Here is a 107,195-nt window from a genome sequence, read left to right on the forward strand (position 1 = left end):
GCTGACGTTCAAGCCCAGAAACTGAGATTTTAACTGCACAGTAATGTGTTCATGACTGAAAGAGAAAGTTTTCCAACTAACTTCCAGACAGAGCTGATATAACTCCAGCGAGCAGCGACACGCTCAAATCAGCACGGCTCTGTGGCTGCTGTCGTTGTGTTTCCTCCCCGACACACAACAACGTGGTCAAGCTGCTCAGACATGTTCATCAGCACAAACCTATGTGAGCACCTGTTGTCATCTAATGTTGTCAATATTAGGATGAAGATGAACAAAACAACAGGAGCTCAGATCAACCCCATGATGCAGGTATCTGGCTGGAACAGGTGAGCATCACAGTAAACCAGTGGAGCAAAATGAGCTTTAAATATGTTGGTTTTATGCTCTTTTTCTGCTCCAAAACATGAAAGTTAACAGGTGAGATATTGCATTTTCATTTAAGATAAGATGATAATTTTGTTTTGTTGTTGGCCCGTGAGAAAAGATTTAACCTACAGTAAACAGGAAGTGGAAAGGCTGCAGATAGATGAATAGAATAGAAAATCCCTTTATTGTTCCTCAGTGGGGAAAGCTAGATGTCACAGCAGCGATGACACTTATTACAGGAGAAAAGGAGAATAACAAATAAGAAAAATGAATAAACAACAAGAAAACATAAATCCTGAATAAATTTTTAAAATGCTGAATATACCACAAGTAATAAATGCCACTGATGTGTTTTATTTAAAACTGACTTGCTCGTGTGTAATTTGGTTATTCCACATTCAGTGCTAATGCAAAAATAAGTTTGTTTCCAAATTAAAAAGTTCAAAATTGGATATATGTTGATAAAAAAAATGAATGTGCAAATTTGCCGCCACTTTTTCAAAAAATATTAAGTTTGGCCCGCGACTTCGTCCCAGATTTTCATTTCGGCCCAGTGTGAATTTGAGTTTGACACCCCTGATCTAACAGTTAAAATGTCTCCCCAGTCTTCACTAGTGTCCACAGGAGTGACTCATAACTAAATTAAACACATCAGCTGTGTTCATGATCTAAAAACATGCAGGAAATGTGCGAGAGGCTGACTGCAGCACTAGGTATGTCTGCTCCATTATCCCCAACAGGTGGCGGCTGCCAGAGTGAAGTTTTAAGTGGAATATTCTGGCCGCAGGGGGTGACAGGGGCAGGATGGCCTTTCATTAAAGTGTCATTTTAACACATACTGGCTGAAGAAAATGATCTAAAATATGAAAAAGTCGTAAAGTATGGCTTTAAAGCTGGAATAAGGATGAAATATACTGACCCATTTGTTATTTTTACTTGTAAAGTTTGAGGTCTTGGGAAAACAAGGTAATTCTCACATTTTTCAGTAAAAATAATTTTTTGACCCCATTTCAATGCTAATGTCAAAAGTTGCAACCCTGGATAAGCAGAAGCATGGATGGACGGATGGATGACATGTTTTATTTTATTATGTAATTACATAATACAATAGTAATAAATAAATAAAACTTCCCCTTGCCACCTGCAGATCCTTCACCAGGGGGCAGTAGACATGTATTGGATTTGGTGATAAAGGTACTAGTCCTGATGCTCCATCTGGGTGCTTTAAGGCCAGAAGTGGTTTAATGGGAATTTGCAACAAGAGGTTAAAGGTGTGGGACGATTGTTTAAGCAACACATTTGCAGTGGTCTAGGAGGAATTAATGCTTTGTAAGTCATTGGAACTAGAAGTGAGCCACTTCATAGCTGAGCTTCAGACGGAAGGTTTTGGAGTCTTATTTCCTGATATTTAGAAGTCTTGCCTCTGATTGGATAGCATGACTCTACCACTGACTTCTAAAGTTGATGTTTTATCTCCACAAATAACACAAGCCCGGAGGAGTTATGCCATGTGGTGAAGTTGCTATTGCTAACAGTTAGCTTCTACCAGCCAAGACGTTCTCTGCTGTTTCCTGGACATTAAACCAACAACAGCCTTCCCCGTCGTGAGTCAAGATGGGTGAGTCCATGAATGTTAAGTGACAGTGTGACGTAGATCTGGCAGGATTTTCTAATTCTAGAGTTTCACCTTCTGTTTTTTTATCAGAAGCTAATGCAGGAGATAGGTGTAGGAGACTATTTTCATGTTCAGCCTGTATGGAAAAACTCAGAGTGACCGATTCTAATCAGAAATAAGATTTAAAAAAATGTTTCTTCAGTGACCCACACCTTTAAGAGCTGCCAAGCTTCTGTTCCTGAACACCAAAAACAACCTACACTACAGGATAAAAACGCTTTCCTAAAGGACGATGGCATTTTCCTCAAATTCAGCAGAACACAATGTTTACATTGCAGGAAATACAATGAAGCAAAACATTTGTTGTGGAATAAAAGATTTAAGATGTACTCGTTTATTTAAAAAAAGTCTTCAAACTCTAAAGAAATACAGTTTTGCCGCTCTCAACAAGAACACAAATGAGCATTTCTGCGATCTTTCTGGGAAAAAGCTGAGATCATCAACTTTAACAGACAAATGTATAAAGCTGGGGTAAACCAACATCCTAAAATTGTCTAAATGCAGCATAACTAAATTAACTTTAGCTACTAATGCTTTCTAAGTCCCTTAATTACCGCGTTAACTCGCGATGAGAGTCAGAAAGTAAGTTCCACTGGAGGCTGTTTTAAAAGACGAGTACACGCTAAGCTAACCTGCTGGCTGCAGCCTGGCTATAAAAGCATAACAGGGGGTGGCAATTTTTTTATTGCTCAAATGTCAAACGATAATCTCTTTGTGCAATTAGAAAAGAAACACACACACACACACACACGAGTGTAGGAAAATTACAGATCATAGGCCTTTCCCACTGCTTTCAGGCCTGCTACAGATCATCTCAGCTGCCAAGAAAGCACACAGCAAATCTTCTGCACAGGTTGAAACAGCATGTCGGGTTTTCACCAACCCTGCATGCTTATCACTTAAACAAAAACTAAACGTAGGGGTCAGAATCCTCACAATATCCCGCTGTCCAAAATTATGTACGATCAGGACCGTCCCTGTCAGTACAGTACGGGGCAGCCCTCCAAAATCATCAACCGCCGTTTCCAAGAAGCGTCCAAGAGGCCGTGTGAGGGGTGAACATGGAAAGCACTGCAGGTCATTAGTGGGAGCTTTATGAATCTGTCGCCAGGTCCTGTCCTTATCCTGCAGATTGGGTCTTCTGCATCCGCACATATACGGCAACATTTGTGAGTCAAGCTCGTGCCAAAGGATTAGTCCTCTCCAGGCCCCGGTCCACATGGCGGGCAGGCAATCGGAGAGCGGTGCCAGGGCCTGCTTACAGAGATTTAGCCTCTGCTATACACTCCCTGCCTTGGTCAAACTTACACATCCGTCTGTTCCTTCAGTGAAAGCCCGCAGATCTGCAGCAGGTCCAGGTTGTGCTTTGATGTGTGGAGGAGTCAAAAAGAGCTGCTGGAGTGATGTTAACGTGTTGTTTTTGGTATAAATGTCAAACATGTGTCATGTACTTGAGGTGCAAATGACTAATTGGTTGGTGAAAAGTGTTTAATGATAGTCACACAACACAGCTTGACTCAGCGATGATCACTTCAGCTTCCAATGGCTTTGCTGCTGTAATGATTCATCTTGTTTGTTTGCTGGTTTGATGCACTGATTCAGTAACAGCAGCAGAAGAATGCTGCCATTAGTTTCTATCTGCACTCACAAGTATGTAGGGCTGATAATTAAAATTAATTAGTTGGAGATCACTACAATTAATTGTAATATTTTATAATATTGGTTTTATTTATAATCTGACTGGAGAGGATGCTTTCTTCTTGCCTTTTCCTGAAAGTTTTCTGGGCATGTCCCACTGCAAGGAGACCCTGGGGCATCCCCAGAGTTTATTGGATGGACTATGCACTCTCCCATAACTGGGAACATTTTTGGGATGCCCTAATTAGAGATTGTCACTGAAGTGAGATGTGTGGGATTCCTTGCTGAACTGGTTACCTATGTGACTACATGACTGAAGGACCCAGAGTCAGCTGAGAGAAAAGTCCCACCTATTCAGCTGCAAACAGCATAAAATAACTAATTATAACCAAACATACAAATGCACATCAGCAAGAACCAGTCACTAAAAATATCTCAGGTGTAATTTTATAATTTAACAATGAATGTTCCATGTGTTTATAAGGAAGGGGTGGAGCTTAAATGTTGTACTGCAATTAGCCACTAGGGGGTGTTTTGGGTTCTTTTGGTTTCAATATCTACAATACAATTCTGTGTCTAGCTCTTCTATGTCCATTTGACTGTCCTAAACACAGACATCATATACTTAGATGCCCCGTGGACTGGCGCTGCCAGAGTGGCTGGCCACCATCTTGGATGGGTCTTCATTTGCCCCCAGTGCAATTATTTCTATTGAGGAAGGTGCTTACCAAACTAAAAAACATATTTTATTGTGTTTTTGTCACAAAACTAAACAAATGGTAAGGCATGGTAATTAAATTATTAATTTAATTAAAGAAAATAAATTAAAATAATTAAATCCCAACAGGTAGATTAGAAAAGTCTAAAATTATCAAACGTAATCTGTTTTCAATGGTACACTGGTGTTGCACCTGTAGGCTCATAGTTACTAACCCTGCGTTGATTCCAGTTCGGTCTGGAGAGTGAAGAACCCACCCATTATGGCGTTGCTGCCTTATTGGGTGGGTCCTCAAAGGACATCCCATCATGCATTTGAGTTATTTTGGTGAACAGACGTGAAGCTGAGGTTTCATTAATGCACCGTTGGCAATAAAAGTATTAGTAATTAGTATTTAGCTAATCATCTCATTCTAGCAGACAGATGGCTGAAGAGATATCCCTGTTTTGGAAGTGTTTAGCCTGTTTTGTAGCTGCCAAAAAATGGCTGAACCCATTTTAGCTAACGGTGGTACATAGAAATATCTGTTTAAAGCAAATGGGAGGGGGTGGGGGGTGGGGGGGGGGGGAATAAAAACACGCAGATTTTCCTTTTTTGCACAAGCTTCTGAGCAGACTGGAGGAAAGAAATCAAATATTCATTGTGAGTGCTGAGCATTCCCCAGCAGCACCGTGGGTTTATTTGCATGCCTGCTCAGGTGTGAAGAGTAAACAGGGCAGAGTATCTGTGTATTCAGGAGACAGCTCTCTTCATCCAGAGGAAGAGGAAAACTCACCCGTACAGCTGTTGACAACATGAGGCTACTCAGTCAACCCCGTGTGTGCATGTGTGTGTGCGTGTGCGTGTGTGTGTGTGTGTGTGTGTGTGTGTGTGTGTGTGTGTGTGTGTGTGTGTGTGTGTGTGTGTGTGTGTGTGTGTGCTTCAGAAAGCAGCAAAGTGATCATTTAGGTGTGTTTCATGCCTGCTGAGTTCAATTTATTGCTTAAGCTTTTGAAAAGAAATCAGTTACATAACATTTAATAGGTGTTCAAGTGGAGTACAGTAGGAGGCTTCTGACTTATTTTTAAGGGAGAAGAAAAATGAGACATTTTCTGGGACTTAAAGGAGCATGGGGCAGGATGTGTAAAAAATAAGGATGCGTGTTCATTTTAGAAAGCTAATGGGTGATGAAGAATTATAAATCAAAAAGAATGAGGCAATCCATGCATTGTTCCATTTTCTTGAACAGGCTGTGCATGTGCTGCAAAATGAGCTGCAGTTCGGTCCCTAAATTCTCGCTCTGTCCTAGCCTACTGATGTGACATCACATGGCACTCATTGCACATTCTCAACAGCTTCAAAAGGGGAAGAAATTGTGGTCCACACTCCAGATCGGTGGGTGGCGATAATGCACTTTAATGTTGCTTGACCTCCGCCATTAAAATCCAAACAGAAGAACTGTGGGAATGGATTATACGGCAACCGGCAAACAACCAAGCACAACTCAAAGCCCACTAAAGAGTGGCACAATGAAGAAGAACCAAATATGATAAAAGTCGGACAGGGGCCCGGATAAAAATCGGACAAATGGAGGCTGCTTCAACAAGATCTTGGACTGAACAAGGATGCTGAATGGCTCTTTTCCTATTGACCAGGTAAAAAACATTATAGGTTGCGTTTAGAGCTTGATATTGTCGTGTATGTTGTTGAAGGGTGCAGAATGAGAACACCTTGTTGCCGAGTTCAACTCCTTTACAGGTGCTGGCCAGTAAATTAGAATATCATCAAAAGGTTGAAAATATTTCAGTAATTCCATTCAAAACGTGAAACTTGTACATTATATTCATGCAATGCACACAGACCAATGTATTTCCGATGTTTATTACGTTTAATTTTGATATTTATAGGTGACAACCAATGAAAACATCAAATCTGGTATCTCAGAAAATTTGAATATTCTAAAGGCCAATGAAAAAATGTTTGTTTCTCTAATGTTGGCCAACTGAAAAGAATGAACATGAAAAGAATGTGCATGTATAGCACTCAATACTTAGTCGGGGCTCCTTTTGCCTCAATAACTGCAGTAATGCGGCGTGGCATGGACTCGATCAGTCTGTGGCACTGCTCAGGTGTTATGAGAGCCCAGGTTGCTCTGATAGTCGTCTTCAGCTCCTCTGCATTGTTGGGTCTAGCGTATTGCATCCTCCGCTTCACAATACCCCATAGATTTTCTATGGGGTTAAGGTCAGGCGAGTTTGCTGGCCAATCAAGGACAGGGATACCATGGTCCTTGAACCAGGTGCTGGTGGTTTTGGCACTGTGTGCAGGTGCCAAGTCCTGTTGAAAGGTGAAGTCTGCATCCCCATAAAGTTGGTCAGCAGCAGGAAGCATGAAGTGCTCTAAAACTTCCTGGTAGACGGCTGCATTGACCCTGGACCTCAGGAAACAGAGTGGGCCAACACCGGCAGATGACATGGCACCCCACACCATCACTGACGGTGGAAACTTTACACTGGACCTCATGCAACGTGGATTCTGTGCTTCTCCGCTCTTCCTCCAGACTCTGGGTCCTTGATTTCCAAAGGAAATGCAGAACTTGCTTTCATCAGAAAACATAACTTTGGACCACTCAGCATCAGTCCAGTCCTTTTTGTCCTTGGCCCAGGCGAGACGCTTCTTGCGCTGTTTCTTGTTCAAGAGTGGCTTGACACACGGAATGCGACACCTGAATCCCATGTCTTTCATGAGTCTCCTCGTGGTGGTTCTTGAAGCGCTGACTCCAGCTGCAGTCCACTCTTTGTGGATCTCCCCCACATTTTTGAATGGGTTTGTCGTCACAATTCTCTGCAGGGTGCGGTTATCCCTAGAGCTTGTACACTTTTTTCTACCACATTTTTTCCGTCCCTTCGCCTGTCTGTTAATGTGCTTGGACACAGAGCTCTGCGAACAGCCAGCTTCTTTAGCAATCACCTTTTGTGTCTTGCCCTCCTTGTGCAAGGTGTCAATGATTGTCTTTTGGACAGCTGTTAAGTCAGAAGTCTTCCCCATGATTGTGGTGCCTTCAAAACAAGACTGAGGGACCTTTTAAAGGCCTTTGCAGGTGTTTTGAGTAAATCAGCTGATTAGAGTGGCAGCAGGTGTCTTCTATATTCAGCCTTTTCAGAATATTCTAATTTTTTGAGATACCAAATTTGGAGTTTTCATTAGTTGTCACTTATGAATATCAAATTTAAATGTAATGAACATTGGAAATACATTGGTCTGTGTGCATTGCATGAATATAATGTACAAGTTTCACGTTTTGAATGGAATTACTGAAATATTTTCAACCTTTTGATGATATTCTAATTTACTGGCCAGCACCTGTATATAGCTTCCAACATGCTAACCCCTTGTTGTCCTCTCCCTCTCCTCTAGCTCCCCTGCCTGGCCACCCCTTGTATCACTCCATTACACCACATCCCCCTTTCTGCAAGTTTGTGAAAACATTAGTGTATTAACTACCCCTAATTAAACCATTTCAAAACTTGAACACGTGTCCTCTTATACAGCTTCTGTACTTGAACATCTTCTGTCTGTGCCTTTTTTTTTCCAAACCAGACCATAACACATTTACATTACTTAGACCCAAATGGTCTCACAGATCTAATCTCTGTGGCCTTTTGACCTCTCTACCCTACTGAGTTGTCACAACATCAGAGGTACTCGGTAGTGTCTTTGTTGGTGACTGAGGGTCTTGCTCTGAGGACCGTTTTCCCTGGTCATTGTCCTGACCCTCTGCTGTTGGCATAGACACAAGATGGCTCCAATTTCTCCTCAGCAAGCCTTGCGGTCCTTCAACCAGGTAAGATCTCGGGTTTTGATGTTTGGATGTCACAGTTCCCTGTGTCTTTGCATCCGTGATCCAGACTTCCTCTCGGGGAGCCAATGGAGCCAGGTCTCTTGCCCTGTGTCTGCTTTTGTAGTTATGAACGTCCCTCCGTCTCCTCTCTGCGTCTTTCTGTTGAAGAGCCTGCAGGTCAGGTACAGCAAGCTGTAGTTTCTCTGTGAGGATTGGGAGAGTGGTACGAAGACGGTGTCCCATGAGCATTTGGGCCGGGCTGTAACCATTACTCAGTGGTGTTGCTCTATAGGCTAAAAGGGCAAGGTAGGGGTCCTTGGCCTTCGTGAGCAGATTTTTGACAGTCTGGACAGCACGCTCTGCCTCTGCATTGCCTTGAGGGTATCTAGGGCTGCTAGTCACATGTTTGAAGCCATATTTAGCAGCGAATTGCATCATGTCATGTCCAGCAAACTGGGGGCTGTTGTCACTGACGAGAACCTCACAGATTCTGTGACAAGCCATCATGGATTTCAAATGAGTGATGACATCCGTAGATCGTGTGGGGTTGAGTTGTGCCACCTCTACAAATCTGGAGAAATAATCTACCACCAGAAGGTATGTTTTCCTCATCAGGGAGAATAGGTTTGCTCCTAGTTTTTACCAAGGTCTCTCTGGAAGTGTGCTTGGCAGGAGTGGTTCTCTGGCGTTTGTTCGTTCTTTAATGCACACCCTGCAATCAGTTACTAGTTCATGTATCTGGTTGCTCAGCCCTGGCCACCACACAGTTTGTCTGGCACGTTCCCCAGACTTGACCACCCACTGTTGTCCTTCATGGATCTTGTCTAGAATATCATTTCTCATGCAGGCAGGGACAACCAATCTCATGCCATGCAGGAGCAGTCCATTATGTACACTCAGGTGTGCTCTCTCATGCCAGTAGTGTCTGATCAGCCCTTGTATGCAATCTCGATCTGGCCAACCTTCCGCACAGAACCTCATGACTTGGGAACAGATGTTGTCAGCATTCAACTGTTGTCGAAGTCCAATCAGATATGTGTCACTCGTGGGGAGGTTGTTTACTATTGAATCCACGTAGATGTTAGTGTCCTCCATGAGTGTATTGTCCACTTCGGTAGCTTTGTCTCTGAGAGGAGCGCGGGAAAGCGTGTCAGCAGTTGTGAGGGTCTTCCCGGGTGCATACACTATTTTGTATGAGTACCTCATTGAGCGCATCCGGAACCTCTGTACTCTGGGAGGCAATGCATCCAAGGCCTGTCCCCCTAATAAACTCACTAAGGGTTTGTGGTCAGTTTCCAGTTCAAACTGTAAGCCCAGGATGAAATCACTGAACCTCTCACAGGCCCATGTTAGTGCCAGAGCCTCTTTTTCCAGCTGAGCATAGTGTCGTTCTGTGTCGCTTAATGACCTGGAAGCATAGGCGACCGGGGACGATACCTCATCCTTTTTCTGGAGCATCACTGCCCCAAGTCCATACGACGAAGCGTCAGCTGATATTTTTAGTGGCACGTTTGGGTCATATAGTTGGAGGACCGGCGCAGTGGAAAGCTCCTTTTTGAGACTGCGGAAGGCCTCCCGTTGTTCATGACCCCAGCACCACTGATTCTTTTTGGACAGCAGGTCCCTCAGCGCTTTGTCTTTTTCAGCCAGGTTGGGCATGAATTTCCCCAGTTGGTTTACCATGCCTAAGAAGCTTCTCAGGTCACTCACGTTGGAGGGTTCCTCCATTTCCATCACCGCTCTTGTTTTCTCTGGATCCGGCCGTATGCCATCTGCTGAAATGACATACCCCAGAAACTTAATCTCAGTCTTTCCAAACTCACATTTTTCCATATTAAGCGTCACCCCTGCTTTTTCTCCCCATTACAGCTCTGCTCGGACCTAGGCGTCATGTTGGTCTTCTGTGGCCCCCCATACCAGAATATCATCAATGTCTCTCTAGCCCACCCAGGACCATCATATTTTGAAAATGCTCGGGGGCGGACGAAATGCCAAAGGGGAGGCGGTTAAAATAATACCGCCCGAACGGTGTGATGAATGTGGTGTAAAGCGCAGACTCGTGTGACAGGGGAATTTGCCAGAACCCTCTAGCATCCAGCTTTGTGAAATATAGAGCTCCTGACAGCATGCCCAAGGTCTGCTCTACCGAGGGGATAATAAATTTTTCCCGGCATACTGACTCATTTAGGGGTGTCATGTCTACACAGATGCGGACTTCTTCCTTGTCCTTTTTTGGCACCACCACCATACCGCAGCACCAGTCTGTTGGTGTCTCTATGCGGCTGATGACCCCCATGCGTTCCATTTTACTTAGTTTGTCCTTCACTTTTCTCATAAGGGGTAGTGGAACTTGACGTGGCACTTCAAGGGAGAATGGCTTAGCATCAGGTTGTTGCTTAATGGTGTATGGTCTCTGGATGAGCCCCAGTCCATCACAGAGTTTAGGAAATGCCAGCTTAAATGTCTCTTTATTTATCATGTCGACTCTAGCCACCAGCTTAAGGCCACGGATGCTGGTCTGCTCAACAGAGATACTTGAAGGTCTCTCACAATGAAGATTGTCTCCACAATGCTCTTTTCTTTATATGAGATCTTTTCCGTGACCACTCCTACAACCTTCAGTTTTATTCCCCCAGGACCATAGAGGGACCTGGGAACATCCTTAAGCCTCCATTCACTGCGTGTGATCTCTTTGTACACCTGTTCTGGGATGGCTGTGACATCAGCACCTATTTCAATCTTAAAGGGTAATGTACTCTCTCTTATGTTAATGTCTGCCATCCATAGATCTTCCCAGGAGGCAATCTCACCCAGAAACAGTTCGTCGACATCTTCAGCGACCTCATGCACTGACTTAGCTGACCTGCACATCCTCTCAAAGTGACCACGTTTCCCGCAGTTATGACACTCTACTGAATTAGCCAGGCACTGAGACATTGAATGAAAGGGTGTCCGTCCACACCTGCCACATGATTTGGTTTCTGTAGCACTTCCCCCCAACCTCAGGTTTCTCTGTTGTCCCTGAGAAAACTCCTTGTATTTCTGTTTGAATGGTTTCCCTCTCCTAATTTGCATCATGTCCACAGCTTCTGTGTTGTCTCTTGACTCGCTGAAGTCTGACTGCTGTCTCTTAATTTCTTCTGACTGTCTAGCCATTGTAATAGCCTTTGCCAGGGTGAGGTCTTTATCAAGTTGCATCTTCTCAGACAATGATGAATCTTTAAGCCCCACCACTAATCTGTCCCTCAGAAGTTCATCATGCAAGTTGCCGTACTCACAGTTCTCCGCCAGAGCGTACAGCGCCGTAATGAAGGCGTCCACAAGTTCTGCTGGCTGCTGGACCCTCTTGTTGAATTTATCCCGCTCATATATAACATGTTTCCTCGGAACAAAGAATCTGTCGAATCCTAACTTGACCGCGTCGTATCGCTGATGCTGAGCAGCCGTTAGGTCCAGGCCACGCAGCACGTCATCGGCTGCATCGCCCATACAGTAAGCCAGAGTGTTCACCTGGTTTGCATCCGTGGACGAGTCAAAGTTGCTGGCCACCCTGAACCGCTCAAATCTCCTAATCCACCTTTCCCACTCCTGAGGCTTGGAAAAGTCGAAGGGCTCGGGCTGTTTCATAGTAAACGTCGCCATCGGGGGAGTTGCCGTCATCGATGCAGCTACCGCTCTGGGCCGAGGTTGTTCCTGGCCGCTTTCCATCTCAGGAATATGCAAACTTATCTCTCAGTGGTTCACAGCAAGCCAGCTTCTGACACCATGTTGTGTATGTTGTTGTAGGGTGCAGAATAAGAACACCCTGTTGCCGAGTTCAATTCCTTTATTTAGCTTCCAACATGCTAACCCCTGGTTGTCCTCTCCCTCTCCTCTAGCTCCCCGCCTGGCCACCCCTTGTATCACTCCATTACACCACAGATATGATGATATGACCACTGCAGTAGCATTAGCAGTGATCATGCTACAGCAGTAGCATTAGCTGTGATCATGCTGCAAAAGTAGCATTTGCTGTGATCGGTAGCATTAGCTGGGATCATGCTGCAGCAGTAGCATTATCTGTGATCATGCTACAGCTGTAGCATTTGCTGTGATCGGTAGCATTAGCTGTGATCATGCTACAGCAGTAGCGTTAGCCGTGATCATGCTACAGCTGTAGCATTAGCTGTGACCTTGCCACAGCAGTAGCATTAGCTGTGATCATGCTGCAGTAGTAACATTAGCTTTGATCATGCTATACCACTAGCTGTGATCATGCTGCAGCAGCAGCATTAGCTGTGATCATGCTAAAGCAATAGCATTAGCTGTGATCATGCTGCAGGCGTAGCATTAGCTGTGATCATGCTGCAGGCGTAGCATTAGCTGTGATCATGCTACAGCAGTAGCATTAGCTGTGGCCATGCTACAGCAGTAGCATTAGCTGTGATCATGCTGCAGCAGTAGCATTAGCTGTGATCATGCTACAGCTATAGCATTAGCCGTTAGCTGTGATAATGCTGCAGCAGTAGCGCCTCGTGATCTTTATAAGCGCCTCGTGATTTTTATCTTGAGAGGCGCTATAGAAATAATATTTTCTTCTTCTTCAAGCATTAGCTGCTACAACTGCAATGTACCACTGAATGTTTAGATTGGACATTTTCCAAACCAAACACCAGAGTCAGTAGAATGATGTCATATTTGACCTACAGCCAAACCTGTATACTTTAGCAGGTAATGTTATTTTTTGTGTTTGTGTGATATAGCCGCCTGTGCAGCACCCGAGTTTATGCGTGTTACCGTGCCAGGGTGCATTCACTCGGTTCTGAGTTTTGTTTTTTCATCCTGCACCATGCTCCTTAAACTAGCTGTGACTGATACTTTGTCACTTTGTGTCCCTGTAGTATACAGGCAACCTGTCCAAAATGTCCCCCGCCTCTCACTTGATGACTGCAGGAGTCAAGCACCAGCTCCTCACTATCCCACTGGAGAAAAGTGGTTAGAAAACATGTAATTGGGTGACTACTTGAAAGGACATGTCTCACAAATACTTCTACTTTGCCAAATTATTCAAAAAGACTTCATAATTGTGAACATTTTCAGACAAATCCTGTCAAATTTATCACCTATCTTCTAAAACCTGTTGTTTTTATATATCAAAACATCAAACTCACTCCTTCAGACATTAATTCAGCTCTTTTATTTTAATATAGAGATGTAATGTAGAATTAGATGAAAACATGTAACAGGTCAGAAAAAATGGCTGCAGAATTGAAGAAACACTGCTTAAATCTCAGAGACTTAACCTTTTGTAACGAGCTGCACGCAAATAACTTCATTATTCCTTGTTTCTGCAGGGCATTGAAGCGGCGGGTGTGCAGGCAAAGAGCGACCTTTCCCCCTTTGCAAAAGTAGAGCGGAGAGTCCCATTCAGACTGAGCACAGAGCTTATGGCAGCTGAAACCGGCAGCCCATTCATTCTGGGAAGATAGCATCAGAGCTGCAGAGACAGGCCGTGAAATCTGTATTAATGCAGGAAGACGTGCTGTGGAGCAGATGACAAGTGCAAATGCCTTCCATCAGAGCATTCAGTCGAGGCTGGAGGGAAGCATGCAATAAAACTCAGAAAGGCCGGTTGATTTCCCTGCTGCATGATTTTCATCACCCCGCACTACTCCATATTGGACACCAAAGTTATACTACATCGTAGGAGGGCGATGAGTGGGAGTTGTTAATGTCATTGTCTAATTATTCATAAGCAGGCAGGAGTGGAGTGTACTGTTGAAACCTTTTTTTAAAGATCTCTATAAATTTTTTAGCTGATCAGCTACCTCAACACGAAGAGAACTCAGCTTGCTGAGCAACCAGTGTAGCCGTTTATTTAAGGAGGAACAAGAGATACAGAGGATTCAGAATGCCTCGGCTACATGCTTAAGTAAGGAATTTACGTCCAGTGTTCTGTGTTCACATCGTGCTCTATGAGGGCTCTGATGTGAGCGCTGACTGCTAATCAATTTTCAACCATTAGGAGGAGGACAGAGGGTTAAACTAGGTTTTTATTGACTGATGCTTATGTGGTATGCAATTGTTTGGTGTTTAAAGTAACAATGTGTAGTTTTTACTAATAAGCTATGGAAATATCCATCGAAATGTTGTTGAAAATAAATTAAATGATGCCCAGCGGCTTCACAACATAAAACCATAATAATCGAGTCTAAGGTTCAGGGGGGCAGGTCTGAGTAACAGCTTATCAGATGCCACGTTTCCTTCTACTTGAGCCCATGAGGACAAAACGCATTTACTGATTTGTAACAAGCGGTTACAAAACTTTCACCATTCATAAAGTATTTTTAAATTGAAATGAATTCACTTACTGTAGTAGATTTGTGATGGCCACCACAACAAATACAAAGAACAAAACGAGCTACAGCGCCAAATTTATTTAAGAAACTGACAGTGGCTGCTGGTGAAAAAAGGTTGTGGTGGGTCTAAGTGTGAAAAGAGTTCCCTACTTAATCCATTTTATGTATTTAAAAGAACAGTTATTACAATTCTACAACAATCATTCATGTCTATCCTCCAAATAAGCAGCAGTTTTAGAAATAAAGTCAATAATGAAATTTACCAAAACAAAAGGCTATAATAATACACAAGCGTACCGTGTTAGCAACTGCAGTCCACAATGTCCATTTTGTCCTTATTCCCCTTTTAATTTTGACTTCACTTTGTTTTCCAGTTTGAGTTTTCAGTCTCCAATGGCCTGTGTATCTCCTTTAATCATCTGCTCAAGCAAAGAATGCACACCATAAAGCGCAGTAGTGATTTCCACCAATAGGTGATGCCAACACAACAAAGAAATTGAATAAGGTATACTTTTTTAACACTTAAATGTCGTGAAAACTAATTAACACACTTTACAGCAGCAGCTACATGTATAATTTCAACTCTATCTATATAAATCAGTGTTTCTCAATTAGTGGGGTGCGAGGGTTTTCTGGGGGAAGCACGAGATGTAGGAGAATCCATTATTTTTAGCATATTTTTTCACAATGGAAGGCTAAACCACCCCCAGTCACTAGGTGGCAGCAGTTCTCGCTCAGACTAATCAACAGGCTGCCTGTTTAACCCAGCAGAAGAAGCAGCACGGCAGTGACAGAAACAGTCAAAGTGCCGGATGTCGGCAGAAAAAGATGAGAAAATAAGACAAAGCAAAAATATTGTGTTTCCTGAGGGGGTGTGATGTTAAATAACTCAGTAGCACTTATAAACGTGAACAATGTGTGAGAATGAGGGAGTGAGAGAGAGGGGTGAAAGGAGATCCAGCACCCTCTAGCATGCTAGCTAGCTGTTCTCTGTAGCAGGGGCACTGGCTGACTGCGCCCCAAAGGCCATACGTTTCTTCATTTTCAGACAAAAATCCAGTTATGTGCTGATTGAATTTTAATGAAACGTTCAAAGTAATCATTTCACACTCATGCACAACTGATTATCATTTAGAGATAGCATCTAATACAAGCTGGCCACCACAACCACCTTAGCAAAGACAAAAATGATTACCGTATGTTTATGTATTTAGCAGACGCTTTAGTCCAAAGCGACTTACAAGTGATAATTGGCATGTTGCCCTTGAGGCTAACAACAACAACAACAATAACAACAACAACTTGATATCAATCATGGAGAGGTGGGAACAAGGAGCGGACAGTAGAGAGGGGGGCGGGTGCAGGGAGGGTGCTAATTTAGAAGATGCTCTCTGAAGAGCAGGGTCTTCAGGAGTTTCTTGAAAATTGAAAAAGAAGCCCCTGTTCTGGTAGTGCTTGGTAGGTCATTCCACATGCAAGAATGATTATAAATCCATTTTTCAGGCCTTGAGCTCGAATTATTATTGCACATATTTAACTCCATGATATCAAAACACAAGATTTCTTAGTATAAATCTTTGGGCATGAAAGGCAAATGGCATCATTCATGGAACGCTGGGCCTGTAATTTGAGGTGGTTTGTCATGTTTATTATGAGCATGCCACTTGGGCTGGCGGTGGTTTGACTGAGTTATCTTTCTTACATGAAGATCAGAGTCTCTGCCATAACACGTGCCAAGGTGTCCTTGAACCTCACGTTGGCCCCGGCATGCTTATCTCTGAGTGCTTGTGAAGACAAGGCATTGCTCGCATAAAGTGGAATTAAATATGACGAAGTTTAGATTAGAACTGTCTGATAAGGTTAAGAAGGGCTGCGTTAGGTGTGAAATATTTAACATTTACTGCACACAGTGTACAGTGTGTCCTTTCCAGGAGCAAGAACAGCAAAAATCAATAAGACAACAGAATTAAAAAACACAAATCTAATTCAGACTTAAGAATCAGATAAATGACTAGATTAAAGGGTGAGCAGTTACAGTGCAGAAGGTGCGGCATAAGAAACAATCATTAGGCTAATGACTGCATAAAAGTTTTCAATTTTGATTTTAAAGTTACTAGAGTCGGGGACTTTTGAGTTCATGAGGAAGCTGAGTCCATCTGTGGAAAGCATAGCAGCTAAAACAGCTTCACTCTGTTTGGTTCTGACCCGGGGTTCAACCAGCTGACTGCTTAAAGGGTCTCAGAGCCCTGCTGGGTGTATATTCTGTAAGGTGATCCAGCATGTATTTGGATCCCATGCCGCTGAGTGATTCATATACTAGTAGAAGCACTTTGAAATCGATTCTGTTGTTTACTGGTAGCCAGAGATTAAAGAGCAAATCAACTCATATGAAAAAGTGACAGCAGTTTGGTAATTTTCTGCAGCCAGTGCCTCCAGTGGAAGCTACAAGTCAGGATACTTTTAAGAGCTGCATCAATTTTCTCTTTTAATTTGGAAGGATGTGTCTCTTTTGCATCTATCAGCTTCAGCTGAGCATCATCATTGACTTCCCTAAACCAGGGAGCATCAGTATTCCTCAAAGTTGTAGTTATTTGGCAATAGTGGCATGCTTTTTATCTGTGAAGATAGAGCTTTCACTCCTTGTTTAAAAAATATGTGAGAACTATGACTGGCTCTGGGAGATAATACAAGAGGAATAAAAGGACAACCTTTTTATTTCTGGCGTGTAATGTCTCAGCCAAGATCCTGCAGCGACCCATACAATAAACATCAGCTGGGAAAGACCTTGGCTAAGAGCAATGAACAAAACCATATTTACCAATCAGCTAAGCATGTGCTAGGTTTTTTGATGGAAAACCAAATCTTTGGTACATTTTGGTTCCTTGTTTTATTTTTTTATTTTTATCTGTTTATTTATTCATTTATTGTTTGACTGGCATTCAGTTGTGCCACTTAGGGGAGTTTATTGTGACATACAGCTGCCCTATTCTGGAACAGTTCTACAAATATGCAATACAATATGGCTGCACAATAGCTTAAAAAAAGCAGTAACAATTCCTTTGAAGAGCATTTTACAATTAAATCTTTACCTGTTTTATATAGCACCTTGAACAGCCTCAGTGTGTAGAAATAGAGATTAGTGGGGCCAGTTACAAAGTTCATGTCTGACACAAATATTAATGCATTTTATATTAAACTCTTTACTTTTCTGTAATTTTGCTAAATTATTCTTGCCGAAATATTATAAAACTGACTGGAACTGCTACAGTTTGTTTCTGTTGATAATTAACAAAGACATTACATATAAAATTGAAATCAATTATTATATTTTAACCCTTTAGGCCCTAGGCCTTTTTTCTTTGGGCCCTGGCGCCTCCCAATTGGGAGCCTTTGGAGTTTCATGTCCCAAGTGTCAGTGATTGTTTGCATTCCCCGAGCACAGCTACAGCTACAATCAAACCAGTTTAGATTGTAAACAAAGCAATTTTTGGTTTTTGATACAGAAGAGCTGCCTGTGTGAAAGTGCTAACAGGATGGAGGTTGTGAGTTCAAATTCCAGTTAGGAATTGTTTTACTTATTCCAGGGGTCCTCAACTACATTTGTTTAAGGGTTTTTTTCCCAGCAGACACCACTGAAGGTCAGATGCTCTTCCAATCGGACTTATGTTAAGAAGAAGAAGAAGAAGAAAACATCATTTCTATAGCGCCTCTCAAGATAAAAATCACGAGGCGCTTAAGCATAATTCTGCTCACATAAGACGCATGAGAGACCTGGATGATGAAGCTCAATGGTTAAAGGAATCACTGAAGCGGTGTGAAGCGCTCCGTCGCGCGTCTGGACGGTACCGTATGAGGCGAGCTGCCGTGGTCCGCCGCATGCTACAGCAGCGAGCTATCTAGGTGCGCACAGCGTCCCCCGGTCCCCTCCTCCTCCCCCTCCCTCTTGTCCGGAACTTTACCTCACCAGTCTGAAGCAGCCACCCTGTCCGTAACAAGTCCGGACCTGTTACTAGGGGCTTCGTCCGGATAAATTCCGGAACACATTATCCGGATGTTTGTATTCAGACAGAAAGGTCTTACGGACAGATTCCGGAACATTTCCGTTTTTCATGGCCTGTCTGAAGGGGGCTTTAGGAGTGACGTGGGGAAGCCTCGGAGGAGGTTCCTCTGCGTTAACTCTCCATATTTTGAGGACTCAGGGTAAAATGTCTTCCTTGTTGTCATGTGTGTTATTTCAGGTTCCAGGGTTATGGAGATTAAATATAACCTAACATTCTGGTCTCCTGATGGAGAATGCGGGTATGCAGAGCTGGTGAGGTGAAGGCTTTGAGGCTGGAACAGAGGGGGACTGGTTAGCTCCATGGAGGGGTTTCTGCGCCCAGCTCTCACATGACGATTCATGGACATTACAAATAATCTCTCTCTCTCTGTGTGTCGTCCTTTAAGGTAATATGGGATAAATCTAAAATTACCTATCAATCCACACTGTTGAACAACAAATATTACTTACAAGTCCAGCAGCAACAAAGCCAGGTCATCATCAGTCTGTGGTTTCGTAGTCTCCATTATCTCCCTCAAACTAGCATGGGTCGCGCTGATGTTCACTCTAGTTTTAGCTCTTTGCTTCACCTCCAAAGACATTACACTCTTACTTTTACTTACAGGCTCCGCCATGATGCCAACAAAAAAACCTAACTTCTTCTTTTTCTTCTCCCTGTGCTTTTTATTGATGATTTGCGAAATGAAAAAGCTAACTGCTAGCATAACAGCTAACAGCCATAAAGCAGGTCAAGAGCTCCAACTGAAGACCACCTACCCGCTCCACAAAACTCATAAGGTCAGCTTCTAGCCAGCAGAGGGCTGCAGAGTGGTGTCTGAAATGAAACTGGTAAAGTTTATCTCAACAACCACTGAGATCAACGTTAAAGCTTTAGATGAAAGTTTAAAAATGATTTAGTGTTACTTTAAAGAGCAGCAGGTAAGATACTAACTGTTCATAAGCTGGTTGGAGAAGCCTGCTTCAAAAGATTTGATATCCCTCTAACACAAAGCTCTGAACTGATGTCTGCAGATATGTCATCTTACAGCATGGTACTGATTCCAATCAGCAAATTAAAATTTTACCTCCAGATTCTAACCCCTTGGGTGTTTCCTACAAAATAAAAATAAAAAACACAAGTGGGAAAACCTTTAGGCTGTTTGGACCCAAATTAAGAGCTTTTCCTCATGATTAAGCTATAGCTGAATTGTCTGACGATGCAAAAGCTCACTTATGTTGAGCTACAAATCGAAGCAAGCAGGAAAATTTCAGATTTTCTTTGGTAAAGAAAAAAAATCTGCTGGCAATCTAATGTGAGCTGCTTTAGGTTTAACAGCTACGGTGTTGAGTCACCTCTCACTCAGTCTGACCACTACGTGTTTTCATATCAACGTCGCTCACTGCCGATGATTCACAGCCTTATTACTACAAGCCTTTGGCATGCAAGAGTCTCGAGTTTAGCAGAGACGTCTGCAGGGGTAAACAGAGAATCTTCATTGTGTTGTCTGAGCTGGAATTAATCACCGGGCAGGATCTCCTCACAGCTCTCAAGGTGGTGTCAGTTGTGTCACATCAGATGAGGCCGGGTCCCTCTGATATGCTGAGTGGAGAGAGCAGCTCAGCCAGGTTCGTTCTGCTGACTGGTTGGAGCAGCTTGCCGGCCTGCATGCATCCTGCTAACAAGCTGATTCCACCCTCATCCCGCAGCCCGATCTTACTGCCTGCATCACCTCCAGCTATGAACGACCAACTGGTCTGTTTTGCTCCAACCAGAAAAGAATGCACCGTTTGTGTCACAGCCAGGCAAAACAATCTCATGTGATCTGTCCTAAATATCTAGTCACATAAGATCCACATGTTTGAGGGGACTCAGCCAGGATCAGTCAGAACCAACAAAAAGCATTGTTTCATCTAAAAGGCAATGCGACAGCTGCCGTTTTGTGGACTGTGGATAATCTAGCAGCAAGTGCCTTTGTGGATTTGTGCTCGTGAGCATTCCTGCTTTGTGGATGCAAGTTGCATAAGAGGATCACCTCCATAATGGTGTAATTCAGGATTTCTGCTCGTCCTTTCTGTGTTTATCTTGGTGGACATAAGTAGTTCCTTTGCTCAACAACATGCAAAGAGATTATCAAACAGAACAATAAACCGCTGAAGAAGCCCCGAGTAAGGGAGCAAATGAGGCAAGATGATATAATTTAGTGTCCTTTATGTTTTCATATTTAAACCAATTTTCACAATTTGAGTCACATTGAAATGTGGAACTCCTTTTCTGTGGCCTATTTTTCAGGAATATCATTTTAAGATAGTTGAAAAAACTGGGGGATCACACTCCTGAGTCTCCCTAGAAAGGCCCACTCAGGGGTTCTGGAGGGGAGGGTCCGTCGGATTGTCAAACCTCAGATTCGGGAGGAGCAATGTGGTTTCTGTCCTGGCCGTGGAACACTGGACCAGCTCTATACCCTTAGAGGGGTCCTGGAGGGTGCGTGGGAGTTCGCTCAACGAATCTACATGTTTTGTGAATCTGGAGAAGGCGTTCAACCGCGCCCCCAGGAGGCCCTGTGGGGGGTACTCGGGGAGTGTGGAGTACCAGGGCCTCTGATACGGGCTGTTAGGTCCCTGTATAACCGGTGTCAGAGCATGGTCCGCATTGCCGGCAGTAAGTTGGGATCGTTTCCAGGGAAACTTGGGCTCCTCCAGGGCTGCCCTTTGTCACTGATTCTGTTCATAACTTTTATGGACAGGATTTCTAGGCGCGGCCAAGGTCGTGAGGGGATCTGTTTTGGTGGCCTGAGGATCTGGTCTCTGCTTTTTGCAGATGATGTGGTCCTGTTGGCTTCATCAGACAGTGGTCCCCGGCTTTTGCTGGAGCAGTTCACAGCCGAGTGTGAAGCAGCTGGGATGAGAATTAGCTCCTCTAAATCCAAAACCATGGCCCTGAGTCGGAAAAGGGTAGAATGCCTTCTCCAGGTCAGGGATGAGGTCCGGCCTCAGGTGGAGGAGTTTAAGAATCTCTGGGTCTTGTTCACGAGTGAGGGTAAGATGGAGCACAAGATCGACAGGTGGGTTGGTGCTGCGTCTGATGTGGGCTTTGTACCGGACTGGCGTGGTGAAGAGAGAGCTGAGCCAGAAGGCAAAGCTCTCGAGTTATCGATCAATCTACGTTCCAACTCTCATTTATGGTCATGAGCTTTAGGTGGCAACTGAAAGAACGAGATCGCAGATACAAGCGGTCAAAATGAGTTTTCTCCACAGGGTGGCTGGGCTCTCCCTTAGAGATAGGGTGAAAAGCTTAGTCATCCGGGAGGAGCTCAGAGTAGACCCGCTGTTCCTCCACATTGAGAGGAGCCAGTTGAGGTGACTCGGGCATCTGAATAGGATGCTGTCTTGCCTCCATGGTGAGGTTTTCCAGCCACGTCCAACCATGGGACTATGTCTTATGTCAGCTGGCCAGGGAATGCCCCCGAGACCCGACTATGAATAAGTGGAAAAAAATGGATGGATGGATGGATGGATGGATGGATGGATGGATGGATGAACACTAATACAGCAATAATGTAAACTTAACCAACTACCGCAAAGGGGGATTTCTATTGGTAGTCTCTCTGATGATGTTGCAGGCTGAAAAATAAGAAAAAAAAAACCACTGTATAAAAACGGATAAATCAGGATCAAAGTTCAAATAAAATTCATCACTATGTGAAAAGGTCAATTTATTGCTCTATTACTTTCCTTAAGGCAAAAAAAAAGGCGACCAATCTGCATTTTAAATTACAATATGTTTCTTTTTTATTTGTTTGCTTTTCTGCACATATTTGAAATAAAACAACAAAACAATTTAAACAAGAGTTTGTCTTTTAAAGCTAAATAAATCCGGTGTAGGTTGAGTTAACATTGCTCAGAAAAATCAAAGAATCCCAGTTATCCCGTGTGAAATTGAAAGTTAAGCTGGGAAATTATGGAGTTTTAGGAATTTTTGTTGAAGTTTAGAAAATAAAATGTGCCTGATCTCACCTAGTGAAGTAAGCTTAAACAATCTGCTGATGCTCAGCTTTTATCACAGGAAGTGTCAGCCATGAACACTTATTGGATTTACTCAAGAATTAGGTTCACTCAAAAAGTTGAGTTTCCTCACTGGACGTTCAGTGGTTGACACGATAGTTTTGCTAATAATCATCAGCGGGTGATTTTAGTCAATAATAATCATTGTAAAGGACTCAAACTAGTGTTACACTTAAACAATATATTTTTATTATGCATCTGTATTTATTTGAAATTCCTTGTACCAAACTCATGGCAGGGAGCTCAATTTTAAACGTTCAGCCCGTTTTACTGATTTTATAATTGAAAACTTCCAAATCTTTGATGCATTTCATCCAATTCGTTTGAGTGCTGTCCTTTTTATCCTCTAGAAACTATCATTGCATGAATACATTCAACTGGAATAAATTCAACAAGTCATCTGCAGGTAGGGAAGAGGGGTATTCATGTGTAGTTTCAGCTCAATAAGCAACAATAGACAGCTACAGTTTATAAGCTTGACTCTTCATATATTCCAGTCAGAACTGACAAAGGTCCTCGGATGAGAAGCGAAACGTCTTTAAGAAGCAAGTCCAGCTGCCTTCATTCGAACCTCTTTGGAAAATCAACACGATTTCCACTTTGGCAAAGAGTCTATTTTGAGAGCAGGACATCATGTGATTCCTCAGCCTTATGCTACATTTGAGTATTGTGTGGTTTTTTTATACAAATTTGTCCTCTTTTCACATTATTCCATTGATGCCACATCACTGGCTAAGTGGTCTGCTTAGCCAGGAGACCTCAGAAGGGATTAAATTCATTCATTCTCCAATCCACCCAGATGAATGGATATCCAAGATGCTCTCTGTCTGAGTGCAGCTCAGAGCCAGCGTGTGACAAGCACAGCGGTGGCTACCCTGGAGCCAGGTTAGACAATTATGGCTTCACTTAGTCTGACAGTCTGACATACAGGGTACTTGTGGAGTTGAAACCAGGAATGTTGGTGGCCTCCAGGGGGCAGAGCCTTACTCCCAAGGCGTTTTCTGTCCTGCACTGTGAGCTTAGCTGCTTGTTACATTAAAACAGGGGCTTCTGTGACAGAGTCAGCATTATGAAAGCTAAGAGGATTAGCTGATGGACATTTCTGGCGTTGCCGGTCAATTATCAAAATGAAAAGTAGTGACTGGGCAGAGGCGGCATGCCCTGTGACACAAAAAGAGCTCCTGATCATCTGCTCTGCATCCTTCTGCTTCAGTCTATCGCAGGTTATTTAAGTTCAGGGAGGAAGGGCGACTAAACGATAGCATCACTCATGAACATGAACTTTTTCACGTGTGTGTGCTTGAGGGAGAGGCAGAGCAGCGGATTAAAAAAGAGCATTTAAATTTTAATGTTACTAAAGTGCAAAACTGTGTGTTATGCAACTGTATAAAACCAGGCCTGCACGTCATCCAGCCAACCGACGATCTCCACACGCACACACACATGCACTCTCACTCCCTTACAAGTGTGTGTGTGTGTGGGTATGCATGAGAGCAGAACACTCCCCCGTGATTACTTCATAGAAGTCTCCACAGTCACATCCTGCTCTGGGGCCTGTGTGATGGGAGAGTTGAGGTGGAGGTGGGGGAGGAGGAGATGTTTGTTTTGGTATATCCATAAAAAGTGCCATCCCACAGCTGCCTGTGTTAAGGATCTACTCCGGGGCATTCACACACCGCTGCAAAGGTAATCAGCCGAGTCAGTGTGCCACCATCACGCGAGCTGAGCTTCAGCCTCAGCCTCAGCACACCTCTCTTATCAACCAACTTTCTATTACAGCTGTTACACATCACTGGGGCACAGCTGAGGTGATGCTTTATTTCCTGATGTGTCTGAGAGAGATAAGACAACAAACCACTGAGGCGTTCCACCAGTTTCTATCTCCACACTCAGCCAGGGAGGCACATTTTCTTTATTTTATTTCTGTGCGAGAGGGCTACATTTTAAAGGGAGCGCTAATCCTGGCTCTCCAAAGCAGAAGGGATGATATTCAGTCCCTGGTTATCACTTTAGTGACAATGTCATCTCATCACTGTGTTACAGATGGCCTGGCTGCAGGAACAGATTTGATATGGGTATTCAGGGGCAGGTTAAGTGAAAAATGTCTCCATCTGCTGTCACTGTCAGCAACTAGAAGACCTGTTTTTTTTTTAAATCACTCACTAGTGCGTACAAAGCATTTTTAGATGAAAGACAGAATTTAATTAACAGATGTTTCTTTGGTGAATAGCCTCTGTTTGGAAAAATAGCTTTTGCATCCAACAGGACTGATGAGCTAACCACTAGTTCAAGATGGAATCTAATTGCAGATACTGAAATATGGGATGTCAACTTTTTCACTTCCGATACGATACCGATATTGCAGCCTTCAGTCTTGACCGATACTGATATCAATCCGATACGATATAGCACAAATCACACATACTATTACCTATTTCATAGTGTGTATGTATGAAAGGCTTAATCAAGTGATTTTACTCAATCGAAGAACAAGAGCAAGTATGAAAAAAAATACTTTTTTTTAACCGTTGGTTTAAAAAATGTGAGCCTTAACGGACTGCTTATATCGGAGATTTTTCATGCAGTCTGATTTATCAATACAGTGTTTTGGGGCCGATATCAGAACGGGACACCCCTACTGAAATATAAACCAATTTAGACATAGTTGGCAAAATTGAACTAAATTACAATTTAACACATTGCTAAAGATGTGTTTCTACTATCGGAACTCCTGAGAATTTTAATAGATATTCGCAGCATGCATGTCTACACTTTAGCAGGCCAGCCAAAAGGACAGTTTTCCGGAAGTACCTGAGCAGGGGCAGATACTTGGAACGGCCCGGTAGAGCCACTGAGTGGAAACTTTGTTTACTACGCTGACTGATTGTAACTCAGTAGGAAATGACATCAGCAGACGTCCCCAAACAACTGGCATTTGTAAAATTGTTAGGGTTGCTGGTGACGCAGAATAAAAGGCAAAGGAAAGAAGCAGTGAGTGTTCACGCTACAATAAAGTAATACAGAGCAGTTTCCTTCTCTGCCCTACTGGTTGAAAGTGGAATTACATCTGTCGTAAACAACCCAGCTGTTGCTAGCGCTAACAACAAGATAATGCTAATACTAACGTAAACCACGAAGTTCAAAAAATCCCGTGTTGGACAAAAATTATTATTACTTACAAGTCCAGTAGCAGCAAAGCCAGGTCACCATCAGTCCGTGATTTTGTAGCCTCCTTTAGCTCCCTTAAACTAGCATACAGTAGGTTGCATTGATGTTCACTCTGGTTTTAGCTCTTTGCTTCGCCTCCAAACATTACTCTCTTACTTTTACTCTCTGGTGCTGCATGATGCCAAAACAAAGAGTGAACTTCTTTGTCTTCTTGTGTTTTGTATTGACTATTGATGAACAAAAATGCTAAACGCTAGCTAGCATTACAGCTAACATCTGTAAAGCAGGTAAAGAACATATACCTACTCACTAAACTACAAAGTGCAATTTTTGGTCAGCAGAGGGGTATCAAATATGAAACTAGTCAAGTATCTATCTTAACAATCACAGTTTAAAAACAGCAAAACTGTGGTGGGCCTGAATCTGCAACCATACACTATTGCTGAGAAGACCAAGCTATCTCATTTATTGGTCAAATTTCCACCTCTCTGAAATGTCCTGGAACCCCTACAGTGGAAACCAGTGACTGTAGAGGTGGAAAGACAGCAAAAGTCAACATATTTATCAAACTATGTAGGTAAGATCTGATATGATTCTTCCGGCACTCGTAGAGTACAGACGCTTCTGCTTTTGCTCCCTTATCTTTTTTTCCCCAAGGCTCTTTGTCCGGTCTGCCCACAGAGCGCTTCTCTGCATTTCTTCTGAAAAACCCTATTTTTTAGAATGGATTTAATGAATTGGTCATTCAACGCGATTGACAAGATTTTTTCTATGATGAGAACGTAGGAGGGGGCTCCCACTTGCCCGCAAGGGACACACGCAGCGGGATATGCGCTCGATTCCTGGAGGGAGTGGAAGATCGTATGCCTCTCTTAGTTGTCCATTGAGGATGTCGAAGATGTGTGGATATTTGGCCTGATGATCACTGGATTTCTTCTGATTGGAATGGGAGGATATCTGGTTTTCTGGAAATTTGGGAAGATGGGAGCGATTGGAGGGCGACCCGCACCCACGGAAAGCACCGTCCGTGTGAAGACCTCACAGTCTGGGACGTTACCCGAGGTGAATCGTAAGCTGGTCAATGTTCTAGCTGCGATACCGGTATTAGTGCGCAAAATGGATGTCATCTCGGAGAGGGTCACTGGACGGTGTGGAGATGTTTAAAACCTGAATTGGCTTCACTGGAGGACTTGAATGATCAGTTACAGACTTCAAGGCAGAGAGGAAAATTATCTCTGCCTGACCCAAAGTCTTGTTATCCGAATCTGACGCCATGGCAGCTTTGTGAATGCCAACAACAAACCCCCATAAAGGAATGCAGACAGATGCTGTGAACCCCCCCCCCCCCCCCCCCCTTCGGATTGGTGGACTTCAGCCTGGCGAGGTCATCAACCTGCAGGTGGCAATGTGCTCTGTGATCCTCCCAAGATCTCCCTCCCACCTGTGGCTACAGTGGCTGCTCTCACTGGGGAAGCAGGACCCCCCCCCCCCCCCCCCCGCCTTCCTCTCTGTGTCTCATGTTGTGAATTGTTGATGTTCGTGCTTATATGTTTGAGGCATTTTTTTGCATAATAAAGCTACGCCCTGCCGGGAGTAACTCTGGTGTGCCTTTTTTTTTCCCCTCCCCCAATTTATCCTCATTTAATCCCCTTTTCATCTAATTAACGGTAGCGCGACTCTTGTTGCGAATGACCACAGTACCAATTCTTCTGTACTGAAACAATTGCCCCTCGGGGATGATTAAAGTTTTTTTTTATTTGAATTTGAATATGAAGGTTTTATGTGGTTATTTAAGAGCATCTGGGTGCCCCCTGTTGGCCTGGAGGCTTAAAAGCAGCTGCTTAGTCCTATTGTTCCTCAGCCATTGAGCTCTAATCTCACAAAAATGTCCCTGCTAATGAAAATATTATTTGAGGACTGGAGCCATTTTACAATGGAAAAAAAAAACATAGATCTAGAGTTCAGACTAATAGTTAGCTCATTAGTTCTGTATGAAATAAAAGCTATTTCTACAAACTTCTGCAGAGGTTGTTCAGGAAGCTATTCAAATTTGGGGGAAAAAATGTAATTATCAATAACTTTTACACAGAAACACATCAAAAGGACCTTAAAGCACAAGTCATCCCCAAATCAACTATTTATTTCTGATAAACTATATAAATGTGTGTCTAATCGTGCTGCAGACACGTGTACTCAATAGTTTTGCACTTTAGTGCATTTTAGTTAAAATTTCAATTTTCTGCCTAAAACTGTCAGTGTTGTGCCGTTGTCAGGTAAAAACTCTCCACTGCATTTGAATTAAAATCTGCCATCGCTATTGGCTAAGAGGTACCCTAGAACGTTAGCTTGTAACATGATGTCACAATGTCGTTATGAGCCTGTGTGTGTGTATTTGATAGCGGCTCCGCCCTCTCGGTCTGCCAGGCAACAGCATTTGTTCCATTTTCCAACAGGAAGTGGGAGTGGAGTAATACTCTGGTAGGTGGTGACTTGCTCTTTAAAGAGCACTCATTGAGAAAATTAGCCTCTCCTGAACAAAACAACTATTTTAACAGTGATTGCCGTTAGTTCCAAGTAATGTCAGAAGAAAAATTTATGGCACACGGCACTTACACCACAGATTACTTTCAATTTTCTGGGATTTCATATCGCGACTTGCACTAAAAGCAGATTAAAGGTCTCAGGGATTTTGCACTGACACAACGGATATGAATCTATGCGAGCGGTCCCCGGTGACTGCAGCTTTGCCGAGCTTCAGGCGCGTTGTTTGGGAAGGTTTTATAAAACACAAGTTAAAAATAGCTTTAGCAGCATTTTGGGGAGTATAGGCTTTCTGAAATGCCACTGCATCTCAGATCTATACCACACTCTGGTTTCAAGTGTTCAAACTGGAAGCCACCACATACACACTTGCATTATCAGTGTGCTGCTGAAGGAAATTTAAGAGCGTGTGAATGTATGATTGTGTTGTGAAGCGCCTCAAATACAGGCCATCGTTTACCATTTAAGAGAAAAACTCATCCTAAATGTGAGGGAACTTAAACATTTATGCTACAATCTACAACATCCATGCAAACAGATCAGGTGAGCAGAATCTGTGTTGCAAGCTTTCAAACTTTTGCATAATAAAAAAATATAGTAAGCGCTGCGGTTCAGCCCTGGCTTTATTTACTTACCAAATTAATGAAGGAATAATTCTACAGGTTCATGTTCATGTAGGTGTGTTTAAATCCCTGAAATGTGCAGAGCAGACAATGAAACAAATCTAAACATGAAAAACATTTTACTGAGAGAACAAGAACCAAAACCCTGTAAAGTTGGTGGATTTGCAGAAACATGCAAACCTCAGGGCTACAGTTTGCTCACAATAAAGCATCTGCATTTCACTTGATGGAGAAAAACGGTAAAAAACAATATTTTAGAAACAAAATGTACAAGAAGGTCTGAAGCGCAGGAGATGGAGCCGTCCGTGAGGCAGTGCTTCACCGCTCTCCTCTTGGTGAAGTCCGTGTAAAGTCTCTGCTTTGCTGGATCTGCTGCTGCTACACAACTGCGTACTGCTGATATAGCAGCTCCCGGATCTTAAAGTAGTCGTCACACAGGCAGCCTTCCAGTCCGATCCGTCCCGGCTCAGTCTGGACAGAGAAAGCAGGAATATGCACGGGTCATCTCAGTCCTGGAGGAGTTTGTCTTGAAACAAACCTCACAGGCAGTAAAAGACCTCTAATGTCTGTTCCCTCTTCCTTCCAGCAGGCTTTAAGTGTCTACTGAATCCACATTGATTAGTTTTCATTCAGACAGCAGGTAAGCACACTCCATTAACAGAGCTCCCTGGTTTCTCTATTGTTTGCATCTATTTTAAGTTCTTGTCTGACGCATTTGCTGTTCCTAAGTCAGTTTTACTTTAGTGCAGATGAGCCGGGATGCTTTTACCTCTGGTGTCGATTCGTCTCAGTGCAGCTAGAAGCTTTCTTTGGAAGCACACGGGCACTAAAGAATGGTTTGAACAGTTCCTTGTTACCGCTTTAAAGAGCAAGTCACCCCCTACCAGAGTATTACCATATATTCCGGACTATAAGTCGCACCAGCCATAAAATGTATAATGAAGAAAAAAACATATATATATCGCACTGGACTATAAGTCGCATTTTGGGGGGAAATTTTGTTATTTTTCTTACAAAATCTGAGACCAAGTGTTTCACATTGCAAGACAAGTACCGATAACAATAACAGAATAAACAACCAGGGCGCAGCAGCGCGCCACGGTCTCCAGCAGAGGATGGCGGTGTTTGAAACCCTCCCAGCGGGACAGGGGAGCTCATTCCTGGGTCGGAGCCGGCCCGCAGCAGCGCGGTATACATAATTTGGTATATAAGTCGCAGGACCAGCCAAACTATGAAAAAAAAGTGCGACTTATAGTCCGGACAATATGGTAGTCCACTCTCACTTCTTGTTTGATAAATGCAACAAATGCTGTTGCCTGGCAGACCGAGAAGGCGGAGCCACTAACAAATACACACACACACAGGCTCACAACGGCATTGTGACATCATATGGTACCAGCTAACATTCTAGGGTACCTCTTAGCCAATAGCGATGGCAATGCAGTGCAGTTTTTACCTGAAAACGACACAACACTGACAGTTTTAGGCAGAAAATTGAAATTTTAACTAAAATGCACTAAAGTGCAAAACTATTGACTACACGTGTCTGCAGCACGATTAGACACGCGTTAATATAGTTTATCAGTAATAAATAGTTGATTTGGGGGTGACTTGCTCTTTAAAAGAGATTTTCCTGCAGTAATAATTCCTCCTGTTTATGTAAACACCGTCGGCAGGAAGCTTAAATATTTTAGCGCCTGGAGCTGCTCTAGACTCCAAAGCTGCTTTCTGTCCTGACAGATGCTCAGCATGCACAACCCTCATGTATTCTTCACCACATTAACACAGCTCACACATCTAAACATTTTATGGCTCACAGTAAAAACAATAAAGTAGGGGGAGCTGCAGATATTTCTGCTAGTTTTTATTCCACAGACAAACATTGACAAGTGTTATCTGTGCCTTTTCGCTTTAAAAACAGCATCTGATGAGAATAAATGACTTTATTTAGTAGTAGGTTTCTGTTTTACGGTGAGGTTGCAGCTGACAGATGTGACACTCACCCTGCGGACGGCCACCATGTTGTTACACACCAGGACTCCACCCACGAACTCAGCCTGGATGCCCTCTCTGAGCAGGACCTGCTTGAAGTCGGACAGCCGCGGCTCGTTGATGAACACAGACTGATGCCCTGAAATCTGTGGGGAGGGAAAACAGCTTCAGTCAAACTGATTTTGACAGGAAAAAGAGGCTTTTTTCACACCTACAATCAGGAATAAAAAATAAAAAAAAACCTTCCCACTCAGCAGAGATCAGGTGTGTAAGCAGTAATCTGAACACAGACCGAGTAAATGTTGGACATGATCACATCTGGGCTGTTAGTTTGGCTCGGGCTAAAGAAGTAAAAACGAGTAAAATGGAGATGAAGGGTTTGCTTATCTCATCTGAGCTCAACGGCTCAGATGAGAAACAAAAAATATTTAAACCTGGAACAACAGATTTTTTTGACATCAGCTGCTATTAAAACACACATTTTACTCTTAAAATTAACAACTTTTCATGCTTATTGGATCAAAAACACATACGTGGAAATGATTTCCAACAATGTAAACAATAACTAACTTTAGATGACAACACTGTCCTAAAAACTGCAGCGTAAATTATGTGCTGCCCACCTCGCTCAGAGGCAGCGGCTCAAGCGTGGGAATGACATCACTCTCCTCCGACACCTCCTTCTCATCCTCTCCAAACAGGTTCTTCATGGCGCGCTGAGCTGCCACCGCCGTGGCGTCATGATCGATGTCAAGATCGGGGGCGATGTCCACTGGCATGTCGCTGTCCTCCGCCTCTTCTTTAACACCCTCCTCCAGCATCACGCCGGTGTCCACCTTCACTACACGCATGTCAAGCACGCCGTCGATCCACGCCAGCTCCGTGTCTTTGGCCTTGCAGAACTGCAGCGAGCTCACCAACGAGTCTTTCAAACGCACCTTTCCATAAAGGGAATGAGTGATGGTTACAACAATGGCTACATTTATCGTAAAGACCACAGATAATAGGGAGAATCAGACTAAAAATGATTCATTTATTATAAAACAATCATTTTATATGTTTACAAATCGATCCTCTCACACCGTCGCTCACCTGGTAGATGTGTGTTTCACTGGTGGCGTCCACAGTTTCCTGCAGCTTGGGTGTGTAGACTTTAATGTCTTTGCTGAAAGCCTTGCAGGACTCAGCCAGGTCCTGGCTGGCTTCTGGTGAGCCGTGAACAATGACGAGCTGCCTGGGCTTCATCTGGTTAATTATTTTCTTTATGGAGTCGCCATCAGAGCGACCTTCGTAGTCGATATATGCAATCCTGGCTCTGTGAAGAGAAACGAAAATTTGAAATGCTGACGATCAAACTTTCCTACGCTCCATCAGGATAAAGATGGCTGACCTTATCTCCAGATTTTCTATACTTGAGATGCATTTGGTGGGAACGACAGACAGATCCTGGTCCATGGGCTCATCCCCGTTAGTCAGACCCGACTCCAGTTTGCTCTTCTCCTCCTCTGTGGCTTGAAGTTCAGGAACCAGGAACTCTTCTACCCTTTAAAAGCACAATGCCGCTAAATTAATAACCACAGAGCTGTCAGCTGTGTGACATTACTGAGCATAAACACTTCAGTACCTGATGATCTCTCCATATTCGTCCCATTTAATCCTCTCCTCGTGTACCGGAAACATCGGGTAAGACTTTTTAGCCTGTTTGAAGAAACTGCCTTTACGGCTCCCCTCGCTCTTCATCATCAAGTCGTGATGCTTGGTTTTCACCGCAGCTAGGTGATCGATGTCATCCTCCACGTCGCTCTCATCACTCGAGTCCACATCCACCCTGCAAACCCAGGAAGTAGAGTGGAACAAGCACAAAACAGATTAAAATCACCTAGAAGGTCATTTATTTCTGTTCTCTGACATCGACAGGTTCAAACTGCTGAGAAAGAGTCAGAAAAATACATAAACTCTTCCTTTTCCTACTGAGACTCACTCTTTTGCTTGTTCGAGTTTTTTTGCTGCTTCCTTCTTCACTTTCTCCTTCTCCAGATATTCCTCCAGGTCCTTGCCCTCGAGCTTCACTCTTTTCCTGACCTGCCAAAAATAAAACAAAACATTTTAAGTGTGAAAGTAGGAAACAAAGACCACGTGAAAAGTTGGTCATCAAAAACCCAGTCTCACCTCCAGATCCAGCATCGTTTCCCCAGGGTTGTCGATGAGGTAGCGCGCCAACGTTCCAGGTGTGGTGCGGTAGGTCAGGATGATGGAATTTTTTGCGTTTTGACACCACTGAATAAAAAGTTCTCTGGAAAAACCAGACTCAAGGTCTGGCTGGCTACAAAGCACCACCTTGGGGCTGGGGACCCGGGCCAGGTCTGCCAGACTGTGACACAGGGTCAGGTGTCGGAACTGGAAGGGATTGTTTCTTTTATCCTCAAAACACCTCATGAGTTTGTCGCTCATCCACTCCACCTACAGGAAATTAGAAATGCGGTAGTTTGTCATATTTCCTACGAGGTCTCCGTTTCAATACTAAGGAAGTGGGAAAACCAGTGACTGATACCTGGGACTTGGAGAATTCCACCACATTGTAACTGACATTGTTGAGCAGAGCTAACGGGTAAACTCCCAGTCCAGCATCCTTTGTCCTCCAAATCTGGTCCAGGAGCTGTGCCAGCTCCAGGACGCGTCCAGCCGTGTCCACGGAAATAAGGACATTCCCATCCCCACGCAAGGTCTCCATTACATTAGCTGTAAAAGTAGGACAATTAGTGAAGGGAGAACATTAAACATGCAAGCTGAAACCCTAACACCTATTTTCAAGAAATTCTTTCAATCTAGTTTAAGCTTGATGCTAAAATTGGTAACCGTTGTGAGGACAACTTACTGAGCAGCAGCTCATCTCTTTGCTTGCGGCGTGGTTGTACATAAGTAGCATTAAAGGAGTCAGTAATCAGTAAGGATGGACGACTAATGCTCTCCAAAGTGCAGCCATTCAGGTGGCTGAAACAGAGAGGAGTAAAAGAACACATCAGCTAAAACCCGACAGGCTACCAGATTTCTGTTTTATACAAACACCTCTGCCTACATTTCTCTCTTATGGTTAAAGTCCACTGCATAGACAATTTCCTCCTCTCCATCCTTGACAATCTTCCATATGGTGCCTCCGATCATGTGTCCAGCAGGAAGAGGAGTGATGGAAAGGCCATGGCCTTTACCTGTGAGGAAAATTAGATGATTTTAACCACATAAACTGGAGGGTTCTTTAATCTATAATGGATTGTAGGATGCTCACCTTTCAGACTGACAATCTGAGAGTACTTCAGTTGCTGGATTTTGTCAAAAGCACTGTCTACGTCATCAAGGGTGAAGAGCGTGAAATCTTCACTGTTGTTTCGAGACTGAGGGAAAGGGAAAATATTTAAAAAAAACAGAGTTTTATGCAAAACAATGTATATGTTAGCATTTTTTAATATAATTACAATTTTAAGTACCTGATATAAATCATACATGAACATCTGACCCATTTTGTAGACCGGAATGGTGGCATAGATAGTACAGTTTAGACCCAGCTTGCCAACAGCATAGGGCAGGGCTCCCAGGTGAATGGGGTCAGGGTGGGACAGCAGCACTGCATCGACCTGATGAACATATCTGGAAGAGATGATGAACAATATTTTTGATTGCAGAACAAACACAAAATTAAGTGAGCTAGGGGTGGAAAAACTACTTAAGTCATGAGTTCAAACTGATTTTACAATAAAGAAATAAATAAATGTTTTCAGCAACTCTGGAAAATGTGTGAACAACCCATTCCTTCTTGTGGATAGCTCTTATTGTTAATTATGGTTTGACATTGTTACCGCTTCATGGCATCAATAATGTCCATTGAAAAGTTCTCGTCCCATCCACAGTCCAGCAGGAAGCGAAATTCATCCACCTGCAGCAGGTAACAGAGGGCAGACTCCTCCTGAACCCCTGACACGGCTGTCAGCTTGATAATGGACGTCATTTTCCTTCACTTGTCTCGCTGAAATGACACAACAGAGCCCACAAGTACAAACAACTTCAACGTCTATTTCTTGAAACTAGTTTGAATATGAACAAAACCACGCACACATGTGCCATTATTTTACCGAACAATAATAGTGAATTTCATATCACTGTGAGTACAAGGGCTTGTATTCATCTCGTTACAAAGGTTAAAACGTAAGAAAATCTAAATGAAAGCTGTCTGATTTTCGCAACAATTGTTGTCGAATTACCCGGCAGTCTGCTTAGCCTGCTAGCTTAGCCACATATTAGCTTGCGTATATGAATGAACAAAATCAAGGGAATGGGAGACATACCATCAAATACAAGAAAAAAATAAATATTATCTTTCGCAGTAACAGAAAAAAACGCCTAAATGTGGGGGTTTTCTTGTAATAATAACATCCAAGACATTTTTGTTAGCAATTAACAGCTCGACTAGCGGCCATGTTTTCACGTTCGTCACAGGTGAAAGGGCAAATGAACGTACCACTTACAGTCAAGAAGTTCTAAATCAAAACACATAATTTAAAGTTCTTTATATTAAACTTAAAACATAAAAAATGCAAAAAATTGGAATTCAATATAATGAATATAGAATATAATGAAATAAATATGTAAGTATTTATCGATTTTCATGATCACGTGATCCTTTTGCATTTGGTAGAGTCCACGAATGTCCTTCGTTTGGTGAAGGAAGACCTGAAGGCCACGACTGTGTTAAAAAGCGGGTAATTTCTGGATTTATGTTTTATTGTCTGAGTCTGATAGTTATAAAAGCTTTGAGCGAACGTTTATTAAACTAAACATTAACAGGTAAAGTTATTTATAACCAAACGTCGCAGTAGTCGCTAGTGTTTAGCATGTTAGCTGTGGAGGAACGCTTTAGCTTCAACTGAATGCGGTGTCCAGCTGTATTTTCGGTTACATTTCAACATTTTCTTTGCTTAATAAAATGTCCTACATCATATATTTTAGGGGGATGTTTTGTTTATTGCATTTGATCCAACATCAATAAGCTGATGGCCATAATTATGTCGTTGTTTTGGAGCTTGGCTCTTATGAACATGTTTTCTTTTGTTTAAAAAAGAAAAAATAAATTGGATAATAACATACTACAACTGAAAACAACTCCCACCCCCAAAAAAGAGCAGGAACAAGCTTAAACTTGATTGATACCAGTAACAAGCTTTAGTGAATATAAAACATAATCAGTACTATGAAGTTAGTACAACTCTGTGCTTTTTTTGTAGGAACCATGGTGAAGTTTGCTCTTTCTCAGATAAACTGGACACACGTATTGGTTCCTATGGGTTTTGTGATCGGATGGTACCTTGATAAACAACAAGACCAGAAGCTGACAGCTTTCAGGAACAAAAGTGTGTTGTTTAGAAGGTAAGAAACCTCACACACACATACCACGGTCTCACAATTCATCTAACTTTGCAAGCAGCAAGTTCAGGTGTGGAATAAAGATTTTTTTAATGCAGCCACATGGAAAACAAACCTCCTTTCTTCTTGATAGAGAGCTGAAGCCTGGCGAAGAGGTGACCTGGAAGTAGATGCCCAGACAGTCCTGTCAGCTGAAGTGTGAATGGTTGATGGATGGTCTTCAAATCGCTTAATTGAAAAACATCCTGTATATTATTTTGAGTTGTATCAACTAAAAAATAAACATGCCCTTTGTGTTTCAAAGAAATAATGTTTATTTTATACATTATGTATCAAAAAGCTGCGAAAGAACCGTATCCATGACTACTGAAGTTTGTTTATGAACATGGTCGGTGTAATTAAGCTATCTGAGGAGGCTCAGCTGTGCGGATAATCCCCTTCTCAAAAAGCAGTTCGGCCAAAGCAATCTGTGAGGAGAGAGGAAACTAGATTATTTTCAGAAATTCACACCATTAAGGCACAGAAACGAGTTTGAATGTCAGAACCCACCTTGTCCTGAGCAGAGTCGCATGGCAAGCCTCCTACTGTCACAAAGTTGGGATACGAGTGGATCAGAAACTCAACGGCATCCGTGTGCTAAAGATAAATAAAGTACCAATTAGAATGTAGATGAAATCTTATAGACAGATTTAATTATTTCTACCTCTGTTTGTATTTCAAAACTCTTCAGCTCCTCTTTGTGATAAACTCTGGAGTTGTCCGTGGTGTAGTAAAGGTGAACAGCATCTCTGTCGCTGCCCAGCCTGGGAGAAAAGTGATTTTGTAAAAAGTTTCCCACATTTAAAAGAACATAACTGATGACATCTGCGTTACCTGGCACACCCGGCTCGAAGGATTCTGATTTCCGTCTGTGTCGTCATGTATGTGCCCACATCCTTCACCTTTCCGTCCTCCCATCTAGCTGGAGCTCCTCGGGCACTGGTAGCCAGTTCATCTGTGATCAGACACAAACAATTAGAATCTCAAAGCGCCCATTCACGTACTTTACTCGTCACGCTACGTGTACCTGGAGTCAGCACAGGAGGCAGGCAGTCATGTAGGAATTCTCTGGCTTTCTGGTCGACGGCTGCGTCCACCGGGGCGTAGGTCGGTAGCTTATTCATTAGGTTCTCAATCCGGGCGAGGAATCTGACCCTGCGAGCGTCCTCCTGTACAAAACCAGTTCAATTCATCAGCAGACAAGCGACAACAATTAGGAGTGGATAAAAAAACAGATTACCTTATCAGAGTTCTGCACTCCCATGTAGGTCAGATAATCTAAAGGTAAACCGCGTCTGAACTCCACATCTTCCTCCATCGCAATTTCTAACGCTGCAGGAATGACCTGAGAAACAGAAAGACAGATGCTTTTCTGGATGCAAAAAGAAGAGATAAGCAACCTCAGAGCATTTAGAGCCAACGTGTGTTTGAGGCTTTTTTTTTAATGACATGGTGACAGCATGTCTGCAGTAGAGCGAGTAAGCGTCGCTGCTCGGAGATCTGTTCTTCACCCGAGTTATTTCTGGTTGCTTTGTTTCCATTTGAAGACGAATGAAGATGCCCCAAGAATCAATTCTCCAGTGCAAACGGGCTCATTTCATAGACTTCTTAAGTCAAATACAACGATTAAAGCAGTCCCAGTCTAATTTGATTTCCTATTTGTGTCCAGCTTCATTTAGTTTGCAGTTTTAATCAGATCAATTTTAGTTGACTGAGGTAGAAAGCCTTTAACTCATTCACAAATGGAAACATTTAATAAATGTATATATTTATAGTCATCCAGGTTTCTTTGAGAACTTTTGAGCCTCCACCAAAACCCCTAAATTAAGGCCTAGTCCACACGTAGCCGGGTTTTTTTTTAAAAAAAATGAATATCCGCCCCTCCAAAAACGAACATCCACACCACCTCGTTTTAAAAACAAACTCTGTCCACACGTACCCGGATAAATACGTTGTTAAGGACATGCCAGACCTGTAGGTGGCAGTACTTCTCCCGTTCTTAACCTCTTCCTTCGTCTGTGGTCTTCCGTAAGGAGCAGTAATTCCGCTTGCAAAAACAAACAAGCAAAAAGCGCTTGGACAATTGATAAAGCGAGCGCAGCTCTGAGGGCATCCATGCTGTCGGCTAGTGTAAACACAGGTCGCACACGTGATGTCAGCATTTTTTTGTCGCGGAAAGTGACGTTGCGGACCTTAAAACTCCGGTTTTGTCTGTCCACACGCAGACACCCAAAACGGAGAAAACGCAGATCTTCACTTTGGCCGGAGTTTTTAAAAAGATCCGTTTTCGTGTGAAAAAACTCAGTTTTCATGTGGATGACAGGCCAAAACGTCGAAAAATATCTACGTTTTGGCAGATCCCCGGCTACGTGTGGACAGGGCCTAAATCCCAATAATAAACATTTACGGCTGTGCTGCGTTATCTTAACAAGTAGAGCAGAGTTGGAAAACTAGTTTTAACCTTGTGCAGCAGATCCCCCCAGCTGTTTTTCTGGTACGATGAGATCGTGATGTGCAGAGAGTGTGCTTCTGGAAGGCAGTCGCCCTGATGGATGAACCCTCGGGGGAAGTAAAGGAGATCTCCGGCTTCTAGCACCACGTCCAGGATCGGCTTCCCGATGTCAGACTGATCAAAGTTAGCTGAGGAAATATCCCAAAGGAGAATCTTCTGAGGAACGTTTGCAACAAAGCTTTAAAAGATAAAACTGCTGCACATAACAAAACCTAACCATTTTCTCTATGAAATCATGCTAACAGTTTACTCACGACTTGAAAGTACGGGCAGAACTTCATCTTCCGATCTAGAACACAGAAAAACTAAGTAAAAACAAAGAATCCATGTGATAAATCAATGTTAACTCAGATGGTTGTCCATTAGGAACAGAGGCAAAAATGAATCAATTAGACCAGATCAAAACTATTTAGTGCATTTCTGACATTTTTACACTAAAAGGCAAAAGAAAACACATCAATGCGTCCAAATGTCACTTCAAATTTAGCCAGAATTGTTTAGTAAAATGTTAGCACGCTAAAAGGATCTAAAGCTGACTCTGTTTTAGTTCACCTCGGGCTGTAAACTCGCCAATGTTTCTTCCCCTCCAGCTGAACCACAAAGGCCTCGATGTCGTCATAATGTGGAGCAAAGCCTTGAGTTCCAGGCGGTGTCAGGTATCTGATTATATAAGAGATAATTAAAACATTTAAAACTGAGATTGGGCAAAAACAGACTTCTGAAACATACACATTGGCTCCTGCCATGCTGCCAAACTGCTCCTGGAGGATGGACAGCACGTTCCACACGGTGGAGGAGAACGCCTGAGGATTCAGCATGCGGACCGAGCAGCCGCTCTACAAAACAAAAACCACTTCTAGCTTTACACGTTTACATCATGCTGCAGTTCTGCACCGAGAGCAATTAGATCATAAATGAGACTATTGCACTGTTCTCACATCATAGAAGTCCCACACGGTGAAGGGCAGAGCTCTTCCTGGGGGATTGTAAGTTTCCCTCTTGCCGTTAACGTAGCTGGTCACATCCAGGTTCACGCCATACTGAACATCTTCCTTTACAGCAAAAGCTCTCTGGTTGAGTTTTGTTTTTATCTAACTGGCTCAATGTTAATAACATTTTTAGCAAAAAAATTCTAATAGAACTTGATAATTATTCTGAGATTTTTTTAGATCCTTACCTCCCTCAATATGCGATCAAACTCAGCCGTTGAAAACAGACCCTTGTAGTAATCTGGATTGCTGCGCTGCACAAAGACGGGCTTCTTTTCCCAGGTTTCTCTTAAAAAAGAAAACGGCAGTGTGTCTTTTAAAAATCTGCACGTGATGTCTTGCATTTTACCTAATTTTCTAGTTAAAACACTGAAACAATCCTTGCATCCTTCTTATTTCTGATGCTAAATCCAACCAGCTGTTATATAAAGCTGCATCTCACTCTGGAGGGTTTCCTGTAGCAGTTATGGTCAGTCTGCCACAGAAATAAAAAATGACTTGGGGGGGGGGGGGGGGGGGGTGTGATTGTGATGTGCAGTTACATAAAAACACACTAAAATGATGGTTCAACAGAGGAGCTCCAGTGTGGTCGAATCAAGTTGATAAAAACTACCTGAAAAAGTCTTTGATGGGAACGGGTCTCATGATCCACTGAAGCAGCTTCCTGGCTCTCTCCCTGCTGTTGTTGACTTTAGCCAGCTCAGTCAGAACAGCCTCTAAAGACTCTCCAATAACACACTTCTGCACCTCCTAAACACACACACACACACACACAAGTATTGTTACCACAGGTGATTCAGTATCTTCATTGAAACACCAGGTCCGCATCCTTACCTTAGCATCGGTCACTGGCGGCAGGAACTCCTCTCTCTGGGCTGCCTTCAGGAGCTTTTGCCGGAACTTCTTCCTCTTTGCCTTTAACGCTTTAACACTGACAGCTGGAGCCGCACTAACTTTCCTCTTTTTCTTCACTTCCACCTGATGAATCATACATGTGAGGGCAAAAACCAAACGCAGCCGAGATGATGGAGAAAACAAAGTGCAGAGAAACAACTAAATTAACGGGAAATGTGGAGTCGACATAAATGTTAAACACTCGCACCTGGATGGAGGGCTTCTCAGCAGGAGGTGGACCCTTTGGCCGCAGACCTTGATACAGAGAAAAGGCAGACATGTGTTTTCTCTCCATTTCTCCCAGTTGCTCAGACGTCATCACCATGCGACGGTTTCTTCTGTAAACCCTTCTGTAGATCTATGTCTTTATTGACTCACTACCGCCCCCTAAAGAATCGCGTCATAAACTACAGACGCAAACACAGAATTTTTCACATTTGAACAAAGATAAATAAACGAATAAACAAACAGATGACAATTTTAAATGTCAGCTAAACAAATAAATATTTTTTTCTTCTTTCATCCCTGCTGTCTTGAACGTATTAAGTTGCAAACGTGTGTGTGTGTGTGTGTGTGTGTGTGTGTGTGTGTGTGTGTGTGTGTGTGTGTGTGTGCATATATGTATATATTTTTTTATAAAGGATTAACTCAATTTTCAGATTCAAAACACGTTGTCCATGGCTCAGAAATACCAAATTCCCCATAAAATACCTGCAACAAAATATTAGCTGTCTTATTATTTAAAGCTGAATAACTGCTACAGTATGCAATGTTATTTATGTTTATGTATTAATGTATTATGTATTTTCGCTAAGTCTTTTTGTATTTGTTATTTGTATGGCCTTTTGGGGTTTGGATATAAGAGGAAATTAATTGTTAGTCACGTTTCTTTGTAGGCCTAGTGTGCAATGACAATACAATTACTGTTATTATTATTATCATTGTTAATATAATATCTTGATTTTTTATGTAAAAGCAGGTAAAGAGGCCGTAGAAGTGTCAGAAATATGTGACTGTGATTTTTCCCTTCACTTTGTTATTAGTCGATCACATTTTGATGACCTTCTTCAAAACAAAGCAGAAATACAAACATTTTTTATCCTTTTTTGGTTACACATAAAGACACTTTATGTAGAGACGCCAAACCACCACCAGGGGGTGCGGTTTCTCCTGTTTTCACCCGTGCGTTGAAGGCTCAGATCTCTGAGCATCGTTTCCCATAATGCTTTGCTGCGTCCAGCCGTCTCTCCAACAATGCAGCTTTTAATGGAGCTCTGAACGCTGCGAGATGGAAACGATGCGATACCACAAGCTTGTCCGGGGACTCTAGTCGTCCTGAATATACCCTGGGATATTTCTACCGTTCGTCAAACCCCTCGGGTGGTTTTACCTCATTTTCGGGACGTACCGGACCGTTTTCTCAGCGGTAAGTAGCCTCTGTAGCTAGCGTCGCTCCTGAGTAAATACATTTTGTTGTGACCACTGCTGGCTAACAGGCCAAATGAGACATATGGCTGCTTATGTCTTTTCTCTCATCTTCACCACTGAAACATGATGTCCTCATTTTAATTCTGATCGGGACATCAAGGCAGTTCGGCTGCTTTCTGCGGCCGCTTCGGGGTCTGCTTCGTTCTGATTTCAGCCACATCAGCCAGCCGGTGTAGTTAGTCCAGCTGCACTTGGACCACCACTGACGTGCGTCCACTCTGTAATACTTTTATTTATTTTTTAAGTAGGCATCAATTAGATATCCCGTTCAATAAATGTGAGTTTAAACCACCAAAGATTCATAAGCGCTAGTTTGTCTGCTATTTTCTATGGAGTTACTGTTGCTGCAAATAATAAAATACAAGTTTAATCCATGCAAATTACGTTTTTCAGTCACATCAGGGTTTTTTTGCCCAAACATGGACTTTTGCACTAAATTATTCAATATTTAAAGTTGCAGCTACAAACAAAATATTGGAACGAATTCTAAGTAAATACATTTTATTATTTGATTTGATTTCCAGACACCACGTGTTCATATACTACATGCAAACATTTGACTTGTTGAGCCACTTTTTACCTCTCTACCTCTCAAAGTATTAGATGGGAATCCCAAGTTAAAGAGCACAGACAGAATCACCAAAATTCAGACAAACATCAAAAATTGAGTCAAATATATTTAATACTAATCAGAAAACACCAGATTGTTCGTGGCGTTCTGCTTAAACATCAGTTTCTGCTGCAGCAAACACACACTAGTGATTCTCAGATGTTTTTGTTCCTTGTTCCTCGGCTGAACGCTTGTGATTATGTTGTGCACCCTTATGCCAAACAAGAGAGGTAATGTTTACTATCAGCTGTTATCGTTTGTTATTGGGTTCGGTGCATGTGTGAGACTTGGCAGCAGTTTCCTCACATCAGATTTAGATAGTTTTGTAAAGTGGCTGCAGACTCAGAGACTCAGTGAAAGCATATCTGCAAGAAGCTGCAGCTGGATTAAGTTCTTATTGGTGTTCTCACATCAGCGTGGGATTAGAACAAAGTAAGACTTTCGTGCTTTTACACATAAAAAAATCTTTGCATCATAAAGCTTTTTGAACTTTCACTCCAAATGGACCATAATGTGAATTAATATGCACCACGCATGGCAGGATTGCTACATTGTCGACAGGAGTATTGATCCTTTTCTCAGGAGAGTCGCTGTCACACGTTCTCTGAAAGATTTCTTGTCCTTGTGGTCGCATTTAGCAGCAATCACCCGCCACAGCGGTGTAAAGTAAATGTAAAATCAACAGTTACAGGGATAAAGACCATAAAGTTCAGAAAAACAATAGCACCATTAAGAATCATATTTTATATTTCCTTTCAGCTCCAGCTAATCAAACTGTTTGTAAAGAGCGTAAGAAAAGGTGCTGCTGTGGGAGATCCTGTGAGACCAGATGTTGTTGTGAGGTTATTTTCTGCTTTACGACCTGATTTCATCTACCTGGTGTTACGCCACGCAGCTTTGTGAACGTAGTCACAGATTCAGGCGCTGCCTCCAAACAAAGATTTTTTTATTTATGTATTTTTAAAAAAAGTTGGAACATCTTGTGCTTGATGTTTAATGGATAACAGGATTCTGTTTTCTTCTGCTTTGCATCAAACCAGAAATGAATCAATAATGGGACTGACATTTCTGTCTAGCACAGATTAATACGTTAGTAGCTGTGAGAGGAGAAAACTGTTGGTAAAAGACACAGATGTGAGTTCTAGTCTGACTTCAATAGTAAACAATGTTTGCACAGCCGCTGTCGGATGCAAACGTGACTTCATTTGTTGCAAAAATCTTCTAGTGAAGCAAAGGTTGCAGTATAGACTGTGCATATTTTTGAATTTAAGTTCTCTGATGCATCGTTTCCTTCTGCACACGTGCCGAGTTTGAATCTGATGCACGTGGAAGTCTAAAAGAGCTCCACTTAAAGGAGCGCGTGTGCCAGGTGCTGACACTCGGGTGCAATCGCTTTTATGGTGGTATGCTGCAATCATTTTCCCACGTCAGGGGCTAATCACCCCGACTCCCCTCCCACAATCCATCAGAGTCTGGAGGATGAGGCTGGCGGGGTTTTGGCAGCTGTCGTCAGGCTGACTCAGTCTGCTGTGGACCCTGCCAGCCGACGCAGGAGGAGAAGAAGAGCTCTCGGAGGACAGGGCGAGCATGGCTGCTACGGCGAGATAACAAGAGGATTTGTAAGTTAGTATGGCACCATTTCTGTGCTCGCCTGTTAATTCTGCTGTGCTACCCACAGCTGTTCTCTCTGTGGAGGACAGAAGCGTCGGGTCCTTCTGTGGATGATCTGAGGAAGGATTACCGGATCTGATGCCTTAACACGATGGAAAAGCAACCATATTATTCGTTTCAACATACGTTTTTATGATAAAGTGTGACTCAAGTTTTTATTCCAGAAACTTCCGATTTTTCCAGTCAAAGAGAGTCATTTTTAAATAACATGAAAGGAATGTCAGTAGCTTTGAAGATATTAATACTGTCTTCATGAAAGACCTACTGTTGGAGATAAAGGACGGTACCCACTGGACTTAAATCACTTCATGTTCAGCCAGATGTTGGCTGTTTGTCTACATCTGGTTTGGCTTACTAACTAGACCCATTTATGCCTTTAGCTCAACAGTTAACCGTGCAAGGCTGGCACAGAGTGGTGTCGATGCTAAGAAAGAGAATCAGCAGAAACCTCACACGCAGGCTCGGCCGTCAGGGCAAATATTTGGAGTCCTGCTTCCGGTTTGCAGACTGCACCGAGGCTTTCGCAACTTTCCGAGGGACCGATTTATGGGAAAGGTGCATTAAGCGACTTCCTGTGAAATTTTGTAGGTGCAATCCTGTGAGGGAAAAATATACTTGAACTTGATCAAAAATGACGTGCTGTCCTAGCCTAGAATCCAGACCGTCAGTAGCAGAAGCAAAAGAATTTTGCTCTGCATGTCAGTCTAGCCACGTTCCATCGGAACCTCCACAGCCCCGGACAGTCTGATTCCGGTCCAATCACAGCGCTCTATCTGTTTGGTGGGCGGGGAGTTTATGCTACTGGGCGAAACTAAGGTGTTGACGACTCATTAGAAACTGCTTTGGACTATTTTTACTAGGGCTATCTTTGAGTCAAGAGCAAATAGAGAAAAAGGATGTATTTGCATCTTCTGCCGGCATCACACTGTGCGGTTTTCGGCCAGATTGTTGAGAACTCCAGAAAGGTGGCACAGTGACACAAGATGTCAGTAAGGCAGACTGCACGACAGCTCGCTTCTGCAGGACACGCTGCGTCGTGAGCGCACCCCTGAAAGCATACGTCACTATTATGGATCATTATTATGTCCTTTAAAAAACAAGAAGAAAGAATGTGATTGGCTTGAATTACAGACCATAAGTAATCGGGAATAGACTATCCAGACTTTTCACCTTATGAAATCAGTTCTAGACTGTTTGAGTCGATCTGACATTTTCAAAAATGCAGCTAAAGAAATGCAAACAAGAAGCATAAAATGCCTAAAGTAGGGCTGCACGATATTAGGAAAACCTACGATATTCGATAACAATGATTAATATTGTGATGACGATATTACTTGCGATAAATAACAACTTAACTCAGGAACAAAAATAATCAAAAACAAAGAAATTCAAAAAAATCATTAAAATTAGAAAAGCAAAAGATGTGAGGAAAGGGAAAAAGAAATGAAAAAGAAAAGGGACTCACTGGATCCCAGAGCTAACAAAGCTAACTCAGGTGTTTGCTAACCATCAAAATTAAGGGCCGTCCGCCTCGGGGCCGGGCATCTGACCTATGAGAACCCACCCAATTGGCCAAATGGGTGAAGAGCTCTATTAGCTTTGTTAAAAAACAAACATGATACTTCCGTTTGACTGACAGAATGCATTATGTGTAGCAAACATTTGAGCTGACCATTCATTGCAATATTTATCTGTTCTTTGCGATATGCATATTGTGCTTGTTGATATTGCGATAACGATATATTTACTATATATTGTGCAGCCCTAGCCTAAAGATACAATTAAAAATGTTTTCCTTGCCAAGTTTTCTGCTATGAACTGAGCGCTGCTGGTTCCATAAATTAGCTGCCTTTTTATGCTTGAATTATTCATAACTTTTGTGTTAATTGACTTAGCAAGCAATACACTTCCTCTAAAAATAGTCTGGTACAAGGACTACTCTGAAAATCAGCCAGGGTCCAAAGAAACTCTGAAAACCCTCCAGCGAGCATGGACAAACTAAAGAAAGTATGTCTGATTGAAATCCATCGATGAGCATCTCTAGTTTGGTCTCAGCGCCCATCACCTCTGTCTGGCACATTGTTGTCTGTGCTGGTAAATACACTTGCAACATTTGTTCAGTAGCTTGATTTTGACTGCATGTTCTGGGTAATAATAACTTACAGCAGCTGCTCCCATCAACGGATTCCTAGTCATCACTGCTGCTGATCCCTCAAGCAACATCGGCTGTTCACCAACAGTAGCTTCATACAAGCCCTAAGCCATTGTGTTTTTATTCATACGGACTGTTTTCATCTATTGTATTAGAGCTGCACAGTATTGGAGAAAAACCCCATTGTGAAATATATGAATATATAGTGATATTAAAAGCACTCTTAAGTTATGTTGTACTCCTGCCACCTGGTTGCACAGGTTGTAAATACCATTCTTCATGGTCAAATCCAGAAGATAACTGTAGCCACAGTAAACTAGGACATGCTAAATAATGTCCAACTCACCATTCGAAGCTGACTGAATACTATGGAAGAAATTGTAGGGTTTGGTAAATTGAGTGCTTTAAGAGCTCAATATATATATATACCACTACTTATGACCAATAAGCTGTGATACTCTATCTAAATATAAAATATCGTCCTGCCTGGTCTTTATTGTGCTTTAATCAGAAGATGCTAGGATTCTTTATTTATTAGGGGATTGTACACACTTCGTTTTGATTCAGAAAACAGTCAGGTTTGTAAAAGTAAGAATTTATTTTACCAACAATCAAGACATGACAAGTTAATTAAGCATTTACTGTGATGGATGGAACCTATGTGTGAATGTGATGTTAGTCAGAACTTCCATATCTAGGAGAGATGAGTTCTGGATGTAAAAGAATTTGGTTTGCGTTAAGCTATGAAGTTGATTATTATCAAAAACCACATCAGACGCTATCTATGTGTCTACTTCACCCGTTTTCAGAGACCCTCTTGGTGGATCCAAAGGTCAGAGAGGTCGGATGACCTCTGGCACAGAAGGGCTGTAGAATACCGTGGCACCTGACCCTTCAGTCCAGAGATGCCTCGGGACATGACAGATGGATGGAACCACGTGTCTGTGGTGGACTCTTAAGGTGTCTAAACAATATCAGCTCGTTCTGCAGGAACCATTTGCTTTATCATCTTCGCAGGTGCAAAAAGGTTTTGACGACGTGTCAAAAGCTTTGGTGGTTAAAGAGGTGTTGCTCCAGGTGGCCCGGTCTGAAGCTTTCTCTAGAACTGAGGAAAACCTGAGTAATCTGGTTTTAATGTTCTCATGTTATGATTGTGTAGCCAACCAGAGGTTGGCAAGTTTGAGCGATATTACCAAGAATCTCAGAAACACCCTTCTTTGATACCGGAGGCTCTGATCTGGGGTAAAGGCTATTTATGTGTCATGGGTTTAACTTTACCTTACTTTGTCCTTGTGTGAGTGCAAATGGTGATGACCTTGTCAAATAAACATGCAATCAATCATTGAGCACAGCTTAATGAAAGCATTTCATTATATTAATTATCATAAGTAGCAATAAACAAACGTTTAATGATTATCTTATAAGTCTTAGAAGTTCATATTTAGTTTTAAAATCTTCTTCTTTCTTCTGTGAAGCAAGAAGTCTTAGATAAAAGGGTGCTCTGTGAGGGACCTTGAGGAGAGAATGTTATTGTTGACATTTCATTATCTCTGTCAGAGCTGCAGGCTCTGAACTCCAGCTGGTGGGATGAAAGCAGGCTGATTTAAAGGGAACACATGCAGTCTTGTGTCTCCTTTTTGACCAGATGTTGGATGGTCAAACAGTATAGTAACATTACCTAAAACAGTACCTAAAAACTGACCATTTGTGGACATTACATATCCCCCCTTTGCAAGGGCACGGGGTCCTGGCAGAAACCACGGACCATTGCACAGTCCCAGAGGCCCTAAGGACTCAGTCGAGGAAGCACAAGTTAGTTTCCAGGCAAAGGCAACAGGAGTGAGGAAAGCAACCCCCCACACCAGAGAATAGTCAATGTTGCCCCCAAACTTAGGCCCTGTCCACACGTAGCCGGGGATCTGCCAAAACGTAGATATTTTTCTACGTTTCGGCCTGTCATCTACACGAAAACGGAGTTTTTTCACACGAAAACGGATCTTTTTAAAAACTCCGGCCAAAGTGAAGATCTGCGTTTTCTCCGTTTTGGGTGTCTGCGTGTGGACGGACAAAACCGGAGTTTTAAGGTCCGCAACGTCACTTTCCGCGACAAAAAATGCTGACATCACGTGTGCGACCTGTGTTTACATTAGCCGGCATCATGGAAGCCTTCAGAGCTGCGCTCTGTCACTACCCGATCCATCAATTGTCCAAGCGCTTTTTGCTTGTTTGTTTTTGCAAGTGGAATTACTGCTCCTTGCGGAAGACCACAGACGAAGGACGAGGTTAAGAACGGGGGAAGTACTGCCGCCTACAGGTCTGGCATGTCCTTAACAACGTATTTATCCGGGTACGTGTGGACAGTTTTTCTTTTTTAAACGTGGTGGTGTGGATGCAAGTTTTTGGAGGGGCGGATATTCGTTTTTAAAAAACCCCGGCTACGTGTGGACTAGGCCTTAAAAAGATAACTCCACTTATTATCCTCAAGAAGGAAGCAGATGAGCAGGGACTGGACCAGGCCCCAGGCGAACCGTAGAACTCCAGCAACCACGGCAGGAACCACAGGATGTCCAGACCCAAGCGAACCGGACCCTCAGGCAGCAGGCAACCGAATCAGGCGATGGTGTAGAGGTCCTCCCAGGAAGCGACGTCCACAGGCGAAACCCAGGAGAGGAGAAGAGCACACACACAGGGCACTTCAGTGTAGACACACATAGATTGCGTCTGATGCAAAATAACAAAATAAAAGAAACCTAGCACTATATGTGCCTATATGTGCTATGTGAAGCAAAGTATGTGAACAGAGTTCAGGTGAAAGAAATGAATGCAGTAACCTACGTGTACTGGAAAAGTGTTGCAAAAAGAACAAAATCAACATAACCCTATAATATATGTAAGGGAAAATCAATGCATTGGAGCAAACATGTTATCAAAACAGAAGGGCAAAATAATCTGTAGCCCATAACTGGTAAAAATCAAAATAATATGGATTATAATAGAAATGACAAAAAGAAATCAGCTGTAATGAAATGATGCAGAAATGTATATCTGTGAATATATCTTTAAAAGAATTAATAATGTAACTACTAGTAATATAAAGAGACATTAAAATGTAAATCAGTGATGTTAGTAATCAAACCTATATGTGAATATACTCCATAAAGAATTAGAGATTAGTAGATAAAAATAAAAATGGAATTTGGATAAACACAACAGTTTGTGGAATACTCCCTTTTACTGTTAACACTTAACCCATAAAGGACTCCAGGAACCCACAGCATGACCATCCCAAGTCACCCAAAGTCTGCACGTCATGTATAGACAGGAAATACAACCATGCACAAACAAACTTGTGTAACCTGAAACGGAGAACTATGGGACTGACGAATCTGGACAAATGAGATCGCCCCCCTTTCGAAGTTGAAGGCCTAACTAAAGGCGCAGGAGGTGCAGGTGGAAGTACAGGACCGGCCAGCACAGGTGGAGGCACCTGGGCACGAACAACCGGTACGAGAGCTCGAGATGGGTGGCCACCGACGTTGCGGACCGACTCCTCTAGAGAGGTCAGCTGTGTGGAGAAGTGATGGAACAGGAGCAATGACAACCCCAAAGACAAACAAAGGTTTAGGCTTTCAGTGAATAACACGACAGAATCAGCGGAGGACCACGAGTAAGACACTGGTTGAAACCTGAGACCAGGATCTGCCGACAACTCACGTAGCACTCTGTTCACCACACCCATCTGAACCATGGTCGGACCACTGAATGTAACACGATCCACCGTAGCTGGAGAAAGAGCAAACAAGATGTTATCTTAAAAAGGAGGAAACTCCACAACAGACTTATGCTCACCAGGATCCAAGTAATATAGAGAGACCTCACCTACATGGACCACAGCACTACGTGGAACTGTCACCCATAGGGTCTGAGACGGAAGCACAGCACATGTGGACGCACCATGATGCTCATAGAAAACATCCGCTTCTCGAGCAGGGGTATTAACTAACCACCGTTCACCATCAACAACAGCAGTAGTTTGAACAATGTGCGAACGTGGAGTCACAGTCATAGGACATTTAGAATCACCCGGCAACTCATCAGTGCCACACACACCAGTGGCACCACCACGCAGAAAAGGTGTGCCTGTACACAAGAAGTGTAGGCCACGTGTGAGCGAACACACGCGCAGATCCAGAACCAACCGGACGTGCGGCGTGTCCTCATGGAACGCGACGACAGGAGGTGTATGTAACTTGGCACGAGTGTCGTCAAATAATACTTCAGCGTAAAAAACAGAGCTGGTTTACAAAAAGTTGATGTATGACACGGATGGAAATGTTGAACCAAACATTTATCGCCGTTTTTGACGTGCTTTGCGATGGGCCTATCGCACGTCCCGTTATCCCGATGACGATAATTTTTCGATATATTGTGCAGCCCTAAGTTATAATATGTCTCCTTTAAGTCCATATTCAAAGTCCAGTCTCTGATGGTACCATTGGTCTGATATGGTATGATGCCACCATTGTAAGATAAATAAAGACATTTCTTTTGACACAGGAGAACCTCTGCAGCAGTGAACATGACACTTATTTTCTACTGTGGAAAACAAAAACCACCTCTTTTTGTTCCCGTCTTTCCTGTGGCTAGCCTGGTTAGCTTTGCTCCAGGTAAAGCACATTTGTGTCTAGGGTTGTCACGGTATGAAAATTTAACCTCACGGTTATTGTGACCAAAATTATCACGGTTTTTGGTATTATCGCGGTATTTTTTAAACGGTGTTGCATATGTTCAGAAAGCATTGATAGTCCTGTTCTACACAAACTGAAATAGTTCTGAAAAGGTTTAACAGTGTTTATTAAACCTAAAATAACACAAAGCCTTAGCAAAAGTGCAACTTTTCACAAGTAAAGGAACAAATAGCTTATTTTTCTGGAACATGTTACAGTAGTCAGTGCAGGTTTAAATGATACAAATCCAAACATTCGAAACATAAACAATATGTAAACAAATCAAAGAAACACCACTTTTTTTCTCATATACTTGTTTTCTTCATTATCAAAATGAAAATCTAAAACTCCAGTCCACACTTGACTTGAAGTCAACCTTAAAAAAATATGTATTTAAAATAAATAGCCACTTTAAACAAATTACTAAAATAACTACTACACTATGTAATCAAATCCAAACGTTCAAGTATAAATGGCATTGAATAAGTAAACAAATCAATGACAAGGAACTAATTGTATATTTCTCTTCATCATCAACAAATAAGATGCTTCATCCAGCAACAGGGTGTCCGTGACACGGTTTAAATGCTGGCAGAGGACGCTGCGGCTGCAGTATATAGTGACTCGTTGCATTCTCCCTCAGCCAAAAGTCCTCACGTCATGCATTTAAGCTAAAATGCTAATGTTAACTTACCTTGCACTGGCTGTAGAGACGTGGGTGATGGTCACGCAGATGTGCCATTAGATTCGAAGTGTTGCTGCCTTTTGCAGACACTTGTTTCCTGCACGTTCTGCAAACGGGATAGCCGTCTTCTACTAACTGTCCCTCAGCATTTTCAGAAATCCAAAATATGCCCATACTTCCGATTTAGTCTTCTTTGAGGGCTGATGGATGTCCTGGGCGCAGCCGTCTCCTCCTTCGGCCATTATTTCAGCTTCAAAGTTTTGGTGCCGTTGCAAACTAAAAAGTGCGTGTGCGCGCCGCGGGAACTTCAGCTGAAGCGACGGTGGCTGGTAAGGGTCATCGCGCCGAAACCGCGGCCACGGTAAACCCACCGAGATAATATAGTTTTTTTAAAACTGGATGGTTATTTTTATTGTCATCTTTTTTACCGGGGTTTACCGCTATACCGGTTACCGTGACAACCCTATTTGTGTCCCAGGCAACTAATTAAGACCAGCTGTGTCCATCAAAACATAACATTTGGGTTTAAAATGTCCCTGGATCTTCATTAATGACAGACTTTTGTTTAATTATTTATGTCTCATCTTAGCAGAGCTGACAGAGCAGCTGGCTGGAATATTTGAGACGGACTTTCTCACTTTTACCACAATTAAATTATAAATATGGATTCATTAATGCAGTCAGACACTGTTGTATACTTTAGGGCAAGTAGAGGAGTTTTTTTAAAGCGGGTACCCATGTAATGGAATTAACCCTTAGACTAAAAACGGTTGTAGATGTACATCTGATGAAGGTTTTCTGAGAGGTCCAATCGAATCCCTCTATGAGATAACTTTCTAACACTAGAGATAAGCAAGCAGGAGACAGTCGTAGATATTTCTTGTACTTCGATGAGAGGCTTTACACTCTTCTGTCCCATTCAGTCTCTAAGATAATTATGCAAACGGAAATTGTTAAATGAACAGCACACGGCTGCCTGTAATTAGATTTGTGGTAATGAATGGGTCAGATTCCAGTTGCACACATTTAAGCACCGAAGTTCCTGATGAGTAAAAGACTTGACATGTGAGATGTTCTTCAGGGATGTAAATAAACATTTATTTTCTATAAATACAGCGTCGGAGTTAAAAAAAAATCTAACTGAAAAAAATAGAAAAACTAAATAAAACTGCTGAAAACAAAAGCAACATGCTAAAACACATCTGCAAAATATAAAGCGCTTTCAATCTATTTTGCTTTTTATTATTAATTTTTACTTCCTGTAAACTATGAATAAAACTATTTAGTGCACTTGACCTAGCAGCAGCATCAACAAACTCCTCTTTCCTGAGACTTCTATCTGGATGTTCGATGAGTGCCCGATAAGGTTGGGCTATTATTCAATCATCAGCGATTACTCAAGCCTCTCGTGGATTATTTTTTATGTTTAAGAATTAACCTCGCGGATGGAACATTGCAAACTTCTATGTAAAATCAGCATCTTTTCTGCAACACTTTTTCTATGTTCGTCTATATAATACACATCATTTGAAAGCTAGGAGTCTTATGATTCCAATAATCAAGGATTCAACTAACTGCAGATATTGTAAACACTAGAGATGTCCCGATCAGCATTTTAGACTTCCGATCCAATCGTTGAAATCAAATCCGATCCCATTTCAAGTCCCGATCCGATAGTTTTCCTTTACTATTGTAATTTATAAAGCTGAAATATTTATGCGAGGAGAGCGGAGCAATCCGTTAAGTGTCCCAGACATCTTGCGATATGTAAAAAGCTGTTTTATTAGTCTTCCATTTGGCTGACTTCTTTTGGAAAACTGGACCTTAAACAGGGCAAGACTATCACACAGGAAAAGGAGCCCTCTACGGGAGTAGCATTTGCTAACGTGCTCATAGTCTGTTTCGGAAGATCGGCAAGACTCGTCACTTATAATTGCTGATCTCCGATCACTGAAAAATATGAAAAAATCTGCCCGAGTCGATCTTGGGATCAAGATCGGGACTTCCCTAAACACTTCAGTTAAACCACTCGGAAATACAAAATAATGTCTAACTCACTAGAAGTCAAATAAAAGTACTCCAATTAAATAGTCGGTCTCAATAAATAGCTTTGTGTACACAATCAAACCTAAGCAGTGGAAAACATTCAACATTTTGCTCTGATGCATTTCTCATAATTCTCGTTAGCATCCAAATGTTAGCTGCAAGTCTTTGAGTGAACTATTCCTTAACCAGTAGGTGAAGGGTTACCCACCCTCTGCTGTGGCACAATCATCAGCTATTAAAGGTAAAGTCCCATTAGTCATAAAGCGGTGAAATTACCTCTGTGCATTTGACCCATCCCCGTGGGGAGTGGTGAGCTGCAGCGGTGGCTGCGCTCGGGAAATCTTTGGCGGTTTAACCCCCAATCTAACTCCTTAAAGCTGGACATCGAGCAGGGGAGGTAACGGGTCCCATTTTTGAAGTCTTTGGTATGATCCGACTGAGATTTGAACCTTGATCTCCCAGTCCCAGGGGCGGACACTCGTACCAATGTTTTCTGATGGGTCAGAAGTACCGCCCTCTGTTGTCAAGGTTGTGTTTATAGTCGATCAAGTAGCCAATGAAATTCAGTGGCTCATGGAAACTTCATGGCCTGCTTCCGCAAACTGATTAAGAATAATTGTAATTGGTGGAGTGCTCCATGCAGTGAGAGGCCCACACAACATTTCTCGTGCAGATTTATCTTCCCGTTGTGTGAATGACTGATTTTGTGAAGCACTTGAGGGGCGTTCTAGGACTCTAGAAGGTGCTGTATCAGATACAGACCTTTTACCACTGTCATTTCTTTGGACTGACAAATATTGCCTGGAAATTTTTTTTAGATCGCCCAACCTTAGTGCCCAGCTTTAAATTGGCTCTACTAAAGATGTGTTTGAGCTGATGGCGATGTACTTAAAAGATTGTAGACATCTGCCAGATTAACAGGTCTATCCCTATTATTATAATTTTAATCCTGTCAGCTGATTTGTGTGTTGGGAGAACTGAATCTACATTTTAATTTAACAGACGTATAATTCATCATTTCTGCGCAGATCTTGATTGTTGCAGCATCATAAAAGCCAGTCTAGTATTGACGAGCGCATTCACAAACAGTTGATGTTGACAACAGCTTTTATGAATGCAGACTGGTGATATGGAAGCATCGGTTTCAGGGCTAAATCTGACAAACGCTGATGCATGAAGATAAAGTGTCTCCCTGCACTGCAGTCCTCTGCAGAAAGTCTAGAACAAGTCTGACTCGGACCAGACGTTTGTAGCGTTACAGTGTGGAGGTCCCCCCGATAGGGAAAGGCAAAACCAGTTCTTTGAAGGCTGGTAAATTTAAGTCTTTAAAATTATTGAGGGATTATTTTAATTGCTTTATTACAGGTTTTAAATATGCACGATGTTCAGCCAGACCACATTTCAAACATTAACAAGCTGAAACTGTTGACTTCGCACTACATGTCCCCAGCTCAGGGATACTGTTGAATTTTCCTTCCTCCCTTCTCAAGGTTAACGCCGTGGCTTGTTGTCGGAATAGATACAGTATCTTCGTTTCAGATATCAGCGGCAGCTCCGACATCCTCGATTAATCCTGCATTCACATCGGAAGCGACTGAGAGGCAGCTTGGTCAGATCTTTTATTTGTGGGTATAAAAGGCGAGCTGGAACACAAAAGCGGTGCGTGCACCCTCACAGATATCACGTACTGTTTGTGAGAACATGTTTCGAAAGCTATTAGTTTTTCTTTCATTGCTATGGATGTAATTTTCACCCTTTTGGTTCTGTCCTCTCCCTCACCCCTTGGATTTTCTGCCCCATCAATAATAAAAACTGTTGAAAACCTGTTCACTATGCGGCATGTCACAGGGAGTTCAGGGTTTAGCGCTGCAGCAGCTCTGGTGGGAAAGTGATAAAAACACGGCGTCCACACTGACATTTTAGATAGACGTTGAATGTTTTAGTTCACGGGGCTTCAAAGTGCAGCCTGTGGGGTTATTTTGCTGCCCTTGACTGCAGCTGTAGAAATCCACAGAACTGGCTATTGATGAAAAGTAAACAAAATAAAACATTTTTAAAACGTAAGATTTTTACTAATATGACAGTTTAACATCCTTTTGTCTTTTATTATTTATGTTTTTTGCTTTTAAATTTAATTTCCTGGTAATTAGAGCCACCAAATCTCACTAGGTTTTACCAAAAAAGCAGACTTAGCAAAAAATACAGCAAGTAATAATGAAGATTATTCCATTGTTGTGCCTTAAAATGAATTAAAGTTTATTTTTAAGACTAATGAAATGGTAACGAATTGACTAAAAGAAAGGGAATTTGATGGTTTTTCTATTACGTTTTTTGGGAGAGGCAGGATAAATCGGCATCAATATCGGTATCGGCTGATGTTAGGCATTTTATAACGTATCGGACTGATAAGTAAAAACAGGCCGATATTAACCCTCTGGAGGTGGGCGTTGCAGATTTTCAACGTTAAAACCTACCTTCCTGGTTACTCCACATACGTATTTCATGAGCATTTTTTTAACACAGAAGTACCCCTGAAGGACTTTGTTGTTCGTCCTTTTATCAAAACTTATTTTGAGCCTGAGAGGGTTAACAACCAGTAATTTTTTTAATTAGTTTCCGTTTCTGTTTCAGAGAGTGAGAGGGGTGATGAAGCATTATTCATTTATGAGATAGACGGAGTGTAGTAGTAGTAGTAGTAGTAGTAGTAGTAGTAGTAGTATTCTGCTCTCCCCATCTATTCCACCTTCCTTAGGATCCACTGATTTCCCTCTTTCCTATTCTCTCTCTTTCTTAACATTTTTTTTTCATCACAATTGTCTATTTTTGCTCATTTTAAATATATTTTTAAACATTTTCTAAATGCTTTTTTAATATTTTTTACATTTTTTGTTTTTGTGAAGCGCCTTGTGATTTTTATCTTGAGAGGCACTATAGAAATGATACTTTCTTCTTCTAGTAGTAGTAGTAGTAGTAGTAGTAGTAGTAGTAGTAGTAGTAGTAGTAGTAGCCTTTATTGCAGACTCATGGCCCAAAAAATACATAGAAAAATAGCAGGTGTGCACTGAGAACCAACTGTGGTGCAGTTTATAGTTGACTGGTGCATCAAATAGCCAATGAAAATCGACAAACACCATACTCTCATCTGTAACCCCTGTGGTCTGCTTCTGCAAACTGAGGAAGAACAGTTGTGATTGGTGGGACGCTCCCTGCAGTTTCAAACAAGTTCTCCTGTTTGAAACTTGTTGTATAAATGTGTTGTACTGTATTAGACAGACAACTGGATACAAATTTGAACCATTTAACTTTCTACCTCATTCGTTATAGCTAATCGGCTTTAGCAAACAAAAAAATGGTTGTTTATATTTACAGATCACATCTGAAACTGGAGTTGTATAATGATTCGACCACAATCACTATACCGCCATCATTTCTTAACATAAAATCCTTGCAGTAAATAAGGCAGGTGATGTGCGTTCTCTCAAGAAATGGTATACCTTTAAATAAAGAAGCGGCTCATTTTATAACATTGAAATCAATAACCTTGAGTGTAAGTAGGAAATGCATGGGAAAACAGTTAAAAGGTGTTTTTCATACCACACTGACAACAATTGGCTGCACAGCTCTCCTCGTCTGCTGAAAGCTTCGTCTCACAGATCTGTTTTTGCACTGATGCATATAACAAACATAGCTTATTTTCTGTGCTTCACTATAATGAAGGTTTTCACAAACGCTCCAGTTTTTCCAAAGGATGTTCTGGAAGTTTCTGGTGAAGAAAGGCCAAATAAAAATGTAAAAGTCCGCTTCGTCTCTGCAAAGGTTTATGAAAGCTCATTAGATCAACGTGTGAGTGGGAAATCTTATTTCTCCATACATCTGCTCTGCCTCTGACTCTTAATTGGCTGTGATGTTCCGAGTCCTCGCCAGTGCAGAATAGACTCTCCTCGTAGTCGTCCCCCCGTTGGGCTGCCCATGCCGCAGCACCAAGACGCTCTCCCGTGAAGCCAGCGTGATCCAGTTTGTTCTTTTGGCACCAAGAGGTCCTTTTTCTGATCTTTGTATGCATTTTGTGTTTGCTTTAACATCAGTTGACCGTGATTAAAAAAAAACTTGTGTACTCCGGCGAGCACACAGTTCACCTAGAATTACCCTCCCCTGTGTAATCTTTGTCATATTGCAGCAGCTTTGGAGGTTGGAAGGCACCCAGGCCCATCTGTCATTATGAACTCATTCCTTCTCCCCTTCTCTTCCTTCGGTTAGCTCTCTCTCTGCTTATCTACATCTCTATCTGACGAGGCTTGTTTAAAAAGGTGTTCTGCAAGTGAAGTCTTCACCTGTATGATGTTTGTTTGCAAACGAGAATTTCTGCCTGCCTCGGCTTATCTTTATCGCTCTTGCTTTCTTTTTTACTAGTTTTTTACATTTGCACTAAAGGTTAACATGCTCCCATTCTTGGGTCGTCACACTCCTCAGGGGTCATAATGATCGTATTGACTTAGAAGGTAACAGATAATGAAGGAAAAGCAGGAAGTAGCACCATGCACTAGATGCCATGGCAGATTGTAAAAGAAAGGGAGAGCGGGGCAATTGACTGGATGGCAGATACAAAAAAAAACTGGATGAAATTTTTACAAACTTTCAAACCTTAAACAAAATGGTTAGATTAGTCAGATTTCCACATTTAGAAGTCTTCGTTTTGACTTTAATCACACCTCACAGCTCCAGATGAACCTCTGTGGCTTGCCCGTGTGCAATCGCCGATGCTCAGTCAGCCCTCTGCAGATGAGCGACGACCCGTGGCTATGACAGCTGCTCCCCATGTACAGCTCTGTGACTCCACCGTCCCCTGCAGCTGCCTGGAGTTTTTCTTTTTTCCCAGCACTTCCACAGGGAAATCTCAGAACCCTTCATACCTTTTTGTTTTATTGTTGGTAGGATAGTGTGAGCACAAGGCCCAAATGTTCTTTCCAAAGACAAATACAGCAGGGGAACATAGTCTTTGATGGCTTGAGGATTCTTTAAGTGTGCTCCTAAAGAGACCAGTTCCCACCGCTGCTGTTTGCAAGAATTTTTGCGCTTGTTTCACTTATTATTATTTTTAAATGACGCTCATTGCGAGATTCCAGTAACATTGGACTATTTCTCTCAGACTGTGCTTTAAAGAAATTCGTGCACAATCTCTTGATGCACGAGTGTCAGGGACCGAGCAGTAAAACTCCAGGACAATGGTATATAAAGAATATCTTCTCCATTTATTTCATAAATAATTAACCAAAATCAAAACAAAACTGGGCCCAAAGGAAAAAATGGCCACAAAAATAACCTTAACTAAAAGTAACAAGCAAGACTGACCAAAACTGAGACACACAGGGGAATTTATACACACAGGCTAGCCTACAGACAACGAGGAGGGGAGAGACAGGGGAAACACTAAGACAAACAGTAAATAAACCTAGGAAACTAAGTCAACAAAGTATAACTACCACAAAAAAAGTTTAACTAATGCATCCTAACAAAATCTGGTGAACTCAATTAGAGCTTCAGAACGTCTGGTTTCTGGTTTCTTCATTATCAAGTCCCCTGCTTCCAGGAGCCAGATGGAATGTTCCACTTCCTGCCTGGAGTTACACTGGGCGTGTCCCCTCTCTCTGCCAGTTCATCCAATCTCAGGAATACAAATGAAAATAGTTAATGATCAAATAAACTATGTATAAGATAAATTATTAAATGTGTGCACCCATTAGTAAACATCTTACAATATTGCAACAAAATGAAATAACAAACCAGCATGTGGAAAAAAATAAATACTAACACTGAGAAATGGCTGGAGGAACCTCCACAATGAGTGAAACATAAGATGTACTCTGCAGTATCTAAAGTAAAACTGTTTACTTTGGCATGTGCTCTTCCTGTGGAAAACACATTATTAAGCCCCAGAGAGGCGTAATTTGGTTTTCTGTGTTATTATAGCAGCATAACTCACCGTCCTAGCGTCATTCTTCTGATTTGAGCACCAGTTTGCTGTAAACTCTTTGAATAGCTGCCATGGCGTGTTATGAATGTTCAATCTAAGCCTGTCAACTTTTCCTGTAGCTCTACCGATAATTTAATATTTAAAAGAAGATTCATTGTTTGGGTGAAGAAAACCAAGCATCAATGTTTGATGAGCTTACCTTCAGCATCGTGACACTAGAATCACTGCGGACTTTTACATCTAGTTTATTTTTAATACAGTCGAGACAGTTTCATGGTCGCCTTTATTGCAGTTTGTTATTTAATTTTACATTTTCTTGGCATGATCCAGAGATAAGTGCAGCAGAAGAGCATTTTAAGTGGTCAATTGCCTCACTCTTTGGTTTTAGAAGTGACTACATTAGATGCAAGCAAAACTTTAGGTTGTGCTCAGATTAGTCATTAGCTCTTCGGCTCTGTTGGATGCAAACTCTGTTGTTCTGAAACTTGAACATTTATACACAACTTGTAAATATCGATTCAGTATATAAACAATAAGCATTTCAGTGTAACAACCATTACCATACCATTTTATTTATACCGCGCTTTTAAATTGCAATCAATTGATAAATAACCACAACAGCAGTAGTAATATCCAAAATCGGCCTGAAATGATCCTGTTGGTTCATCCCTAGTCTGGATTTGTCTAAAGCTGTGATTCCCCACGACGGAAAGATGCTAACCAAACACCTTCCCACTCAGCTTTTGTTGCAGGATATGCCGTTCAGCTGAAGCTTCACCTTTCATCCATTAATCAGCTGCTACATCTGTACTTCCTTGTCTCTCGTTGAGGCGGTGACTCAGATTCAGTGTTTCCATTTTAAAATCCTGCTACAGTGGATGTTAAGTCAGCCTCAGCTCAGTGCACTCCAATTTCGTTGTATCCTGTACAATGACAATAAAGGCTATTATTATTATTATTATTATTATTATTGCAGCCTTAAAATGATAATTTTGTGAGGCGTCCAAACGAGATGTCAGTGCTTGTAGAGCCTGCTCAAACATTTACACAAGCGCTCTAGCACTCTAATGCCTGAGATATCACAGGCAGCACCCCCCAGCTTTCCTCGGCCAGCAGCTGCCGTTGTCATTCTTTTGATCTCAGGTGATCGTACTTTATCCAGACGTTTTCAGTTTAATTCTCTTTCTGGAGAATTATCTTCTTACACTTTTACATAATCTTACTGGGAATTAGCTATAGAATGACATTAAATCTGATGCTGACTGTATCTGTATTTCATCATCTTGAGCAAGTTAGGGGGAGAGGTCCTACCTCAAGTGGAGGAGTTTAAGTATCTCGGGGTCTTGTTCACGAGTGAGGGTAGGAGGGATCGGGAGATCGACAGGCGGATTGGTTCGGCGTCTGCAGTGATGCGGACGCTGAGCCGATCTGTCGTGGGGAAGAGGGAGCTGAGCCAGAATGCCAGGCTCTCGATTTACCGGTCGATCTACGTCCCAATCCTCACCTATGGTCATGAGCTTTGGGTAATGACCGAAAGAACGAGATCGCGGATACAAGCGGCCGAAATGAGTTTCCTCCGTAGGGTGGCCGGGCTCAGCCTTAGAGATAGGGTGAGGAGCTCGGACATTCGGGAGGGACTCGGAGTAGAACCGCTGCTCCTCCGGATCGAAAGGAGCCAGTTGAGGTGGTTTGGGCATCTGGTCAGGATGCCACCTGGACGCCTCCCCGGGGAGGTGTTTCGGGCATGTCCTGCCGGCAGGAGGCCCCCGGGTCGACCCAGGACACGTTGGAGAGGTTACATCTCCAATCTGGTCCGGGAACGCCTTGGGGTCCTGCCGGAGGAGCTGGTGGAGGTGGCCGGGGAGAGGACGGCCTGGAGCTCCCTAGTTGGGATGCTGCCCCCGCGACCCGGACCCGGATAAGCGGAGGAAGACGACGACGACGACGAGCAAGTTAGGACTGTGCTGTAGTGATGCAATATGAGTTATTAATGGGGCCGACCAGCAAGTTGCTGACCAAGATGTAATTTGCTCTATGCACATGGTGCAAACGGTTGTTTTATATGTCTGAGTCATCAGCTTGCTGGTCAGCGCCTCTGTACCTTGAGTTTTTTATTCACTTTATTTTTAAAAATAATTGAAAACTAATTCAAACAACCATTTCCCTCAAGATTTCTGTAAAGAAGTATTTAACAAAGCAAAATCAATAAAAATAATTTCAATTTCTCCAGCGGTGTGGGTACCGTTGCATTGTGTTCACGTCGCTCGCTTTTACTGCAGCCTTAATCTTTGCTACGTCAGCTTCAGCACTAAACGCCGCGCAGCTCGGCGGTAGATAATGATGGCATTACCATTGATCCCTACAAAGTAAGTCAAGAGCAGTCGATGTGTTCTCCGTGTAGCTAGACGGGGTAAGCTGACTGCGGTGGAGGAACGATAATGTGCAGATTAGAAAGTTACAACTGAAGAGATTGAGATTTTGTGTGTGTGTGTGTGTGTGTGTGTGTGTGTGTGTGTGTGTGTGTGTGTGTGCGTGCGTGCGTGCGTGCGTGCGTGCGTGCGTGCGTGCTGCTCTGCACGCCAGAGAAAGCCAAAGCTTTAAGGATGCATGTTTTTGGCTTCAGTTTAGGCCCAGCTTTTGCCAACATCTGCCTACCATGAGGCTTCTGACTTTGGCAGTCATGCAGCAGTTAATCAGACTGATGTGACAGTCGCCAGTCACTCTGCACTGCAGGCACAGCGCAATGTTGCAGGATGGGAGCCGGCGTTCAAAGGGTCATCTGTCCTGCAGGTTTCTACTGATGCAGGCTCTTAACGCTGGTCCTGATTCACAGCTCAGGCCTGATTAGGGCTGGATGCTAAAACAGTTTCAAAATTGAGTAAATTTTGTATTTCTATAGTTGCATTTTCCATCAATAGTCGACCACTCATCCATCAGCACAAGGTTGTCATGACCAAGGTCAACACAAAAAAAAATCAATACAAAAAATGGTTGAGTGGTGTTTTTTTTGTTTGTTTTTTGCTGTGGCATCCCAGCTGTAGTCCTAAAGCCAGTTTCTGAGACTAGGAAAGTCGCTGCAAGAAAATATGCAGCTTTAAGGTGGGATCACACTGAATTAAAACATACAACACCCTTTACAACCAGTTTTATGCAAATGTTGCACAAGTTACTAACTTTCTTATTTAGTCCGTGTCTTGATTGTTCCTCAAACCATTCACAGTTTACCCTTGCAGTTGTGTCACTGAACCTTTCAAAGTTTGTCTCCCGTTTCTGACATGACCTTTGAGAGGACATTTGAAGTTGAGAAGCTTTGAACTTGTTCCGGTTAGGGTTCGGGTTCGTCCAGCAGCTCACAAAATGAAGTGAGACCCTCTTTTGGTGTTTTGGGATTTATATTTTGTCAAAAATGGTCACGCCTAGCTTAACTCTCACCAGGAACTTGTATACTGCATTCCATCTTATTGGTCTTAGACCGGAAACATCCTACTGAGATAACAAGGACAGCAACACACACTCTGCAATGTGAGGCTTAATGATGTCTAAACATCAAAAACACAAGGAGGAAGCCAGCTGACTCCGTACCTAGACGTAAACGAAGTGAAAGATGTTTGTTTATAAGATGTTATCTTTTTCCACTGTGTAAGGAAAGCTTTGGAACCACAGATGTTTGAATTCACCATTAGCTCAGGGTGGAAAATCCTTATCAAGCACAGCTGATAACACATCCTACATTCCTTCGGTCTTTGTGAGTTTGTCGGCCTGGACGCCACCATTAGGGGTTGTTTTCTGTGTTTGGTGCCGTAGTTGATGGAGCGCTCCATCAGGAGGAGTTTTTGCTCATGCTATGTTTTAGAGATGTTTGACAGGCTACTGCTTTGAGCTCCAGTGTTAATTATAGCCCCAAACTAACTGAAAGAATCTACTCAGCTCTTAGTTCTTACTTTTTAATCAGCTTCTCATAACAATAGGTTTGATTAAAATTCATAAATATTCTTACTTTGATCTAAACTCTGACCTCTGGTGGCCTCCAGGACAGCTTTTGTTGTGCATGCCTGAGCCTTTCCCTCTCCGGAAGCAGAGTAGTTAATTCAGCATCACATCTGGGGAGGACCGTTATCAGTGGCGTTCAGTAATTTGAGTCGGTGATGAGGTCAGGGTGCAGAAGGAGGCTTTTAATGAGTTTTGCTGAAGGTGTTAATTTGCTGGCTGTGTGTGTGTGTGTGTGTGTGTGTGTGTGTGTGTGTGTGTGTGTGTGTGTGTGTGTGTGTTTGTCTTTATATGTTTAAATGGACACATTTTAAATTTTAACCTGTAGTGTGTGGACATTTCCACTTTGTGGGGACGTTTAGCTGGTCCACACAATGACAAAACACCCTTAAACGTTGTTTTAGAGGTATGCTGTGAATTACACGCTGGAGGGACTTTGTCTCTCGGCTGGCCAGGGAACGCCTTGGGATTCTCGCGGAAGAGTTGCTAAAAGCAAGCTAAAACTGCAGTTTCCCTTTAAGCAGAACAGCTGACAGCATTTTAGAGGGACAGTGTCAGTGTGGGTAAAATTAGATTATAAATCTACATTTTCTATTTTCTTTCTTCTCTTTTCTCCTTAAAGAGCAAGTCACCCCCAAATCAGCTTTTTTTTGTTGATAATCTATATAAATTGGTGTCTAATCGTGCTGTAGACACACATAGTCAATAATTCAGCACTTTAGTGCATCTTAGTTAAAATTTTAATTTTCTGCCTAAATCTCTGCACCGCATTTGAATTTAAATCTGGCATCACTATTGGCTAAGAGGTACATTATGATGTTACCTGGTACCATATGCTGTCACAGTGTCGTTGTGAGCCTTTGTGTGTGTATTAGAGCCCTGCACTGAAGCCCTAGGCCCTCGGGTCGGCCTGGCCCGAGGGCCTAGGGCTTCGGGCCAACGACTGTGTAATTACCTCGGACACGGGCCGGGCTAGGCGCCTTTATTTTTAATCAAATTCATAAAAAAAACTGAAACACTTGAACGCAGCAGCACCTGCCTGCTTCTCACGCACCGGCACCGTTAGCTCAGTTAGTCTGTGTGGTTTATAAATGCGCCTATATAAACGAATTCTCAAACTGCTGATTGAAACATGTGCCCCTATTCTCATATGCCATTTTATGTCCACTTTGATATGTCAGAAACCGTTCGTTTATTCTCATGAAAACGGCAGCATTCTATTTTTCTGTGAATAAATTCGCTCTGCAGTTAATAAAAACAGCATTCATTGCTGTTTTTTTTCCTAACTGGAGAGCGTATTTTCAGAGCGGCAGATTACATTTACAAACGCTTTTATTAATTGGGGGCGTTTATTTAATCTGCCGCTCTGAAAATGCGCTCTGCAGTTAGAAAATTAGAATGCTGCTTTTTTTTTCTAATTGCACAAGAGCGCATTTTCAGAGCAGATTAAATTTACAAACGCATCCAATTAATATAGTGTTCGTAAATTTCATCTGCCACTCGAAAAATACGCTCTGTTAGGGAAAAAAGCTGCATTGATGCTGTTTTTCTTTCTTACTTTTCTTTCTTTTTTTCTTTTTTTTTACTGCAGAACGCTTCTCACAGATAATTAGAATGCTGAGCATTCTATCACGCTAAAACATTATGAAAGGTTAAAAAAAAAGTCGGGCTCAGGTCGGGCCAGAGAATCCTGAAAACCTTTTCGGACCGGGTCGGGCTGGGACTCCACCCCCTCGGGCCGGGCCGGACACGGGCTCAGATTCTAGGCCTGTGCAGGGCTCTAGTGTGTATTTGTTAGCGGCTTCGCCCTCTTGGTCTGCCAGGCAACATCATCTGTTGCATTTTTCAAACAGGAAGTGAGAGTGGAGTAAGACTCTTGTAGGGGGTGACTTGCACTTTAAACCTAATGTATCTCTAGTTACTTCAGGGTGCCAGTCTTTGTTATTGGGAAGAATAATACAGCTATGCTGAGCTCAACTTCATTCAATAGACTCATGTAACCTTGTTCTGGGTTAAACTTACAAAACTTTGTTTTCCTCTTTGGTATTCAGCTTAATGACCTCTGCACTATTGTGAAAGGTTACAATGGTCATAAATAACCAGTGATATGTTTTTGTTTTCATAGCTTAAGTAGTTTACAAGAATTTAGTCATAGCAGACTCATTTTATGAGGCTATAAAATAAACCTGTTCCTGCTGCAGCATGGCACAATTAAATTGGGGTGTCAAAATGGCAAATGTCTTCATTTAAAAATATATATTTTCATTTATTGCAAATTAAGACCATTTTTATGACCTGATATAAATGAGCCTCTTTTTCACATTTCCTTTGTTCTTGCCACTCACTGCTTCTTTTTCTGCCATTTTCTTTCAGGTTTGAATGTTTGGAAGAGCAAAGAGGGAATTTGGGTTGTTCAGTATCGTGAGGAATTCCTGATGAAGAATCAGAAAATGTGCACATGTGAGATTTCCACCGTTCTCCAGAGACTTGCTGACCTGTGATCAGCCATGTCATGCCAGCGTCGCTCATCGAGGGACCGGCCCTCTTCGCATGCCGGACAGTTTTCTTACCCTGATGTAGAAGACCCTAACCCGAACTAAACCTCTCAATAGAAATGGCATTAGCTTGTGTGAGCTACGCCACAGATGATGTATTAGAGTACAGGTGAGGCTCGGCCTCTACCCACAACACCCGCAGGACCCTCAGTGGAGATACAGCTGCAGGTGACTTTTACGGAAGGACGAGTGACAATCCAGCTTTGATGATTTAGTATCCAACCCAAGCCTCGTTGACAAGGTCGACCATGGCTGCTGCTGCTCCCCCAAGAAACTGTTTCTTGATGGGGCGAAGAACGGTCTGAAAAGATCAACGATGCAGCGTAACGGTGGGGGGGTGGGTGTCGGAGGCCAGCCATGGGTGTTTCGCCGGGTGCGTCTCACTTGGCTGAGTTTCATGCTCTTCTTCATCCTGGTTTTTTTCCCGCTCATTGCTCACTACTACCTCACCACCATCGATGAAGCTGGGGGTCCAGACAATCGCATATTTGGGCCCCGGCCCGGAGGGGAACTGTGCGAGGCCAAACACGTGCAGGACTTGTGCCGCATTCGTGAGTCTGTCAGCGAGGAGCTGCTGCAGCTCGAGGCCAAGAGGCAGGAACTCAATGGGGAGATCGCCAGACTCAACCTCCGGATCGAGGCTTGCAAGCGCAGCATTGACAGCGCCAAGCAGGACCTGCTGCAGTTGAAGAATGTCATCAGTCAGACTGAGCATTCCTATAAAGAGCTAATGGCCCAGAACCAGCCCAAGCTGTCATTGCCTGTTAGGCTGCTACCAGACAAGGAGGACCCAGGACTGCCGCCGCCTAAGTCTGTGCGGGCCTGCCGCCTGCGCTCTTGCTTCGACTATGCACGCTGTCCTCTAACATCTGGATTTCCTGTGTACGTTTACGACGCAGGCACTTATTCGTGGGGAGACTATCTCGACCCACTTGTCAAGCAGGCTTTTGCAGCATCTGTCAAGAGCAACATTTATGTAACTGATAACCCCAGCATTGCCTGTTTATATTTGGTACTGGTGGGAGAGGTACTGGAGACCCTGCCTCTACCTTCTCCCTTGGAGCTGGAGAAGCAACTGAAAGCTCTTCCTTACTGGAGATCAGATGGACACAACCATGTACTGGTGCATCTCTCTAGAAAGTCTATGACGCAGAATTTTCTTTATAATGTAAGCACAGGACGAGCAGCAGTCGCTCAGTCTACCTACCTGGAGCAGCAGTACCGCGAGGGCTTCGACTTGGTTGTGTCTCCGCTGGTTCATGCTCTTTCAGAACCCAACTTTTTGGAAGCGCCGCCTCAGGTTCCTGTTAAAAGGAAGTACTTGTTCACCTTCCAGGGTGAGAGGGTGGAGTCACTGAGGAGTAGCTTACAGGAGGCACCCCCACAGTCTTTTGAGGAGGAACTTGAGGGTGATCCACCAGCTGACTACGACGATCGGATAATTGGCACTTTAAAGGCGGTCCAGGACAGCCATCTGGATCAGGTGCTGGTAGAGTTTACCTGCAAGAACCCAAAGCCAAGTTTGCCAACAGAATGGGCACTTTGTGGGGAAAGGGAGGAGAGGCTGGAGGTGCTGAAGGCTTCTACGTTTGCTCTGGTGATCGCTCCGGGGGACGGACAGCTGGTAGCCTCAGCAGGCTGTGGCGTGAGACTGTTTGAAGCCTTAGAAGTAGGAGCCATCCCTGTGGTATTAGGAGACCACTGTAAACTACCGTACCACCAGTTAATCCGCTGGAGTGAAGCTGCCATTCTCGTCCCCAAGCCCCGTGTCACAGAGCTCCACTTTCTGTTGCGCAGCCTATCAGACAATGACATGCTAGCTATGAGGCGGCAGGGTCGCTTTTTGTGGGAGACGTACTTCTCAACCTCAGAGAATGTTCTTAACACCATCCTAGCGAGTATTAGAACCAGCATCCAGGTGCCTGCCGCACCGATGAAAGACGAGCCGGCTAACGAGATTCCTCACAAAGCTGGGAAGCTAGCAGGAACTGACGCCAACTTGGCCGACAATGGAGATCTGGATCTGGGTCCTGTTGAAACGGAGCCTCCCTACGCCTCTCCTCGCTTTCTCCGCAACTTCACATACACAGCAGCAGACACCTACAGAACATGGAACCGGGCCCCGGGGCCATTCCATCTGTTTCCTCACACTCCGCTGGACCCTGTGCTGCCCTCTGAAGCCAAATTCCTTGGCTCCGGCACTGGTTTCAGGCCTATTGGTGGGGGCTCGGGAGGCTCTGGGAAGGAATTTCAGGGCGCTCTGGGTGGGAATGTACCCCGTGAGCAGTTCACGGTGGTCATGCTGACATATGAGAGGGAGGAGGTGCTGATGAACTCTCTAGAGAGGCTAAATGGGCTACCCTACCTTAACAAGGTGGTGGTGGTTTGGAATTCACCAAAACCTCCTTCAGAAGACCTGCTGTGGCCAGACATCGGCCTGCCTATCGTGGTGAGTGTATATCTGGTTTTAATTCAACGACTACACAAAAACATCTACCTGCTTCTCATCATTTGTCTCTTGAATTCCCCAAGATAGCCTGCCACGCTGTGTTAGGTGTGAAGCTTCCTCAGGCATTACACTGATTTGTTCGGATCAGTGAAGCAGCTTTACTAAAACTTCTGGAGAAGGATGACAGTCCTGAAAACCACCAGTAGGGCTTTTAAATGAGGGCAGAAAAGCAACCCATGTGTTTTGGTTTTCTGTCATTAGCTGGTGACACAGGCCAGTGTGCAGAACTAGTGCTGCTGGGCGAAAAACGCTTTAGCTCTACGACAGCTAACGTTAGCAGGATCGTTTTTTTTCCATTCCCTAATCACAATTCTGAAAAAAGAAATTAGGGCATTTTTGTTTTTCGAATCTTGCTCTGCCTTCTTAATTAAGACAGCCCAAGTTTATATTTTTTACACTCCCTAGTATCTCACAGGCAAAAGTGTCTGTTTCTCTGGGTTTGGTACGTGGAAACCTGTTGTCCTTCCCTGAATGAGTCTTTTATTCTGTCATTTTTGGTTTAGTAAACTTTGAGAATGAAAGCTTTATGCTCAGTAATGTCATTTTTGTCCAACTTGCTTTCCACTAAGCTCTCATGTCGATACCTGCAGGTGGTTCGGACTGAAAAGAACAGCCTCAATAACCGTTTCCTTCCCTGGGACGTTGTGGAAACCGAGGCCATCCTCTCCATCGACGACGACGCTCACCTCCGCCACGATGAAATCATGTTTGGGTTCAGGTCAGTGGAGCTCGGGGAAATGCCTTTTATTATCCTGAGTAAAGGCTTGCTCACATTTTAGTTAGCCCTTTTACCAAGTCTCATCTATGGAATAATAATCTGTGCCTCGTACTTTCATCAGTAGATGCTTGTGATGATTAATTATAATCCACTTTGTTCGGGGCTTGGAAGTCACCTTTTGTTCAGATGAGGTTATATGATTTTTATGAGGATGGAAGTCTTCATTTTACATTGAAAGACGATTTAAACCATAAACAACCTAAATAATTGTTTCTACTAGACCAGCAATCCCCGACTCCCTTCCTCGAAGGCCGATACCCAGCATGTTTTAGTTGTTTCCCTAATCTAAAACACTTGATTCACCTGTTCAGCAGCTCATCAAGCTCTACAGAAGCTTGTTAATCACCTGCTGATTAAAGACAGGTGTGTTGAAGCAGGAAAACAGTCCAACAAGCTGGATGCCGACCCCCGGGGAAAGGAGTTGGGAATCACCGCTCTGAGATTTAGACTCAAAAACATCTTTTTAAACACATGTAAGGTAAAATAGTACCCAAGAATAACTGTGTGAGAAGGAACTTAACCATCACAATCCTGGACTTCCCGTCACAGAACGTGACTATTTAAACAAATTAAAATGTCAAACATAGAGGTGAGTTTTTGAATGTTTCTGCACCACCTTACTCTTTTTCCAGACTTGTGTACAACTCAGAGCTCTGGTAGCTTGTCCAGACAAGCAAATACAAGGTGTGTGTGTGTGTGTGCGTGCGTGCGTACCGGGTCACTTGTGTTCAGTTATCTCCAACTCCCCCAGAATTACTCAGGAATGTTTCCTCACCTCCACTCCAGCCAGGGAAAAGTGTCTCCGATGTTAAAGTGGTTTCACATGAACTCATTAGAGACAGAAAGTTGCTTTTCTGAGGTTTCTTGGAACTCCTCGACCCGAGGGGAGGAGTTTCTCCGAGTTTCTCATCCGATGAACCGATGGGTTGCGGTTTCTGCTAATAAAAGCCGAGATGATCTGATTTAAAGAAGAGAAAATGAGAGGTCTGTGACTTTATTTGTGTTTGATCGTTTCTCTTAGAGTGTGGCGTGAGGCCAGGGATCGCATTGTGGGCTTTCCTGGAAGGTATCACGCTTGGGACATCAACCATCAGTCCTGGCTCTACAACTCCAACTACTCCTGTGAGCTCTCCATGGTCCTGACAGGAGCTGCTTTCTTCCACAAGGTCAGATCCAGAACCCCGGCCCCCAAAATAAAACCCTCTGAGCATATTTTATCCACTGACACGACCCCGTATGCTTTTATTTCTGCAGTACTACGCGTACCTCTACTCCTACGTGATGCCCCAGGCCATCAGAGACATGGTGGATGAGTACATAAACTGCGAGGACATCGCCATGAACTTCCTGGTCTCTCACATCACCCGAAAACCACCCATAAAGGTCAGAGACGTTCCCTTCTGTTTTATTTTTTACCTTTTTCTTTGCTATTATTCAAACCAGCACATCTAATATCCCACTCACACACTATAAATCCTAAGCATGCAGTCGAATTGCTGCGTTCCGCTTGAGGTTTCTCCTCGATTTTTATTGGAAGGACATTTATCACCGGAGAGCGCATTTATGTCTGGACAAATAATTATAGCAATCAAGCCCTGGAAGCAGTTGGAAATGTCATGGCGGCCCTGTTTCAAGTTCTGTCTGATTTAGAGGGGTATTGATGTTCAGGAGGGTGTGCTGCATGGTGGCTCTTCACCGTGAAGAACAGGCCTGCTCAGTAATGAATTTAGGGCAAGTTACTAGTTCTAGTCAGACCTCATCTTTCAGGTCTAATGTGGCTTTGTGATAAATTTCTAATGGTAAGTTGGCAGAATTTTACTTAGCTTATCCAAAGTTGGTCACTTTTAAACAGAAGCAGGCTTCCTCCTGCCTCAGCCAGAACCCGATGCTCTTTGCTTCGATGCATTGTTGATCGGCTAACATCAGTTCCTTCTGTGGTTGAACCACTGCCTCAAGCTGTCCCGGTAACGGGTCTCGCAGACTCGCTCTAAAAGGAGAATCATGTAGTCAAGGTTTAAATGGACGTTTGATGGCGTTGTGCTAAAAGGCGCCAGTTAAACAGGGCTAGTTTATTTATTTATTTATTTTTATTTATTTATTTATTTATTTATTTATTTATTTATTTTCCACTGGCTGCAAATAAAGGTAAGGGATCTCCAATAGGGGTAGATCAGCAGATCTATCAGGCTGATATTTGACATTTTTTAAATATTATCATCGGCTGATATACCTCCTTAGTAAATGGATTAAAAATCAGGCACATCCCTGGGGAGCCCAAAGCTCTGCACAATTTAATTTAAATATATATTTAAGTTTCTGAACAGCATATGCTTCATAAAGGCTCAAAAAACCTTTTTGCAACAGAAATTTCTTTTTTATTTACCAGATTTAAATATTTAGTTTACTAGTTTGTTTGACTAATTTTAGTTAAACGTGTCGTTGATAAATGTCGAACACGAAAATCAGCCCGACATTTCGGCAGCATAAATCAGCGCAAACGGGTTGATTATCTGACTTCCTGGAAAAGTGGAAAGGGAATTTAGCGTACAAACACGACATGGAATTGAAAGCACGTCTTCTCTTCTTTCTAAAAACATTTGAACTCCGTTGCGGAGTTGTGATAAATCAAAATAAGCATGTAAAGTGTGTCTGATTGTTGTTAGAGTGGCTTTAGCCTTCATGATGTCATTTCCTGTCATGTTTGTAAACGCTACTGTACACTGTGAATATCAAGCCGAAGCCCGAATCAAATTAAAAACCCAATTTCTGCCAGAAAAATCTGAATCCAATCATTTCCTAAAACCAGTCAGTTGACTCTTGAGGACCAAATAATTTGGTAAAATCTATTTTAAAAGATGAATTCTTCCTTCTCGTGGTGTCTGCACCACTACCTGCATTAGTTTCATGCTGCGAAGGTCACATTTGTGTAGGACATTCTTTAAAGACTTAATTTAATTGATCTATCTGTCTTAGAAGCGTTGTCCTTGGAAAATCCTTTTACTTCTCCATATCCATAGTTCCTCCTAGCTGGCATCGTTAATTATTCCAATTTTTTTATGTCTAATTGTACCTCTCATCTATTTTAGGTGACATTTGCACAAAATAATAGAAAATATGGAATATGTTTTTTAAAGATCAGTGATTTTCTTACTCTCCAAACTATTCAGGTTTTTGTAGTCTCATAATTTGTGCTAATTTAGCCCAAAAGTGGCTTTTCAAACGCAGCATTTAATCCATTTTCTCCTTCGAGCTTCCCTCCTGCTTTGTCTGCTGTTGTTTAGGCCCTCCCACCATTACTCAAACTGACACGTTCAATATTCCACAAATTATTATTCAAAAAACACAAGATTGAATTAGTTTGTAGTGCCAAAGCTTTCTCAAGGGTCTTTATTGAAGTGATATTTATTACCAAATTATGTGTTTTTGACTGGCCGAGTCATAAATCCTCACACTTCTTAGGTTTTAGCACCAAACGACTGCTGTGAATCTTATTTATTTATTTATTTTGCTGTAGGAATTAATGATTCTCTCAAGGTCAGTAGAAATGTAATAAATGTTCGGTCTCTCTGTTCCTCTCAGGTGACATCCCGTTGGACTTTCCGCTGCCCCGGCTGCCCTCAGGCCCTTTCACACGACGACTCGCATTTCCACGAACGCCACAAATGCATCAACTTCTTTGTCAAGGTCTATGGCTACATGCCACTGTTGTACACACAGTTTCGTGTGGACTCTGTGCTGTTTAAGACTCGTTTGCCCCACGATAAGACTAAGTGCTTCAAATTCATCTAGGCCTGGGGTTGAGCGTTTCAGCACAGAGCCAAAATCTCTGATTGAAGGACCCGCAACTCCCACTACAAGAAGCGATGAAGACAGATGGGTGACCTGCAGGATAAATGCACAGGACGACACTTTCTGGGTATTTTGCCGAGGCGGACGGAGCTGCTAACTTGAACGGTTGTAGGTTGATTGGACAAATGTGCTGAAAATTTCAAGAGCGGAAGCTGAAAGGGACCACTGCCAAGAAACAAATCCTTTTCAGTGGGTGTCACTCCTCGTTTCACATGCCTTTCAATCATGTCCAACCATCAACCACTAGCTTCAGACCAGATTTGCACCTCTTACCTGCCTGCTGAGAAAGGGAGGTGGTTGTACAGTGTACAGGAACTCAGAGCTAACGGATGTTGACGGATGCAGCTTAGACCAGTTTCAAACTGAACTTCCAAATTTGAGAGAAGCACTGAGACATATTTTATTGAACTTTTTTTAAAAGAAATAATGTTGTTTAAATGTGTAAATTTATGTGGAGTGAAACCTTTTTAAACCCCCCTGCCTGAGGGAAATCAGAGTGAAAGTGCTCTGCCCAATCATGTCTCAGCAGCATGAAGTGCTCAAGAGGGAATTCACTTCAGCAGTCAGTCACCATAATGCCTCAAATCTGTTAATAAAACCAGCCATCATGTTGTCATTGCGTTAGCATAAATGGCTACTGCACTTGTGTCTTCTTGCTGTTTGTGAAATCGTTCCGAGGCGAAAAATGTCATGTTTAAATGTAATCTTGATCGCACAAATGCCAAAATCAACAGAAGATGGGTTTGATGTTGGGATTATTTGCAGAAAATGGCTGAAAGCACAAGTCTAATATGGACTAGTGTTCTGATGGAGATCCATACTTCTTCAAATCCACATCGAACACTTGGAAGAAGAATTTTGGCTCTGCCAAAAAAAAACCCTTGTGGCAAAATTTAGATCTCACTAATTAGAGCGTTTTACTTTGATTTATGGGGAGGGTAATGCAATGGGTCAGAACATTTCGAGGCTCTGAAGCAGTTGCCAGGCAACCTGCCAGCACTCCTGTTGGCCTTTATTCTGTTTTTTTAGAACATTTTATTTCTGCTTTTTTTTCTGATTTAAACTTTCCCGTCTATTATTCTATCAGGCATCAATTATTGTCCCAAACATCTTTTAGACACACTTTAGCAGCCCAGGTGTTTGACGTGTCCAATCATGTCCTCCCTCTGTACAGAAACGTCGCTTCACAGTGTCGACATATTTGTTCTATTTCTAATTTCCTGCTTGAAGAATGTTTTCTTTGCTGAACTGGTACGATATCTGCAGCTTTACAGCTTCATGCAGTCTGGTACGCCCAAAGCTAGCCCGCATGGTACCCACCCAGCCAGTTCTGTATTATAAACCCAAAGTCCATCGCTTGGTTGTGTTGTTCCCAACTTCCTGTAATCTCAAAATTCAACTTGAAACATACTCAAACTGGTGTTTGACGATTTTATGAAACACTAACTCTGACACGGTTTCTGTATATTTATTGAAATTAATAAAAAGAAATGTTTTAGAACTGAAGAGACATGCAATGAAATGGCGAGACATTGTACTGCTTTTTTCCTGATCACACAATCCCGATTGAGCAATCGGCTTAAATAAGTAAAATAAAGATTCCTCTGATTTGAGAGGAGACCAACTAGAGTGTTTGAAGCCAAGCCTCTACCTTCTCCAGATGGCTAGGTCCCCTCTAGTGGAACATACAAATGTTGAATTAGCAACTGTTAACCTCAAAGTAACACTTAGTGCTGTAAAAATGAACAAAACAAACATGAACACGTATGGAAGCATATGTGACTGCACGGCTACCTGTCATCTTTAAACAAGGCTTAGTCGGGAGCCTGCTTCGGTTCCTCCCCACCTTTCAGGGATCAGTGGCCCAACTGGTTTTCTGTTGCTCGGAGCAAGATGAATCTGGAAGTCCGCCTGTAAGGTGTATATATCCACTGATCTGATCCACATCTGTGGGCCAGGTTTTCCTCAACTTGCAGCGCTATTTGTGATTTCTATGACTGATGATGGTGTCAAACATACATCAGAAGGCTAAATGATTAGAAATAAAAGTTCTACATGGTTTGAAAAAAAATCTGTCTTGTGTCCTTTTTTTTCACGCTAGCGCTTTAACATTGATCCCAGTGATTGTTGAGTTCCAAACTTGACCAATTTCATATTTGACACCAATGCTGCCATCTTCTGGTCAGATAATGTGTGCATGTTTCCGCCTGTATCTGTTCTGTCTATATGTGTGTGTGTAACCTTGGTCAGACTGTTCTGTGGAGTCGAGTTCCTATGCTCTGGTTCGCTGGAGCGCTGGCAATAAAATTCTGATTCTCTGATTCTGAACAGTTTGTGGAGTGGGAAAGTGCTCTATAGGGGGCACTCTTTACCTGCTTTATTGCTGTTCGCTAGCAGTTTGCTGATCGTCAACGAAAAGCAGAAAAAGAAAAAAATCGCTTTTTCCATGCATCATGTTGGAGCCTGGATGTAAAAGTAAGAGAGTAACGTCCTTGGAGGCGAAGCAAAGAGCTAAAACCAGGGTGAACATCAGCGCATCCCACTCTAGTTTGGGGGAGCTAAAGGAGGCTACAAAAAAAAAAAAAGACTGGTGGTGACCTGGCTTTGTTGTTATTGGACTTGTAAGTAATAACATTTTCCTAGTGTGTTTTAATTTTAGTTGGCCCATGATAGTGTTGGCTCATTGTTAGCACCAGCTACATCAGAGTGCTGCACGGTTGTTTATGACAGTTGTAACTCTACTATCAACCAGTAGGGTGGAGGAGCAGGAAACTGCTCTGTTACTTGAAATGTCCATGTCCCAACCAGGCTATCCATCATTTTGACAGATTGCAAATATCCCCCCCCCCCCCCCCCCCCCATTAAGGTGTGCAGACATTTTAAATGTTACGCACAGAGTAAAAAGATTCCCATCTGAGAATCTGAGCACTCAGTTGAACATGCTCAACGTATCTTTCTATTGACATCGTGCTGAAGAGCTATGGACAGGAGGCTTTGGAGCGTGTTTGACAACCAAGGGAAATCATTTAACTGGATTGTTTATTTATTATTGGAACACTGTTAAGCTTGTTTGGACTAAATGTTAAATAAATCTACATGAAAATTAAGTGGTATTTAATGTTTATTATTTTAAAAACTAAAGTGATGGGAGAAAAATCGATCATGACCATTTTCCCCCTTACTGTCAAGTTTTTGAGGAACAGTAGGAACCATCAGAAAGGAACCATCATGCAAGCACCTAGTATCACTGGGACTTTAAAAGGGAACATCAGCACTGTGTGGGTGTGTCAACAGCAAATGAGCCAAAAATGTTTGTGGAAAAAACCTAAATGATTAATATCTATAAACCCAAAGAGGCAGCCGATAAGATACGTGTTTACAATAACGTGTTGTGTGAACATTTTGACTTCTGCTTCTGTGTGTGTTTGTGATGTCACCAAGGTGACCTGGCAGGGCGTGGCCCAAAATGTGTGTTAGCTCTATTTACTGTGAATTTTTCACTTTATCCAGTTATTTGGTTTACGTTTAGCTCAGTTAGGTTGTTTATTGCTTACAGATGAAGGTATTGAGATAGTGTTTCTAGGTGTGTTGTTCAGTTAGTTATTCAATAGTTTATTGGTTAATGTTCAGAGAATATTAACTTAAGAGCAGATGACCACTTGGCTTGCATTGTAGATTCAGAGTAGAGGATTATGGCATTACTGATTATTCATAATTATTGTATCAATTGTTCAAAGCCTGATTTTCTTAATGTTAATTTAAAGGTTCTTCCTAATGCTACCACTGTCGCTCCCATAGCCACGCACAAATAAATAGTGAAAAAAGGAGACATTGGCTGGTAGTATCGGAGTGGAAGTCAGTTAATCAACTCTGGGATGTTAATCCCTTCAATCCCTAACCCTAACCCTAACCCCAACACACTTCGATGTTGGCAGTGTATGTTAGTGGCAGTAATGCTAACCTCAGGACAACGCTAGCCCAATCAATTGCTAACGTTCTTGTTGGACAAGAGGAAAACAAAAAAAGAATGTCGGAGCACACGTGTAACGTTCCAGAATGTACTGGGAATATCCAGACTTCGAGTTAATGCCAGAGAGATTCATAGCTTGTCAAGAGGGATTGGGATTGTGTCGGCACAACATGCTGGCAGCCTCCGAGTCCTTATTGTTGCTCGTTACTACTGACAACGGTGCGCTCAGTCTCGGTCTTGTGGCCAAATTCAATCTATTGTTCATTTGATTGGTTACATTACACAGCCATGGTAAATCGTTGCACTGCTGTGGGCTGCGACACGTAGAAAATGGTGGAAAACAAGCTAACGTTTCAGCATTTTTCTGCTTGGAAGCATAACCTCGTCAGCTTGCTTAGATCGCATCTGCAAGGCAATCCAAATTTCACAATTATTGACGTCGGACTATTTTCATTCGGGTAAGTTACAGATTGTGTATGTTGTTGTTTTTTTTTTAAATACATTTCTTTCCTTCAACCGTGACATGCACACACAACACACACAGGCTACACACCCATACAGTAGGCTTCTGTGGGATGACAATTTTACTAGCAAACTAGAAAAACCAGCAAATGAAACGTTGACCTTTCATCCTCATGTTTACATACGCTCACATAATGGACAATGAAGCCGAAAATGTTTGTTATGCAGAACTGCTGCAACCTTCATCGGTCTTTCACGTGGATCTAAACCGTTTATAACGCTGATTTTGTCCACATACCGGTTCCCCACTCTTTATTTAACGTATCCCTGAATATTCTGCATCATTTCTGGAATTTTAACATGTTGTTTAACACTTCCTTTCTCCCAAATCTGCTACTTCTCTGCAACGTCCTGTTTGTTTTCACACTTTTAAAGCCATCAACAGGTCCTGGTGTAGTGGAGTGGGTGGGGCAAACCAGTCTTTATTATCAGGCTGCATGACCATTCATCAGAGCTCCTGGGCCATTGTGAGCCCCAACATGTTTTATATGCTACAGAGAGGCTCGGATTGGTTACCTATGCAGATATCCAAAGGGTTCAAGCATTTTCTCCAACAGACCACATCTCTAAGTGGCAGATTGTAAGAAATGTCTCAAATTTCCCCTAAATAAAAACTGCTTCTCTTGCCCAAATTGTTTACAATAAAAACCACTCCAGCGGCTGTTCTCTCTACATAAAAACTATCTGGTGGGAATGTTGGCCATCTGTTTTTCATTAAATCTTTCAAATAAGAATTTCACTTTACAGAAATTTGCCCCAGTAGGCGAATGAAAAGTGGACGAGGTGTGGCTGCAGCAGCCCTCCCCCGATGAACCTTCAGTCGTGACAAAGAGGAAGAAAAATGTGCCTCTCGAACTGAGCCAGCTGGGAAAGAGGAGAGGGTTGCGTTCAAAAGGCTGAAACAAGGGTGTGACTGTGAAGTCTTCCTTTACCCTCTGGGGGGATTTTCTGATTCATAACTGCTCTCAGATCAGAGATGGAACTTGGAATTGTCTCAGAATGAGACCTATAACACTCCTCCCAGTTGGAAGAACAGATTTGATTTTTTTATCTTTTATCCTTAGTAATACATTTCCAATTTCCTTTAAATATAAAAATAAATAAGTCATCGTTTTATATATATTTTTGCACTCCAACTCACTTCACTGCAAATGTCTAAGGTTGCCCCGCCGGCACTGACTCACAGATGGTGGAGTTTATTGGACTACGCAGGCTTTTGCATATTCGTCCTCAGCGTGAAGTACCATGTTTGTACATGAACGAACATGGCTGAGTTATCAGAAGGCTGTACGGTGAAACGGGCTCAGTCTGAGCTGCACAGGAGAGAAAGCTGTTCTTTGATACCGAAGGCATGCAGAGCTGTGTCTAATGCTGTGACAGACCCAGCGAGCCCGGGAAAGAGGTGCACCCGTCCTGTTTGAAGTGGTATCAAATGCATAGTGTGCTGAATTTTACAGGACTTTGTGTAAATGACTGACCCCCCCCCCCCCCCCCCATAACATAAAAGTGCAAATCAAAGAATAGACCTTGCATTATTAAGTCATGTGCATGTAAACATACTGTACAAAAACATAGCTTGTAGGCATAGTTACAGCATGTAGGTCCTCGGCAACAGTTGGATTCTCTTTCGTCAGTGGCTAGCACTCGTACAGAAATGTCTGGTATGCTGGTGTTTGTTGAAGCCTGGAAAGAACTTGGAAGAGTCGGCCGGTCCAGAGCCAAACTCTTTGGTCCACGTTTCAAAAACAGACATTGTTCTTGTAAACATTTGTGTGCATGCAGATTTTGTTGTGAGTAAAAGTCAGTAAAAAACTGCAGCTGGAGTTTCACCCCCCTCCACTCATTAAGTCAGTCTGCCTGGCTCAGAGGAAAGGGGCAGATTAAATGGGTATCCAATCAGTCTGGCAGTAAAGACTGGAAACCAGTGCCCCATCCCAACACCTGAATGCACCACACACACACACACACGTTGGTAACCCTATGTGTCGGTGAGTGTGTGCCAGTGGCAGACCTGCTGCCCGTCCGCCTCTCTCATTTCTGTCCAGTGGGCCTGCTGCTCCTCACCGGTGCTGCTGTGGCCCAGGGAGACCCAGCCGAGCCTCTCCCTGGGTTTCATGCTGCTCCGCCGGCAGAAGACGGACAGCACCAGCGACACCTCCGACAGCTGGAAGAGCGCCACCTGGAACATGAATGTCTCCTTGTAGGTGGGGTTGGGCTGTCCCCGGCACACGGCTGTCTTATGCTTGGACATCTCTTTGCCTTTGGAGTCCAGCATGGTGAGTTTCACGTAGGTGTCTGAAAGGAGGCAGTGCCGCCAAGAGGTTAAACAGAGTACTGCACCTTTGTTTTCTTAAAATACATAAAAGTAACTTTAGATAAAAAAGCATCTTTAATTTTCAAATTCAACTTTAAGATTTGTCCTTCTTTAAATACTGAGATGTGACGGAAACTTTAATAGAGCTTGAAAATATCTACATAAAATTTAAAAGCCATATTACACATTAAAAAATGACACAGCTGCCTATGTGATTAAAAGTCTTAGTGATTATTTGGCTGGGTGAACCTTTTAACCATAAAAGTATTGTTGTCTCACCTCTCATGATGTACAGCTGTCCCCCTACGAAGTGTTTTACACAACAAAACAGATCATCTGTGATGAACACACACCACGGCACACAACGATAGAAGAAAGAGAAGATATTTAAAAAGAAGTGAAACACACACAAGAGTCAAGTTTTATCGCAGCTTTGTGTTTAAAACCTAAATAAGGAGATGCTTTAAGAAGTATATTCCACCCCAAATTTTTATTTTGTCTGTCTGACATATTTCCCAGAGTTAGATAAGTGGGAAAAACACTTTTACCAGCCCAGTCGTTCTGCTGACTCAGCTGTACTCCTTTAGCTTTAGCTTAGCATAAAACACAGTAAGCGAATGGATCCAACTAGCATTGTGAGTACACACACACAATGGCGACGAGAGAAAAAATGAGCACATCGCATTTGCGCCGGAGAGACCGAAGCTCGTGTGTGTGTCTTATGTTGGTTCGCTAACGACGTGTTTACAGAAGCAGGCGTCTTTGGGGCTGCCTTGCGCCTTGCAGCGGAGGCTCACAGCTGTGCTTTGTCATGAAGAAGTTCCAAGTCTAAAATGGTGCCTGTTATTCCTTTTACGTTACTAATTATTTTCACTTGCAGTCGGTCTGATTATTTAAGTCACCAAGCGGAATTGGGATCGCTAGTGAGGGATTTTAAGGACGTTTTTACTCACAATGCTAGTTGGATCCATTCACTTACAGTGTTTAATGCTAAGCTAAAGCTAAAGGAGTACAGCTGGGTCAGGAGAAGGACTGGGCTGGTTAAAAATAGTGTTTTCCTACATATGTGACTCTAAGAGATATGTCAACAGACAAAATTTCAGTTTTGTGTGGAATGCCCCTTTAAGGAATTTTCCTCATTTGATTTGGCAAAACAAACTCTGAATAAGTGTTGTTAGAAATAACAAATACTCATCAGGTATCATCTAACTTATTCAGTTTAAAATATAAGGAGCTTGAACAAATATTAAATAGAACACCCTACATTTAAAGGTTCATGAAGTAAAAACGACACCCTGTGGTCAAATGTGGGTACTGCAGTCCATGTATCAAAGCAAAAGAGTCCGCTCTGGGCAACTGTTGCTAGTTACAGATCAGCGCCAGAAGATTCTAGACGACGAGTGAAAATGAGTCATACACAGAAGATGAAGAGCTGTAATTGATGAACTAGGCTGTGATATTTATAGAGCCGCCAAATCTTTTGAAATTCACTGTTAGCATTGTTAGCTCTATATTAGCCTCTAGCCGTCTTTACTTGATATTGGAGTAAAACAAGCATCATGCTTTCAATTGCTTCCGGCGTGCTCCTTTCACTGGCTGCCGGCGCAATGGTGTGTGCCGATACAGACTTGGCAACCCCATTGGTTCTGGAACCAGGAAGTGTGAAGGCAGGAAAGGTTGTAAACAAAAACTACATCCCTCTTTGAAGAAAAACTGACAATCCCCCCAGCTGGCTGAGAAGGAAGTCACCATTTTGTGAAAATTTAAAATTCGTACTTATTGCACCTTTAATTTTCCGCTCCTTTTGAGGCAGCATGTTGCTACAGAAGAAAATGTTCCCTGACTTCATTTAAACATTTCATAACAAAATACATTTTTATTTTCTTTTTAAATTATCATCTGTGCTTCTAGTGGGAAAACACCACCAGACGGCGTGCAAACTAAAGATAAAAAATTCAGATAATGTCTCATTTTTATTGTCGTCTTGAAATTAGCATCGCGTTTTATCTTCTAGTTTGTCGAGAACCCTAATTAGCATCTTCTTGGAAAAGGGACGTCGCTGAGTGGAAAAGAAACAAAAAGCATGCATGAGACCCAAGGATAAAATGTCTTGATGTTGTTGTTTTTGTACTTACTGACAGGTTTATCAGACCCTGTAGTTTTGAAGTGGCTTCCCTGTATGACCTCAGCTGATAGCTGTCCTGTGGCAGAGTTGTAGATGAGACCCAGGAGGATCTCTGGCAGCGATGAGTCTTCCGTGGAGCGGTAGGAGACCGCTCCCGCACTACGAGACACACTCACCAAAGAGCCGCAGCCCTGGCAGAACAAAAGATGGTGGAATAAAGATAATATCTGAAAAATGACAGCTTGATTTCGCACAGAGGAAGAGAAAAGTTAAAAGTGTTCTCACTGTGAGTTCAGAGCCGGGCTCCAGGGTGACGGGGAGAGCGATCTTCCCCTGCAGGTTTAGCTTTGTCAGGTAGAACACTTTCTCTCCCAGGACCTTCTCCTTTTTCATCCGTCGGATGCTGTAGAGGCGGAAGCGAACGGCGCAGTCCCCCAGGGCCTCCTGTTCCACTCTGGAGAACTTAAAAGTTTCTGTGAAAACAGGACACGGGCCCTTCTGCACGCCCGTCTTGGCCCGTTGTTTCTTCGTGGGGAGCAGCACCAGGTGGACCTGCCACGAGATGTTGCCCGTCTGTTTGAGAGCGGGGATGTCGGTCGCGGCGGTGACGGTGACGGCCAGCCACTGCTCGCTGGAGTCGTACTCGAAGGCGACGTCCAGCGTGCCGTACTGCGCGAGGGGCTCGGGTTCGTAGGCTGCTGGGAGCTGAAGGCCATCCTGGGAGCAGAAACAAGAAAATAATGCGATCGATCTGTAGCACTGAATAAATCTGAAACAATTATTTTAAATGATGAAGATGTGTATTAATATTTAGCCTAGAACAACCTCTGGACCCAGAACAGCAGTGCTGTCACTGGGAATGTCCTCCTCACAGCCTTTGTTGAGGTAGCTGTCCGTGTCCTGGTCCACGCTGGCTTCACTGGAGCACCGTGGGCTGTCACAGCCGTGCTGGGTCGACGCCCTCCGGTTTCCCCAATCAGAGCGGGACGAATTACCTTTCCCCGAGCTCTCGTGTTGGTACGGAGGCGGCTGCAGCTCGCTTTGGGAGGAATGTTTCTTTATTCTCTGGATGCTGGTGGCTGCTGACACAGAGGGACACAGAACCGTCTACACCTTGATGTCCAGAACATATTGTGATGTTTAAACTGTGTTGAAGCTCTCACCCCACTCGCTGGAGGCCTCGCTGCTGTAGCCCTCCTGCTCACCCGACTGTCCGCTTTTGCTCTGCACAGATGTGGCGTTGTGTTGGGTCATAGCCTCGGGGCGTTGCTCTTCTTCGCCGTCTGATGCGGGTCCATCTGTGCAGGATGAGAACATCGGCATTTTTCCCACAAACTGATATTTTAAAGGCATAAAGCTGCTGAAACCGGCTCACGATAATCTGAAAGGCTTGAACTTAAGAGTGAGGATTGAAGGGAGGAAAGGAGGTGAAGATCCAGAGAGACGGCACACTCTAACCTTTCTTTCCTTTCTTTTTCTTCTCTTTCTTTCTCTTCCTCTCCACATCTGCAGCTTTCTCAGATTTCTTTGAACTCTCCATCCCGTTCTTCTCATCCATCTTCTGTTTCATCGTAGAGGAAGATTTAGATTCATCCTCCCCCTCACTGTCTGCCTCCCTCTCTGAGCCATCTTCCACCACTTCCTCCTCTTCATCTTTCTGTTCCGATCGTCTTGTTTCAGTCTGACAGTCGGCTGGAAGAGGAGTTTTATCACAGCCACCTTTTTCCTGAGCAGCTAATTGGTCTTCATCCTCCTCTCCTTCATCCCCGTTTGTCTCCTCCACGTTGAATTCTTCCACGTCTCTTTTTGAATTGGCTTCCTTCTCCAGCTGCTTCTCTCTCCTCTCTTTTCTCCTCTGTTCTCTCTTTTCCTGGAGCTCCTTCTGCTCCTTTTTCCTCCTCTCTTCCTCTGCTATCTCGGCTTCTGTCTTTTTTACTCGCCAGCATCCGTCCCTCCATTCCCACTCCAGCTGACTCTGAGTGTGCTCTCCCCCTGCAGCGTCGCTCGCCTGGTCCTGGTCCGAGTCTCTCTGCCATATGCTTTTACTGCCGGCCCTGCCTTGTTGGGTGCTGGAGGCCTGACCCGAATCCTGACCGCTGTCATTTTCAACATCCTCCTCCTCCTGCACCTTGTTAATCATAGTAGTGACCTGCTCGGTGAGCTGGTCGCTGACGGCGTAGGTAGCATCACTGACGGCGTTCGCCAGGTCATCCACACGACTGCTGACCGAGTCCAGGATGGAGGAAATATTGACAGACGGCAGGGTCGGCTGGAAGTTCTTGAAGAAGGCCATTTCTCAGTCAGAGATCCAGTCACACGCCGACCTCGGGATTACCTCCTCAGAAGCACTAACACAGACACGTGCTTGTTAGCAGGGTGTGGCGCCAGCATTCCAGCACATAGCAGTCTGGTCAAAGTAAAGACTATAGATGCTGGTTTGCTCAGACGTAATCCAGGTTATAAAAATCTACTATGGCATTTAAAACTAACTACGGGGGTTTTCCTTCCTGAATTCTCCCCATTCTGTTACATTTACTCCCTCGTCTAGGACGTTTCATTGATTTGTCCTTTATAATATTCTGAGATCTTGCCATTGCAGCATCATTAATTTGTGTTTATTTGCAGATTGTAGTCCTAAACTGGTTCAACTTCCTAAAAAAAATACAGAGAATTCGATTGAAGCAGAGTGCTGATTAGTTATTTGCAGTTTAGACCTTGTGCCACTGGATGTCTCCCTACTCACACTGAAACTTGAACCCTTTATTTTAGATTTATTCTTCATCCTTTTTTACTAGTTTTTGGACATCAACATCAAAGTGAAAGCATTACCTTCACAAATCACTTTCGGTTGGAATTCTGAAATAAATCAACGTTAAATAATTTTTCAATATTATTAAAAATGAGGAATTTTGAAACACAAACATTTTTTTCATGATTATTTCTGATCATAATGAGTCACTGAGTTTTTCATGCAGGCTGAACATGAAAATAGTCTCCTACACCTATCTCCTGCTAGGGACCGTCCCATTCAGACATCGATATTGGAAGTAATTCAGCCCCAAAACACTATCGGATTATATCGGACTGCATCAAAAATCTCCGATATAAGCAGTCCGTTAAGGCTCACGTTTTTGCAACCAATGGTTATAAGAAAATTGTAATTTTTTTTCACAGTTACTGTGTTCTCTGATTGAGTAATATCTCTCGATCAAGCCTTTCATACATTCCACACTAGAATATAGGTAGAAGAATGTACGATTTGTGCTGATATCGCATCAGATGGATATCGGTACTGAAGGCTGCAATATTGGTACCGTATCGGGAGTTAAAAAGTTGTATCGGGACATCCCTATCTCCTGCATTAGCTTCTGATAGACAAAAGACGATGAAACTCACAACGGGGAAGGCTGATGTTGGTTTTGGCATCCAGGAAATAGCAGAGAACGTCTCTGTTAGTAGAAGCTAACCATTAGCATTAGCAACTCCACCACATGACAGAACTCCTCCAGGGTTGTGTTATTTGTGGAGACGAAACATCAACATTGCGGAGCAAACAGAGTCAGCGGTAAAGTCGCATTGCTGTTAGCCAATCAGAGGCAAGATGTCCAAATATCAGGAAGTAAGACTACAGATCCTGCCGTGTTAGGCTCTCCTCTGATGTGGCATTCTGCTAATTCCTGAAACGAGCACATCTGAGCTTCTTTCACCCCAAACACGACCTGCAAAGCATTTATTCCTGCAGGAGACCACCGCAAATGGATTTATTAAACGAGTGTTCTACAACATTGAATATTCAAATAACCATGTGTCAAATAATCAAAGTTTACCTCAGGTCAAATGCGTAGGATTTTACTCAAAGATGCCAATAACCTATGTCACTTTTATTTGAAAGCAATATTACAAAAATCTTTACTTTGTGTTAAAACTAAACCGTTGCTCCTGTGTAAAGTTGAGCTTTACCCAGATTTAGCTTATTTGATTTACAATAGTAAAGTTGATCTAATTAAAGGGATACTTTGCAACTTTTTCAAATTTTTAAATCATTTTCTTGAGTCATTATGTGCTAAAATGACCATTTATGAAATGTCACTCAGACCCCCATCGCCCTCTGTGGCGAGAATACTGCATTTGCAACTTCAGAGTGCCGGTCCGGTCTGCTAGACTTAGAAAATAATGGAGTCGACGTACCAGGAGCTGCAGTCTGCTTCCAGCACGTTTCCTGCATGCTGATTTGTTAAATTTAGTGATGAATCACTCAATTAGACACGAATGAGGGCTGGGGAGACTTCTCAGCTTCCAGATCAAAGTGTTAAAAGGACGAACGCACAGCGAGGAGATAAGTTGTGCTTTCGGTTCTACTAAACGGACACTAGGGGGTGCTAAAAGAAAGCCAAAGCCGCCTATTCTCCCTTTAAGCCTGCGTGTTGCATTCACACAGCTAACATGAATTGCCTGAACGTTTGCAGCATTGTACTGTTGAAACACGGGTGTGAATGTCGCGTTGCTGTGTTGAGTACCTCGATGGTTGTTCTTGTAGCTAGCCAGAGGCAACAGGTTGTCAGGAGTCTGCACGGACAGTTTGTTGCTGATGTAAAGAAAAACCAGAGCCATCAACACCATGAAGGCTGCAATGGAAGACAGAACACCCAGAAGTTCAGGAGAAACTGTGGAGAAGACGGGATCGAGAAGGGGGAGAGGAGAGGAAAGGAAAAACTGAAAGTTAGAGAAACAAAATAGGCTCAATTTTCAAACCAAACATTGTTTTGTTCTTCTAGTTAAATAAAAAAAACTTATTTTATTTGACAATAGAAACTTTGAACAAGGTTGAAACTCATTTTTGAACTGGACTGAATGAATTAGCCATTGTTCTTTTAAACAGCTGATGTTCTTTCCACTTCAAAGCCAAACGAGAGCCGAGCCACAGCAGCGAATGTAGGCCAGCCGCGCTTCGTGTCACCGTGCAGCCTTGTGCTATTTTTACTGGAGCCTCAAAGGAAAAGTATCAAACAGAGAAGCAGACTTAGTAAAGCCTTACTGGACCACACAGACACACCGCGCTTTATTAGCTGTAGAGGAAGTAGATGTACAGTCAACCGTGAACGCCGTGTTCAAAGATCAAATGTGAAAAATGCAGCTTGGAAAATAAAATAGTGCTGCAGGCAAAGTTTCTGATAAAAAACCTAAAAGGGGATAAAAGCTGTAAAAAAAAATAAATCATGCATTGTTTTTTTAATAGGCTCTAATTTCTATCGCAGTTTTAAACATCCTCAGAGAATTAGAATAGCTTTAACCCTTCATCGCAGAGTTTTCTGTAGGCAAACGTACGATCAAATGCTTTCAACACTTGGGCTGTTTTTTAAATCCAACTCACACTTTTTGGTAAATCAGAGGTCTCCCACCCCAGTATGTTCAAGCTGTTTTAACATTTCATCAAGCTCTGCAAAGCAGGTGTGACGCAGCAAAGAAACGGCACAGATTTTTAAAAATGTGTCCTTTTTTCTGTTGTTTTTATGTTCTGATTCAGTCTTCAATAAAACGTGCGGTCCATTTTCTGAAGCTATACATGAAGTTCAGGTGTAGTGTGATCTATGGTTCATTTTCTCTCCTCAGCTCATTAGTTAATTGTGCACACTTGTCTTCCATCAGCTCACCTGTTGCTGTTGTGTAATTGCTGCACTGTAAATAAGCCTTCTGTTGCCCTTCTCGTGTCAACGAACAGGCGGATGTTGCGGCTAAGGGTGCACTGGGGTGGCGGGATGTGGATTTGGGGCCTCCGGAGTGTCGCTCTGCGATTGGTCAGGTAGCTATGCAGTCCTATTATGTGTTGCAAAGACGGGTGGGCGGTCGGGGGACGGATGTCTTTCGTAGGAGGCATGACTCTGTTTTCGTAGCTGCCTAAGAAGGGGGCGGGGCTGCTTTTGGTTGGTAGGAACCCTGATAGTAGGTGTGAGTGTGGGTATCTGGAGGCAGTTGGGCACGTTCTTCTGAGTGCGGCCGATATGTGGTGGACCTTGTTTGGTGTTTTGGGTGTGTTGGGGGGTGACTGTTCAGGACGCTACTGGAGGTGGAGGAGGGGCGTTTTTACGTTTTCTGCGGGTGATTGGGGTCTATGACCGACTGTAGCTGGGTTTGGCTGTAGACTTAGTGTTGCTGTGGCAGCAATCCACCTTAAGGCATCCAGCCAGCATAATCATCGCAGAAGAAGAGGGGTTACTAGGCTGAGGCTTGCCCTTAGATTACAAATCAAACAACTTCCGAGTTCACCTGCCTTGCTCCTGGGTCCTTCACCAACCTACAGACTTTTTACGTTTGGGTGAATTTTTGGAGAAACTATTGTGAGGATATATAATCTGAAGAGAATAAAAAGGTTGTTTTGTTCAAATTTAGGATGGGATTTTGGAAAAACAGCCAAAAACTTCCATTTAGGACTAGAAGCCTGCAGTTGGGAGAGCTTATGCAGAAATCTGCATCAAATTTTAATTTGGAGCCACAAAGGAACTTGTTGTTGTTAGGCCCTTTGTTTGCATGATATTAGAGCATCTATTGATTTTATTGTCTGTCGTATCTGACATCCACTCACGGCTCTTGTGTTTTGCTCTAATTCTGTTGGTGCCCTCCCTCCCACATCCTTCTGCTTCCCGACTGGGAGCCAGAAATTGATCACAGCAAAGCAGCCTGAACGGCAGAATTTCTGAGCTGCTTTTGAAGAAGGAAACCAATCAGGAAGCTGTAAATAGAAATGCATCCTTTGTAGATGCTTACCATAGACAGTACTGCCACTGGTAATGTGGTCAGGAATCATCTAACGGGAGGATTAAACCACTTTAAAACGATGCTCTGAAGCTGTGATTTCGCCACGTTGGTGAACGCTTGCTGCCTTAACTCCTCTGTTCTAGTCTCTCCTGTTCACAATCATTTTAGTTTTGTGCTCCAAGCTCAGATTCTTTTGTGGTTTGAAATATAACAAACATAAACACAGCAAAATTCACAAGTCCCTCCCACACAGCATGCGCTCCACAGCTTTGGTTCGCTCCCGCGAGACCGAATTTTCCCACATTTTGCAGAAGTTTGAGCTAAAAGTGATGAAAACAAGCTGCTGAAGTGAAAATCTGGTGCGTTTGACCCAGATCAGCAGCGGCTCATGAGTCGTCGGTGCTCGCTGAATAACCTGCTTTCAGCTCGACAGCACACATTAGTGAGAAAACACAGAGCCATACAAACCTTCTGAATACAGACTGAACTTATTATGGACAGACTTGCCTCCCCATGGCAACAGGAAGGACACTGCTGCAGCTTTGACAGCCTGCACTATGCCGCACACTCCCAAGGTGATCAATGCTGTAATTTCCCCAAGAAAGGAACCAGAGGAGGAAATAAGGACACGGTGGCCGAGGCTTACCTTCCTAAATGAACATCTCCTTAGAAAATGGACCAAAAAGGAGGATAAAGCAAAGTTTTCCTGCTCTGAAGTAATCAAGCATGCATTTAGTGCCGCCCAGACCTCTCCAGGCTTATGTATCAACTCTCACTGCTGACTGAGCCTCTTGAACCGCCGCCATGGGTGTAAACGCACCGGCTCGCGGCGCTGCACCGCCAGGATGTGACGACACTTCATACAATCTCCTGCTCTGTAAACGTTAACAGGAGGTGAATAATTTAAACCGCCTGAAGTAACCTGATGCCTTCATCAATACACGCCTGCAAAGGGAGCAGCTTCTATGATATCTGTCATTTCTAAGTCCTTTTAGCAGCAGAGCAGATTGAGATGTGTTCTCACTCTTCTGCATGTGCGCTCTAACAGAAAAAAGTGGAATACATCTTTTTTAACAGCTTGTGAACTGATGCTGAACTCTGAAAAGAGCATCAGGATTCAAACGGACTCCAGAAAGCTGCAGAAAAAACATGAAAATCGAAACGGAACGATGCCGGCCTCCGTGGAAAAAAAGAAAAGTAATTATTCCGTCAGGCAGCTTCACGGTTAGACACAGACAGGCTAACATTTCATACTTTTCTGAGATGTTGGAGTAGAGCGGTGTACCTTTTAGTGTGTGCTTTTTAAAAAAGTGTGGGCAGTATGAAGTGTTGCTTACATGGACGTCTGAAACGAAACAAAACCAACATGCTGAATAAAGCATGCACGCACAGCTGCCTAGGTTCGCCAAGGTCGACTATAACTTGATACTGCATGCATAATTTACACACAAGCTCTGCATTCTGACTCTATAAAACAAATACAACCTGTTTTATAACTCTACAGAGGATGTCGTGGGCTTGTGGCCTTACCTCGTCTGATACAGATAAGCTCATGAGCACCACAGTTTCTCCCCACCCCTAAAAGACACAAACAGGAAGTTCTGAGTCAAATAAAAACAGAAAACACATTTTTATAAGTGAATTATGTGGAAGGATTAGTTTTCTGCAACATAAAGCTGAAACCAACTTTGATGATATGAACTTGCAGCACATGAAATGTTTATTTATCACAGATTTAGGGAATGTTGTAAAATCTAAACATTTTTTTAATATTCTGTCCATAAAATGTTTTTATTTGCATCAAAGCGATTGACTCTCAGCTACTGATGCACCGAATTTGAGCTCAATGTCTGTAAAATGTGTGGACCACACCATCTGCAAAAAGCAGAGACCTGATCCTCAGGCCACCAAAACGGATGCCCTCCACACCTTGGCTGTGCCTAGAAATCCTGTCCATAAAGGTTATGAACAGAATCTGTGACAAAGGGCAGCCTTGGCAGAGTCCAACTCTCACTGGGAACGAGCCCGACTTACTGCCGGCAATGTGGACCAAGCTCTAACACCGGTCATACAGGGACCTAGCAGCCCGTATCAGACGGCCTGGTACCCCATACTCCCAGAGTACCCCCCACAGGGCCCCCCGAGGGACGCGGGCAAACGCCTTCTCCAAATCCACAAAACACATGTAGACTGGTTGGGCAAATTCCCACTCAGCCTCCAGGATCCCCCTAAGGGTATAGAGCTGGTCCAGTGTTCCACGGCCAGAACGAAACCACATTGCTCCTCCTGAATCTGAGGTTCAACAATCCGACGGACCCTCCTCTCCAGAACCCCTGAATAGACCTTACCAGGAAGGCTCAGGAGTGTGATCCCCCTGTAGCTGGAACACACCCTTCGGTCCCCCTTTATAAATAAGGGAACCACCACCCCGGTCTGCCAGTCCAGTGGGACTGCCCCCGATGTCCACGGGATATTGCAGAGCTGCGTCAGCCAGCACAGCCCCACAACATCCAGAGCCTTAAGGAACTCTGGGCGGATCTCATCCACCCCTGGAGCCTTGCCACAGAGGAGCTTTCTAACCACCTCAGTGACCTCAGCACCAGAGATTTGAGAGGTCAACCCAAAGTCCCCAGACTCTGCTTCCTCACTGCAAGACGAGTCGGTGGGATTGAGGAGGTCTTCGAAGTATTCTGCCCACCGATCCACAACGTCCTGAGTAGAGGTCAGCAGCACGCCGTCCCCACTAAAGATAGTGTTGGTAGTGCACTGCTTTCCCTCCCTGAGGTGCCGGATGGTGGACCAGAATCTCCTCAACGCCGTACGGAAGTCTTGCTCCATGGTCTCACCGAGCTCCTCCCATGCCCGGGTTTTTGCCTTGGTAACCACCCGAGCCGCGTTCCGCTTGGACTGCTAGTACCCGTCAGCTGCCTCTGGAGTCCCACAGGCCAAAAAGACCTGAAAGGACTCTTTCTTCAGCTTGACAGCATCCCTAACTGCCGGTGTCCACCAGCGGGTTCGGGGGTTGCCACCATGACAGGCACCGACGATCCTGCGACCACAGCTCCGGTCGGCTGTCTCAACGATGGAGGCACGGAACAGGGTCCATTCAGACTCGATGTTCCCCGCCTCCCCCGGAACATTTTGGAAGTTCTGTTGGAGGTGGGAATTGAAGCTCCTTCTGACAGGAGACTCTGCCAGACGTTCCCAGCAGACCCTCGCGATACGTTTGGGCCTGCCTGGTCTGACCGGCATCCTCCCCCACCATCTGAGCCAACTCACCACCAGGTAGTGGTCAGTTGACAGCTCCACCCCTCTCCACCCGAGTGTCCAAGACATGTGACCGCAGGTCAGATGAAACAACAACAAAGTCGATCATCGAGCTGCGGCCTAAGGTATCCTGGTGCCAAGAGCACATATGGACACCTTTATGTCTGGACATGGTGTTCATTATGGACAATCCATGACTGGCACAGAAGTCCAATAACAAAACACCACTCGAATTCAGATCAGGGGGACCGTTCCTCCCAGTCACACCTCTCCAGGTCTGTCTGTCGTTGCCCACATGAGCGTTAAAGTCCTCCAGCAGAACGAGGGAGTCACTGGAAGGAGCGCTTTCCAGCAGCCCCTCCAAGGTCACCAAAAAGGGTGGACAGTCTGAACTGTAGTTTGGTACATAAGCACAGACCACAGTCAGAACCCGTCCCCTCACACGTAGGCGAAGGGAGGCTACCCTCTCATTCTCTGGGGTAAACCCCAACGTACAGGCACCAAGATGGGGGGCAACTAGCATGCCCACCCCTGCTCAGCACCTCTCAGTGGGAGCAATTCCAGAGTGGTAGAAAGTCCAACCCCTCTCAAGGAAACTGGTTCCAGAGCCGTGCGTTGAGGTGAGTCCGACTATAGTTGGAACCTCTCAACCTCACACACCAACTCAGGCTCCTTCCCCACCAGAGAGGTGACATTCCATGTGCCAAGAGTCAGCTCCTGTAGCCGAGGATCAGACCGCCAAGGTCCCCGCCCTCGACTACCACCCATCACACACTGCACCCGACCCCTTTGGCCCCTCCCACGAGTGGTGAACCCATGGGAAAGGGGACCCACGTTTCCTCTTCGGGCTGTGGGGATTTTATTTGTTGATATTTTTATTTATTTATATTTTAACTATCATGCCATGTGTTTGATTTTGTGTGTTTTGTAGTTGGGTAAGCACCTTCCTCTGTAGAAATAAATGCACTGGGCATGAATGGAGACCCATCCAAGATGGTGGCCCACTGCTACGTCAGTCCATGGGGTGTCTATGTATATGATGTCTGACCTTTTCCTATGACTTGTACTTCCTGATTCAAGCAAATCCCACCACACCGCCCACTCCCGAGTAATAAACGAGTGTTCAACCCCTTTAAATTCGGTCTGAACTGGTTTATCTTTAACCTAAAGAAAGTCTGCAGAGCTGCAAGAGGATTGTTAATAATAACCATTATTTAGATATCAACGATATGATTTGTCATCCACCATGAAAGCAGCAATTATTATTTTGATTATTCATTTAAGAAATTAGCCGGTAAATCAACATTTTCTATAAATAATCATAACCAATGGTAGTTTCATCACTACGCTCTTCTAAATGATCACCAATAACATGCTGCAAAGCTATTTTCCTGCACTAATTTGTATGAATGCAATACTATTTGTTATTTATTTATAATAATATAATAAGTGTCAAAAGTCTTGCCGAGGTTTGATTTAACGAAGGAAGCTGACACTCGTATCCCACCCACGGTGTTTTGAACATTTCCACAACATGTCTGAGCGTCAGTAATGAGCGGTTCAGAAAGCAAAAGCAGATCCTCTAAATGTGCAAATATTAAGAGATTAAAGCAAAAAGTAATAATAATAATATAGTGGATACATGTAATTCAAAATATTGAATTTTACTTCAGAAAATAAATACTTAGACAATACTGAGTTGCTTTTGACAATCTGAAATGTTTCTTGTTATATAGCAAGCCATTTCAGTCTATAAGTAAACGGTAAAATTATTAAGGGTTTTTTTTATTCTAAATGACTTTTTGTGTTCACGTGCACTTAAATGTTTTGAACTGACGTGAAGTTACGTGAAGTTTGATTAAATGTTACAATAGCTTGCCATACACCTTGGTAGCATGCTAAATATTTGAGGTGATTATCTTCCGACGAATCGTTACGCAGCGACAGCCGTGTCCTACTCCTAAATAAATCTTAAATAACGTCTGACGTTTAAACGTGGACATTTTAGTCCCCTGGGACCGTCTGCGCTTGTCTTTGTCACTTCAGGCGCGCGCGCGTCCCATCGGCATCCCAACCGAACCGTCCTGCATCAGCATCCGCATCCCAGCATCAGCAGTCCCGCCGCTGTCAGCTGCGTGTCCAGCAGCTCTGCGGAAGCTACTTCCGGCGTGAGTCGCAGGGAAACTGGACGAGCAAACGAAGGACTGAGACACAAACTTGATGGGAAAACAGAGCTCTTATTCTTTCCCCAGTAAAGTTTGAGTCGAGTCCTGACCGACACCTGAGCCCGAGTACTCACCGTCAATCGCCATGATGTTCCGTCCTGGACTCTACCAAGTGTGTGTGGGGAGGGGGGTGGTGACGGAGGAGAGGGCCATTCATGACTGAGTGGGACACTTTATGTGTGTGTAGGGAAATTAAAATATCAGTAAAATGGGAGTATACGTATACCGGTAAATGAAGATGACTGTTTTTGTAATAAAAGTAAAGTTTTAACTTCCAGGTAACATTAGGTCATTGGTTCAGCTAAATCTCATTTCTAATTCCACCTCACAGGTTGCTCTTGTGCTTTTGTTGTTTATTTTATCATAATGTTTGCAACTTTTGTTTTAATTCAGTCCAATATATTGTTACTATTATCATTATTATTTTTATTTTTAGTATTATTAGAGGTCAACCGGTGTTGCTTTGTCCATTGCCAATACCGATGTAAGACACTCAGTCAGCCGATGGCCGATATGTACTGCTGATTTTTATGAGCTTATTTCCATGGTTGATATCTAGACCTTTTGCAACCTCATTTCCATGCTGGAAGATCACTGATGACATCAGCTGATGCACAAACTTTTGAAGCTGAATCAGTTTTTGAACTCTCAATTTAACTCTTAAATCTTAGCTTTGTCCACTGCTCAGTGTCAAAGTCAAAGACCTAAATAAAGTTAATTTAGGGTATTTATTGTGCAGATGTTATTAGTATACATACAAATACATTCAATTTAAATTCTGCAACAGCACCGAGCTGCCCGTGGATGTGCCTGACTTTAAAGTGGCACTGTGTAGTTTCCTGGTGCTAGGGACCAGTACAGACATACACTTCATGGTAGATTTACACCATGTGACTGTGATTGTTACCTGAGGACCTCGGCATGACTCCTCAGACTTTGATGGTCCTTCAGTTAATTCCTGATTGTAGTTTTCTGGCGCTGTATTTTCCGGATCTGCTTCTGCCCACATGATTTTGAACATGGTAACGTAACTTCCCTTTGTCGTACGTCCAACCAGTCATGTAACGTGATGTCATTGACAAGCACAGGACCTCGAGCCAGCCAGAAGGAAACATGGCGTCTAATATGGCGTCCCCCAAAGACGCTAGACCCGCGCCCTTAGACCCCATATCTGTGGTTGTATGTCACAAAGCCGCCAATATTTTTCAACAGCTGGACATCATTTAATTAATTTTCAGCAACTTTTTAAAGAATACTTCCAGAGATTACCAGTAAAAACTTAACACTGTCTCTTTAAATCAACTTTAAGGACCAATATCAGCAGATGTATAAAAAAATAATATTGGCCTGATATATCGGCCAACTCCTAAATCGATCTATAAAAGCCAAATATTGTTCATTAATTTAAACATTCCTATGACTTTTAATGCTTATGCACTAATGATGTTAATAATGGAACTTTATCAGCTATTAAACCTTTCCAATAGTGTTTTTATTTGTATTTGTTTAGTAAACAGAACTTATTTTGGAAATAAAATGGATGTTATTAATTGGAGTAACGTTGCATCTTTTTAATTCTAAATAAAATGTGTCCTTTTTAATTATAGTTTTTTTTATTTATTAATGTCTTTATTTGATCTTTGACGGCTACAGGAACACTTCTTCTGTAGTTTGTTTTACAGTAATTCCCACAGGGTGGCGCTAACTACGGACCGACCAACCAAGCGGTGCGCTGAAACGTGCGTCACAGCTGACAGACACGCCCACCTGGGCTTCTTTTAGTACATTTCCGCAAAGTTTCCCGCAGCCGCCGCAGTTCCTGATCCATGTAAATCCTCCAGGCCCATTAGAATCCCTGGAAGTTTTTTTTTAATTTATTTATTAATTAGATCGAGTAAGATGAGTGAAATCAAACCCAACGACGCTGCGTCCGAGCCGAGCGGAGAGGATAAAGACTGGGCAGCGGCCAAGGCGTTTTTTGACAACCTGAAAACCAAAGTACCGAGACCGGTGAGGAAAAGCACGTTCCCCTCCAGAACTCTCTCCAGACTGTCTAACTTGTTGTTATTAACAATCAGCCCAAGCCGCAGTATGCTGTGACCATCGCGGTGTCCTCTCGCACCCTCTTCAACATGGTGGCAGAGAGGAAGATCTTCGTGGAGGAAGGAATGGAGAAGTACGTGGCTCATCAGGTGGAGCATGAGAACGAGCCTCTGAAGCCAGGAGCTGCTTTCCCTTTCGTCAAGGTAAACCCGAGCTCCTCAGAAACTCTGCTGGTTGTGACTCCGGATAGAAAAGCATCTGATTGTGTCCAAGCAAGAGTTCAATCTCGGACACCTGCAGGCTTGTCACAGCTGCAGCCACACCTCTGCACAGGTATTTTGTTTTGTGCAAAATCAAAGGCACCAAGAATGTAACGTTTTTTGAGATCCGTACGCTGTTTGTCCCTCAACGTGATTTTTACACCTTTTTTAAACTTGTCTTTGTTTTACTCACCAAACCCAAAAGTCAAGACCAGAAGTGGAACTAAACTAGAAAACAGGTTAAAGATAGTCTTATGAACCGGAAGTGAGCCGAAGTGGCACTGGGGGGGTTGCAGCATTATTTTAACCCACAAGCCCACATTTCATTATTATTTTAACAATTATGCAATCACTTTTGCTATTTATTTGACAAGATCAGTTGTTTGGTGCAAAGAAATTGAAACATTTTTGCAAATTATCTTATAATAATGTTACCACGATGTTCTAACAGTATATTATCAAAAGTATTGTTCCTGAAATGGTAATTTCCATGTCTGCCCTCTGGCAAATAGTTTAAAGCAACAGTGTGTATTTTTCCTGGCGATAGGGGGCAGTAGATACCTAAATCGTTGCAAGCAAGCAGTATTTTTGTGTTTGAGTAAGACCTTACCAATGGATGCCCATTAGGGTCAAAAAGCTCCAAGTAGTGTAAACTTAAAGGGGCATTATGGAAGTTTGACAGCCAAAACATGTATAGAAATAATAAATGTCTTCTTCATACATTCTCCTGCAATGCCCTGGTCCTGTAGAATGAGCCCTGGCATTTTTACTGTGATTGCCTGTTTTTCTGTAAAATCACAGAAAAAGAGAGTTGGTCGAGCAGGTTCATGCGTGTTCACGCTCAGGCATAGCCCGTAGCATTTGCTATCAGTAGCTTTAGCAGCAGAGAGTGAGGTAGTGCCAACTCAACGACTTTGTCACTGTTCCTAACGCCTAGTGATGAACCTAGCTACATTTCTGAGGACCCTTAGCTACTTTCCTCTAGATATTTCCTGCAAATTAGCAACAAAATAGCCATTTTCGCTTCGAACCGTTCTTTGAACGTTGTTTCAGCTGTCATCAAGGATAGAAATGTTACAGATACAAAATATGTCACTGATGCTTGCTTTAGCTCACCTAGTAAGACGTCAGACTCTCGTGCAGAAGACCTGGGTTTGATTCTGGATGTGAACATAGTTTATTTAGAGTTTATTTTTTTTACATTAATGGTATATTTTTTTACAGTAAGATGCTCAAATTTTTATTTGAGACTCGCCGAACGGCATTGAATTCACAGATAAAAAAGATGTGGGTTCAACTTTCATTTTGGAACAATTTTTCAAGCAAGGGAAGGGAATGATCTGAGCATGCAGGAGGACTGACCCATCATAAACCTTTGTCGGCTGTGCTGAAGAGAAAGGTACAGAACCAAGTTATTTAATTAATTAGATACGCGTTCTCCTGTCCTCTGTCCTCCGGGCCGCACACACACACGCACGCACACACACACACACACACACACACACACACACACACACACACACACACACACACACACACACACACACACACACACGACTGTCTCAGCTGTTATTTTCGTTTAGGAGTGTGCACGTACAGCATGCACGCCTTGTGCACGAGCCTACTATTGAAGCTGTCGTTACGCTTTTGGCCTGAGGGGGCATTCGCGAGCATAAAAATTCAAAACTCCGTAAAGTCCCTTTAAGCTAAATAACAAGCACATCAGACTCCCTTTCATCAATGGCAACAAGTGAAGAAGTAAATGTGTTAAAAAATAAATTTAAGAACGGCGAAGGTTTTGTTATCATTTTTATCAAATCAGTTAATGCATTTTGACCTCATGGGCTCCCGTAGAAGGAAACAAGGCATCTAATATGCTGTCACCCAGAGACTTGGACCCGCTCCCATGTATTTTAACAGATTTTTATGGTTATATGTTACGAAGCCGTCAATATTTTTCAACAACTGGGCATCAGTTCATCCATTTTCAACAGCATTTTGATGCATGTTTACAGAAATTAATGGTAAAAATTAGACATTGTCTCTTTAAGTAATGTAAGAGGCAAGTGTCAATTTTATTTTAGTTTTTTATTGTAGCATGGTTGGGATTTAAATAGTTCAGATTTTTTATATCCCGGTCATCTTTTAATGTTTCAGGCAGTAATGGATAATTATGTCTGCACTTTTCACAATTTCTTCTCGTTTTATTTGCTCATTTTAGTGTCAGACTCTATTTCTTTGTTTCAAGTCAGTCGCCAAGTCCCACAGAGTTGTCCCACATTAATCCCCGACTGTCACGCTGATGTGTTCTCCATCAGGATAATCTCAGATGGGTTCATCTGTGAGTTTTTCATTGTAATAAGTAACAATGTTGAGAAACATCTTAAGCAGCTAAATCGGATTGTCAAAAGCAGCGAGAAGCTTAAAAAATAAACCTGATAAATTCTTGTTTATTTGTAAACTAAGGGGTGGCGAGTGAACTTCATCCATCTATTTTTCTAAGTTGGGTTGTGGAGGGGTTAGGGTTAACCCTAACCCTAACCGATCCAGGAGAGAATCTCACAGGTTCTTCCTGGAGGTGTTTCCAGGCCAGAGAGGACATAAAATTCACCCAGCAAGTTCTAGGTCTCCTCAAACCACCTCAGCTAACTTCTGTCGATCTTATCCTTAAGGCCGAGCCTTTCCACCCTGTGGAGGAAGATAATTTCAGCTGCTTCCTCCACAAAAGGGGGTCACAAAGTCGTTAAACCTTCGTAATGCTGCTGTTGTAAACTCAGGTGTCTCAATATCCTGCTTTTGATTGTTTCACAGCATTCTCTCTCTCTCTCTCTCTCTCTCTCTCTCTCTCTCTCTCTCTCTCTCTCTCTCGCACGCACGCACGCACGCACGCACACACACACACACACACACACACACACACACACACACACACACACACACACACACACACACACACACACACACACACACACACACACACACACACACACACAGGCACTGATGAACGTAAACGCCCGGCTGAGGGAGCTGTACCCAGACAGCGAGGAGCTGTTTGACATCGTCCTGATGACCAACAACCACGCCCAGGTTGGAGTTCGCCTCATAAACAGCATCAATCACTACGGTTGGTTTCTCACACATGTGAGGATGATGATGGTTGTTGTTTTTTAGTCTAAACTTATTTAAAATGCTTTAACTCCTCCAGGTTTGACCATCGAGAGGTTCTGCATGACAGGAGGACAGAGTCCCATCGGTTACCTCAAGGCCTACATGACAAATCTGTACCTTTCAAAAGATTCCAATAAAGTCACAGAAGCCATTGAGGAGGGTCAGATACTTATTTTACTTCACTTATGTTTGTTAAATTAGCTTTTCTACCAAATGGAGCGAGCTTAGGTGTGGTTTTTGTACACTTGCGAGAAATCTGGAACTCTGTTGTCATGTCGTCAACGAGACCAGAAGGTTGATGTTTGCCTGCAGCTGAATTCCACTGACCAGAAGCGTCTCATGAACCGAAGACTGTTTTTTTAACTGTTTCCTTCCATCGTCAGGAATCGCTGCAGCGACCATGTTCATGCCAGAGAAGGACAGTGGGCTGAGCGACACCCAGCTGAGAGTGGCGTTCGATGGCGATGCTGTCCTCTTCTCGGACGAGTCCGAAATCATCGTCAAGCAGCACGGCCTCGACACCTTCTTCGAGCACGAGAAGAAATTTGAGAACCTGCCTCTGGCTCAGGTAAGCGTCTCTCACACCTGACAGGAAGCAGAATAACCTAAACCAATGCCAGGATTGGAAGGATACACCTGCTAGATATCCATCCTAATCTAGAAGCCACTGAAGGTCACTGACTCATGCTGTTTTAGAGCTGCTCCTTTGTCAACACAGGTGACTTGACTTGACTTGCATGGAGACGTGTTTTCATAGATTTTTGGCACTAGAACAAACGCTTTGTGTGTTCATACGAACACGTCAGGCTGACAGGTTAAGAAACCTGCTTAGCTGGCTGTAAAACAAGTCCCCGTTTTGCTGATTCATGCACTCCTTCAGTAGTTTGGATCTATTAACTCTAAAGGAAACGGATTCATGCCACTTGTTAAAGAGCAAGTTCACTGTAAGAGGTAGGCTTGGAACACACTTGCTTTTTAACCTCGTGTTGATGCAGGCAGTGTATTTGTTCACATAGTTGCCGCTGCACTGCATGTAGTACTGGAGTGTTCCACTAGGGGGCGCAGTAGACAACTTAGACCAGATAGAGAGCCGGGTTAGTGGGTACTACCAACATTAACATGGCGTCAATAGAAGAGACTGTAACTAGTTCATTGTGAGGTCACGGCAGAAAACAAGACAGCAGAAATATCGTAGGCAGTATGAAAAACCTCTAAACCAGAGAGAGAGTCAAAATGGCGAGTGTGTCTCGCCCATTTTGTCAGCTGCGACTGCTGGTTACTTGTAAATCGCAGCATGTGATCTTGTCGTGTTAGTTTCAGGAGACAACGCTTCAAATCAACCTAAGTTGCGCAAAGCGGCCATTTTAAACACATGTACATGTCATTAAATAGCAACTATATTCAAGGCCTTAGAGACTCTGGTTACCATAGTGATCCTAATGAGCCACTGGTTGCCGCTTTAACATTTCTGATGCACATATATAAATCTATTCTTTGATTCCTTCAGGGCCCCTTGAAGTGTTTCCTCGAGGCTCTCGGGAAGCTCCAGAGAAAATTTTATGCCAAGAACGAGCGTCTCCGTTGCCCCATCCGAACCTTCCTGGTCACGGCCCGCAGCGCGGCCAGCTCCGGGGCTCGCGTCCTGAAGACCCTGCGCAGCTGGGGCCTGGAGATCGACGAGGCCCTCTTTCTGGCTGGGGCTCCCAAAGGGCCTCTCCTGCAGAAAGTCAGACCGCACATCTTCTTCGATGACCAGATGTTCCACATCGAGGGTGCACAGGAACATGGAACCATTTCGGCACACGTTCCCTACGGGATTGGACAGAAGTACAACAAGAGCAAACTCATCGAGGAGCCAGAGAAGACGAAGTAACCGACGAATAAACGTGTAGCATAAAAATAACACTACAGCATAGTTAGCTGTGATGCAAGAGATCTGCCCTTTCCTCAACACCAGCTAGATGACGTTTGTTCACTCTCTCATTCTTGGCAATAATGTTGCACTTTTTATATTTTATACACTGAGGTATACTACCAGGGTTGAATTTAAGTAGCCAAGGAGGAAAACCGATGCTGTCGTTTGGTTTTACTCATCTTTGTTGTCCATTTTTTAAACTAACTTTGATATTTCCGTAGGATAAAACACACAAACGTTTACATGTTTTCAGTAGTAGAACTATGCAATTAAAAGAAGAAACACACACCTGGCACACTTAGTTTTTGCTGCTAAAGCTGGACTTTTCTAACTTTCTTCACTTCTTTTGACAACACATTGAAACGCCTTTTTGTACTAAAAAACTTTTCTACGTTTAGCTTATTTTTTTTTACGTGCACATGGATTCTTGACCCAGGAGTTTAGGATCACACCGAGCTCTAAGCAATGAGTCGGAGTCTTTGGCAGGGCTGAGAAGTGACTCGCTGTAAAACAGTATATTAGGCATTTAATGCTGATTTTTGCATGCACTCCTCTTTATTTAACTTGGTTAATTTTAGATATTTTTAATATATTGAGCGTATTCCCGGTTTACATGAAAAAAGCATCCAAAACTAAATATTTTCTTCTGGCTTGTGACACTGAATAAAAGCACTGATTGTCAATTCTTGTGCTGTGTCACATTAATGAAAATAAACTAATGTGGAAGATTATTCATTTCTTTGTTTTGTTGTTTATCTTAAATAACGTTTTCACAAAATAAATCCAACGAAAAACAATTATTCTGCAAATACTCACAGTGACTAAAAACAGGCAAAAAGAACAGTGTAGAACTGGCTGGCTGGTCAAACTGTAGCGTTGTGGTTTATGCTCTTTTATGAAAGAGGAACCATTCTACATGAAAATTTGTGATATTAATTTTATTAAATTAATAACCAAATTGTATAGTTTTAAGAAGACTCAAAGGTTGTTTTCATCGATAAACTGTCGATAATATCCGCATGTCTGTGTTTCAGTTCAATGAAGAAACAAGTTTACAATTAAAAGTTTTAATTCTTCAAATTAAACTAATGATTTTGAAATTGACAAACAGGAAATAACAATCAACACTGGCAACTTTGTGGGACAATCTTTAACAGTTGATATGCTGTTCTTGATTAAATAGACCTTGTGTTGGAGGTGCTGAAGGTTGAGAGTGATATGATGTGATTATGGATGCGTGTGTGCAAAGTGTAGTGAGACTTGAACATGAGGTGAGATGGATGCGTGTGTGCATCTGATTTTGCTTCAGGAAGAAACAGGTGTCTGAGTGAAAAGTGATGGTTTGAATAAACTTAGGTTTAGTTGGAAAAGATGCATCAAAACGCTATCTGTCGTGTTCTGCCTCACCGAAAATCGGACTCCCTGTTGGACCCGGGACGTCACCTTAGGATGATGTTTCATCCAGGGCACCTTGGCTGGCAAAGAAGACAAAGATGCGCCGCGAACCGGTCCAGAGTTGCCCTCGGTACACGTTGATGGTAAAGCGTTTTGTCGATGCGTTTGTTAAGTTTAGGTCACTCAGAAATCAAAAGACTCGGTAATGAGTCTGCGTTAGAAGTTGCGATTCAGCTGTCCTGTCTGGCTTGGCAGGAACAGCGTGAGGGGGGGGGGGGGGGGGGGGGGGGGATTGAGCCGGTGGGCTCCGTTCCCCCGTTAGCGGTTGTTCACACGTCCTCTCTCTTTCGTTGTCAAGCACGAACTGAAATCTTAAGCATGAAACTTACCAAAAGCCTTTCTCTTCTCAAAGCAAACGTGTGCGTCAGCAAACGTGTTTTGGAGTTTACTGTGAGAATCTGCGTGTGGGTGTGTTTGAGTGTGTGTGTGCTTGAGTGTGTGTGTGTGAAGGTCGCTAACAAACATCCTCAAACATTATCTAATTAAGTATGGATTCATTAATCCATTATAATTACCCAAAGCATAAGAATCATTCATTTGATTAAACCACATTTATAATGAGCAAAATGATAATTATTATTCTTTAACATTAAAATAAAGAAAGGAAGTTTTAAGACTTGTTATGACTACATTTATGGGAACAACATCTTCTGTGGGAACAACATCATCTGGCACGAAGCTGCAGGTGGCAGATGTTATGGTTTCCTCCCAGACTCGCTGGCGTTCAGGTCTTAATCTGTGGGTGAAAGTTCTCAGCGACCCAGCTTTGACCCAGCTGAGTCCAACACCACCTTTGTGACAGAAAACCCATATTTCCTCACGTTACAACTCCCCCCTTTCGCGACGACATGGTGGTCAAGCAAAAACCACCTGACGTCGTGACCTCATTAACGTGATGAACTCATGTAGGTAGACATGCATGTTCCAGATGAAGGCAGGAGCGATGAAGCGTCTCCACAGGTCTCGTGTAGAAAGGAGTATATCCTGACCAGATGATTAAGGCCAAAACTGTTGCAAATCATTGTAAAGTAATTCACTTAGGAAATCTTGAAAGCAGAGTTATTTCAATAGCAGTTAATTTTCATCAGCAACTATTCAAAGGTATATTCAAAGGATAAGGTAGCCCGTGCGTCCACACGGAGCTGGGCAGGTGATGTAACCCTCGGGCGTAGTCCAGGCGAAGTCCAGTGACGACCTCGACCCATCTCGAACCACGACCGAAGCCCCATGCGAAAGGAACCCAGGTGGAGGAAGGTGAAGACGACCCTCAGATGGCGGAGACCCCCATGGAATGGAAGCAGACATCGAAGGCCGGACGAGCTCGGAGAAGGAGACAAAGTGAGACAGCCCAAACGATAGATCGCGCTCGATGCAAATCAAAGAAATGATCAAAAACCTATCTATGGGTACCTCTGGGAAAATGTGAAGGCATTTTGTGAATTATCTAAAGAAGAAATGTTCTGCACCCTGTTCTACATGTCATGTAAAAAGGTGATGCAGAGAAAACACAAATAAAATAAATTAAATCCTAACTGATATGTAAAACTCATTAGGCTGCACTGATTAAAGGCATATACAAAAAAAAAAAGAAAATGAAGGGCAAATAGGCTTGTAGCCCTTTAAGGAAAATTTTAACAAGTTAAAATATGTAATCAACAGCAACCACATTACACAAAGCACTAATAAAAGATAGAGGTGTAAATCAGTTCTAAAAATGTAAATCAGTAGGTTAGTAATCCCTAAAAATATGAGTTAGTAACAGGACCCTGGCTGGAGGCAGGTAACCTGTAAAAAAAATTCAAAGGATATCACATTTGTTAAAAATTCATCCAACAAAGATTGAATTTGTAACACCACCATTTAGTGGAAAAGAATCCGGTCAGAATTGATTCGTTCAGTAAGCGGTTTGAATCTGGTGTTGCGAACCCACAGGGAAACTTGTTTGAATTTACCTGTAGGACCCGTTTGGAACTGGAGTGAAGCTGATGGTTTAGCTGTTAGATCAGAACCTGATTTTACCTGCTCAAAGTTGAGTTGCAGCTTAACGGAGGCGACTTTGCTGTGATCAGAAATAGTAGTGAACTGGAGATGCGAAAATGATGCTCGCAAAGCAGGAGGAGGCTCCCCACCCCCCTTTTGTTTCTCAAACTTACGCCGTGTCTGTGAGACAGGAGAAGCATAACAAACCACAGTTCTTAAGCTCTGAAAAGCCCTATTACCAAGAAGATGCACATTGTCACCAGGATCGTGCTGAAAGAGCAGATGTTCAGATGTCCAAAGACCTGGAGGTGTTGGACTTGGAGGTTCTGAAAAGGAGTGATCCAAGGATGGTTGTGTCACGGGTGTCAAAGCAAACCTAGCCATCTGTTTAGAATCAGATACAGACATGACACTATCGAAAGGAACATGTTCTGTCCTGAAAACTGAAGCCAAGAATACTTTAGTCCCAAGAATGATGGAGGTTCCCACACAGAATCAGAAAAGCCCGGTTTAACCAGAGAAGTCACAGACTGACTAAAGTTCCGCCCCGTAGAAGGTGCCACACCTATCTCCGGGTCGGAGGTCAAAGTTGTCAGCTGAAGTGGTGGAAGGTCAGTGTAGATCTCTGCAATGACCCGCCCGCTCGGAGGAGGGGTTCCCCCGAACAGCCTAAAGTCCGCAACGGTAAACTCAGTGCCACTCAGCACCCCCCCTTTGTCAGGCGGGGCCCTGAGCGGGGCATCACTGCACGCACCTACTGCTCGCGGACCGGGTGGCCATCCCGTGCCCGTGAGAGAGGTGAACTCAGCAACCACCGAGCCTCCTTCAATATCGCCACTGACCACAGGACTACTGGAAACCGCAGGATTTTCTGCGCCATCGTGGTCACCTGAAAGAGAAGTCACAGAAAAGAGAGCACAGGGGCCAGGGACAGAGTCACACCCCTGTGAAAGAAGAAAAGAGTCGGCCACCGTATTAGCAGAGGTCACAAACTGAGAAATGACAAAGTCATTCACAGAAAGGTCAAGATGTCTAGTCACAAACCCTTCAAATGGTAGGATGGGCACGCCTGAAGGCCACAAGCTTTTCACGGCGGCTGATGTTTACATCTCGCCCCGGGACACAAGCAGGGTTGTGCACGACTTGGACTGATGATGAATGCAGACCTATGACGCAAGCGGTGGGTCACAGCTGGAAGAATTCACACCCATGCTGGATAGATGGGCATCATCTAACATGGTGGAAAGAGAAAAAGCATCAGGAACCACAGGTTTAAACACAAGCTGCTTGTCAGAATGGTTAACCATAGGTTCAAGAGATTTATTTAGCATTAAATTAGCAGAG

At 43.1% G+C, this 107,195-nt stretch overlaps 6 protein-coding genes across 15 annotated transcripts; 3 read left to right on the forward strand and 3 right to left on the reverse strand.

Moving 5' to 3' along the window:
- Positions 1 to 29,090: 29,090 nt before the first annotated feature.
- On the reverse strand, positions 29,091 to 35,468 carry cpsf2 (cleavage and polyadenylation specific factor 2). The gene is made up of 15 exons (XM_015947515.3): positions 35,318 to 35,468; positions 34,832 to 34,998; positions 34,463 to 34,622; positions 34,264 to 34,369; positions 34,057 to 34,186; positions 33,856 to 33,971; positions 33,532 to 33,719; positions 33,150 to 33,440; positions 32,962 to 33,062; positions 32,605 to 32,808; positions 32,371 to 32,523; positions 32,073 to 32,295; positions 31,604 to 31,918; positions 30,992 to 31,126; positions 29,091 to 29,459 (listed from the first exon to the last, which is right to left on the reverse strand). Exons 2-15 carry the CDS (start codon positions 34,978 to 34,980, stop codon positions 29,367 to 29,369), a joined length of 2,364 nt encoding a protein of 787 aa, XP_015803001.1. The 5' UTR covers positions 34,981 to 34,998; positions 35,318 to 35,468; the 3' UTR covers positions 29,091 to 29,366.
- A 169-nt stretch (positions 35,469 to 35,637) lies between these two features.
- On the forward strand, positions 35,638 to 36,702 carry LOC107377722 (NADH dehydrogenase [ubiquinone] 1 beta subcomplex subunit 1). Its single transcript, XM_054748063.2, has 3 exons — positions 35,638 to 35,731; positions 36,254 to 36,395; positions 36,526 to 36,702. The coding sequence occupies exons 2-3, from the start codon at positions 36,259 to 36,261 to the stop codon at positions 36,560 to 36,562; spliced, it is 174 nt and encodes a 57-aa protein (XP_054604038.1). The 5' UTR covers positions 35,638 to 35,731; positions 36,254 to 36,258; the 3' UTR covers positions 36,563 to 36,702.
- On the reverse strand, positions 36,683 to 41,168 carry riox1 (ribosomal oxygenase 1). Of its 2 annotated transcripts, none has more exons than XM_015947517.3 (15): positions 41,035 to 41,168; positions 40,767 to 40,910; positions 40,546 to 40,682; positions 40,121 to 40,220; positions 39,882 to 39,995; positions 39,673 to 39,779; positions 39,496 to 39,603; positions 39,198 to 39,232; positions 38,893 to 39,071; positions 37,672 to 37,776; positions 37,459 to 37,600; positions 37,266 to 37,386; positions 37,096 to 37,195; positions 36,942 to 37,028; positions 36,683 to 36,859 (listed from the first exon to the last, which is right to left on the reverse strand). In XM_015947517.3, exons 1-15 carry the CDS (start codon positions 41,149 to 41,151, stop codon positions 36,791 to 36,793), a joined length of 1,665 nt encoding a protein of 554 aa, XP_015803003.3. In that variant the 5' UTR covers positions 41,152 to 41,168; the 3' UTR covers positions 36,683 to 36,790. The 2 variants fall into 2 exon arrangements, with proteins under 2 accessions (XP_015803003.3, XP_070404875.1); XM_070548774.1 differs by having other exon boundaries at positions 39,882 to 40,013.
- An 869-nt stretch (positions 41,169 to 42,037) lies between these two features.
- extl3 (exostosin-like glycosyltransferase 3) lies at positions 42,038 to 75,916 on the forward strand. 2 transcript variants are annotated; one of them, XM_015947518.3, is made up of 6 exons: positions 42,038 to 42,252; positions 66,537 to 69,167; positions 69,818 to 69,945; positions 71,027 to 71,171; positions 71,260 to 71,388; positions 73,585 to 75,916. In XM_015947518.3, exons 2-6 carry the CDS (start codon positions 67,035 to 67,037, stop codon positions 73,792 to 73,794), a joined length of 2,745 nt encoding a protein of 914 aa, XP_015803004.3. In that variant the 5' UTR covers positions 42,038 to 42,252; positions 66,537 to 67,034; the 3' UTR covers positions 73,795 to 75,916. The 2 variants fall into 2 exon arrangements, with proteins under 2 accessions (XP_015803004.3, XP_015803006.3); XM_015947520.3 differs by lacking the exon at positions 42,038 to 42,252 and adding an exon at positions 42,287 to 44,543.
- A 3,919-nt stretch (positions 75,917 to 79,835) lies between these two features.
- On the reverse strand, positions 79,836 to 95,149 carry syt14b (synaptotagmin XIVb). Of its 8 annotated transcripts, none has more exons than XM_015947522.3 (9): positions 95,105 to 95,149; positions 91,069 to 91,116; positions 87,303 to 87,449; positions 83,949 to 84,083; positions 83,611 to 83,864; positions 83,071 to 83,502; positions 82,796 to 82,976; positions 80,940 to 80,996; positions 79,836 to 80,641 (listed from the first exon to the last, which is right to left on the reverse strand). In XM_015947522.3, exons 1-9 carry the CDS (start codon positions 95,115 to 95,117, stop codon positions 80,325 to 80,327), a joined length of 1,584 nt encoding a protein of 527 aa, XP_015803008.1. In that variant the 5' UTR covers positions 95,118 to 95,149; the 3' UTR covers positions 79,836 to 80,324. The 8 variants fall into 8 exon arrangements, with proteins under 8 accessions (XP_015803008.1, XP_054604043.1, XP_054604044.1 ...); XM_054748068.2 differs by having other exon boundaries at positions 83,611 to 83,867; XM_054748069.2 differs by lacking the exons at positions 91,069 to 91,116; positions 95,105 to 95,149 and adding an exon at positions 90,185 to 91,051 and having other exon boundaries at positions 83,611 to 83,867.
- A 1,649-nt stretch (positions 95,150 to 96,798) lies between these two features.
- Positions 96,799 to 103,004, forward strand: LOC107377725 (cytosolic 5'-nucleotidase 1A). Its single transcript, XM_015947523.3, has 6 exons — positions 96,799 to 97,040; positions 97,109 to 97,276; positions 100,328 to 100,457; positions 100,539 to 100,661; positions 100,885 to 101,069; positions 102,009 to 103,004. Exons 1-6 carry the CDS (start codon positions 96,930 to 96,932, stop codon positions 102,372 to 102,374), a joined length of 1,083 nt encoding a protein of 360 aa, XP_015803009.1. The 5' UTR covers positions 96,799 to 96,929; the 3' UTR covers positions 102,375 to 103,004.
- Positions 103,005 to 107,195: the final 4,191 nt, after the last annotated feature.

Source organism: Nothobranchius furzeri, chromosome 2, assembly GCF_043380555.1.
Source record: "Nothobranchius furzeri strain GRZ-AD chromosome 2, NfurGRZ-RIMD1, whole genome shotgun sequence".
Taxonomy (NCBI): domain Eukaryota; kingdom Metazoa; phylum Chordata; class Actinopteri; order Cyprinodontiformes; family Nothobranchiidae; genus Nothobranchius; species Nothobranchius furzeri.

What these genes read in the sequence shown, in the direction of transcription:
- LOC107377725 (XM_015947523.3), top strand. Translation starts at nt 96,930, where the DNA reads ATGAGTGAAATCAAACCCAACGACGCTGCGTCCGAGCCGAGCGGAGAG. An exon ending in AAACCAAAGTACCGAGACCG is followed by an intron (nt 97,041 to 97,108) that starts GTGAGGAAAAGC and finishes ATTAACAATCAG; the next exon opens with CCCAAGCCGCAGTATGCTGT. An exon ending in CTGCTTTCCCTTTCGTCAAG is followed by an intron (nt 97,277 to 100,327) that starts GTAAACCCGAGC and finishes ACACACACACAG; the next exon opens with GCACTGATGAACGTAAACGC.
- syt14b (XM_054748064.2), bottom strand. Translation starts at nt 85,078, where the DNA reads ATGGCCTTCTTCAAGAACTTCCAGCCGACCCTGCCGTCTGTCAATATT. An exon ending in GAAAAAGAAAGGAAAGAAAG is followed by an intron (nt 84,084 to 84,243) that starts GTTAGAGTGTGC and finishes CATCCTGCACAG; the next exon opens with ATGGACCCGCATCAGACGGC. An exon ending in CGAGGCCTCCAGCGAGTGGG is followed by an intron (nt 83,868 to 83,948) that starts GTGAGAGCTTCA and finishes CCTCTGTGTCAG; the next exon opens with CAGCCACCAGCATCCAGAGA.
- LOC107377722 (XM_054748063.2), top strand. Translation starts at nt 36,259, where the DNA reads ATGGTGAAGTTTGCTCTTTCTCAGATAAACTGGACACACGTATTGGTT. An exon ending in AAAAGTGTGTTGTTTAGAAG is followed by an intron (nt 36,396 to 36,525) that starts GTAAGAAACCTC and finishes TCTTCTTGATAG; the next exon opens with AGAGCTGAAGCCTGGCGAAG.
- cpsf2 (XM_015947515.3), bottom strand. Translation starts at nt 34,980, where the DNA reads ATGACGTCCATTATCAAGCTGACAGCCGTGTCAGGGGTTCAGGAGGAG. An exon ending in ATTATTGATGCCATGAAGCG is followed by an intron (nt 34,623 to 34,831) that starts GTAACAATGTCA and finishes CATCTCTTCCAG; the next exon opens with ATATGTTCATCAGGTCGATG. An exon ending in ACATGGTGGCCGTCCGCAGG is followed by an intron (nt 29,460 to 30,991) that starts GTGAGTGTCACA and finishes TTCTCTGTCCAG; the next exon opens with ACTGAGCCGGGACGGATCGG.
- riox1 (XM_070548774.1), bottom strand. Translation starts at nt 41,151, where the DNA reads ATGGTGATGACGTCTGAGCAACTGGGAGAAATGGAGAGAAAACACATG. An exon ending in GAGTGCAGAACTCTGATAAG is followed by an intron (nt 37,601 to 37,671) that starts GTAATCTGTTTT and finishes GGTTTTGTACAG; the next exon opens with GAGGACGCTCGCAGGGTCAG. An exon ending in GCGACTCTGCTCAGGACAAG is followed by an intron (nt 36,860 to 36,941) that starts GTGGGTTCTGAC and finishes CTCTCCTCACAG; the next exon opens with ATTGCTTTGGCCGAACTGCT.
- extl3 (XM_015947518.3), top strand. Translation starts at nt 67,035, where the DNA reads ATGCAGCGTAACGGTGGGGGGGTGGGTGTCGGAGGCCAGCCATGGGTG. An exon ending in ACATCGGCCTGCCTATCGTG is followed by an intron (nt 69,168 to 69,817) that starts GTGAGTGTATAT and finishes CGATACCTGCAG; the next exon opens with GTGGTTCGGACTGAAAAGAA. An exon ending in GAGCTGCTTTCTTCCACAAG is followed by an intron (nt 71,172 to 71,259) that starts GTCAGATCCAGA and finishes TTATTTCTGCAG; the next exon opens with TACTACGCGTACCTCTACTC.